This window comes from Colius striatus, chromosome 6, assembly GCF_028858725.1.
Source record: "Colius striatus isolate bColStr4 chromosome 6, bColStr4.1.hap1, whole genome shotgun sequence".
NCBI lineage: Eukaryota > Metazoa > Chordata > Aves > Coliiformes > Coliidae > Colius > Colius striatus.
Genome location: NC_084764.1, coordinates 10404056 through 10541924, shown reverse-complemented (window position 1 = coordinate 10541924; position 137869 = coordinate 10404056). Strand labels below are relative to the sequence as shown.

At 43.6% G+C, this 137869-nt stretch overlaps 1 protein-coding gene across 3 annotated transcripts; it reads left to right on the top strand.

The window, feature by feature from the left end:
* Window positions 1-16687: 16687 nt before the first annotated feature.
* LDLRAD3 (low density lipoprotein receptor class A domain containing 3) lies at window positions 16688-133215 on the top strand. Of its 3 annotated transcripts, none has more exons than XM_061998516.1 (6): window positions 16688-16811; window positions 51387-51533; window positions 69353-69478; window positions 72232-72363; window positions 125612-125957; window positions 128540-133215. In XM_061998516.1, the coding sequence occupies exons 1-6, from the start codon at window positions 16778-16780 to the stop codon at window positions 128784-128786; spliced, it is 1032 nt and encodes a 343-aa protein (XP_061854500.1). In that variant the 5' UTR covers window positions 16688-16777; the 3' UTR covers window positions 128787-133215. The 3 variants fall into 3 exon arrangements, with proteins under 3 accessions (XP_061854500.1, XP_061854498.1, XP_061854497.1); XM_061998514.1 differs by having other exon boundaries at window positions 72229-72363; window positions 128540-133213; XM_061998513.1 differs by having other exon boundaries at window positions 72229-72363; window positions 128537-133210.
* Window positions 133216-137869: the final 4654 nt, after the last annotated feature.

Genomic DNA, 137869 nt, shown 5'->3' with positions numbered 1-137869 from the left:
CATCCAGATGGATCTGCAGTGAGAGGCAGCAAAAGCAGTGAGGCCCGAGGCCTGCTCTGATGAGGACTGCTGGCTGCTCGTGTGGCTGGAAGCAGGGAAGCCAAACGATGGCTGCCGCTGCTCCAGAGCCATGCAGGAGTGTGGAGGGTGCTCGGGGAGCAGGAGGTGGGATGGTGGGGTCAGGCCAGGGCAGCTGTACTGGTGCTGGAGGAGGCTGCTCTGACAGATGCTACCTCTCTCTGGGATTGTGGGATTCCATTTCTAAAGTTGCAGTCATTAGTCACCAATCTTGTGGGCATCTCATCTGTGATACCCATTTCATGCGCTGGCCGCTGATCCAAGCTGTGATTACTTTGCTTTTTGATCCTAGGGACAGGCAAGAACTAGACTGGAAATGAGTTGAGAGCTGAGGCCAGCTGAGGGAGAAGTATGATCCCCTACGGACAGACATTTCTCAGTTAATGAAATGTGAACCCAAATGGCAGGAAGGGAGTGAGGACCAGCAAGCCACTGATCAGTGTTCATTAAACTGCTGGGTACTCTGAACTGTGAGGGCTGAGCCACCCTGGCCAGGAGCCATGGTGTGAGGCTGAGGGGCAGCCACTGTGGTGAGATCATCAGAGCTGTCAGGGCACATGCCTGCCTCTTCCTGTGCTCTCATGCTCTTGGCAATTTCTCTCATGCCTTAAGAAACAGTAGTGCAGATGCTTTTTCCTGCTGGGTGTTGCTGCTCTAGTTTGTCATAGGTAGTGTCTTGGGGCTGAGGGCACAGAATCCCAGTGCCATGAGGGCCACTGGCAGGCAGCCAAGCACGTGGAGCAAGGAGAGCTGGCAGGTGGCAGCCTCTGCCTGCAGGCCCTTGGGCCTGGGGTGCCCTTTGGGGTTGCTCTGGCATGGGTCTGACAGCCACATTTATCATATGTCAGGGCCTAACAGGAGTAGCCTGTTGATCAGCACCATACTCTAAATATTTTGTCTCCTATCTTAACAGGAGGACCAGTAGTAACTACTCTCTTAGTCATTTTGGAGATAGAGTAAATTATGAGATTAATTTCCTTTCTTCTTTTTCTTTTTTTAAAATACTCTTGTAATTGGTAAACTATAGATTTTTTTTATTTTATTTTTGAATAGGCTGCCCAGGGAGGTGGAGGAGTCCTTATCACTGGAGCTATTGCAAAGTTGAGGTGCTGAGGGCCTTGGGTTAGTGGTGGGCTTGGCAGTGTGAGGGCAGGGGTTGGACTTAAAGATCTTTTCCAACCAAACTGATTCTGTGATTCTGTGATTCTATGTTAAATGTATGGTAAGCACAAGCCCTGAGAAGTGGCTCAGGCAAAAGCAGAGCTCCTCTCATCTGTGAGAGCCTAGTACAAACTGTTCTTTGTTCCTCTGTCTCTGCTCTTCGCCCTGCTGCACTGCTGTCCTGTGCTTGGGCTGCAGAGGAAAACAACATTTTGTTTTCTTCTTGCTTTAATTGTGCTTTCCAAGTGTTTGTGTACAGCCCAGGGGCAATATGCACTTGCTTGTACAAACTTTAAATAGGCTTGTTTGCTCCCACTGTTTGAGAGATCCAAGCGATGTCAAACGTGGACATCTGTTGCTCAAAGGAAATGGTGGTGTCAACTTGTCCTGCCTCACTCCTGCTCCTGCATCTTGTGTAGTGAAGCGGCAGCCCATGCACAGCTGGAGCTACTGCCAACAGAAGAGCAAGTCTGTGGTTGAAATCCACACAGTACCTCATTGGAGTCTTTGAAGTCAGACCCTTACAGGGCTCCAGTGCCGTGTGACCTTTTGCAAGTCTGCCAGACAGAGGTGAATTTTTCTTTTGTATGAAAACAAGCACAAAAAATCATCTGACTTCAAAGGATTCATTGTCAAAATGCTTTCCATCTGTGCACTATTCTGTTTGTTATTTTCTTTTGTCTTCCCTTCCTGAGGGGCTAATTAAAACACATCTCTTTTCTGGGCTATTTCTTTACTGTAGAGAGATTGAAATTGCAGATTTGTTTTGTGGAGATTGATGGCATGGACCCTGAATATGAGTGCAAGCAGAATCATTTTATTGCTCTCCCCACGCTTCTTATATACTATTTTTGCCTTACATAAGCCACAGCTACATTTACTGATTAAATTATTATTAACCATTAGATAAAGGAATCTTCTGTCTTTCGTGTCCTTGCTCTGTTTCCAAATTCTGTATTTCGATATTTTTTGGGCATCAATCAGTCTCGGCAGTGTCTCGGTTCTGCACTCCATTTCTGCTTTCCCATGGCTTTTGACTCTGCACAATCATAACATTGTTTGCTGTTCTATTCTGGTACCTGTCGTCCCCAACAGTTTTTATCTATGACATGGTTGTGTGTCCTGAATTGCTGCTGGCAGAGCTGGAAGCAGCTCACGAGAGCAGCCATGTCTCCCCCTCCTGAGGGACAGTCCGTGTTTCAATCAATGTGATAGAGAGCAGCTTCAATTACTTCCCTTGTTACTACCTGTTTCTCTGTTAATCACAGATTCTACAGTTACCTGGAAACCCTAAAGCTTTTAATTGTGCTTATAGTTTTGGTGGTCCAAGGAGGTCTGATTCTAGTTGCAATTCATGCTTATTGAGAGACATACATTCGGGTTTGTTTCACAGTTTGTTTTTAGACTGTGGACAGGCTGGGCTGCTGATGAATAAAGGATTGTATCCTTTGATTTTTATCTCAAACAGTGAAGTTCAACATTTCCTCATTTCATAGAAGCCAGCGCACCTTATCCTACAGCTTAGGAAGATGCTGAGTGAGCACTTTCCATGCCCCAAAGCTTTGGTTAGTGCACGGGCTTGTGCAACATGACATATTTGCTTAGAGCCTCTCTCTTTAAAGACACAGAAGTAAGAACAACAAAAATGGAAGTAAGGAAGGGAAAAGGGAGAAATCAAAAATGCCCAGAAAGGCCTATGGGTCAGAAAGAGGTAAAAGTAGGTGAACTTACAGGCCTGGTCCAGAAGACTGGAAATTCGGTTGGCATTGCAAGGCAAGCTGTGTGGCCTCTAGCCCAGGGAGGAGAACAAGGCTTTCATTTCCAAGCTGATCATGCTGCCATCATTTGAGGATTAGTTCTTGGCAGTGCAAGAAATTAAGTTTGGATTTTACAACTTTTCCCACTATCAGCTTGACAGTCATCACAGGCTTGTGCCCACTCTCGGGCCAACACTGGCTCTTGGGGAGTGTCTCTCTTTTAGCTGTTTCCTTCTGCTCCAGCTCCACATTAAAGCAGCCATTGGACTGACACTATGCCTCGCTGAACACATTTACTGGACCTCTCCCACACACCCACAGAGAGAAAACTACCTTGTGTGTTACAAAGGGAAAAAAAGGCAGTTTTCTCCTGCCAGGCAGAGGGTTGTAGCTACTGTGGCCACAAGTGCAGTCCTGAGTACAGCCACAGCCACTGCTTCACTCCTTCAGCTCTCCTGGCAAAATGGTTCCTGTGAGCACTCCTGGGTCCTGCTCCAGGCAAAACCCACCAGAATCACTCACAGCACCCACTTACAGTGTCTAAACTACTGCACATGATTTTGCCTTAAGTGGATTAAAAGGGGCTCTGTACTCCAGGTCATTTTGCCTGAAGTGGATTGAAAAGGGGCTTCTCGTGTGTTCAGGCATCTGCACTGCCAAGAGCCAGGAGCGAGACACAGGTGTGTACCAGATGGAGAGCTGAGGGATGTGACAGCAAAGAATGTGCTGACAGCTTCAAATGCAAAGTTCAGCTGGCCAGTCTTCACCCAGGAGAGTAGGCTCCAGCAGCTGTGGTGGGTTTGAGTAAGTCTGGGTGCAGAAGGTACTTCAGTTCCTCTGCTCCTAACATGACTTTCGGCGTGCTTTTTGCCTTCCTGGTTTGATAGCTCCCACTTTGGCCAAGGCAAACCTGCCAGTCACTAGCCGAGACACAGTGTGTCTCCAAGCACTGTGTCCTTGTGCTTGGCTTGGCTCTGTTTTTTGTTCTGTGCCTGTGCTCCACTGGCTAAACAAAGTGCATAGAGGGATGATTTTTCCTGTTTACATTAAATGCTTTCGTTTCATGAGGCAGAGACCTTGAACTGGAGCTCTTTCTGCTGGTAAAACAGCACTTAAAGGAAAATCTGGGCTTTGTTCAGGAATCTCAGAGTTGCCTTGATTCCCTGGAGATACTGCAAAGCTGTGTAGCTGAGGTACTGAGTACCAGGGATTAGTGGTGGGCTTGGCAATGTGAGGGGAGGGCTTGGACTGGAGGAGATTAAAGGGCTTTTCTAACCAAAATGATTCTATGATTGTTTATCTAGCAAGGCTTCATAGTGTAATAGGATCAAATACACCATACAGACAGTAAAACTGAGTTACAGAAAAGAAACAGATGTCTAACTCTGCACAGGAACACATGCCAAGCCAGAGAATATGAATCTCAATGTAGAAAAGGTCAAGCTCCCAAAATCATAAACCAATGTAATGATCTGACACCTTTCCATTAATTATATATTTCTGTGCAGACTTGTGGCCATTTCTGCTCTCCTTTAAATTAACGATTTGGCAAAAGGAAAGTACAATCCCACAGTGAGGTGAGTGCTCCTCTCCATTCGGTCCCTGTTGAGGAGCAGTGAGGGAGGAGCTGAGCAGCTGTGGCAGGTGCTGCCAGGACGCCAATCCTGAGAGGGGCCCCATGCCGGTCCCCCCACCAAGCTCTCACACTGCTTCCACACAGGCCCTTAAGAACTGAAGGGAGGCAGAGGAGGAGAGTTGTTGTCTGTATTTATCCTATAGGTTTTAAAACAGAGGTTTTTTAATCTTTATATTTCTTACATTGCTCTTTGTCACCGGACGCTCCCTCAGGGCCCAGCAGTTGGGCTGGAGCCACCGACAGGCGTTGGCCTATGACTCTGCTCAAATGACATCCCTCTCTCTTTGCTAACTTCATCTATAGGACTCCCAGAATGGAAACCCAGACTCCACAGTTTATGCTCTCTCCCTAAGCTGGTGATGAAGCCATGAAACCTGAGAGCTGTGAAAAATGCGTTTTAAGTTGAATAATGAAGAGAGCAATGAAGGAAAGGTCCTGTTTTATTGTGACCTATAAAATTCTAGGAAAAGGCCCCATTCATTTTCCCCAGTTTTGTTTTTATTAGGTTACTTAATGAGTTGTGTGTGTATACATATATCTGTATAAAGAGAGTTTGAAAATTATTGTGTCCATACTAATGGCCCCTCAATACTAAAAAACAGAGTACATGCAAATGCAAATACCTCTAAACCTTGTCAGTTTTTATTTGGCACCTTGTGAGAGCCTCGCTTAGTTTCTAGCTGTAAATAATTTCCCTTAGATTCTTTGGCTTGCCCTTCCTGCCTCTAATACCAGATTGGCAACCTAGTCACAAACAGTTAAAACCAACATTGTAGAGTGAATATAATCATGGCCAGTAACTGGGCAACTGCCCATTTAATCTGATTGTTGGCCTGTGACGCACTGTAGGCTGTTAACCTTGTTTTGACCAGCTTCCTGACACTTGTGGCACAAATGAAGTGTGACGTGATTAAATGAGACTGATCAGTTTTGCTCACCGGTACAATACCTGGCAGCTGCTGCACTTGGGATTTGCAACAGAGTGAGTGCTTTCTTTGAAGTCTCATAAGTTAGCTGTTAGGATGACTGTCCTCTGGCTGGAGGAGTGACTGTCCTCTCCAAACACATGTAGTTTGGGGTGGATGCACCAACTTTTCTGGGGTGGTTCCTCGTGGATGCCTGCAGGGCCCTGGCATGTGCCCAGAGGCCACTGGTAGACGAGAGACTTGCCATAAGAGAGAAGCAGGGCAGTGCAGTGGGAGAGAGAAGAAAACAAACACAGCTCTGGAGACATATTTAGCATTCTAACTGTATTTTAACATGCTGTTTTGAGGGTAGTTTTTGGCCAGATTTTCTAGTAGTTGAAGTACTGGTCGTGTACTAAGCCAAGTGCTCTGTGCCAGGTGGCTTTCTGATGGTGCATTAGGTGATGATGGCCTTCCTGCTGCAGAAGGAGCCTTTCCCTTACTTTGTGTATTTTTATATTTTCCCTTACTTTGCATATTTTAAGACCAAAAGGCACTTAAGAGCTTCCAAGAAATCCTTCCAGGAGAGATACTCTTAAAAGATTGCAACACTACATTAGAAAATTATTTCCTGCAGCATGGAGGATTGAACAAATTTCTTCTGCTATGATGCTGCTTTTTGCCCCTAACTCTTACCTCCTCCACCTTCCTTTAGGTAGCAATATCAGTGAATTCTTCATGGCATCTGTGGTTCATATTTTACAGTCTGTCTTCATGACAGAAAATCAGCTGTAGAGAATCACTAAGGACTATCCCTACAGGAAACATCAGAGAAATGCAAAAGCAGGCACCTGGAAAATACCCAAGGTGGCTATTAAAAATAGAGAACATATCTTTGAGTTTAACTTGCATCAGGAATAGAGAATGAGGGCTTACACCAGGAAAGGCAAAATAATTTCACACTGTAGGACTAGCCCAGAAGGTCTCTGCTTTGGCAGAGAGCTGGTGTGCTGGCATCCATTCCCAACTGAGCTCTATTAGTTGGCCAAGAGGATATCCTATTCCATTCGTTTTCCCTTCTGTGAGCCAACGGCTAATCCCAGCGTTTCTTTGCAATAATTTCCCCACTATTCTTCACCTGTTTGGATGATGTTTCCCATTGCACTAGCCCTGTGCTCAGCCTGGGGAAGCCCTCACCTGTGGCCTCTGTGACAAACATGTTTGGGACCACAGAGCAGCATCTGGCTGTCTGCCTTTGGGGATGAGGTGACCTCTCTGCTTTTGAGGAGGAGGCTGTCCGTCTTCCTGCTGCAGCCAGGTGACCTTTTGTGTGAAGTCTAGGATGGTGAAAGCCTACAAACATAGCGGAGAGCAGCCCTTCCTTGGGGAGGGAAAAGGACCACTGAGCACAGGTGACCCCCATCAGCATCATCACAGGCAGCGGGCAGGGAGGAGAAGCTGGCAGCTGGCACCAGACCTGCCTACACTTTGTCTCACAGAACTAATAACCTTGTCAACTTGACATGTCTACATACAAAATACTGCCAGTCCTCCTGTAACAGGCATTGTATTATTAGAAGTATTTCTATAAGGCACCCAGGAACTAGAGAGACTGTAATTAGAGAGCAGTTAAGGTCAGACAAGTGATTAGTTAACAGCAGTTCTCTGACTTGGCTTACATGCCTGGTTCATCTTCATTCAAAACAATTTTGTTTGCTGACAGTCCTATGATTTTCTGCCAGGTAATCCTGATCATGTGAGAGTTCAGTCATGAAGTCTCTCTCCAAATGACCAGAAGCTGCAGGCGGAGTTGCTGTCTCCCAGGAGTTGCCTGTCACCACCAAGCTGGATGCCTTGGTCCTCTCCCATGCCATCCAGTGCCTGCATGTACACACAGCCCTTTGTGTCACTCTGAAAGCTTTACTAATTAATCTAGTCAATGAGAAGAATTTATATTGCTAATTTCAGGCATTTTAATTCCACATGCATTTTGCTTTGACTCACAGATGCGTGTTTGTTTGACAGGCCCCATCCTTGGGAGGGAATTTAGGACTCATTTCTGTGGAGTGAAACGTGATAAGTTATCCATGAGGAGACAGTGTGATAGTGATGAGACAGTGTGATAGTGATCTGGGTTGCCCGTGCCCAGCCTCCTGCATGGGCATTTGTCATTTTCAACATCAGGATTTCACATTTGTTTTGACTGTGTTAGAAGAACAATGTCTCTTTATCCCACCACTCTACTAGTAAAAATAAATGTCTATAGAGGGGAGGAAATATTTGCTTTGATTTCATATCCAATCCCAGGTAATTGTTTTCTTTTCATCTTAATGCTCTTGTTTCTTTTTATCTCCTTCCTCTTTTCCTATTAGCCTTTCCAGTAAACAACAGAGGGCTTGCAAGGTTAGCAGAGATTTTTATTTTTTTTACTCTACAAAGGGCACATCAGCACATTAACTTGCCAGACATGTATGGATCTGTGGCTGCTCAGAACACCACACCAACGGCAACTACAGCCGGCAACCTGGCAAAGGCCCTGCCATCCTGTACCCAGGGGAAACGCTCTGAAGCGCTGTGCAGAAGACCAAGACAATTGTAATGATCCTTCTGGTCTTTGAATTTAGGCCATACCTCTCTGGTATGTATGATTTGGAAACTCTAGCTCCTTGAGCATCAGTTTAACTGTCTTTTTTTGAGACAGGATTGATGCAAAGTAACAGTCTGTAATAACATGCCAGACAGCAGTTGTCTTGACTGACGATTTTAGATTGCCTGTTGTGATTGTTCCCATGTGCTGGGCCCTGGTGAGGCCACACTTCAAGTGCTGTGTTCAGTGTTGGGCCCCTCACTGCCAGAGGTACACTGAGGAGCTGGAGTGTGTCCAGAGCCAGGCACCGGAGCTGCGGAAGAGGCTGGAGCACAAGTCTGATAGGTAGCAGCTGAGGGAGCTGGGGGTGTTCAGCCTGGAGAAGAGGAGGATAAGCAGAGACTTTCCTGCTCTCAGCAACCCCCTGACAGGAGGTTGTGGCCACGGGGTGGGAAGGGCTCAGTCTCTGCACCCAAGTCAAAAGTGACAGAACAAGAGGAAACCACCTCAGGTTGTGCCAGGGGAGGTTTAGTTTGGAGACTGGGAACAATTTTGTCCCTGAAAGGGCTGTCCAGCCCTGGCACAGGCTGCTCAGAGCCATAATGCAGTCCCCATCCCTGGAGGGATCCCAAAGCCATGTAGCTGTGTCTGGGGGGCAGGGGTTAGTGGTGGCTGTTGCAGTACTGGGGGCATAGCTGGACTTGAGGAGCTTAAAGGTCTTTTCCAACCTTAGCTATTCCGTGATTCTGTACTAGATGCTTCTCAGCCTTCCCCTTGCCTGGCTCCCTGTTAACTTACCATTTGCTGATGTGGTGTCAATTCATTAACTCCTTCTTCATCTGTACAGAATAGAAAAAACATTGTGTCCCCCTGCCTTAGTGATGAATACATGACATTTGTTGTGATGGACTAATGCTATTGCTAAGATCCCACTCACTCTAAAAAACCATTTTTACAACTTGGTTTGCTTATTTAGACTCTCCAACTCTGCTTGCTGTAGCATTCTCCCACTTTTATTTTTCTTTACTCATCCTTTTTCTACACTTTACAATCTTGACTGACTGTATAGGACAGAAAATTATACTAAAATATGTTCCTAAGCTGGAGCTTTTGTCTCGTGGAGAAATTAAGAGTATACAGTTATCTTTTAAATGACACTTCTCAGCTGGTTTTAGGCCGGCTTAGTCTGACTTGTTACATCTCAGTGCTAGTCATGCTTTAACCATTAATAAGGTCAAACTTGGAAAGAGTTGACTGCCAAAAATAAAGCTTTGAGAAGAGGGTTAATAAAGATAAATCCCATTTTCATGCTATCCCAGCAAGCCCAGTCACCTGCATTCCCCACAGCACTGCAAGGGCCTGACTCCTGCTAATGCCGGCAAACTAAAGAGAGCACTATCTGGTTGTATCCCTATATTTTTACAAGCTAACTCAAAGGAATACCTGTGAAGTGCTCTAGTCAGCCTGAAGAGACCTCTACCTGTACACAATAAACCCTCAGCTGTTACAAATAGCCCAAACTGATCACCCAGTGGCCATGCAAGTGCAGGACAGCCCACACTGAGTCTTTGTGTGACAGCTGATGCAAAACTGGGAGTGCAATACAGACAGCAATGAGGCTGTTTCACAGACAAAGGCTTCTAAAAATGGAACCCATTGGACCCTGGGAATACTATGTTTTCAGATTCAAATTCACACCAGTTTTGTATGAAATTCCAAGCCAGTGAAAACTCTCTTTTGTTTTCAGTTCAACCCTGACTCACACCTATAAGAGACTTGAGTCACCAGAGTTGGATTTGGATCCACATGAGTTCAAGCAGGGAAGCTCTTGGAGGGCTGAGCACATGCTGCTGAGTTGGGATGTCCAAACCTTCTCTTGTGCAGCATCCTCACTCTCTACACAGGCCCTGTTGTTTGGCAGCCACACACACGGAGCAGGGATCATTGCTGCTCTCTCCTGTAGCTGCTCCTACGCTGTGGCTAAACAGGTACCTGTTACCTGGGCTTAGCTTGTGCTGAGGTTTGACTGGAAGCTACATGATAGAAATAGCTTCTCTGGTAGGGATTCTGCGGTGTTTCCTTATATCCATAAAGGCTGATCCCTTGCCATCCCCTCGTGTGACACGAGGTGTCCCACCATTTATGGATGTGGGACTCTGCACAGTGCTCTATTAACTCTGGCTGGAGTACGAGCCAGAGGGGCTTCTCTCCAAACCAGCATGGCAGGAAAAAACATTTTGCAAACATAAGCTGTGCTGTACTGTAACTCAAACCTGCTCCTTTTTGTCAGACAGAGAAGTAGGAGGAGAGGTTTTTGTGGAGGGAGATGTGTCAGCCAGTGCTGGGCCAGAGGGACCTGCTGGCTGGAGAGTTTCAGGTGTGGCTAGAGCTGAGGCTCAAACTCCCAGTTGGGCTCATGGCACAGTAATTCATTTTGCTGTGGGCCCTGCTAATACTCCCAGCTAGCTCCATACCTGAAAAGCCCTTTGTGCTTCTGGAAGGTGAAACAAATACCAATGCACATGCAAGAGAGATCACTTTGGATTTTGGGTAGCTGAACATTAGTATAGAGCTTGTAATTGCTTATACAGCTTTCCAACCCACATGTATTAGCAAAAGCGTACTGGAAGAGAGGCGAGGGGCTGGCTCCTCTCTGGAGCAGGGTAGGGAATGGCAGGATGAAGGCAGGGGTGAATGGCTCTTCTGACATTGCGTGTGTAATCTAATCTAGGCCATAATAATTTCCTACTGGCTCAGCATCAGTCACATCATTAGTCTAACATTGAAATTAGATCTTGCTGCTCAGTGACATTTGCTTTCCTATCTGGGCCATCTCTGCACTGCAGTACTTCCTGGCTCAATTCATGAGGGACCCACAATCTCAGTTATGTTAATCCAGACATAGCAGAGCTTTCGCTGAGCACTCACTGCAGAGCAGGGAAGCCATCACAGGGAGAGTTCCAACTCACCATAGCACTCTTGCGTAAAATAAGAACAACTATGCTACAACTTGGGGGTCTGATCCTTGCGCTCCTACTCCCTGCATTGATCAAAAAGAAAGAGCAAACACTAATAAGCTGTGGGAGCTGTTGTGCAGCATGGAGGGTTCATTTCCTCTCAGCTCAGACACCTCCAGTGTGGTGTTTCACCAGACATCGTGGGCTTCTTTCACATCTGATGGAGACAAATAGGCTTTGCTGGGGATTTAGTTTATCCTGCAGCAGATATTGGAAACATCAGCTGAACCCCAAAAGTCCTTTCTAGGAGGACTTTATCCTTGGACAGCTTGAGGAACATTAGTCATTGGAAAGACTGAATTTTGGACCAACTCCAAATTCCAGTTTGGTATTTTAAACAATAACATTTCAAACAAACATTTTAATGTAAGGAAACACTCCATTTCCCCTTGTTAGCAAACACAAAACAACTTAATTCACAGCTTTTTAAATACCAGCCAGGTTCCCCTTGTTAGGAACTGCAAACACCATACAGATGACTTCTCTCAGCCTTACACTTCAGGAAGGCTTTAGAAGAGGCAAAATGGGTCCCTTTCTTCACCTCTTACCTAATCACAAAGTCATTTTGTGGTCAAGACCATTTCTGAAGATGTCCAATGAAGGACCTCAGGTTTCATTTGCAAAAGAATTAATTTGAGATCTGGCACTCAGAACTCAGAAAATTCAGTTTCACCTTTAAGGCTTATTTTCCTAGAAAGGTTTTGTTTTGGGATCCTGGCTACTCCATTCCCCTTCACCTTGTATTTTTAATGTCTTGCCTGCTTCCTGTGACATTTCCTCTACCTTGCATACGGAGGCATCTGTGGGAGACAGCACTGCATACTTTGTGAAAACATACAAATCCCAAATTCCCACCTACGTATATAAAAGGAGGCTTTCCTGGCTTGTTTTTTTTCATGACCTGGAGCAAAAGAGATGCACTTTACTTTTAGAATAGGTGTGAAACCAGAGGCATGAGCTAAGATCTCAGACCTTTAGGTGGCACAACATTTGACATTAGCTGGACATTTACTCACATAATGTAGTTTTATGTCTTTTCCCTGCAAATTGCAGCAAATTTCCAACATCCAGACATACCAGGTTGACTTTTGTAATTTATTTGTTAGAACCTCTTTAAGGGACAGCTGGAGCTAAATTGCTGTGGTCCTGCTAGGGGTTACACATTGACATGGGCATTCATTTGTTAATTATCTAGTTCACTGCCAGATAATCTTCCCTGTTTGCTTGTCTTCATCTACTTTATATTCTGGAAGCAGCCTGGACATTTCACACACTGCCCATTACATTAATGGGAAGTATTGATATGTTAATTGTTCGGGAGGTGATCTGCAGACCTGGGGACAACATAATCGTCTTGCAGTTCTACATGCTGTCTGTGTCTGCTTATTTTGAAATCATTGGCTGAAAATACTGACATGTCAGGGTATGCATAAAACATCAAAGAAACAAAATTACTTTTTGCATTTAAGAAAAAACCCAAACAAACAAACCTGGAAATGCAATGGATCTGTAGATCCTCTCCCTCCAGAAATCACAAGTACTCAGATCAAGTGCAATAAAACTGTGCCCTGAGAGGATGAGGGATGGGAGGTAAGGAGCTTGCAAATAAGGACTGCCTGACTTTGTACCCAGAGGACTAGGTTTACAGAAACTCCTAATTTATACATACATTTATGAATGTGTAAAATGGAAAGGATGCAACATTTTTGAATGGGATTTTATTTTGCAATTGAGTCCAGTAAGTGTAGCCCCCTGACACTGCACAGAGCAGCAATAAGAGGGAAAACGGGCATCAGAACTTTCCACCAGCATTGCTGATTCCAAACTTTGTCCTTTTTACAGTAGCTGGAACTGGGAATTTGCTTGACTTGAGCAAGAGATGTGGGAATGGGGAATTGTCCAGACAGCCTGGGAGAACTTCATAGGTTGAGGGTGGGTTAGGAGTGAAAAAACTGCTGTGAAGATGCCCCATCTGAAATGTCAGATAGTTCAGAGTAAATTGGGGACAAGGAGAAACAGCTGTGAGATACAGCTTAGGGGTGGGATCCTACTTCTTTGTATGCTCAGGGAAAATGCAGACAGCACCCAGTAATCGCCAGTTGCTGTCATGGTGGGCAGAGGGACAAGCAGAGCCCTTTGCCCTGGTGTCAGGCTGTGCCCTGGGACATGCCGTTATCACTGAGCATTACAGCCCTTTATCATGGCTTTGGCAGTAGGGCAGAGCTCAAAACCATGAAATCAGGAAGCCCAATGGTATGCCCAAAGAGGAGAAGAAGATTTTTTTTGCCTCCCCCCCACCCCCCCGTACCGTCCTGTCACCATCCCCCACCCCAAAATAGTGAGGGTAGAGAGGAGGTCAAGTAGTAATGATCCAGAAAGACTGGAGGAGAGCACAGGGTTGTCTGGAGCACAGCATGGCAGCCTCTTCCTGGTAGGGATGCAGAGGCACCTGGGCAGGGGACAGAAGGGGTTCCTGTGTGCTGGAGGACAGTCCCTGTCCCTCCTTGCCCAGGGATGGACAAAGTGACCTCACGAGCCTTTTTCAGCTCTGGCTTCTGCCTCCCAGAGACCACTGCCACAGCTGCAGCTTGGGCCAAATGGAAGCTGTGCAGAAGGGAAGCTCTTGGCAGATTTTGCAAAGGGAAGAATGAAAGTGAGTGGGCCAGAGCTTCAGGGCCTTCCCTTCCCACAGCACTGGGACAGATGAGCCGGTGCCCATTGTAGAGCAAGAGTTGCTGCGTGCTTTGGAACATGCTGAGCTCACAGCCTGGCAGGAGAAGAGGGAGAAGATTTAACATTTAATCAAGCTTAATTTGTACCAGCAAAATGGCCCAGATTGGGCCTGTCTTAACATACTCTTTCTGGATGCTCATTACACCCATTTTTGCAGAGAGAATATGGAGCAGCCGAGTCTGCAGTGCCCAGTGCCACTGTGCCATGCTGGCATGCCTCAGGCAGGGTGAGCAGCGAGCCCATGGGAGTGCGGAGGTGGCCACCCAAGCCAAGCCTGGACTCCTGGAGCTGACAGGATGGTGTGGCAGTGAGCCCAGGGCCTACCCATGGCTGTGGGCTCTGGGGCCTACGCTGTGCAGGGACAGGGCAGCCAGCTCCATCCTGGAGCAACTGGCTTTTTAGAGAAGGCTGCCAGTGGAATTGCCCATGTCTGAGAACTGCTCCTCACTTCTGATTTGATCCTTGTTTCCAGCCGGCACAGAGATGAGGGCCACATCAATACACATCGTCAGTAACCCTTCCTACGTCAGCATGTTATGAGAGAGGCACATGAGCGATCCAAGGGAATCTGAATGCTATGAGTCCTCCTCTGAAAACTGATCCCCAACCGTGCTTTCTGAAGAGAATAATGTTGCACCAGACAGGAAAGTTTTGAGCTTGATGCAGAGCTAAAGATAAGAACACTGCAAAGCTGTAATGGAGATGAATTCTAATGGCTGGATGGATATGGGCTGATATGCTAATATACCTGTTTAACTTGCTAGATGACAAATTTATAAATGTATTTGGATCTACATTAATCATTTGGATGCAATATATTAAAAATTGGATTATTATTATTTTGAATCCATCATAAAGCTGTTGCTAAGCACAGCTCCACATTTCCTGCCTTGCTATAAGTGACAGTTCCATCATATACAAAATATTGCAATATATTATGATGAATTTTTATCCTTAATTAACACAGTCCTGACACTCCATCATCATCAATCCTGTCATGGGCCATGACAGATATAAATGGCTAGAATTAATGTTTTCCAGAGTACTATTTCCAGATTGAAGCTGACAAATTTAGATTGCATCTGGAGACATTATTGTGTTTTCCTCTTTTGCCTCAAACCAGTGTGAACTCCCTAAAAAATGGACTTTTAGCTTCTAAGAATGATTGTGATATTGAGTATGAGGTGTATACTGGTTAGAAATGATCAATGAAAAATCTGAGCTCCAGCTCACACTCATCAGTGTTGGGCACTGGTATTTCCTAGAGAGATCAGTCGCTCTGGGAGATACAGATGCTCTGCAAGGTATTACCAATAATCCTTTTTCCCCCAGAGTAGGAACCTGCAGATCTGCCAATATGAATTGAAGACACTCTGTGGTCTGCAATAATCTAAAAAGAGCACTCTTTGCGTTAACAATTGGCAGAGATTAGTTTCAATAAACATCTGGAGAATTTTTTGTAGTAGGAAACCTTTTATCGGTTACCTTTCATCTCAACATCTCAAGAAAATATGTAACCAAAAAGGGGTTAAATCCCACAGGTTTGCATTACAAAGATTAAATGCCTGTGCCTTGACAGTGCAGTGACCCAAGAGAGAACTTTATACCAAAGCCAGATATCCTCCCAGACATTCTACTGTCATCGGACACCCAAACATGGACACACAGTTGCTGAAAGAACACTTCATTTACCACAGAGGCAATTCTTAGTGAGACGGAACAGAGCTATGGCGTGGGTGGAGACAGAGACTGTGTGTCCCACACCTACATGGGCCCCTGCAGCAGGCAGAACTCATGCAGGGCATCCCCACTCTCCGTTACTCCTACGGTAGTAACTTCCTTAGTTAGCCCATAGCTATATTGCACAGAGCTTCACTAAGTAGCTTTCTTTAATGGAACCTGCCAAGATCACAGGCCAAGAAGAGCTCTTCATTACTCAAGCATCATTTACTATGAAGTGAATAGAAACAAGTATATTCCTTGTGTGTTCTGATCCTTGGTGGGTACCGTGTATTACAGAATCACAGGGAGACCACAGAATTAGTGGGAGCCATTCAGGATCTAGACACATTCTGAGAAACTTGTAATTATTTATTATCCCTGCCACATCGTTGTGATGTAGATGGCCTGTAGCTTCATCGAGAGTTAAGGTGTGAGGCTGACGTGACTTGCTCAAGGCCACACAAAGAGCCAGGCACAGATGTGGAAGCCCATGGTCACGCTGTAAAGGCAATTCACAGGAGCATGAAGGGAACCAGGTTGTGTGTTGTCAACCTGAGCTCTATGGTCCTACTCAGGGACAAATCCTCAGACCTGCTTGTTTGCTGGTGACTCTTTTGTTTGCCAGTGTGCACATACCCCCACCCAAACCTGACTGTGCACCTACAAGTAAGGCTACAAACGGGCCTGAAACAAGATATGGGTTAGGCTGTGGTGATCCAACAGAGGGCACGTGGCCTTGTTGCTGAGGGGCTGAGGGAGTATCCAAGTGTCTCCCGGCGGTAGAGCCAGTCTGGGGGGCCGCAGAAGAGCACAGACTCTTCCAGGCGTCACTGATGGCCCCTCCCGCTGCCACGGTGCGAGTGAAGGGCTCTTTGTACCGGGCTACCACTGCCGCAGCCCTGTCTGGCCCTGGCAGCAGGCTGGGGCGCGCACCGGGCCCCAGGAGGCTGAAGCGGGTCTCGGCAGCTGCCCGGCTGACGGCCCGGCGGCTGCTCCCCAAGAGCGGTGGCCTCCGGGGCGGGGTGTGGGGCCGAGGGCGGGCCTGGCCGGGCCGGGCGGGGCGGGGGCGGGCATTGCCCTCGGACCCTCCCCCGCCCGCCGCGCTGCCGCGGCCGCAGGCTCCGTCGGGGCCGGACCGGCGGAGCAGCCCCGAAGTTTGCGGAGCGGTTGGCGCCGCGGCCATGTGGCTGCTGTGGCTACTGCTGCGCTCGGCGGGTGAGTGAGCGAGCGAGCGAGCGCGGGCGGCGGCCGCAGCCTGAGCCATGCTCCGCTCCGCTGGGCGGGGGCGGCCGCTAGGGCCTCCCCGCCCTCCGCAGGCGCGCGTTGCGTTGCGGGCCGGGGGTGCTGGGCCTCTGCTCCCTTCTTCCCCTCGGCCCCTCCCCGCTGCGTGGGGCCGGTCAGGGGCACCGCCTGCCCCGCTGCTCGCCGGGCGGGCCGGGCCTGGCGGGGATGCCCGCCGCGGTGGCGTGCGTGGTTCCAGTCTTCGTGTCCCTTCCTTCAGGGCGGCGTGAGGCGCTGAGGGCTGGCGGGGCCCCTCCGGCGGGCGGGCTGGGCTAGGGCTGGTGCAGCGCCGGGGACTGTGCGCCCCGGGCCCTGCTTGGCCTCGCTCAGGGCGTCACAGAGCCATTGGCTACTTTTTATTCACATTCATGTTTGTGGAAGCTCAGTTTCCCCCACGCCGGCACTGAGCAGTCACAGTCGGCGAGCTAGGGATAGTTTGTGCAGCTTTGCTGCAGGTGTGAATTATTCCTGCAACGTGATCTTAACGGGCGCCTGTCCAGGCAGTATCTGTCGCCCGCTGCGCGCTGCCCGCCTGCTTCCGAATCGCGCCTCGGCGACGACGTGATGATACGCAGCGGGTTAAACTCCCGTTATGAAGCTCATTTGCTGTTTTGTTTTTTTTTTTGGTGTCTTTGCAAAACAATTCCAGGAGTTCCCTGTTTTGGGGAGCTTCAGGCAAAGCTCAGGTTTGGCTGTCTGGATTGCATTGCCTTCTTTCTTATGAATTTCCATTTTACTACAGTAATGTCGCTGAAGTTTCAACTGATTATTCACAGCAAGGTGTATGTTTCCATGCGTTGAATATATTTGCTTGTAATATCACCCTTAGATTAACATGGAGGTTTCCACCCTACAAGATAGTGATCCCTACATAGAAAGGTTTCCCAGCCGCCCTCCCCACTGTTCCTGCCCCACCTGGGCCTGGAGGCTGTGACCAAGGAGTCCTGTTTCTTGTACAGAAATTCGTACTGCAGCATTTTGACTGCAAATAGCCATTCTTGCACAACAGTTACCCGCAGTTATTTAACCTGAGGCTCTGGCTTACTTTGGGGGAGATTCAAAGAGCTTTCTGAAACCTTGGGTTTTTTTTAAAGTGTTCTGTTTTTCTTTTGAAGAATAAAGTAAAGGGCCTTTGGAGATTTGTTTTTTTAAATGTTGCTTCCTCTGTATATTTTGGCACCCTTGCAAGCTTCCCACAGGGAGAATTAATTTGTCTCTGCCCAGCCTTCACTCTGTTTTGAATTTTAGTTCTAATAACTCACAAAAATATTTCTTTTCCTATTAAGTCTTTTTTGGGTACAGATGGGAAACCTTGAAACCCTGGGGATCAATTCCAGTGAATTGAAGATAAACACTGTATACTCTCTCTGTCTAAACAGCTGTTCTGTTAGCGTCCAGAAGTCACTGTTGACTTGGACTGTGTCAGTGAAGATTTACCAGGCAAAGTCTGATATTTACATACTTACTCTTCATATTATAGTTGGATCAAATGGTGCTTTTGATTCTGAAAGACTATCTGCATGGGAAAGGTTTTATCTTCTTGTGAGATGTAAAGTGAACTTATATCAGGCTTGTTGAATTTCACTTTGTAATTGCAACTGCTAATTGATCAGAGAGAGACTGTTGATTGGAAGCTCTAACCTCAGTTCCTTTGCTTGCCTTTTGCAATCCCCACCTCATTGCAAGCCTCCTCAGGCTCTCAGGTGCGTGCACACACATGCACACCCACTTCTATGCCAGGATAAGCAGGTTGTTCTCATCCTGCTCCCCTCCTGCCATGGCCCCACCCAGTTCCCAGCGCTTCACTTGAGCTCGGGGTCAGCCCCTGCATGTAGGTTGTGTCCTGCAACCAGTTCCCAGCTTAGACTGTAACAACATTATTAAGTCACTACAGAAGTGGGTTTGTGAGTTAGAAAATAGACATTTGGTTTATCTTTTTCTAGAATTGGTATTACTGAAGTAATAGGAGCCGAGCTACATAGAGTTGTGTTCAGGAGAGGATTGCTTCAGAGAATTCATGTACATTATAGAGGAATAAACCAATACAGTGTAAACAGGCCCTAAAAGAAACTGTGTAATCCTGACTACCACTGTGCTGTATCTTCAAGGCAAATTTCTTTTTTGGTTCAAAGAAACCTAAATGTACCAAATACTTTTTGAACATGGATTTAGGTAATTTTTTTCTTAAACCTGTATGTCACCCATTAAGGAGAGAAATTATGACAGGAGTCAAAAGCATTTACCTACATCAACTGCTTTTTAAAAGTGTGATAACAAAGTGAGCAGAAAAGGAAGATTTTTTTAATCAGATGACACTAAACCCTCCTGTTATAGCTGCAAAGCAGGCATTAATAATGTCAGCCTTATCTGACTGGAGAGGCAGAAGACAGTGCACAGTGGGATTCCTGAGCGTGCTCCCCGATATGTCACGATTCAGCATAAAGACCCTTCTGATGTGTAAGCCAAATACAGAATTTACATATTAACTTCTGAAAATAGACTCAATTTGCTGTGTGTTAAGGGGAGGCTTTTGTATCTTGTTTCCCCACACTTTTGGTTTAATACTATTCGAATCAGGACCCTCTTCTGCAGACATGCAGGGCCACACCTGTCCTTTCAGTGCAATTTGCAACTATGTCTCAAAAGCCTGGAAGAAATGAGAGCATCCCCAAAGCCAAGCAAGGCTGTGAGCTGCTTGAAGAGTAATGGAACGGTATTAATATGCATTGTGTAATGTCCACTAGCTTAAAACTTCCCCATGCCACTGAAGATATTCCTGGTACTTCCTTACATAGGTCCTCATTTGTGCTGACATTCAGAGGTATTGCTTTTAGTAGAATTTCTTTGCTGAAAACCCCTATGTACAGCACTGCTGAATACCATTCTGCTCTGCTGCTGCGTAAGTAGAGAAGGCAAGAAAACTGCTCTCTACTTAGGCACCTGTGTCTGTCCTGTATATACAGCTGCTCTATTTTGTATTTTTTATACAATCCTCTTAAAAGCTCCTAATCTGGGTCTAGTGCTTCATAGCTGATGCTTGTCTCTCATGATACGCAAGCTGGGGCTTGTGTGGTATGCCAGTGGGTTGGAGATGGAAAGAGATTTCTACAGTAGCTTTGGCAAGCCAAGAAACTCCCAATGTGGCAAAGTAATGGGAGAAACAGATGATACTCAACAAGCAGTGTGTGTTTGCTGAAGAAGTATGTCTGGCAGCAGTTGTGATGAGAGCAGCCAGGAGGTACTGACCGTGGTGTAAAGCTCTGCATCCCTGCTGGAGAGAATGTCTGGGACTTCTCACAGGAGCCAGCACCTACAGACAGATTTTCTGAGATCCGCTTCTGGTTATCAGATGTTTGATATTTGAGGCTATTGTCTGACTTTGTTCTTGCAAGTACATTTTTGATGCAGGGACTGGAGGAAGCAGATTATGATTTTTTGGGTTTCATGTGAACTTAAAGGATTTTGAATAGTGTCTGGGAAAGGGACATGTCCTTGACTAGGCTTCCGTAGGTTCCTGTTGCTCCTTGGGTGTGGGGAGCTGGAGGTCCTGGGAACTTCCAGCTGCCCTGTTCTGCTTGGGATAACTTGACCACAGCCGTGGCCTGCAGTTGCCGTGGTCTGTGAGGGCCAAAGTGGGGTTGCAGTGTTGCTGTCACGCACTGTGATAGGACGTGGATGTTTATTGACTGCTTAACAAGTATTGAAAACACACCTTTGGACCAATCTGAAATAAAATGCTACAAGCTTACAGTCAGTCTGCAGTGCCTGAAACACTGAGAGTTCCGCAAGCTCCATACTATGTTGGATGAAAAAATTGCATGGTGATACTCTAATATATTTACTGTGACAGCAGTCAGCTGCATCCTACTTCCATGTATATGCTGATTTATTATCTCCCAGGTGAAGATTAAAATGGCTCCCTTTGCTGTCAACCTGGCAGACTGTAATAGGGAGATGATGGGTTTGTTGAGCAGCTGTGGTGGTGAACTGAGCTGAGGTTGAAGCATTTCTGTTTCAGGACAGTAGTATAGGAAGGCTTAATACAAAATTAACGTATCGCCTGGAGACAGACTTTGTTTTGTGGTTGTTTGTTTTGTTTTTAATTTTGTTTTTCCAAACTAGTAAATCTTACCAGAATGCTGTTCTAGAAAATCCTATTCTCTCTGCTCTGTAGGTAGAAATGCAGCAATGGAGCAAGCCTGAAAAATCTGTAGCATGAGCTCTGCTGGGATGATAGCAGTGCTCTCTATTTCAGTATCTTGTCTGATGTGGAAGGTAGTGGTGAGTTTTATGAATTGGTAGGAAGCCTTGGAGGCTGTCACTGTTCAGTTGTCCTACCTGCTCCAGACTGAAGCTGTGGATGTCCTACCTTTGGTAGAAGGCACTCTGTAGTCAGTATTCACACTTTTCAAGGTTTGAACTTCAAAATAGCTTCATTATCAGCAGGTGGGTTTTGAAGATGAGGTGAGAGAAAGATCTTGTGTCTCAGTAGTTGTTCTTGGTTTTGGGTGTTTTTGTCTTTTCAAGTGTTAAAGCAAAACTTTTCTGTCCTGGCAGGGTCTCATAGAGGATATGCTAATATGTGGAATGGAATATTTTAAGTGAAACCAGTTTTAGTGATGTATTTTAAGGTATCTCTAAAGTGAAACATTAAATGACAGGCAGTTCTTTGCCTGAATTAAAAGTAGATTATGGCTGGAGGCAAGTGTATAGTCGGTTTACTGGAAATTTCCTCTCTGCTGAAGAACTTTTGAGAGAGAGCTCATAAAAAACCCCCACAGTAAAACAAAGACGAAAACTTAAATAATTAAAGAAAAGCAAACAAAAAAACTTGGCAAACACCCCTGCAGAAAGCATTAGTTTAAATTTGTATTTCTGATAAAGAAACTTCTAAGTTCTGTGATCAGTGGAGATTTGCATTTGCTGTGAACTGAGTGTGTATCCAGATAGCTGCGTATTTGCCATGTAGATACTTGTTAAACTGCAGTAACTTGTCATGTGCTTGAGTGGGATTTTTCATGCAACCTCTTGCACTAGTAAAATTGTCAGCTGAAAAGACAATTTAAGCCAACCTTCTGTTGCATGCAGTGCTGGCTTTCAGGACAGAAAAGTCCTTTTAAGGAAGAAGATAGTGTAATGCTAATTGGTTTTGGTGTGTGTTTGTGTTTTAATTGGCACATGGGAAATGTTGAAGCAGTGATTTCCAAGTGGAGCGAGCCATTGGTCTCTGCTTTGTTCCTGTTCTCCGTTGCTTGCACAAATATCCACATTTGGATTGCAAAGGAGCTTCTGGAATCAGCTAATTAATTTAGCTGCAGCTTATGGAAATATGTCCTCTTTGAAAGTTTGAGAGAAATAATAGGTAGTTCTGTTACTGTGAGAAATCTGCTAAAGAACTGGGGAATCATGGGTGGACAATCAAAAGGGCACGCATAAGCAGAATCAAAACACATGGATTTTGTGGGAGGGTGGCCAATGGAAACTTTCTCCACTGGGATCCTTAAGCCTTCTTCCTGCCATGGCCTGGACCGCTGTGAACTTGGGCACACTAAAATCTTACCAAGTAAGGCTGCTTTTTGTATATGAATTAACAGTTGTGCTAGTTGCTGTGTCATGGTCACAGTGTGCAGGAAGCTGAGGTAAAAAGTGGAAGGCGATGTGGCTGTGAAACTTGTGTGAAGTGATCTCTGTGCTGGAAGAATGAGCTTTTTACCCACTGTGTGGCCTCCTTTGAGATGAGGGACTGATGAACTTGTGGCAGATCTGGGGAGATCATAGAATAATAGAATGGTAGGGTTGGAAGGGACCTTTAGAGATCATCTAGTCCAACCCCCCTGCAGAGGCAGATTCACCTACATCAGGTCGCATAGGAACATGTCCAGGTGGGTCTTGAAGACCTCCAAGGAAGGAGATTCCACAACCCCTCTGGGCAGCCTGTTCCACTGCTCTGTCACCCTCACAGTAAAATAGCCTTTTCTTATATTTAAGTGGAACTTTTTGTATTCCAGCTTCATCCCATTACCCCTTGTCCTGTTGCTAGCTGCAATAGAAAAAAGGGATGTCCCAACAGGTCCTGGTCCTCTTAGGCAGGAGGTGTCAGTTTTAAAATAGATTTAGTGTATCCCTGTCTCTGAGACTTAGGTTATCAAAGATTAGGAAGTTGAACATGGTTGAAGTGTGCTGAAATAGTTTGCTTCGATAGGGCCAAAAAGATAGTTTTTCCATTTTTAGTGCTATATTCTGTACCGGTCTTTTTTTTCCTTCTTTCCTCAGTAGGCATCCTGATTTGTTGGGTTTTTTTTTTAACTTTTAAGCATTAGAAAAGTCCCCAAATGGTACACCTTAATGTGAGTCTCTGGTGGTGTTATGTTTCATCTGCTTAGACTTAGATTCTTGTTCCTGAACGTCTCTTGCAGAACATGATGGGGGAGATTCCTGGTTCAGGATTCTTTTATTGAGGATTTGAGATGGTAACCAATTACATCAGATGAGTCAGCCTATGGTGGTCTGTTTTGAAACAGATGAGCTGGTGTTGGTTTGGACAAAAAGTTCGATTTTTAAGTAGCTTTTCTCTGTGGGGATTTACCTCCTTTTTTTTTTTTTTTTTTGTAAAATGCAGTAGTGTTACTGCAGCAAGTAGATTGTGGTCCCATGAAGACATTAAGATATGAAGTCTGGCTAAAAAGTATCACTTTGTGCTCAGATTCCTTCATTCCTTGGAGTCCTTTCTCTTACTTTATGAATTTTGCAGGAATTTATGACTTCAATTGTTAATGAGTCAGATGATGCTTCTAGCTTCAGACAGAACTTTATTGCCAGCCAGATCTTTGTCAACTTCAGAACTGTACTCTGCAGGGCAAAGCTGCTCAGGGTCTTGGTGCTCCAGGATCTACTCCAGTTTGTATTACTGAGCAGCAGCATGACTTTGGGCAAGATCTGTTTCTTTCCTCACTGTACTCGATTCCCTTTTATCTGTTTAATCAGGTCTTTTTGCACACCAACTCTCTTCCTATCCTTCTATCCTAATTTTTGTCAAGAGCTGTATGCTATAAATAACAAGAGGCATGCCATTCTGTGGTTTGAAATAGCTCTTTGCCTTGAATGAATGTTCTGCCTTGCTGGTAGGGGTAGGATGTGAGATAAGGAGAGTTGTCTTGATAAGGCACTTTTTTCTTAGTGATTCCTATTTTCTCTTTCCATTCTTGTTGTTTCACTAAAGTCACAAAGATTCTTCTAACATGAGTTTTATATTTAGAAAAAATGTGGAGCATGACACAGACACACAAAGTGATAAAATTAAGAAAGCCCATGTAATTGGCAAGTTGAGCTTTTTTCCTTGCCTCTCTAAGTCAGGGCAAGAGATGGCAGCTTGTACTGTTGCTTGTCCAGAGTGTTCTGCACAGGTGACCTGTTGTGCAGGACTGTTGGACCTACCAGCTGGCGGCTGCTTCACAGGGAACGTGGTCCTTGCCCACACACAGTTACAGACAGTAATATTTCTGCCCGTGTTTTTGAGTTTGGAGGCTACAAATAGTCTAGGGGCTGATGTTCTGCTGCTGTTCTCACTGTGCAATAAGTTACATCAAGGGATATTAAATGTTTCTGTTCCTCTTTCCATAAGGTTAACTGAATTTCTGCAGCTGAATATAGCCATTATTTCTCAGATTGTGAATCCTATTCTTGTCAAATTCATACTTCTTTCCCTTTCTTTGCCTGCCTTATTCTTGTTTCCTTATTTCCCTTCCTTATTTTCTTGTTCTTAAAGCCACATGTTGATGACAGTCTTCCCTTGCTTATTTCCACTGCCATTTGTCTTGCCTCTGTCCTTCTTGCATCTCTGTACCTTTTCCTATGTTTTTTTCCTTTTTTTTTCTTTTAACCTTTGTGCTCATGACCTCACCTGAAGTTGTACCTGTTGGTGCATAGTTCTGGCCATGGATTTCATCATCATGCCCTTGGCTCTGAACTTAGAAAGAAGCTCATGTGATTCTTTATTGTACCTATACCTCCATCCTTCTCAATTTGGATCTTGCATCCAACGGAATGTGAAATCACCAGTCTAGGAAACTTTGATACATGGGATGATCTTATGCTGCTTGATTTTCTGCTCTTCTGCCTGTCCTTCCTCCTGTGTGCTGTGTGTTGAAGCCCAGGTTTGGGCTCCATGGAACTTGTGCTGTAGCTGAATGTGTCAGATGGTGGTTGGTTAGAGCAGACTGCTTGCGACTTGGTCTCCCTAGGTTTTTGGTACAGCTTTACAAGTGGATTGTGCATCTTGACCAAATTATTCATTTTTTCAAGGAACATTTATGAAGTACAGTTAATATTTACTTGACAAACAATGCAAGGTGTACATGTGTAGATGAGTAAATAATTTGTGAATATAGGCATTGTTAGAGAGATTGATATAAAATATGCTAGAGCAGTTCCATGTGTTATTAAATATGCAGAGTAGCTCTACTGCACCTGCCAAAGCACATCAGTTTGTCATGGACAGCTGAATTTATAGAGTCATCACTTAAGACCTCCAAAGGAAACACGTTGCAGCCTTCAAACTTCTTCCAACTTCAAAGGCAAGTGTTCTGACTTTCTAACCAGTCTCCTGTTATAGGCATAAGTTGCTCTTGGTGGCTAGAGTCAAAGCTATGCAAACTGAGAAGGTTAGGGGCATTCAACCTGAAGAACAGAAGGCTCCAGGACACCTTAGAGCAGTTGCCAGTTCCTAAAAGGCTGACAAGAAAGTTAGAGGAAAACTTTGTACAAGGGCCTGGGGTGACAGTACAAGGGATGATGGCTCCAAACTGTCAGAGGGGAGATTTAGGTTAGATATGAGGAAGCTCTTCCTTGTGAGGATTGTGAGGCCCAGGCACGGGCTGCCCAGAGAGGCTGTGGCTGTTTCCATCTCTTGAAGTGTTCAAAGGCAGGTTGGATGGGGCTTGGAGCAATCTGGGCTGGTAGAAGATGTTCCTGCCCATGGCAGGGGGTTGAACTGGATGAGTTTTAAGATCCCTCTCACCCAAACCAAACTATGATTCTGTGTAAAATGGTCTGCAGCTTTGCTTGTTCAGGTAACTGGAAAGAGGCAACACAGATGCTGCAATCAAGAGACTGGCAGAATACAAACTGTGCTTGTGAAATCTTGAGTCTGGAAGAACTGTACTTAACTGCTCAATCAGTTTTAAAAGACTTAGGTCATTAAACTAATTAGGCATAATTCAGAATTGGCTAACAAGCAACAACAGTGTGTTTATGATGATTGCTGTCTATTCAGGCTCAAAAAAGGTGTGCTCTTTTTTTTTTTTTAATATAACCTTTTGAAAAGTGAAAAGGTGACAAGGGACAAAATTATCTATGTGGCTGATGTTAGCCACATCAGTTAATAAAGTCCTGACTGAATTTCACTTACCTGATTGTGAGTGAAAGAAGTGTGGAGTTACAGATAGAATTGTTAAAAAACCCCAAACCCTAAAACATTGTGAACTTTTAAATGAATGGATCATTCAGGTTACCAGGTAACCAAGGTTCTGCATGTTAAACGTCCTTTACTAAATCAAGTCTTGCCAGAATTGTATTTCTGAAAGTATTTGTCTCTTGGTTACCTAAGTCAACTGACATTGGTTCTCAAAGCTCTAACTTTTCATCAGTCTCACTTTTTAAATACAGGATAGAAACAGTGTAGTTTTCACAGAATCACAGAATCTCAAGGGCTGGAAGGGACCTCGAAAGATCATGCAGTCCAACCCTCCCTGCCAGAGCAGGACCACCTAGAGTAGGTCACACAGGAACTTGTCTGGGTGGGTTTTGAATGTTCATCTCCAGAGAAGGAGACTCAACAACCCATCTGGGCAGCCTGTTCCAGTGCTCTGTCACCCTCACAGTGAATAAATTGTTCCTTGTATTTCTTTGGAACCTCTTGTGTTCCAGTTTATACCCATTGCTCCTTGTCCTATCAATGGACATCACTGAGAAGAGCTGTGACTGTTAGTTACAGCAGAAATGCCCAGTGTCTCTGCAGCAGCTTTGGTAACTTTCAAGCTTTCAAAGTTAAAGACTCTCTACTTATTAATGATTTCTTCATGAGTTAGACTTTGGTGTCTAATTAGATTGGGTATCCTTAAAAGTTCTAATGGGAACCTTGAAAATCTGCCAATGGCCTATGGAGGTTTTTTGATGAATTGTTTTAATGGAGCTCTGCCTTACTATTTGGTTAATAGTCTTCAGGGTAGCCTTGGGCTACTTGCTTTCCAGTTTCCTTGTGTTATCTGTAGATGAAGATCCACCTTATTGAAGCATAATGGCCAATTAGCTGAGTCAAATGAAATCTGAAAATACAAAAAGCAGTTCTAGTCATGGGCAGGGGATATTCTTGTCCTAACAGAGATTGGATCCAGAGCTGCTGGCCTGCTGACTGCTAACACTCCTTGTAAGGAGTCTCATGGGGATATGTCTGGCCTGTAAGCATGGTTTAGCTGATTTTTCCCTGCAGTGTTGATGCTTCATTTGTTTGCTCATCAACAGTTGCAAAACAAGCCAGCCCACTTTTATGAGCAGGCTTTTCCATTTAAGAAGTAATGGAGGTAAGTTCCTTTGGGCCTGTATTGAGGAGACCTGTGTAAGGCCTGTACAGTTTCTTCTAAACCTGTATGACTTGGACTTCTAAAATACTGAGTGGTTCTCTGTGTTTCTGATGGGCAGCCTGTCTGATATGGGATATCTCAAAGGGGCAGAGACACTTGGGAAGTAGGGCACTCTTTCCACCATTGCCAGTATGGCCCTTTAAGGTGGAGTCAGTCGGGTGTTAGCAAACATGAGCCTTCCAAGTTGCTTTGCATATATATAAGAAAACTATAAGAAAACTAACTTGGCATAGACTTAGTAAATATTCCAGTGTTGTTTACTTCACTTTGGAAGGACTGTGTTGGCCTCTTGCTTTGGAAAAAAATGTGTTATTGAAATGCTGTAGCAATTGTTTTTGTTAGAGAACACTTTGAGTGAGCTCAACTGTCAAACCCTAGATGTAAGCAGCTGTACCAATATCCAATCATTGCATGTTTCCAGAGCAAAGATGTTCTGGATACCTTGACATGTAGAGCTTCATAATCTATTTCTAAACAAGCTTCCCAAGTTGTTCCCTTTTCCTCCTTCTCCCTAGCATTAAGAGCACAGTTAACTTCTGTGTCTCAAATTTATTTTCTGAGTCCAGGGGGGTCACCTGTCTCTCCAGACTCACAGTGTGAACTGAATCTGGTTAGTAGCTGAGGAGGCAGGAGTCTGGGATGTTGGACTTTCATCTGTTATAGCGTAGGCCTACTTATATTTTAATCAGAATCCCTGGAGTGGATATCAGCTACATACCTGCCCAAAGATTTTTGGTTATGACTTTACCTGTTTACTACTGAGGAATAAATTATTCAAGATACACCAGTGGGCCTTAATAGTAATACTTTGCATTTTTTATGATGCTTCTTAAAAACCAGTTTATATAGTTGGAAAATTACTCATCTGTATGTAATATCTTCAGGTGCTCATCTCCCCAGTTTCTGAGCAACACAGGCACATGAATTATGGATGTTTGCAGCATTCCCATGGGATCAGAGAGCATTAGTAATAATTAACAGATAAAACTGAAGCCAAAGAAAGCAGAGTAATATGATCATATATCTGTGGCAGGGCTGAATCCTGGCTCTGATCTTCTCAGATTCTACCCAGAAAGTTGCCCTTTCCTCAGAGGAATCCTATCTGCTATGCTGCGAGTACTGACACTGATCTTGCTCCTTCTGAAGCTTACATGACCAGCATTCCTGCTGGGGAGGAGACTGGGAGTTGGCATGTTGGCATTAAACCAGTGTGGTGTTTAATGTGGCGTCATGGTTTAACGTCAGTTTGTAAAACTGGAATCTGCCTCAACTCTGGCAACTGCTGTTGATGGTGAAAGGTCTAGGAGTGTGAGACTTAGGTTTAAGTATGTGTAGATATTATGTAGGGCTGTCTGCTTGGTAAGCTTGATGAAGAATTGAGAAGGGGCAGGATAAATAAGTGTGCAGATGCTCGTGTCCTCCTGTGTCTGGTTTTTAATAGTACAAGTAGATAACAACATCGGTGGAAAGCTGGGATGTGAAGTGCTGTAGGAGCAGACAGAATTCTCATTCTTAGATTAGATAGGAAGTGTGCCTGCGCGATGTTACTGACAGCCTTGAGTGGCTGGTAAGAGTGTTTTAAATCCAGAACTGAATTCCTTGGCTTTCTACTGAGCTTCTAGTTGAATTGATTTGCATTGACCAAAAAAAGTTGGCTGACTTGAAGACATGCTTTGCACAGACTTAATATCTCAAAATAGTAGCACCTGAAGACCTCTACTTTCTCAAGAGCAAATTCTACCACTGAATGTGTTGTAGATCACATTTTAAAGTGATTTTTTTTCACAGACTCCCAGTTTTCTGCCCTTTACTTTGAACATAGCTTTTCTTTTTTCTTCTTCTTTTTTTCCCCTCTGAGAAGTTAGTAAGATACGATTACTGAAAGTATTCAGTTTTGTACATGGAGCACTCACTGCCTCTGCAAAATGAGACAAATCAAGGTGATGCCTGATCATGCACCATACAGCTAAGAAAACATTCTGGAGATAATGGTGATCCTTGGCAGCGCCTAACATCAGGCAAATTGTTTGCTTTGTGCCTTGCTTAAAATGGAGATGCCATTTACCCACCTCATTTTCTTTAGTTTCATAACTGCTGGTAAGTGCTCAGTTCCCCAAAGTGAGTGTCATCAATAATTCATCGTCACTTAATTGCTGGAGCTGATTTCTGATTGATTTGGAAAGTAGGACACTAGGAAGTGAAACCTTTCCCCTCTCTGTTCCACTTCACTGCTTTTACCAGCATTTAATGACCACATGCCTTTGCCTTAGAGCCACAATCAAACTGGGGGAGATTGCAAAAAGGATGGTTTGGGATAAAGACAGCTTAATACATAAAGCACAAGCTTTGCACACATGCAGAACAACCCAAAGTATTCATTTGTCTTTACCTAGCAAAAGCAGAACCGCTTAACACTGGTGCAGGGTTTGGTAGCACAAAATGACCTCAAAGGCCGTGCTGCATCCTAAAAACCAGTACACAGTCTATTGGAGCATGTCCTGCATCTGAGTCTGGTTTGCCAAGGAAGCACTAGAAGGAAATATGTTGGCGTGTTCTTGTTGTTTTTATTTGTATAAACATACATAATTTCCGAATGGATTCAGTTCTGTCTTAAATACCAAGAATTGTTTTGTTACTGTGTTTTTACATTTTTGAAGCTGTGTGTCTGGATTCTTCTCTTTAAATTAACTTCACATGGATATATTTCAGGGCATTAACTGTCTTTTAAACTGCTTTGAATATGAAAATGAATTGTCAACCCAGTTCTCAGAAATTAAGTACTTTTGTTGAGGTGGTCTAATGTCTTTAAACTTCATTGAAATGACAAGGCTTGAAAGAATGTCACTGTCAGATGCTTTTTGAAATACCCCGATGATCACTTCATTCTTTCAGTTTCCAGTTAGAAAACCTTTAAAAAATGTTGTTTTCAAAATAAAATTTCAAATGATGAAATTGCATTTAAACTGAAGTGAATCTTTTCAGCCAGCTGCGCTTTGTTCTGTTCATGGTGTCACTGGTGCCTCTCTTGCAAGGAGGTTGAGGAAAACAACTGGACACAAAAATGCCGTTCATTTGAGCAAATAATTTTCCGTGGAGGAGTTGTTAAAACTGAGTTTTGATTTGAATCCCTTGGGGCTAGAACATTGTGAGCCATATCATACATGCACAATATGTTCCTAAATCTGTTGGTTCATGTCTCACAGAAAAAAAATAAAATAAAAAAAACATAGGCTTTTCTAGGCAGCACATTGTGAAAGGGAAAAATGCTGATTTTAAGATCCGAGCGTAATGGCTTAAACCTTCACTTTCTACAGAGAAAATGCTTGATTTTGTGCTCCTTTTCACCAGTGAGATTCCAAGAGTTTGAGAGGAGCAACTCCCATCTAAAACTGGTGCAACAGTAAGAGGAATTGGGACATACATGGACTGGGCTCCAGGGAAGGAGTAATTGGATTTCGGTTTCCAGTAGCACACTGCATGGGGATACATGGGGAAAGGAAGTTTATTCTATCTGTACATTTAAAATTTTAGTGTGGTTTTCATCTTGCCATGCAATGATCACAAAGCATCTCTGTTAGTGTGTGCTTCTTGCTGTGACAAAGTGCTTCTGAAAGACGGAAGGTATGTTGACATTCTGTACAGGCTGTGGTGTCACCATTTCCGCAGTGGCGGTGAATGACATGGCAATCTGCTGTGTCTGAGCCTGAGGAGAGGTGTCATCCAGGTGCCCGAGCCTATTGTGTCAGTATGCTCTGGCTCTTCTTGCTGTTTACAGGGTTATCTGAAATAACAGAGAAGTGCACAATGGTCACGCAAATAATGACAGTAAGGAAGCCACAAAGTTACCTTGCTGATACAGTCTTTCTGTCCTTGGGATTTGCCTTCCTGACTGCTGAAGGTGCTCTATACCTTTGACAGTAGATCTTTAGAAGAAGCAAGAAAGTAATTTTCCCTCAGAGAGCTCATTGCTTTGGTATTGGATTTTTGATTGCGTCTTCTTGACAGCCTCCAGCTAGCTGGGAGGCCTTGTGTCACTGCTGCTGCTTGTTCCTTGTGTGTTACCTCCTCATTGGAGTCAGAGGATGGCATGTCAAGGATGAGATGCTGACTGTATGAGGAGTCTTTGTGATGGTGTAAGGGGAAAGGAAGCAAGAACTTCCTTCATCAGCTTAAGGACGTCTGTTTGGGATATGGTATTGTACACGTCCCACTTGGAGTTCACGTATGGAGTGAGCTAGTGTTATTTGGTGACAGCGACACTGAAGTTCAGTTCAGTTGGGACAGTCATCAGCTGTAATACAGTCAGTACTTAGAGTATTTTAATTTCTCTTGAAATCTAGAGAAAACACAGCCATAGTGCAGAGACCTAGTGGATAATATAAGTGCTGCAGACAGAGCCGCATCCTCTGCTTTGGATATGAAAGATGTGGGTATGGTGTAGGACACTTAACAGCCTGTGTTTTGTTTGGCAAGAACAAAGCTGATTGGGCCTAGAGTCCCGGGCAAGTTTTTGCATTGCATTGTATTTTCTGTATCTTAGTTTCCCCTTTATACTTTTAGCTAGTTCACAGAATATGGGTTGGTGTACTCTGTCAAAATAATCCTAATTTTGTGTTACCTTCCTGTATCAGAAATATCCATGTACATAACTTGCAGCAAAGCAACCAGTGTATAAAACTTTCCTTTCTATGTTATAGACTATACTGTGTTCAAATATGTGAAAATTCATTGCATACAAAGTTAGGATAATGGGAAACACCTATAGTAATCATGTTCTGCCTGTTTTTAGTGATTAGAAAAAATAGGTGACATGAATTGTGTTTATTAATTGAGCTTCACACCTTTTTTCATTTTTAAGAGGGACTGACCCTTGAACGAAAGAGAAGCCCTGTTGCTTAAGTAGAAAGTAAAAACAGCTGAGGAGAACTGCTTTCAATATAATGGACAGCTATATAGCTCATTTCTCTTGCAACTACTCAAGTTACATGGCCATTAACAGTTAAATTATTAATGAAGTATTGCTGAAGGAAGCCACTCCTGCCTTTTGTCTCTTCTCTTTCCTCTGTGCCAGTCACCAGGGTCACAGAAATCTTGTGCCATGTGCAGCAGTGCGAGATGCAGACACTAGAGAGGGGAACATCCAGGAACATCACTTGTCTTTTGTGATATGCTTTCCCCATGTCCTGGACAGGACAACTTGTTGTCTTCTGCTGATGGAGATGCCTCTGCCAACAGGAGAATGCCGCTGCCCTCTGACAACAGCCAAGCCAGGGTAGCACTGAGTGTGAGCAGTTACGAAGGAGAACGCGTCCTTTAGGGGAAGGAAGTGTCGTGAAGGATAGTGATGACTTTTGTTCCTAATAAAAAGAAGATTAAGAAAGATCCCAAATTTAGGGTCTGTATGATTTAATTGTAGAGTTAATATCCTTGGCCAAATATCTTTGCCTTTTAAGAGTGCTTTTTGTGCTAAAGTACTTATTTTCATATACTTCAATAACTTGCCAGTATTGGGAAGTGTAAGTGAAGGGAAAATTTAGGGAAAGTGATTGTGTTAAATGAAAGCTCCCTCCTACTTCTTTGGCAGGAGGAAAATCTCTGCTCTTTTTTACTTTTTTTCTCCCCATTTACTTTGCATCTTAAACACTTCAGAAAGACATGATGTACTTAAGTAATTTTCCAAGTTATAGCAGGGTCTGTTGCTTCAAAGAGCTTTGTACCTCGCTTGTGAGGCGTTTCTCTGATCCTTATGAAATGGATGCAGAGAAAAGAGAAAATGTCAGCATACAGATGATTGCAGTTTACTGGGCTTTCTGACTGGGAAGGTGGGAGCTGTGACTCTGCAACTCTTTGACAGGAGGTCTGAACAGAATGTGCAGCTTGTTTTCTAAGAAACTAGAAATTATTGCAGTAGCTGAGAATCAACTAAATGAATCTATGAAGAATCTCAAGTACCTTTTTAAGGACCTTTATTGCTCCTCAGTGATTTTCAATTTGGGTTTCTCCAGCAGAAAAGTGAGTTTTGAATGTTCAGCAAGATTCCCATTCTCTTAAATATAGATCCTTGTGTTTGAAGGCAAGGGTACATGTGGCATCAGCTTGGGTGCTGAGAGATTGCAAATGTTAGTAAGTCTGCTTAGGTACTTCCTTAGGAAATTGGAACTGAAATGAGCAGCAGCCAGTGTTGGCTGCCAGGGGGCTGAGCCATTGCTCTGTCAACTAGGAGTTAGTTATTGTGACAGCAGTGATGCACAGGCACAGTGGCTCGTTCAGATGCAAAGGCTGGAGGCTGCTCTGCTCAGTACCTGCAGCTGCACATTCAAGGCTGTTCTGGTGGCAATGGCTGTCATCTAGCACTGTGTATTACCTACCTGAGCAGCTTAAAACTATCTATCATGTACAGTTTTTGTTGTCTTCTGAACTTCTTGAGGTGTGTGAGAAGGACAAAAAGAAGGAGGCGTGTGTGTGTGTGTGAGTTGTAGTGCAGAGTCACAGCTAGAGTCAGCCAGCTGCTGATTTCTTGGGGCTGTAAAAGAGATGTGAACATGGTTGGTACAGAGAAAATATGTTCAGGTTGTCCTTTTGTTCCAAAGATGTATCTTGCTGCTTGTCTTATCTTACCCAGATGTGATAGCTGCTTGGCAGAAACCTTGGTGTTGCTTGGCACCCGCAGTTCTCTGCTCATCGACCTGAAAGAAATAACTGTTGAAACTCTGAAATGCACAGGTTTGAGCTGTTCTGCCTTTGGCGTTATCCACTCAATACAGTCTGACTTTTCTTATTTCTTTCTTTCCAGAGATTAGGAGAGGGGAATAGACAATCTTTCAAAAAGTGTGAAGTTTTTTTTAAATTCCAATTAATCAAATACAGTCTGTACCAGTAAAAAGCACAACCTGGGAGGCCCACTGTGCTAAACGTACAGCCTGCCATTTTCAGACAGTAGTTGCCGCTTAATTGGCAGAGTGACTGGAGCCAAATAGACCTGCTGTGCAATTATATCTGCTGGATTGGTGTTTTTGGGAATGGCCAACTAGGCCAATGAGAGTCAAAATTAAAATTAACCCTTAATGTCAGCACACAAACTGCACTTACACTAGTGTATTCATCAGGGCTTTTGAGAACCTCTGTTCTAGTCAGCCTCAGGTGCTGCTGCAAGTGATAAGACTTGTTTCCCTGGAACCCTGGAAAACAGATGGGCAAATGTGAATGTTGTGCATTTGAAGTTTCAGTTTGGTTTTTTGTATCCTGCCTTGTAACCAAGTAGATGTGCTCTTTGAGAACAAAAGCTTTATTATCGAGGATGTAGAAGCCATGTCTTTTGCCCAGACGTCTTGAGTTCTCTGGGTAACTGACATATTATGAACTTCTGTTGCTGGAGAAAACATTCAGAAAATTCTGGTCTATTCTTCTGGTTCCTATCTGTGTAACTCTGTAGGTGATTCCTCACTTTTGCTCTGTAGCCCTCCCAGCATTTGCCAGTTTGGTGCATTCTGTCTGGACATGTCTTTGAGGCTACTTCTTCAGAAAGTACACTTTATAGGATGCATAAACATGATGGATGCCAAGAGGAACGTAGAGCTTTCAGAGCCTGTTTAACCAGCAAAAATAATACATGGGGTTAGAGCAAGAGCATCTGATGCAAAAAAGAAAAAAAAAGGTAAAAATGCAGCAATGGTTTTGTAGTTGTCCAGAAGCTTAGTCAGTTTTGTTATCTCAGAGTTTTTCTCAGGATTGACCTATCTGAGTAAAACACATTCAGCTTTGGAAGCTCAAATGAGATACCCAAAATACTCAAATTAGGGTCTGAGGTATATAAATACTTATTCTTTCTTAACTAGGGTGTACTGGGAATCTTCTCTTCAAGACTTCTTGTCTAATGGTCACTAGAGTATAGTGGCATAGTATTTTTTTTCTTTTGAGGAGAGGTAGACTTCTAAAAAGCAGGTGCTACTTTTCTTTGTTGGAAACTGTTCAGAGTATTTAAGGAAATTAAGGAAACAGAATTGTCAGGAATCAAGGAAGCAACACAAAAATGGGAAAAGGAAGAAAGCTATGTGGATAAACCACATAGACCAAATCCTGGATTTGGTGTCTTGGGTGGCCCTTTCCAGAGATGTTGACCACAGCTGCCTCCACTGCTTCTAAGGAAATGTTCATTTTTCTCATGCACACATCAAAAGTTTTTCTACTTTTCTCCACTCTCTCTCCATTCCAGTCTTCTTCACTCTTCACGGTGCTGTTAAATACAGCAGTGGCTGAAAGAGCCAAAATCCAAGATCACCCGTATTGCAGACACCTCCATGATATTCCTGCTAGCTGAAAAGCAGTGGGCAGTACCTGGTGTGCATGGAGGGGATCTTGCTGGAAGGACTTGGTGATCAATGCCATGCGCCCTGCATCAGTTTTCCTCTACAATAGAAAATATTGTTGCTCTCAAGTAGGGCTTCTGGTACAATGAATAAGAGAAATAGAGAAGGGCAAACTCAACTGTGAAAAGAATGAACCTCTCACATCGATGTAATTCCTGCTATGTATCTTCCTAACAGCGTGTTTCCCATGGATGAAATGCAAATACCATTTATTTTTCCGTTATTGATTTGCTTACAGAAAGCAGCAGAAATCTAATCCATGCAGTAAATACTGAGGCACTTTATTGTCTGTATAAATTTTTATTATTACTGTATAAAGCACATGAAAGAGCTCAGTTTGAATGGGAGAAAATCACACTTTAGGTAGGTGGTTATAAAAGCTGTTATTTTTCACTTTAAATGATTATTTTCGAGGTCTCTGGTAGCAATTATGGGAAATTCCCAGCCTCAAATAACCAGTCGTTGTATACATCTGTCATTCCCGAGCCTCATCTTCTGCCCCCACTTAACTCTCTTTGAGGCTTGCCTAGTACAGGAGATGTGACCAGACAAGAAAGGGGTAAATGGGCACTGTCTTCTATAATCTAAAGTAACAGCAAAATCTCTTCAAATAGATGTAGGGCATGACATTTGAAGAGGCTCATGTCCTGTGGTGTCTCACTGTTGAATTAGAGCAATATATTAGCAGTGATCACTAAAATACTGTGTCAGTCTAAAGGGTGTCAGTGTGGCCTGTTGTGTTTTCAGTGTAGGGTGGATGCAAATTGTCTGATTATAACCCAACCTGGTGATCCTCTAGAATCAAGGCTCTAGCTCAGCTTATTGTGTTGAAGTTGCTCTTTTAAAGGTATACATGTCCATTTCTGCATTATTATTGCAGCTGGAGTGGAATGTGTTGCTTTTTGTGTTGCTTTTCCTCTTGAAGATTCAGGATGTCATAAGTCCAATTTGCACCATGTTTAGTCACCCAACTCACATGGTCTTCACGTATGCCCTCTCTTCAGTTTTAACTCTAATCCCTCTGTTGGATTTGCATGCCTGTTTGAATGGGTTATCGTCTATTTCCAGGTCACGCTTCTGTTTTGGAGCAGTTCTCAATCTTCACTGGCCACGTTCTATTGCTAGCACCTAGAATAGTCACTCCTCTTCTAAAACCGTTGCCTGTCTTTGTCTCTGATGGTATTATATTTCTTTTCCTAATTTTAAGTGTTGCTTCAGTGTACTGTTTAGAAAAACATTCTTGTTCTTCTTCCAGATTTTTTTAAGAGCCTCAGGAGAGAGGTTTCTGATCTCCTTGTTTTCTGATCTTAGGACAAGTCTTCAAAGCAGGTGCTGAGTTGCCTTCCTGGGGTAGGGAAGTCTGCACATCTGTTGTCTGTCTCTCTTTAGATTAAAATCGTTGTTATCTGTCATCAATTTCCTCACACTTGGAAATTATGTCAGTGTGGTAGAGTGAGAGGTTATGCATTTTTTTCTGTATTGCCAAGGCGATTGCTGATGTTTTGTTGCTCTGGCCTGCATCCTGTCCTGCCTTGGCCATGTCCGCTCTGTGAACCTTGCTCCCAGCTGTGCTTCGGGGCTCTGCCGAGCTCTGTTCTTTGCTTGCAGCGGCTCAGTGTGAGCTCTCCCTTGTTACCAGTACCACAGCCAGCTTCCCTTCCTAATGGGCTGTACTCACATGCAGGCAGATCCTAAATACGTGAACTACTCTTCTGATATCACCAGGAGGATATAGTTATCGTAACTTCATCTTATTTAGCTTTCTCCACCATGCTTACAGAGTGAGTTTGCTTTTAGAGCCCTGCACATTCTGTCTCCAGCACTGATAAGATGTCAGGACAGCATACAGCCTTCACATTTCTGGTTCTGACACGCAGCTTTCCTTACCAGGAAACACTTTAATATGTATCTGCCAAGGCAATTACTGCTCTTGAAAACTTCCCTTCACTTGTGGCATACTTGTTACATTAGACTAAGTGATGTCTGTTGGAGTTGAAAGTGTCAGGAGTGCTTTGGATTTAGGTTATCTGGTTTAGCCTGAGAAAGGGCTACAGTCCTTGTCTTCCTAGACAAAGACCTAAGGATGGGTTTCCACAGCAGCGTGAGGTGTCTAGGCTGTCCCTCCTTCCAGGGCACGTGCATTCCTCTGTTCTTTGATGGCAGATGTTCTTGAAACTTGGTGGTGGCAGCGCTGAGAACTAAAGGCTGTTTGGTAGACTACTTTAAAGCTTGCTGCCCACCCGTGGAGGAATTTATGCAACTGGATAAGGGAGAAAGCATGAATTTACAACCAGGTTGGAGAAAGATGGGGCTATAAGCTCTGATTTAGATCAGCTTAAGCTGTTAAGGAGATGCACCTTTAGCTAAGGAGATCCACCTTTTGCTAATCCCGGCTATGTGGTCTAGTTTGTTTCTGACACTGTTCAGTAATACCGTTCAATACTGTTGTGTTCTTATGTCTTTGCACTCAAAGGTGCAGAGGTTGGGGTTTTGGTTTGGAGGGTTCCCCCCCCCCTTCACTGGCTGAAACATTCTTCTGTTCATAGGGTTTTTTTCTGCAATACGTGACTCTTGCTTGAACTGTGTTCATTTGCAAAGGTTGCTTCTGTATATGATCTGTGGACAGAAGACTGCAGAAATACTGAATTCTCTTATAAATATGCTGACTACTCATTGGAGAAGGGGCAAGATGATACCTCCTTAGCATCCTGCTGAGGAACAAGACTGATACTCTCCCTTACAGTTACTGCTTTTTCTTTGCTCTCCTTCCCTTCCATGTTTTTGAATTACTGCGTGTTTGGGTGGTGGTGTTTTTGTATGCTGGGAAGTAGGCGTAGGTGGTGTGTCCAGTATAAGCTATCAATTCCAAAGGATTTCAGTGCTCTTTGTGCCTATCAGTTACAGTGTAACCACTGCTAGGCAAAATGCTCCTGAAGCAGCTGATGGTATAGAATTTTTATGTTTTGGGTTTTTTTTAACCAAGATTTAACACTGACTTTCATAGCCTCACAGTTAACTGCTGACACTCCCTGTGATTAATTCTCTTTGGAGCACCCCTTAGGCCATCATGGTATGGCACAACAGAGCAGTTTGAAGTAACACTTCTATGTGGGGAAATAAACTAATGGTGACTTCAGTTATTTTCTCCAGGCAGAGCAACTACGGGATTTTTTGTACATTGGACTTAAGACCTAAAAGAATCTGCCCGGGTGGTAAGGCTGAACATCCCAGAGATTGCACAGCCAACTGCCATCTCTGAAAACCCTTAAGTACAGGTAACTCAATTCACAGTCTAAAGCAGTTAAATGTGGTTAGCAACAGCCTTTTATGACCTCTTGAATCTGCACAGTGCAAAAAAAGTCTTTGCATAAACAAGTCTCAAAGAGCAATTAAAACCCTTTGATCCTTAAAAGTAAGTGTTCAGATTCTGTGACTGAGAAATAAAAACTTAAATGTTCTAGGTAGGTTTGTATTGACAGGAGTATCATCTGAGGTCATTTAAACCCAGCCCCTTCCAGCTGTTAGAGAAACAAACAAAAAAAACCCCAAAGTGCTCGTTATCAAAAGGAATTTCTGTTCATTCTTTCTGTTATTGTAGGCTATTCCTTTAAATTTGATTAATTTTGGACACTGAATTCACTTTTACTCTGTACCTGCAGCTCTCTAGGTGTAAGCTGGACAAATATTTCTTTGCCAGCTCATCTCAAGTGACTGTACCTGAACCAAACTGATGGGATTTCTAACAGTTCTGTGGCCACGCTGCAAGATCCCAAATATAACTTCAGTTCCAACTTTGTCATTCTTCATTCCTTTTCTTGCCCTTCCTGTCATTTAAATGAATGATGCATTCTTCTTTAACCTTGTAATTCACTTTGTACAAGATTTACCCTCCAGTTCTGCCATTTGTCCTTACAGATTTACGCAAGCTTATTATTTATACTGGGTGATGCTATCGGAAGTATCCTGTTGCCAAGGAAAATGTTAGACAGAGCAGACTGTGTTTTCTGAGAGAGCAAGTAGCTAAAACCTGGGCATAACAGCAGAAAGTAACTATATACAGATCTGTGTGTGGCAGTTTGGTTTCATCTCACATGAATATTTAAAGGCTGGATTCATGGGTGACTGATTCAGGCCCTGCATTGTGAGAGCATTTTAAAATTTCATGTTCTATTGTGTCTTGCAGGCAGAATGGAATTGTCTCATCTTGTGAAATAAAAGCAAATGTATACTGAATCTCTAGGAGAGATCCTTGAATAAACTAAAACTTGTTAGTAGTACTCCTCCTACCTTCACAGTGTTTATCTGCAGTGTTTATGAGACTGCATTTCTTTTCTTTAGTCCCTGTCAATAAGGCCATTCAAGATTAGGGCTCAGACTTCCTTCTATTGAAGAAGGAAGATAAGATTCAGCTTGGAAATCTTATCGCTAGGTGGATGTTGGCCATGAGTACATTCCTCTTGCCCTTGCTTATCAGCAGAACAAGCAATGAGATGACACTGGTAGAGGAAGAGTTTCATCATTAGGAATTGCCAGAGACAGAGGAATGTAAACATCTCCCTGGCTCTGATTGGTGTCATTTAACTTTTCAATGGGCTTCCCCTGCCCACCCTGATAGAAGATGGATTTGGTTCCTGCAGCGAGACAGGTTGCATGTTGCAATCCACAATGATCCAGTTTCTTTAGAAAATGATTCAGATATGTCTGTCCTAAGTAGACTGAAGTTCAAACATTGAGAAAATAATTTTTTTATCTTGCAAAATGATGGCAGGTAGTAATTCGAGCATGAAACCTACAAATCCAAGATTTTCTGCAGTCCTAGATGCATTGGAGGCAGTTTGATATAAGGATTTTACATTGGTGGTAGTATGGGACGTGAGAAACAACAGTGAGCTTGGTTACTGTGTACTCTTTTTACATCCATGCCCTCTTGAGAATAATTTAGGCTGTGTTTTCAGGGTGAGTAATGCCAAATGGCCAGATAGGGCAGGTTTGATTCAGGCAGCATATCTGTGTGGTTTGATAAAATGCAACAGTGTGGTCTGTGGGAGGACAGATGTAACTATTGATTGTAAAGTTTACCAAAGCAAAATTAGGCCACCTGCTGTTTTTTAAATTCTAAGCTTTTAAAGCATGACTAGCAGACTAATCTGGGGTTCTTCACTGTGTCAGGTACTTGAACTTTTACAAATCTGACCTTAGTTACAGTGTAACTTGGTTTACTCTCTCTTTGGTGCAGGGTCTGAATCTGTCTAAGAGGAGGACAATGTATGTAAGTGCATTATAAGGGTGGTGCAGAAGTGTGTGGAAAGTTGCTGAGTATGGAAGGGATAGTATCAACAGGATTTGCTTTGCTTTTAGCATGTTTGAATATGGAAGCTACACCTTAGGTTTTTGTTCCTTCTTGGTTTTGCTGCTACCCTCATCCAGATGCTCAGTTACATTTTTGGTGTGTATTTATATTGCTTGCTTATCTTTTTGCCACAAGTACTCTTTTATTTCCTTTAATCGAATTAAAGCTTGACACTAAATTAAAAAAATAAATTCAAAGAGTATACATTTGTAGCCAGGGAGCATCTGGAAAAGGATTTTACATCAGATGCTAATGTGGTGGCAGTCAAAGCAAAGTTTCATGCAACAGTGTCTTTACTACACTTTGCCCATTGTTAAAATGAAATCAGGGCATTACTTTTTAAGAGGAAAGTCTCATACTGAATTCAAGTACATAAGGCATAAAAAATTTGCCTATTAACAACACCAAACAGATAAGAAAAGTACATTAATGAAGACCAAGTTTACTTTCCATCTCTTAGGCAAACATCTTGATATCATCCAAAAAGTTGCTTGCAGCTGCAGCGCTCTGAGACTCTGTCAATGTCTAAGCTGGCCTGTTGGCAGCAGCTGGGACAGGAGAGCCAGGGCTGTTTCAGAAACAGGCATGTCTGTCACACAGCCTGTGGAGATGATGGTGTTTCACTGATGCTAAATTTCCTAATCATCTATCTGCATGTGTTCCAATAAGAAGTGGAAAAGCAGTGGTCCTGTTAATGTGCTGGTGTTTGGACTAGAGCTGATTAATGTGTGGGAGTAATTTAAAGGGAGGAAAGCCACAGCCCTGAGCTAAAGGAGGTGTCTTCTGGAGACTGAAAGCCACCATCAGTGGTTGTCACTGAATGCAGTTTGAAAGTCTATAACTATGCTCACTGGCACATGGAAATGGAAACATGAGCTTCTCCTGGTGCAGCAGAAGTGTAAAGAATCCCCCAAAGCCTGCTGGTCTGACCTTTTCACTTTTCTTTGCCAACAGTGCACATTACTTCAGTAAATTGTAGATCCTGTAGACTTGCCTAGTAGCCGTGTAACAAGCCCTTATGCTTCTCTCCTCCCGGTGTATGAATGTATACCTATCTTTGAGCTGCATGGGACTTCCAAGTGATGAAGAACCTGCCTGTGGAGCTGATGTGGAGACAAAGACTAGTCAGCTTTCCTCTCTCAAAGAGTAGGTTGCCTCTGGACTTGGTGTTTCCAGGGGGTCAGTGTGTGTGTGTGGAGACTGCCTGCTTTCGTTTGGTTGCACTGTTGTGAACATTTTTCTTGTGATGGTGTCTTCTACTCTTTTGGAAGATCAGATAGTTGGTAGTAACACATAGCCAAGACAACATGGTTAGAAGAGAGTCACTGTTCAATAATCTGGAAATGGTAATTGGTGGAGTATGTTCTTTGTACTTCAGATTTTTGTTCTGGACTGTGTTAACTTTCTGTTTAAGTGCCTGACTCTTAAGAGCTAAGCTCTTCTGAGTATGAGGAACACATAATTAGAGAAAATGTTTCCATTCCAAAGGATGTTAATTATTAGGGTATTCTATGTAAGTGCATGATCTAATTCATTGCACAATAATGGTTTTCAAAGGTTGCTTAAAGTCACTGCAGGAGGGAGAAACTGGAGAGGAGTCTGGGATAAACGAAACAATCCAAACTTCCAAGTATTGATCTTGCTGTAGGTGTTGGGTGGATGACTCAGTCTGAGTTCATCTCTAGCTCTAAGTTAGCTTGGAGGATTGAAGACAAGCATGATGGGGAAACTGTTCAGAAGAGAGAAACATTTCCTGAAGTGGCCATTCTAGTCAAAAGAAAGAAGTTGGGGAAGATGTACCAAACCCTTTTGCTGTAAGTATCTACTAATCAAAACTAGGGAGAAAGATAATCATGTGATGACTCTGTTGCCTTGCGAAGGATTGTAAAGGTTATTTACCAGGGGATAAAAAGTGCTCCACTTCATCACTGCTTTGCCCTTATCTGGAGAAGCATAAGTGCTTCTTGGGAGTGAAATGCTTAAATTCTTAAGTGGGTGAATCAGTCAGGCTCACTGCTGCCACAGTAGGCATGATCTCTGTCTTTTCGGGCAGCCTGTCAGCTTGGCCTGGTTGTGAGGAGACCAGAGGAATGTAATGAGACACACAAGCTTTGCATCTCCTCCTCACAATGACTCCTCAGTGAATTTCTCTTAGGTACAGCTATTTCATACAAATGCCTCCTGTTTGACTCCCGTTAGTAAGTAATCACATGTATATTGCTAAAGCAGACACTAGGATCATGAAATGTAAATTCTGTCCCAATGTATATTTTCTGTGCTGTCATGTGTTAATCTTTCTGTCTTTTCTTTTTGTGAAGACAAAAGTAACATTCTCCTCAGGGTAGTGTTACAGCAATACGTCCATCAAAGGTATTAAGATATATTTACTCTCGTGCTTCTGTAAGGAAGCAATCTGGGTAGCTTTAGTTTGGGTAAGAACAGTGTATAATCTCCATTTGACATATTGGTGGGGAACAATTCCCTTTGAAGGTGTGCACCCAGTTCAGTAATCTAAATAAGTATTTCTTCCTCCTCTCCTCCTCTTCCTTTTGTTGTTTAAACTTGTACTAGTTTGGAGCTGTGTTCACTCTAGTGGTGATGGCCCATACCTTGTTTCTCTTCCACAGCACTAACTGTGCTGAGAGCCCGTAGACCTGGGAAATGTCTGTATTTATGGTGTGTGCTTAGACAGCTGCACTGGATATAAGCAAATGTGGAGGCTCCGGTGAAATGCCCAGTCCCTCAAATCTAGAATCCAGCCACCAAGGCTGTGGGATTAAAGTGAGCCTGTTCACCTCCACTCACTCCCTGCAGCTCCCTGGTAGTGTGAGGGAAAAGCAAATGATTCTTTATTGAGGAATGATTTAGAAGCTTGCTGGCTTGCATGGTTAAGTGCTGAAATGCAGCCACTTACTGTAGGGAATGTGCCAGTTGCTTAAACTAACACTATAAGATATTTAGCAAAAGATATTATATGGTTATTGTATTATTTATGGTGGTAATCATGATGTTTTAATTCCTGTCCAGTTCAATAAAGGCAGCTTTTGCTGTGGAGTTAATGGATGAAGGACAGGCATCCAATAGTAGTCTGTGTTCTCAGCCACTGTAGTTTTTCTGTCTAAATTGAAAGAAGCTATCCAGTTTAGTGCTGTAAAAAGGTTTTCCCATTGACTTTCACATATCTCAGTAATATTTAGTGTGTAATTGGAAGTAACCATAGGAGTTTCTGCTCTGTTGCCTCCTCAGCTCAAGAGGGACAGGGAAGTGCTGGAGAGAGTCCAACACAGGGCCACCATGATCAGGGGACTGGAACATCTTTCATATGAGGAAAGGCTGCTGGAACTGGGGCTGTTTAGTCTGCAGAAGAGGAGATTGAGGGGAGATCTTATTAACATTTATAAGTATCTGAAGGGTGGGTGTCAGGAGGTTGTGACATCCCTCTTTTCTATAGTATCTAGCAACAGGACAAGGGTAATGGGATGAAGCTGGAACACAAGAAGTTCCACTTAAATATAAGAAAAAACTATTTCACTGTTCAGGTGAGGGAGCCCTGGCACAGGCTGCCCAGAGGGGTTGTGGAGTCTCCTTCCTTAGGTGTCTTCAAGACCTACCTGGACATGTTCCTATGCGATCTGATCTAAGTGACCCCGCTTCTGCAGGGGGGTTGAACTAGATGATCTCTAAAGGTCCCTTCCAACCCCTACCATTCTATGATTCTATGATTTTAAATCTTGAAAATGCTGGATATTGAATATATCACATCTTGCAGATCACAGTTGGAAAACTGAAGGAGGGGAAGTCAAACCTGAACATTGAGCAGTTCCTTGAATAATCACTAATTTACATGCTCCTTCGGTGAAGAAACATTTTTGAGCACTCGTATTGCAGTGAGGCTGTCAATCTGCCTTTACAAATAACCCTCATAACTTCTGATGTTGCATAAGCAATGTAATCATCAGGCAGTTTAAATGAGGATAGGGGTGGGGAGGGATTAGAACTGTTCAAAGGGATTTAAGTTGTCAGATAATCACTGGCAGGTGTCCTTTACTTGTGACAGATGGCTTAGATGTTGTCAGGCTTCATGGCAGAGCAAAAGAGAGCTTGTCTTATTCTTTGCTTCCCAAATCAGCCTGAATGTTGTGCACTGGGATGCTTTTCTTCTGTTCTGCAAGACACCTTTGCAGCAGCACGTAGGAAAGTGAGACAAGCTGAAGCCTGGCTTTTGTGGTGATTTACAAGATATCTTTATGAATGTGCAGCTGCAAGCAACTTTTTGGATGATATCAAGATGTTTGCCTAAGAGATGGAAAGTAAACTTGGTCTTCATTAATGTACTTTTCTTATCTGTTTGGTGTTGTTAATAGGCAAATTTTTTATGCCTTATGTACTTGAATTCAGTATGAGACTTTCCTCTTAAAAAGTAATGCCCTGATTTCATTTTAACAATGGGCAAAGTGTAGTAAAGAGGTTAGGTTTGTTGCCACAGACTTTTTGGGTGGCTGCATGAGGCCTGATTTTGTTGTGCTCAGAAGCACAAGCTGGCTCTGCCCTCTATCTCAGTGCAGCAAGTGTTAAGCCAAATATCCCTTAATTCCACTGGTGTTACCTTGCTGACAACATACTTCTGTTGCCACTGAATGTTGTGCATGCACACATTAAACCAAAGTTTATAGGCAAAGCATAATGTTTGGAGTTTCTTCATGCTCAGCTTTTGAATTCCTTTTCTGGGTGCATCATCTGCCTTAGCAGATACCCGTAAAGTAGATGTAGAGTGAATCAGATGCCTCGTGTCAACCTAAAGAAGTATGAGCTGCATCTGTCCTTAGTGGGTAAATTGACAGAAGTGACTGGACCTGAATGTAAGCATTTCTAAATAGTTTTGCAGTCTCTGAGGAATCCAATCTTATCACTCTAGTCACTTAGCACCACTTATTTGCTATGTTTTAAGATGGTCTAGGAAGATCAAGAAGTGTTTGTTCTAGTGTGCTGCTATTGCTCACTTCTCTGTAGTTGTGATGTGTTTTGCTGGTGAGCAAATATTGGCATGTATTGAAGGTATGTCTTCATGAAGCCATTTTGCTGCCTATTCCAGCTACAGGCTTGTTCTAGTCTCTCTCCTTTTGTTTTTACAACATGTTGCAAATTTCAGTGAAATGAGAACAGCTTTCTGCTGAAATCAAACCTGGTATGGATTTATACTCAGGAAGGGGATACGCAGAAAGAAGGAATGAATTTGTTCAAGTATGGAGTGTATTGTGTGCATTGTGTGGTAGGAAAGTATCACGAGCACTCCTTTGGCCTCCAAGCTACAGACCAGCCTGGAGCAAAATATTTCTCATCATGTTTGACATGCCAGGCAGTGATCCATTGAAAATATCCAGTGACCATCCCAGGATGCCCACGAGAGACACATCAGAGGTTTGGCAGAACTCATGCTTCATCCTTGATGATAGATCCTCTCTGCAAAGGGGCTGAAGTTACTGACATTGTTTATGAGAGTGTTGAATGCATCAGTGTCTTGTATTTCTTCCCCAAAGCCTCCTTGGGCAGGGTGACTGCCTGCTCTTGCTGGTTATGCTTTCTGGTATGAAGGCAGTGATGTTCTCAGTGGAGGTCTGTTCTGTAATGTGCACAGTTATTGGGAGTGCTTTCAGGTAAAGCTGAAAGATATCCTTGACCCGCTTTCTTAGTACAGTGAGAAGTGTTCAGTATGACTTGTCCTTTTGTTTATTATTCCCTCATTGTTTTTCAGCAAGTGTTAAATATTAGATGCTAACATTTTTGGAAATGTTTGGGAAAACAGATAGACTTTCTTTACTCAGTCCCCTTCAGAGTGAAACATGAGTCCCTTTTTATTTCTATTCAGCCCAGATGGTATGTTCCTCAAAGTGAGCAATGTGTTGAAGTGTAAATGGACTACTTTTCCCTTCTTCCCTTCCTCCTTTACTTAACACATCCGTGTAGCTCACATTTGGGTTGGATTCAGAATTAGTCAGAAAGGCTGCAGGGAAGGGCATTGGAAAGGCAGCTCTACCAGGTTGCAGGCAATCTGCTCCACTCCCCTCTTCCCCAGCACTGTGGCAAGTGGCTGACCACAGCTGATGTCCGCATGGATGGGGTCAGAAAGTGGCCAAGATAATGAGTTTTGTCCTCTCTGTGAGCGTGTCTGTGGTGCTGCTCCTCCCTGGATCTGGCAGGGACACAGCCAGCCTGGAGGCACAGCCCCATTCAGGGTTGTTTTGTGCATCCCATAGCAGAGGAAGCAAAGGAGTAGGTATGATTTAAACAGTTCCACATGTGTAATTGTTTAGACGTTTTTTTTCTCCACCAATGGTTTTTTTGGAGGTAATGTACACAGGTTCCTAGATGTGTTGACTGTGACTTTCCAGTTGTTGCCTTTAAGCGGTTACCTCTCTTCTAGCAGTGGATGAAGGTCACGTTTTAATAGAAATAGCTGTTGCCTGGAAATGGGATTGTGTCAGAGCTCCATGTTCCTCTTCCACAGCAAAGCGTGTGTAGGGCTGTGGGCAAGTCACTTGATCTGCCAGTATCTTGTGTTTCCTTTTTGGTGAAAAGGTTAGTTGTTTTAGAAGCACATTGGGGATAAATTTATTGTATGCCAAAGGAAATCCTATAAACAAACAACTTAATGGGTAACAAATAACGTTTGGTATCTGTTCCTGGAATGTGGATTCGGTTTGGCAGGGTAGAAGTAGGGCATTTACTTAAAGAAGTTATTAGAAAGAACAGAGACTCAGTAGCTGTTTTGGGGGGTGGTTCTTGGTTTGTGTTTTTTGCCTTTTGAAACTCCAGATTCTTAAATTATTTGACTTGGTCTGTTTTGTTTGGTTTTTTTAATTTTTTTTTTTCATTCAAGGAGCATGGAGATCATGCCTAAAGCTTTTCAGGCTAAATAACAGCAGCAGATCTAACAGCGACTGAATGTTGGTCATTCTGCACAGTTGTTGAGAGATCTTCAATTTCATCTGGTTCTGTTTTCTCAGGAACACCATGATGCTTCCCAGGGAGAAAACAGTTCTGTACTTAGAGCACGTAGCAGTGAGACCTGGTGTCAGCTCTTAGCTAGAGACTTGCCCAAGTCTAGAAGTGGCCTCACAGAATCACAGAATGGTAGGGGTTGGAAGGGACGTGTAGAGATCATCTAGTCCAACCCCACTGCCAAAGCAAGTCCACCTAGATCAGGTAGCACAGGAATGTGTCCAAAGTTTTAAAGACCTCCCGAGAAGGAGACTCCACACCCTCCCTGGGCCCCTCCAGGGCTCCCTCACCCTCACAGTGAAATATTTTTTTTCTTATGTTTAAATGGAACTTTTTGTGTTCCAGCTTCTTTCCATTACCTCTTGTCCTGTCACTAGATACAATAGAAGAAAAGTGATGCCTCAGCCTCCTAACATCCACCATTTAGATACTCGTAAGTATAACTGAGATTCCCCCCTCAGTCTCCTTCAGACTAAACAGCCCCAGTTCCTGCAGCCTTTCCTCATAAGGAAGATGTTCCAGTCCCCTGATCATCTTGGTGGCCCTGCGCTGGCCTCTCTCCAGAAGTTCCCTGTCCCTCTTGAGCTGGGGAGCTCAGAACTGGACACAGGACTCCAGATGAGGCCTCACCAGGGCAGAGTAGAGGGAGAGCATTGCCTCCCTTGACCTGCTGGCCATCCTCTTCTTGATGCATCCCAGGATGCCATTGGCCTTCTTGGCCATGAGGGCACATTGCTGGCTCATGGTTAGTTTATTATCAACCAGGACTCCCAGGTCTCTCTCTGCAGAGCTGCTCTCCAGCAGGTCAATCCTCAGCCTGTACTGGTGCATGGGGTTGTTCAGCACTCGTCCTTGTTGTACCTTGTGTGGTTCTTCTTTGACCAAATCTCTGAATGACAGCACAGCCTTCTGGGGAATCAACCAATCAACCACTTAAACGCTTAAGTGTTGACAACACAAAGACCCCTTGCTGGTTGAATATAGAACTGCAGAACCTAGTTGAAGTAGTGCCATAAGGCTGCCCTAGCCTGAGAGTGACCACTGACAGCGCTGTGTCTGTTCAGTGTTCTGTGGCAGAACCAACCAAACTGCTGAGCAAACAGTTCCCTCTGTGGATTTAGGTTTAGTGACTGGGGCATGAAGTGGTATTGGATGCAGCATTTCCTAAGGAGCTGCTTGGAGCGGTGAAGGCCCTGCCCAAGCGGGCTGGAACTGAGCTTCTCCCAGTGTGCTCTAGGCTGTAGCCTTTTCCCATCACAGTGTGGAGAAGAAACCTTTCTTCATCAGAAGAGCAGTGATGCATGGAATGAAACTGGGGGTTGAACGAAACTGATGAAAGCAAAAGGCATCAAATTGCCAGCTGCATAGCCTGACCATGCTCTTTGCTGGCTGGTACTTTCTTTCCTGCTACAGTGGGAAGAGTTACAGCTGGCTCGGTGTGTGACCAGTGGCTGAGATTGCCCTATCTGCCTCAAAATAACTTATTCCCACCTTTTTCTGAACCACTTTTGTCTTTTAAAAGCTCGGGCAAATTTCCATTAAGGTATCTCCTTTGTGCTGGCAACCCCAGGAGTCTCTGCTGCTTATGAGAAATAATATTTGAGAGGAAATACCTTGTTTTGGGGCAGACATAGGTACAAAAAAATAGCTCAATAAAGTCTCTTGTCTTTTGAAACAGTGATGTGAACCTTAGCAGTTTTGCCTGCATCAGAGATGGAACGTGTTGCTTTGTTGCAGGGGAGAAAGGGAACTATCTTCATTTGGCTGATTCAGGTGTTTCTGGAAAGACTCGGGTTTTGGTGCCTCAGTTCTCTAAAAGTCGCAGAATTGTAGTTTGCTTTGGGTTGAAAAGGACCTTAAAGTTCATCCAGTTCCAAATCCTACCGTGTGCCAGGGCCTCACCACCCTCACAGGGAAGAACTTCCTCACATCTGACCTAGATCTCCCTTCTGTCAGTTTGGAGCCATCACCCTTTGTCCTGTCACTCCAGGCCCTTGTACAAAGCTCCTCTCCAGTTTTCTTGTCAGTCCTTTAGGGACTGGTGACTGCTCTAAGGTCTCCTGAAGCCTTCTCCAGACTGAACGCCCCCAACTCCCTCAGCCTGTCCTCACAGCAGAGGTACCTCAGACCTGAGATCATCTTTGTTGGACTCATTCCAACAGCTCAATTTCCTTCTGATGTCAGAGGCCTCTGTATGGAGCAGATTCCTCCCTGGGACTGCAGGAATGAACTGGGAAAAAGAGTCTTACCTGAAGCTGCTGATCTGTTCTTCCTCTGCCTTGTCTTGCAGCTTCCCCCCACCTTGACAACATGACATGGCATTTTGGTGCTTATTACAAATACCGAGTATCATTATTTTCCTTCACTGAAGCCTGTGTTTCTGTGATCCCTGAGTTCCAAACACAGTGCACAAAGTGGGAAACACGGTAGATTAAAATAACTGACTGGAGCTGTGTTTAACCTTGAAGGCAAATCTCGATGTTTCTCTCTTACACTGTTCTCTTGATCTCTGGTATCTTTGCTACTAAACTCCCTCCACTTGGTACTTTCAGCATGCCAAGTAGCCTGTGGACAGATGCATGCCAGGGGACCGTGTTAATACTAAGAAGCTCAAATCTAACTTTGATCAGCAGCATTCTGTTTAAAACTTTAATTGAAAACCTGGTATGAATTAGTCAAAGTGTTACCTAGTTCCTAGCCCTTGGGTAGCAACAACAATAAAATCTTCTGCAAGATAAGTACTGCTCTGACACAAGCATGGGAGTTTAGAGCTGAGCTCTTGTAGCCTTTTCTGTTTTACTTGTGAAGAGACCAACCCTATAGAGAGAGCTGAGTTGTTTGTTTGGTTTTTTTAAACAAACTTTGCTTCGACCTGAGGATACGTAGAAGTCTGGATGTGTGTTCCTAGAAAGAAAACAGCAAGGAGGAGATCTGTAAAATGGAGAGTGTGAATGGAGACTGGGTAAAATGATAATTTAGGATAAAGCAAGTGCTACCAAGTAGCACTGGGCATGCTGATAAGATAATGGCACAATAAACAGGACCAAAGTCCATTTGTCTCATCTTCACTCAGCCACCACTCAGCAGCTTACGCAGTGACTGCTTTTGCTGTCTTTTTTAAACTCCCCTGTTAACTTCCCTCTTCTCTTTCTCACAGAGAGCCAACTGCTGCCTGGGAATAACTTCACCAACGAGTGCAACATTCCTGGAAACTTCATGTGCAGCAACGGGCGCTGTATCCCTGGGGCCTGGCAGTGTGACGGGCTGCCCGACTGCTTTGACGACAGTGATGAGAAGGAGTGCCGTAAGTCACCACTGCTGTCCCTCGATGTGCACCACAGCATGGGCTCCTTGGGCCACTTGCAAAGCAAGGAACAAAGCTGCCACATTTCTCTATGTAACTGTTGTTAGAAAAAAATGTACAACCTTTCTTATTATTTCAGGTCTGTGTTGTTCTCCAAATTGTCCAATTTAAGTACAGCACTTGGTACCTAAACCCCTATTCACAGGTGGAGAAGTTGAGACAGACCTGACTTACAGGTCTTCCAGTTGAAGAGTGATGTTCCGTGATTTTTAAGGGATCTTGTGTGTACTGCTTGAGCACACTGGCCTAGTACTGAAGTTGACCTCTGATAACATTAAGACTAGTTCCTTTCATTTCAAAATCATTTGCTGTATCTTGTTTTTGTTCTCTCCCCTCAAAGCCCTTTGAAACTTACTATTAACTTTCTGGAAACAGACCAAATGAATTGGCTGTTAATGTTTACAGGTTTTAATACTCTCTACAGAACTTCCGGTTCTACAGAGCTAAAAAAATCTTATCTGGTTCCCCTCTGTGATAGCCTCTTTTTTTAGCATTAATTAAGCTTTAATTTATGTTATTCGGTCATTAGCATGAAACTTTCTGGCCTATGTGTTTTTCCCAGACAGCAAGATCATGCTGCAGCAAAACACTGTGATTTTTAAATCCAGTTGGGAATGAAAAACCCCTTAAGTTTCGTGTGATTCTGGAGTGACTGAGGAATTTGAGACATAACTTACTGCTTTTCCAATAACAAATGTTGGTCATTTACATTTATAGTTTACTGGAGGTTTTCATTAAACTTAAACCGAGTTATGAGCAGCTTACCTTTCCCAGGACACTTCCAAGACATCATTAGCTTTGCTTATTGAGCAGAAGGAAGAAAGAATAGTTTCCTCCAAATTAACTGACTAGAAATACTGTGTTTTGTTAAATGTTTTTGCTTTAACTTGTTGTCTGTTCGTTACCCACAGTTATCCATTAATTTTAAAATAAGAGAGCTTTAACTCTGCTGTGGAAGTCTCCATGCATAGTTCTGCTTTAAGCCAGGGAGCTTTTCTCCTTTACTCGGGCATTAAAAATATCTGTATAAAATATCTAATGCTTTGTAGTCTTTATAAAGCATCGGGCCTGTGTTGCAACATTGAAGACAGTTTTTTGAGGCCTTTTTTTTGTGCTTAGAGTTTAACATCTTGAGATATGATGGAGCTGTTGTAAGGACTGAACCTTGTCGTGTATGTCTGTTTAAGTTATAACAGAATTTCTGTTAGTGGGAGCATTGGCAAGACTAAAGCAAATGTCCCAAATTCAGCCTGTACCTTTCAGTGAGATATTCCTGGTGACAACAGTTGTGTGACTCGGATTCCTCTTTACCTGGCCCCTGAATGCTGCTAGCATGACTTTTGGGGTGCTCTTTCTACTTCTTAAAACAAGCCAAATGGTTTCACTTCTCCGTATTTATGGATATGAAACAGGAGGTTTTCTGTTTCTAAGAATGTTGGCATGTTCCTATGCAGTCTGATCTAGGTGGACCTGCTTTAGCCAGGAGGATTGGACTAGATAATCTCTAGGTGGGCCCTTCCAACCTCTACCATTCTGTGATTCTGCCATGCATGAGTTTTGTATTTTCTTGATGGAGACTGGACTGGGTATGTACCCATGGCTTTGTAACAGGAAAATATGCTTTGTCACTGTTCAAAAATTTCTTTAGCAAAATCAGTTGGATCTAGTGAATTGCAGACAGTAATGAACATACTAACTGACAATAATATATAAATAGCTGCAGAATGACAGTTCATAAAGGTTGTTACTGTCATGACAGACTTAAATCTCACTGATCTAGACTACACTGCAACTATGAATTTAAGCTTCTGCAGAGTTGTGCTTTGTTGGGTTTTTTAATTTAAATACTTCCAGCCCACTCGATTGGCTGACAGTTTTCTGCCCAAGTGTCTGTTTTATCTGCTGGAGCATCTATTTCATCTGCTCAAATTAAGGGAGATAATGGACTGTTCTTTCCTTTTCCTGTATATATATCTGCTATCTGATCACCTTCATAAATGTAAAATTAACATGGAAAAGAGACTACAGGGAGAGCAAGACATTCATATCCTGTGCTGGCCTGCTGTTAACCAGTCAGATAAGACAAAACAGAATGGAGATAGTGCTCATTTGAATCTCCAAACAATAAATGAATATTCATATAAAAAAGGGGTCTGTTATGCATCCAGAGAGCTTGGAGCTGCCTGTTCTGCATTCCATCCTCTCCATTTTAGTAGGCAGTTTTGAACTCTGTGTGCTGCCGTGAGAAGCTGTCAAGTGAACAAGCTGCTGGGAGAATGCCGAGTCTGTGCACAGCACTAGTAAGGAGCCTGGGAAGATTTTGCCTTGGTGGATGGTGACTTGTATCTGAATTGAGGGAGTCTGAAGGATGGATGGTCTTTCTAAGCCAGGCTGCATCCCCTTTTGCATCCTGCTCATACCTTCAGAGGTACAATTTGGTCACTTACATATGTGACTGTGTGCATACAGTGTGTGTATAAGATTTGTTCTTGATTTGTTCTTCCCATGAAAATGATCCTGTTCTTATGGTGTACTGTTACAGCGTTACCAACCAGTATCTTGCATCAGAGAGTAATCAAAGTGTGGATATGCTTATGCATCCCAGCCTAGTGCCAGAGGAGTTCCTAGCTCAGAGCTCAGACATTGAAAGGCAGCCCTGGCCCTAATCAGAGAAGGGTAAAGGAAAAAAAAAGCCATAATTTGTCTCTTCTTCTCCCTCCAGCTTGTGTCTATCTGTAAAGATAAGCTCTTGGATTACTTTAAGCTGAAAAGGGCTCTGGAGATCATTTGACTAGTTACCTGCTTAGAGCAGGACTAAGTTGGATCAGGACTGCTCAAGGCCTTGTCTGGTCAAGTTCTGCACAGGTCCAAGGATGCAGAGTCCTCTCCTAGGGTTTGAATGTGCCCACCAGGAATGTGTTTTTCCCTTGTACTGGATCAGTTTGCAGTGACGAGAGAGTAGCTCAACCCAAACACTTTTGAAGATGTGCAGTGCTGTTACCTTTCATATCATCTGGTGTTCATGAGTGGGAGAGGGAGCTATAGGAGCCCAGGAATTGTTCTTTATTGCAGAGGCAGGAGCTGAATAGTAAGAACAGTTGTCACACTGTCATTGCAAGGACTGGAGTCTGCGTGTGTAGATAGAGGTATAAAAATCTTCTGTCTCTTTTAATTGTTTTGAGCTAGGATTTCTTACCTGCCTCCTGTCAGATTAGGGCTCTTCTTACTAAACCTTCCCTTCCAGCAAAACTGAAGTCCTTTGTTTTCTGCTGTGATGTTGCTTTGCATTAGCTGAGCTGATGACAGTTGAAGACAAAGGCGGAGGAGTTGAGTTAGCAGCATGAGATGGCAGAGTTCCCAGTGTGTTACTGCTTTGAGCCCTGCTTTGCCTAGTATTCCTCATCGGCCAACTAGTTCACTCTGAAAGGCTCTATCTAACCTTGCTTTCAGGTGTCTGTTTGTGAATAGTTCGGTTACAGGATCCATTTGGTGCTGTGGACTGGTATTTTTGTGAGGACACTGCTGTGTTTTGATGTCTCTGCTAAGCAAGTTTCAGTCCCTCATGTGCATGGTGTTATGTCCCAAGTCTTTCTCTTTTGGATTGCGTTGCAGTTCAATGTGGGTGTTGAGCAATATTTTATCTATTTTGTTGCCGTAGCACCTTATCCTCACTGTCTCTCTCCAAACTAATACTCATGGTCTGCTTCTCATCTTCTGCAGCCAGTAAGTGAAAAGTACTGGTCTGGATGTGAGGAGAAAATAAGATGCAAAGCAGAACTACCTGCACCTTGTCCGTTTGTGTCCTATTTCTTCCCTCACTTCCTTTTCTCCCTTTTCTCCCGCTTTGCAGGATCATTTTTGTTAACCATGTCACTTCGCTTACGGGCTTTTTCTTCCTCTGCACACTTGCCAGAACCCATACCATCTGTCATCTTCCTCCTTCTTCTGTGCCCTGGCCCGTGAGCAGTTTAACACTTTCCCTGCCAGCTGGCTGTCTGCTGTTCAGTGCACAGAACATTCGCATACTCTTGCCTTCTGTCAGCAAGACGATGATGGAAAAAATTACCTTATTTTATTCAGGGAGGAGGACTGAGAAGAGACTTAGGAGGGAGGAAATAAGCTGAGACAATGACTTCTCCTTGTTGTAAATAGTAACTGCTTCTCCTTGAAAGAGACTATCTCTTTGGCTTTTCCTCCAAGCCACTAATTGAGCTGAAAAAGAATTAATTGACCATAGCATTGTAAATATTTAGTGGATATTTCCAGTTCTCTGTAGTTTGAGTAGTCTGCTATCATTAGTGCATCTCCCAAAATGGAGAGCTCTTTTGTAGTTCATTCACCCCAGCTCTGATGGTTCTCTGTTGGATTGCACATCAGCCTGTGAAGTCCACTATCTGCCATGTAGGTTTCTTTTAAATGTGTGGGCTTCTAACTACTGCTACTGCTTTTTAGCTGTGTAGATGATTTGTAATGGAAGCTGAGGCTGCTCTTGGCAAATGTAGAATCTCTGCCTTGGGACTTTCCTGTGAAGCATATAGGTGTTGATTGCACAGCTGCTAAATCCTACTCTGGTTGCACACCAGGCATATACCCACACCTGCTCAAGGTGGCAGCTGCATGCGGCCAACCACTCTGTTCTCTCTCTGTTTTCACTTTGAGGAAAGTGTTGACCAATGATAGGACAAGGGGCACTGGGTATAAACTGGAACACAAGAGGTTCCAAAGAAATACAAGGAACAATTTATTCACTGTGAGGGTGACAGAGCACTGGAACAGGCTGCCCAGATGGGTTGTTGAGTCTCCTTCTCTGGAGACATTGAAAACCCACCTGGACAAGTTCCTGTGTGACCTACTCTAGGTGGTCCTGCTCTGGCAGGGAGGGTTGGACTGCATGATCTTTCGAGGTCCCTTCCAGCCCTTGAGATTCTGTGATTCTGTGAAAATGGATTATCTTTAGCACTGACCTTTGTGTCTACCTGTTGACATATTCCTTTGGGGCCAAGACCTGTGTCCTGCCTTCCTTTCAGGATGGACCTGCATCCATCTTGAGATTTAGGAGTACACTAATGTTCTTAGTTAAGCTCATAATTTACTCTGTCATCATTTCCTCTTTTCTTTGCTCTTTGTACATCTTTGTGTTAGATTATTGCAGAAAGAACAATGTGAGCACTGAAAGCAGCTTTTATCAGCTTTTTGACTTGAGCTAGTGGAAAGCTGGCATGTGGCTGCCTCTTCCATCTAAGGAGCAGCAGATGGTACAGGTTCAGGCATGGCACATCAGCGTGCTAAGTGCCTGCCTTGACAGCAGCCAGAATCAGAGACACACCAAACACACAGAGGCTAGATTTGCCTTCATGGCTCCTCTGAGAGCCATTTCTTACATGTCAAATTTGTCTTTTCAGCTCTGGGCAGCACACAGTGAATACAGTGACTAGCTGTATTAATCCAGGGGCTTAAGAGTGTATGTAAGCTGTGGGCTAGAAAAACATTCTGTACAAGGATAGGCTTGGCGCCATGTATTCTCGTGTCTTCTGTCTCTCACAGTTCGTTTCCAGTTGCAATCGTTGCTCATTCAACACAAGCATAAAGGTGAAACAGTTTTTTTGGTCAGATTTTTGGAACCCCTGTGGAAGCCAGGCTCAAGGTGGTGAACACCCTAGGAACTCTTAGGTCCCGTAGGCTGCATGGTGCACTGAAAGATGAAGGCCTGAGAAAAGTTAATTTTTCTTTTTATGATCAGTCTCTGAAAAAATAGTTGGTGGGGACCTTTATTAATATGTGGTGGGAGTTTTTTTCTCATCTGTGGTTTTATGGCTGTAACCATGCTTCCCTTGTTGTTTTTGCAAGCATTTTTAACTCTATTTGTCACATTTTGTAAAATAATACTTGAGATAGTGCTGTAATTACTTTTCCATGTTGGCATGTTAATCACAGGATCATTGAGTTTGGAAAAGACTTTTAAGCTTATTGAGTCTAACCATTCTCCCACCATTGCCACAGCCACCACTGAGCCATGTCCCACAGCTACATGGCTTTAGGATCCCTCCAGGGATGGGGACTGTACCATGGCCCTGGGCAGCCTGTGTCAAGGCTGGACAGCCCTTTTGGGAAGAAATTGTTCCCAATCTAAACCTTCCCTGAGGTATCTTAAGGCAGTTTCCTCCTGTCCTGTCACTTGTAGCTCAGGAGAAGAGACTGACAAATCCTTGATTCCATCTCCTCTTAGGTGTCTCAACCATGTTCTTGGCTTTACCCTGTAGAGTTTGAATTCTGTCTATATATAGTTGAAATGCCCTGGTTTTTTTCTTGTTCCATTATTCTGTGTCTCTCTTTTCTGTGTTGGGTGGGTTTTTTTCAGTTCCATGTAATCTGAATGCACATAGCATTTTGTTTAAATGCTTTATAGTTTAAGAAGATTTCATAAATAATCTGGTTTCATCGGGAGGTGGTGTGGGGGAGTGGGAGATGTGGCACAACAAAGCTTATATCATTCGAAGTGTTGGTATCTGCACGCTTGCTCTTACTCTTCATTGGCCCTACAATGCTGGGGAGTGAGACTGGATTAGTAATATATTGTAGTTTGAAAATGCAGCCTACAATAACCATTTTTAAGATTTCTGTGCCTCATTGTTCCAGCTCCAATTTGAAAACTACCTCTCTGACAAGAGTTTACTGCTCCCTCTGGTGTTCACTTGCAACAGGTTTAACTGCTCCACACATCCAGGAGCAGAGTCTGTGGGCAAGCGTTGGTGAGGATTACACACTGTTGCGAGTGAGGTACAAAGAGTCTTTCACAAGAATGTGAAATAAAGCCCACACTCTTCAATTAGCAACCTGGGTTTCCTAGATTATGTGAAGAATCTTTTCCTGTGCTCTAAATCCTTTCAGTTGGAAAACTGAAACTCTCACAGAACAAAGGCAGGTTAGTGCAGTTTTCATCTTTAGACCTGTGGTTCAGGTGCATTTTGACTGGCTTAATTGCATCCAGTTTCCACAAAAGAGACAGTTTTTGTAGAAATGTAACTATTACAAGCTTCACATCATTGGAGGAGTGGAAATTATTTAAAAAACAAAAAAGGCTGCTGAAACCAAGGTGATGGCTGAAGAAGTTGCTCTGTCACTGGAGAAGCTGTTGAGTACGAAAACTCCCCCACTGCCTGGTGCAGCCTGCAGGAGGAAGGAGAGGGATTGAATGGGGACTGCACCAGCTTCAAACCCATGTAATAAGACCTGGAGGCCTCAGATGAGGACGGTCAGACTGCCCTGTCCTGCCCTTTTGTGGGGTAGATTTCAGAAAGCCTTTAGATTTATTGCTTTTCACTGCTTTAAAAACAAAGAAAGAAACAAACAAACAAAAAAAAAACAACCAAAAAAAACCCAAAACCCCACAACTTAAAAAATGCTGTTGTTTGCCCTCAATGAATGTGCCTCCAGCTGGCTCTACAGCATCATCACAGGCTGGAATTACATTGTAGCACTGCATGTACTCATGCTTTTCCCTTTGTAAGCCCCCAAATTAAAATGGAAGCATGGACAAAATTCACTAGTGAGCAGTCATTACTATCAACCCAAATCATCCTGGTGACAGTCTGTGTCCTCACCTTTCCTTATGCTTTGCTGTGAGAATAGTTGAAGTCATGACTTCCACACTGCTGGGAATAAGTAAGCAGATCTAGTAGCCACATTAAAAGACAGAGGGAAGAGGTCTTGTACAGACAGTGAGTTCTGCAATTGCTAAGCTATTTAATGACTGCTTGTTATGATAGTACAATTATCACAGCTGAAGGTACTTTGCCTGGGTTTAGCTGCTCAGCAGAGTCAGTCTAATTAATGGCTTTCATGTACAGGAATAAAGGGCACACAGTAACTGGGGCTGCTCTCCTTTCAAATACCAGGCTTTGGGCACAACAAGCAGAGCTCAGTGCACCAAAGGAGGAACTGCAGCATTGTGTTAATGAGAAATGTCTGCCTAGCTCAAGGGAGATTGTCTAAACCAGATGAGATCTTCTAGAAACACAGCAGTAGGCCAAGACCTGGGTAGGACTAATCCTGCCCCTCTTTAAAGGTTGCCGACTTTGGATTGTTTAATATCTCAGTGACTCTCAAAAAATGATTCTTACAGCATCAGTTAAAGCCTAGTGTTAACTAAGGCTAACGTTATGGAAGATAGGAGCAGGTTGATGTTTTCAAGGGGTGCATTCAGATTCCTGGGATTACAATCCAACATTGCAAATGTGCACTAATTTTGTTGGACTACCCTATCATGTGTAAGGGTGAAGTCATCTCATCTGCTGCAGTCTGTCATTGCTAGCCAGAGAACTTTAGCTTTTAGAAGTTTCCAGTGCTGTGTTCTGATAAGTTTGGATTCTCACTTGCTAACTAACAGTTCGTAGTACTGTGAGCTGAAGAACTGTGTTATATGTCTTGCGTCAAAGCTCACTATGTTATGGAAGAAGATAAAGAAGCGAGTAATAAATACTTGCAAGTGAGTGGTTTAGCAACCTGTCACTTGGGAAAAAAAAAGGATCTCCATCATCAAAATCATTTTATCACATTTGAAGTTTTTGTCTTTTCATTCTGTCACCACTCAAAAGAAGTATTGGAGCTGAGCTTATTCTATTTAGTTCATCAATCTACTCACTTACTTGGGAAGTGTGGAGTGACTGTGACATGGTTCACAGGATTCACCAGAGGTGGCTGTGAACTTTGGTCCTTGGCTGTGTGCAGTTTTGGAGATGGTGACAAGCCTCTGCTGCTGATGGAGGTGTCCAAAGACAGATAAATGATTGGTACAAATAACCCAGCTGGTCGTCAAAGACTGATTCAGTGTGCTCTGTGATTCCCCCATGAGCATGAAGGAGGAAGATACAGGTGCAAGGAACAAAATAAAAGGCATAGAAATAAATATAATAGCATTCCAGTAAAGTAACTGGTATAATTACAGTAACTTGAATGCTTTAAAACTGTGTTCCTGCTAAAATCTATGTCAAGTAGTAGAAGCGTGGGGTTTGTGGTTTTGTTGACAGTTGATCTGGGAGTTTAACTGTCTGTATAAACAGGACTAATAGTCTACTTTTGTGATGCCCTACCTTACACTACATCTCCATCTAGTGCACTTTAAGTGTCTGTGGAGAAAGCACAAGCCTATAAGGAAACCTATGAATAGAAAATGGAACGGCAAGGCCAGAACTAAGAAAGAGAGAAGCATTCTACCAGAGCTTGTAACTCAGAAGGATCATGACAATGAAAAGCTGCACTCAGAGTAGATTTTGTGTGTTTGTTAGCAGAAGCAGCACAGTGATGTGCTGGGATTCCAGCTGCCAGGGGATGTGCAAACAGCAGTCTTACAAAACTATATGCAAACAGTCTTTAGCGGTCCTGTTCTTGTTTATACTCCAGCAATAATTTGTGTAGAAGGCTAATGAAATTAACACTATTTTCCTTTTTGTAAATAACTAGAATATATAGCAGAAAGCTAGGAATTCCTCTGTAAAAGCAGTTGTATATATTGTAGCAGTTAAACATACACCTGTGGAAGACATCTGGACTTCCATTCACAACTTATGATCACCGGGTGCTTGTAAGTCTCCTCCTGGTTAAAACTGGAATATGTGTTGCAGGTAGGTGACAAGCATCAGAATTCTTCAGCAAAGCTGAATATTAAACAGTGCATGAAATGAGCTTTGCATGGTTTGGGAAGATTCTGTAAGCCAGCTGCTGATGTTTTTGTTGCTTATGCAGATGACTCAAATTTGGAATATCACACTGGAATTAACTCTTGTTTTTACTCATGGTTAAGCAACCAAATACTTGGTAGTTATAATAAGATTTATAATTAAGTGAACATGGTGAATGTTTCATTTAAAGTTCAATTGCATTAATTTACAAATGAGTAAGAGCAAGTGCAATAGCTACTTATATTTGGTAACTTTTTGTTCAGGGAGATCAAGAGGGTTTGTAGTGCTAATTGTTAATCCTCTGGATGGTCAGTAAATAGGCTGATTGGAGACCTTGGAAACAGACAGGTTGAGCGATTGGATGGAATCGGGGCACAACTGAAATCGAAAGGTTGGGGTAGCTGGTAGCCCAGGTGGAGTGAGGGATGGTAGTGATGGCCTCTGAGGAGGGATCCCCTTGCTGCTGAAGCTCCTTAAGGGCAGTGTTTTGTTCTGCCTGTATGCATCGTGAGTAACTTCACAGCTTGGGCATTGTGCTTCGTTTGTATGCCATAGCAACTGATTTAGAATCTGTCCTTTTGTCTGATATTATTGTTCAGGTTGTTTAATGAGTAGAAACTTCTAAAATACGTCTTCTAGTGAGAAATTGCTTTACTGAATGTCTTAAAACCAAGCCTTTTGTCTATGCGCTCTTCTGACATCTCATCTGCTTTGTGATGATGTTGAAGGACTGAAACATAGACCTCTAGTCTGTGAAAGATTACTTTAAGGCCTTACTGTCTGGCAAGAAGTAAAGGCCAGTGATCCATAGTAACCCAAGTCTGAAGTGCTTTCTCTTTTTCCCCTTTTCAAGGGAAACAGTTTACTCTTCATGGCAGCAGACTCCTTTGGCTATTTCAGTATTGTCCTTCTTCTCTTACTGTAAACTATAGTGTAAATATTGCTTACATAAGAGAGTGACAGTTTTCTGTGTTGGAGGCGACCTCTGATGTTTCCTATGGGACTAATTTCACTGCTTTTAAAAATATGCCTTTATTTTAGAGTACTTTTTGGGCTCACTTTCTCTGAGTTTACATTAACAGTTTATGACTAGCAACTCTTTCACCCAAGAGGCTAATCAAGGTGAAAAGGTAAGAGTGACCCAAGGGATTTTTGTAGGTGCAACGAGTGTTCTGTATTTGTCTGTGTTTTGGATCAAAACTTGTTAAACAGTTATTTTGTCTTGGATTAGAGAACTTTTGGTATAGCAGGTGGATTTTATCCTGGGAATAGTACTGAACTGCTGACTATTTTCTAGATAGCAAAAAGCAAGCAGAGGAAGGGAAAGTTCTCCATGTCAATATGCAAGATGGCATTGTTGAAAAGCCCTGTGAGCCAACAAATGGTGCATTTGCCTTCTGTGCTGAGGCAGCTGAATGGCTGCAGGTAGTTGGGACTTTCCCACTGGGAACTGAACTGCAAATATTGTGGGGTCTGAACAGCAATTAACTAACTCACAATGACTGTTTCTAGTAACTGGGTTAGGGTTTGTCTCATTTCTTGGAGTGAAGGGGATTGTATCCTGGTGGCATCCAACTTGTGTTATGTAATGTTTTAAAATCGGTCTGTCTCTTCTTTGTAAATAGAAGGTAAAACCTGTTTTTCAAAGAGCAGGGACAAGCTGAAATGATGGTACCTTGAACTCCTTCTAGTGGACTCTTAACTGCTGTACCTTGCCGTGTGTGTTAAGAGACACTAGATTTACAGAGCTGTCTGATGTGGCTATGGCATCTCTCAACAGAAATCAAATGCAGCACAGAAGTTTAAGGTGATTCATTGTCAAAGTCAGAAAAATACCTCTCTGTGGCTCTGCAGTAATGCAGCATCTGCACACAACAGTTCCTGTCTGGAGTGTTGCTCTTGTCGCATGAAAGTAGTCAAGTTTTGATTAGCTGAATAAATCATCAGCTGTTGATGTACTGAGACATGGGTGTGAAGCAGCATAAAGTTATTTTGGCAGATTGCTACCAGGAGGGGTTGTAAGGTAGGGATTTGAGCTCAAGGATGCTGAAGTACCCTGCAGTTTCCTTCTACTGCAGGTTGTCACAAAGTGTCTGCCCAGATTGTACATAAATGAGAAATATTTCAAACTAAAAATATCTGTAGAGCTAAATGGAGGGAGTGTGCTTGCCCTGATGGCTGCATCCCGTGGAGTCCCATTGTGCATGCGTTTGTATCTACTGCATGCAGGAAGCAGGACCGAGTTCACGGTACCTGCCTGTGAAATGCTGGAGGTGTGGAGTACCTAGATCAACAGCAGCAATTCAAGATTTCTTCCCTAAAATTTCATTAGCAAGACTCTGTACTGGCTTCTGTAAGAGAAACAGCCTGCTATGAATTTATGATGCCTTCTCTGTGAGCACTGTGTCATTAGAGTAGGACACAGCTGTATGTTTTTACTGCACTAAACAGTAGGTTCATGTGTACATGTAGTGACGTGCGACAAAGTTTTTTCCAAGAAGTTGGGCCATGCCATATTGTCCTGGCTGTATTCCTCAAATTTGTGATCCATAACTGCACTTTACTTGCTGATAACTGAAGAAGACGTCTGATATCTTTGCTGTTCAGTCTATGGAAACAAAAAAATCACCTGCCCATCACAGACAATCTGTTGTAACCTTCTAATCAGATTTTAAGTCCTTGTAACCAAGTCAAGAGCACCAGAATTGCTTTTATACAGGGTAGTATCTATATACAGAATAAGGCTTTACACAGTATATGCCAAACCTGTGGTTTTTTTTCTTTTTCCCCTCTGCTGTTGTTCATCTCTGCTGAGAAATAACAAAATGGATTACACTTTTTGAAAAATAGTACTGTTTCACACTTGGTACCCTAAAGATAGCAAAATGTTTTTCTGTTAATGTTGTAGAGCTGTGCCTACAAACTGTCACATCTTCAGTGGGATGTACAACCCATCCTGATGGGAAGTTACTTTTTTTTTAGAGCTTCAAAAGAAGTGGGTGGCAGGATTGGTTTCTGTGTAGCATAAGGAGCGACTTCACACACTCACGCATACAACTGCCAAAATAATTTTCCTTCACTTAAGCAAACCAGCCTGGGGGGAACAGTTAGCAAACTTATACTGTGGCCAGCAGTGCTGTGCCACCAGCTTCACCACTTGCTTCATAGAATCATAGAATAGTAGGGGTTAGAAGGGACCTTTAGAGATCATCTAGTCCAACTGTCCTGCAGAAGCAGGTCAACCTAGATCAGGTCGCATAGGAACATGTCCAGGTGGGTCTTGAAGACCTGCAAGGAAGGAGACTCCACAACCTCCCTGGGCAGCCTGTGCCAGTGCTCCTCACCCTTACAGTAATGTTTGAATTTTAAGAGATGATAATATTATTTTAGTGAAGAGCAGTTTCTTCCCATGGCTAATGAATGGAGTCTGAGGAGGCTTCTCCAGTGCATGATGGTTCCCTGGCACCTCTGTCGATATACCATGGTGAATCCCCTTTGTGGAAGGTAAATACAGATTGATATTGATGGTCCAGTCCCAGATTGCTCTGCCATGACCATGTAACAGATGAGGAGTAAAGCTGGGGTGAATTGATCCTCTTCTACCACAGATTCACAAAGTGCTGGAATGCCAGTTTATTTGGAGTGGGCTTTGTACTTGCAATGTATCTGTATTTGGATCCAGACTGGATCTACTATTGGAGTGGTCTTTCTTTAGAGTCAGTTAGGGAAGTTGTTGTGTGATGTCTTGCTGTGTTTCAAGTCTGTCAGTCCTCACCCCTTCCACTCCACTGTGTGATCTCAGTTTATTAGGTTCTGGAGACCTGGACTGGGGAGGACATGCTGGTTCCTCTGAAAAGAACCAGTGTCTCCCCTTTCTTTAACTGGTCACTTTTTCTTTTATCACTTCCTGATATCCTAGTAATTTTTTATTACCTTGAGCCCATTTCAGCAAAGTATAACAGAAGGATGTAGATTGCAAAGATAATGCTGTCCTTGAATGCTTATCACTGAAGTCACAGAGGGAGCCAAATAGGCAGCTGCTGTTAAATAAATGTGAAGCTTTTCACATACAGAGCTACCTGAAAGCTGGAGAGCTGTGCAGAGGAAGGCACAATGATGAGCAAAGATGAAGAAAACCTTTTTCACAGGTCAGGTAATGAGTGTAGGAATTGCAGAGGAGTACTATAGTGCAGCACATGAATCTGCTGCAGGCAGTTGTGCTGCTGGTGTACACACCTGGTACTTGTGAGGTTGCCAAAGAGCTGAAGAACGTGGGTAGCCCCTTCATGCCAAGGCTGTCTCCAGAGATAAGAATGAGGAGTTTCATTTCTGCTCAGGAAGAAATGTTTGTGCTTTCCACGGGAACTGTATGAGCAATGACCAAACAACACTTGCTTGAAAGCCTTGGGAAGACTGTGCCAGAGGGCTAGAAGGATGTCCAATTGAAAGTAAAGCAGAAATTCCCCACTGGAGTTCCCTGGAGTTGGGGAATGTGGCTTGGACTAAACCACTACTGATTTATATTTTTTCCTGCATTTATGCACAGCATATGAGAAATGCATTTTGTGTCTAGAATTGGAACTTGGAAAACCGTATTCTGTTTCGGAGACTTGTGTCTAGTAAAAAGCTAGCTGTGTGATGAATGAATCACTGTGGCATTGGAAATGCTCTTTTATCTTTCCAGGGAATCTAATGTAAGTGGAAATTGGGATTGGTTTGTGTGTATATCATGCCTGTTGCAAATAGGGAGAATTACATTGGGGTTTTATTTGCTGATTTTTATTTCTCACAAGTTTAAAAAGCAATACAAATCAGTGGACTATGTTCCTTATGAGGAAAGGCTACAGGAACTGGGGCTGTTCAGTCTAGTTAAGAGGCGACTGCAGGGGGATCTCATTAATACTTACAAATATATAAATGGTGGATGTCAGGAGATTGGGACACTTTTTTCTGTTGTATGTGGTGACAGGAAGAAAGAAACTGGAATACAAAAGTTCCATTTAAACATAAGGAAAAAACTATTTCACTCTGAGGGTGAGGGAGCCCTGGCACAGGCTGCCCAGGGAGGGTATGGAGTCTCCTCTGGACATCTTCAAAACCCACCTGGACACATTCCTGCGTGACCTGATCTAGGTGGACCTGCTTTGGCAGGGAGGCTGGACTAGATGATCTCTAAAGGTCCCTTCCAACCCCTACCATTCTATGATTTTATGTAAGAGGGAAGCTTAGAGGTAATTTGAAGGTGTTAGTCTCTTGGTTTTGGGCTGTGGTTTCTACTATGTGCTCTTCTGATAAACAGTTATTCTAAACTAGAGTTTTCTTGCCAGGAAGTTGATAGCCTCTGAATTTAGATGCCAAACGACTGAGGGAACCTGTCTTGAAAAACGGGATTCGATAAATGTTAACAGGAGCAAAACTAATATGTTCCTCTGCGACCTGATCTAGGTTGACCTGCTTCTGCAGGACAGTTGGACTAGATGATCTCTAAAGGTCCCTTCCAACCCTACCATTCTATGATTCGCCCTTTTCTGAGGTGCATCTCTCAACTGCCTCTGGACAGCTTCCTTTTTATTTGGTCTGGGGGATATAAATGGACTATATGCTTTCAAAAATATATTAACTTTTAGAAAACCAACAGCACAAACATAACATGGGAAGCATTAGGCACCTCACATGCTCCCAGCAGCAGCTAGGAGCTGGTTAGTGTGCAGAGTGTTGGGCAAATCCTAACACCCACTGCTTGCTTTTGTGAGGGTCTGGGAGTCCCTCTTGAGGTGTTTTGTTTAAAGACTTGGGGGTATGGTACTGCCTCAGGCCATGTGGCTACTGAATGATTTAGCTGAGATCAGTCTGCCTCTAAACATAGAAGGTGCTCTTTGAAGTTTTGTGAGGAGTTGCAGGGGCTCAGCTGTCTTGGCTGAGGGTTTTCCACTGCCAGTGGTATTAAGCACAGGGTAATTTATCACCTGCTTTTCTACAAAGTAATGATTCAGTGTTTTTGTGTATTTTTCCCCCCAAGTGAGCCTTAGATACTCTTCAAAAAGTGTTAGTTGAATGTGTGAAGGTCTGTGATACGTCCTATTTTACACTTCATAATGCCAACTGAAAACTACTAGTACAGAAAAAACATGTGAGAGAGGAACTTCAGGCCTTTTGGAGGACCTGAGCGGGAGTTACTGTAGCTGTGGCTTGTAACAGTTTTCACGCACTCTGCTGAGTGATAGAAGAAGGGTTTGCTACAGCAGCACTTGGTTTTTGACCCTGAAATAAGGGAAATTCCTCCCAAATTAAGGCTGAAGCTGTTTGTCCCCGTGGTTACACCTTTTTTTGTCTTTACTCCAGTTGTCCCTGACCTGTCCTGACTGTATAAAACTGCACGGGTTGATGCATTGATGTGCCATATAGTTACACAAAAGACTGCCTGTTGCTGGGATCTCTGGATCTGTCATGCCTCAAAACCTGGGAGTTACAAACATGCCATATAGATTTGCTGTAGGAGCAGGGAAAATGTACTTGAAAGGCACACAAGTGACTGAGCTTGCTGCTTTTCAGGTGTTCTGTTATCAATGGTCTATGCATGACATGACTATGTGTTTGCATTGGACTGCACGTACCTTTCTGCAATTACTGGTGTGTATGTTCCTCCCGCAGTGCCTAGCTCTGCTCTGGGGTGCCCTTTCTGAATTCTGTGTTGTGGTCCATCATGTCATAGAACCATAAAATTGTTTGGTTGGAAAAGACCTTTAAGCTCATTGAGTCCAACTCCTCCCCTCACACTGCCAAGCCCACCCCTAACCCATGTCCCTCGGCACCTCAACTCCACGGGTTTGCAATAGCTCCAGGGATTGGGACTCCACCAACTCTCACAACCCTCTCAGGGGAAAAGTTCTTCCTCACGTCTCCTGGTGCAACTTGAGGCTGTTTCCTCCTGTTCTGTCACTGGTTACTTGGGAGAAAAGACTGACTCCCAACTCACTACAACCTCCTGTCAGGGAGTTGCTGAAAGTGATCATGTCTCCCTCTCAGCCTCCTCTTGTCCAAACTGAACACTCCCAGGGCTCTCAGCCATTCCCTATCAGACTTGTGCTCTAGATCCTTGCCCAGCTCCAGTGCCCATCTCTAGAGATGTCCTAATTTGAAAAAGCAAAAGGGAAGAAAAAAAAAAATTCTTAACCACACGTCTCATTAAATTGTTTTTCTACTTTGGGAGTTGCTTTTTTCTAGGCTGGTGGTATCACAAGACTTTAATGGTGCTTGCCTTGAGTGCCATGGTGGAAGCATCTGTATCACTCTAGCTGGGGGCAGTGTTCTCTTCTTGCTGTGAAGAGTTGCTGTGCAGTGAAGTAAAAAATGTGAAGCACTCAGTCATAATGTGATTCTGTAATCGTATGTTAAACACATTTTTATGCTATTGTTAGTGTTTAGTGTTACATGAATAGCTGTGTTGGTACTATGAAATAGATGTAGTTTCTGTCCTGAGGAACTGTATAAGCAGTGATGGAGGGACATGCAGCAAGAGATGCAATCCATACAACTCATGTTCCTTTTGCACCCAATTTAATATAAAACATGCTGAATAAAGGTAGTGTTAATTATAGCATTTTCTTTTTTGAATGTGATTTTAGCAGCCTGAAAGATACGTAAATGAAGATCTCTTGTGTTTCTTATTCTCACAGAGGTGCTAACTCACCTGATATCTCTTATTTCTCCTTTCTTTCTCCCTGTTCTTTGTACACTTGACCTTGCCCAAGTTTGCCTCCACATCCCAAATTCTCTGAACTTCCTACCACATTCATTACGTCTTTCTGCCTCAGGCTCTTCACTGTTTGGCTTCTCTGAGCAAGCAAAAGAAGCTTGGGGGTGTGTAAAACCTAGACTTTTGCTGCTACTTGGTGTTTGTGGACTCAGCAGGACATATAGCTCCAGGCTAGGGGATACTAATCCAGCTGATTGGAAGGCAGCTGACATCAGTGCCACCAATGCTGCCTCAAGTACCCAGCCCTGGACTGCCTCACATGTCTCTCTAACCTTTGTAAATTGTTTCCCTCATCTTTACCCTCTTCTGTCTATTTCTCTTCCCAGCGAAAGTCAAATCCAAATGTGGTGCTACGTTCTTCCCTTGTGCAAGCGGGATCCACTGCATCATTGGCCGCTTCCGCTGCAACGGTTTTGAGGACTGTCCTGATGGCAGCGATGAGGAAAACTGCAGTAAGTGGGAGCCTGCTCAGAGCTGAAGTGCTTCTTTTGCTTCCAGCTCATTAAGACTACTTGGAGAGGAGGCATTCGTTAACCTTTAGTTTCTGAGTCTAATATTCTCCCTGTCACTTATGACCCAGATGATCCTTGTGCTTTTTACTTTGTAAATGTCAGCCTCTTGTTATTTTTTTTTTTAAGGTCCAACTCAGTCTTGTTGTGTACAACAGCTGTATGATACTTCAAGCCCCTTTATAACTTTGAAATGAGATTTAAGCTGCATGTTTTCTTTGAGCAAGTTCTCTATACATACTCAGATCTAACTCAAATTGGGCAAATACTGAATATGAATTTAAATTGTTTCACTTTGATTTGCCTTTTCTTGTCACTGAAGAATATGATCTGTTTGTTCATTGACATATTTAGGTTCCTCTGTATATACATATTCTCAAACAACAAGGGTTATTTGGTGAAACAGGTTCTTGCAAAGGAGGAGGTTCTCAAAGTCAGACATGCCTGCCAATGCACTAGCCTGAACTGCTCTTCAGCAGCTGGCAGAGGAGTTGCAGCAGGGAGGTCATCTGAAATGCTACATGGCTCGGGAATAAACTCCTTGTGTGTGGCTAGTTAGTTTGTAAGTCTGTCAGGGCTATCTCAGAGTTGTGAGAAAAGGTTCTGTTTGATCCAGCAGCTCTGCTGTTGTTACCAGGAGGTGGTAAAACTATGAGTCTGTAGGTGGAAGCTTGCAGCAAATACTTGCTCATTCTCTTGTTGGAGCATGCTGAGTTTTCCCTTTTAATGACATTTAAAGTTCAAGGGGAGGACAACAGACAGCAACTTTCAAATATAACAAAAGGAGGGATCTTTACAGTGATCCATCACTGTCTGCTTCTTGGCAGACTTGCCTTTCTTCTTCCTGCTCTGGGGGAAAGCACATGAATATCTCCCCAGGTGCCATCTGTTGTTGGCCTAGAGAGCCTTGCTCAGGCCCCAGGAGGCCTGTGGCAACAAGACAGCACCTCTGTGGAGGAGGTGAAGCTAGAGAGAGGAGATTGAAGGCTAAGGAGATGACTTTGGGCCATGCTAAGCAATAACTGAACTAGAGAGAAGTTTTGACAAAAGTGCTTTGAATCCCTTTGAGATATTGGTCTGACAAGTGACAGGTCTCAACTAAAAATGCACCAGCTTATAGAGGTGGTTATAAAAGACACCATTTCCATGAGTTTGTGGTGTGTAGCTCCAGCAGGGCCTTACTGCTGCTGAGAACCTGCTACTGATCTCCCTCTCGCTCCATGCTGTTGCAGTACGAGCCTGGCATATCCAAATGTCTACTCACTGTTCTGCTTACATAGAGGAACAACACCATAGGCCCTAAAGTGACCTGGAAAATGAGTGTTCTCTGCACGTGTACAGCAGTTTCAGACCAAAGGAGATTTAACATGTGCATGATAAATGTGCTTTTGGAGGAGTTGGAAGTGTTTGTAATAAATACTGCAGGTTCTCTGCATAGCAGACTTTTAAAGTTTTATGGGTTTTTTTAAAGACTCTTACTCTTGAAAGTAAGAACTACCTTAAAAATAGGAAGCCAGCTAGTATTTGGGAACTGTAATCCCCTTTATTATTTTGGCAGAGAAGCACTTTGAAGCAGACAAGGCATCTAAACAGCTTTTTTAAGGTTTTCAATTGGAAAGTTGCATTCTGTTTGAGTCACCTCATTACTGAGCACTGGTGGGAGTTCAGAGAGGAGTGCCAAAGATGATTAAGGGGCAGAGAGATTGATTTACGAGGAGATATTAAGAACTGCTAAATTAGGCATATCACAGCAAAGCAATGACTATGCTGCAAGATAAGGCTATATATGAAGGGTGCAAACACTGATCAAGGAGGGATTGTGTAGTTATTTATGCTGGGCTATTGCAAAGGCAAGAGTGATGACATTAGAAAGGCGAAAACGAAGATGAATATCAAGGAAACCTCCTTGACAGTGAGATGTATTGAAGCTGTGATGTAATCTGCTAGAAGTATTGAAAACTGCACTGCTCCAAGCTTTAAATGAAACTAGACATAGTATCTTACAACATAATAACGCTGGATTTGGTATGGGTGGGAAGTCTGCACTGCCTAAATGAGTCTGCTTAAATATTATGCTGGTTTTCTCTCTGTACAACACTGGACTTTATCTGAAAGCATTTTCTGGATGCTACTGTAATGTACACAGTATTCTTAAAGGAGGAGTTGAAATTAAAACAGTGAGAAGCTGAGAAATGCCAATGTTGACATTGTATCAATTCAAATTAGGGAGGCAAAGGTGGAAAAAGACAGAAGCAGAGGTAAACCACTGCATGGCAGTTCTCAGCCAGGGTTGTTGGCTTGTCTTACAAAACTTGAGCTAATCTGAGTATGTTGTAAGGGAAAACAACAAGCAGTGTTTATGTCAGGCAGTGCTACCTCCATATGTCTTCAGTATGAGCAAATGCTGAGCACCGAACAGTGATAGTGATGGGGGCATTTGTGAAAGTGAACAGAAGGCTCAGCACAACTGTGAGTGGACTGAATCTCTGCTGATTGTAATGAATCTCTCACGAACTGGGAATTTTAGCCCTCTCTGCTTAGAGAGACAAGGTTGATTTGATTGCCAAGTTACTCCCACACATCCAGCAAATGACTAACTGTTGAGTTGTGACCTGTTGTTGATTGCTTAATGGCTATTTCACTGCCTGGGTAAGAGAATTTCTAATGGTAGATCTCACTTTCTCTCTCTGCAGCAGCAAATCCCTTGCTTTGCTCTACTGCCAGATTCCACTGCAAAAATGGCCTTTGCATCGATAAAAGCTTCGTGTGCGACAGTCAGAACAACTGTCAGGACAACAGTGATGAAGAGAGCTGTGAAAACCCTCAAGGTAGGCACAGAGGGGTTCCTTCTGTTCTGCAATGTTACAGCAGCTCCAGTGAATGCAGAACAGGCTCAGCACAAAATAGGATTCCATTGGCTTCCCCCATGTTGGCTAGAGCTATGATTTCCCAGTTCTGCAGGTAATGACAGTGAAACGTGTTGAGTGCGTGTGTGTGCATACAGTTCATTTTGAGTGCTCATAAGACTGGTGTCTTCTTCTCAGAAGTACAAATGTGCTTCTGCAGGAAGTGCTTATAACCTGTGATCCAGTGCTCACTGAAGTTGGTGGGAACCCGTTTAATGAATTCCGTGAGGGATGGATTGGACCCAGAGGGAACAATAACAAAACTTCAGTTTGAAGTGGTGTGGCGGTGTCTTTACCAGATGAGTAAGCCCATGTAGGCTTATAAAGCCTTAGATCTTCACTGCTCAGCTGCTTTCTGAGAGGCATGTTTCACTGCAGGACAAGAATTTATTCCTACCTTTCCTTGTTTCTGTATTTGGAGAAATGGATGAGGACGGGGAAGAAAATCTTAGTTTGATGATTATTGTGTATTGGGTCTCGTGAGAATCTCAAAACATAATCTGACATTTTTTTCATTATGTTCTGAGTCTACCTCTAGTGCTCCTCAGTTTGGTTTCCTATAACTTAATACCACAGTATTTTATAAAACATGAAGTACATGAGAGTGACTTAAGGCTCAAATGATGTGTATTGGGCATCAACTGTGAAATGCTTTAATGTCTGAGTTACTACTGTGAGATCAGAGCAGGCAAAAAACGGGAGTTGGGTATTTGCAGGGGAGATGCAATGTGCGTGGGCTTACAGAAAGCAGGACACATGAAGAGAGATAGAGCAAGGTATGAAGGAAGAAGAAATCAGGGAAGCTGAAGGAGAATGCTTTCAATATCTAGCTGCAATGATGATTTAGTTCTTTGTGGAAGAGGAAATAATTCTGAGCTTAACATGGTGATAAATACTCTTGACAGCTCACAGGGAAAGAGGGAAAACAGCAATGCCAACAGAGCAGGGTTTATAGCAGTAGTATGTGATAGTCTCTTCTATGTTGTTCCTCTGCCCAGCCTGTGAGCTCTTTCCTTTGGCTCCATATGTGAGGGCTGCAGGGGTCATGCTGGGCTCATGGCAGCCTGAGAACACAGCTCTGCTGTGCTCAGAGGGGAGCCCACAGAGTCAGACCTGCCCCTGCCCAGGAGAGACTGGGGCTGCCCTAGTGCTGCTGGCCCTATGCTGAGCACTGAATGTGTTTTCACTACAGGCCTAGAGGCAGACTAATAAGATTAATTTGGGTGGTAAGGTTTCTTGTTGGGTTTCTTTTTCGTTTTGACTTCTGAAGATTAAAGCAGCAGTATTCTTTTCCAAGGTCGGGATAATGCTTCCTCTGCGGATTAATTGGCTGGATTTCCTCCAGGTTGTTTGTTGTCATGACAATCTGCTTTTGAAAGTGACTGTCAGGCTCAGGAAAAGAAAAGAGCTGTATTTCTACCAAGCCTTTACTTTTGTCTCTATCTTTGCTCATTCTGGAAAAGTCAGATTAGTAAGAGAGTAAAGCAAAGTAATTATGTTCCAGCCCTTAAGATTCTGTGATTCTGTGTGTGAAAGAGTCCCAAACAAGGAGGACGGAACTCTCTCATTAGCACCAGAGCAGTGATGGTTTGTGGGCGTTTTGTTGTTAAAAAAAACAAAGATTCCAAGTACAGGGTTGGGAAAGTGAAATGCTGGTTGTGGGGAGCGTGTGTGGTTGCCATTCTGCAACTCAGAACTTCCCTGAGTTGCCATTTCACCATCTGTAAGTGATGCTCCTGTTACCTGTCTTTCAAAGCAATGATTAAGCAGCATAATGTGCTCAACTTCCGATTGGAATGTAAATGATGATTCCTTCTGGAGCTTGCAGCTATGGATGTGTCTGGACAGGTTTCCAACACACCAACTACTCTGTGTTAATTGACAATTAGAGGCTACTGTGGGCAGTCTTTCACTTCTCACAATTCTTTCTACAGCAGATCTAATTAATTACAATGAGTTTCCTGTTAACACAGTACCCAGGAATCCTGGTCATTAACTAGAACTCAAGTGCTCTGGGTACTTGGAGCAAAGCAAATATGTATGGTATTGTAGAATCAAGATAGAGGGTTTTCTTCCCACATGGTAACTTATGTTATTGTGTCAAATGTGGTAGCTTTAGTTCAATGTCACTGAATGTAGTCTGATATCAGAGATTGCCCTTGTGTTCTGTTTTTTGATATAAATGTGTGTTGATTTAGAAATCATTTTGCTTCTGAACTGATGTATGATAGTGTCATCACTACCATTGAACAAACAGGGAAGAGGGGGCATAGATGGGCTAAACAAAATGCCCCTAGAGTGATGTCCTGGCTGGTTGGGGTAGAGATTCATCCTGCCTATCTGCTTCAGGGGGTGTCAGGAGTCAAACAGTTTGCAAATATTTGATTGAGATACTATGGTAACACATGGAACAGAAGTGTGAATTATTAATTGGTACTTTGCTTTCCTCCTGCTCTTGGGTATACTGACAAGCTTTTTAGATTAACACCTCTTCCTACTCTTCCATGAACTTCAAATGCCTCCTTTATCCTGCTGTCGTCACTGGAAAGCTCCAATAACATATCAGTTTGGTTTGTGTCAGATACTCTTCCACGCATAAAGATTCTTTCTATCAAGAAGGGGCACTGCAGGCCAGTAAAACAGGAATGTGACCCCTGACTGAAAAATGAGAATGTGCTGTCCTGGATGAGTAACAGCTTTGCATGCTGCAGTGTGAGAAGAACCTGAAGCTGGAAGGTGATAGAGATTGATTTCAGTTGTAAGCAGGGGTGGAATCGTTTGAGGGGAAGGAGGCAGAAGCCCCAGGATTTATTCGTGAAAATGGGATGAAGGTATAATTATTGAGAACAAGTTCCTACCCTCCTTTCTCCTACCATTGGTAAATGAGCATTGTAGCTGCAATGGTGAGCTTCAGAGCTGTTCCTTCAGTCCCACCCCAGCTATGCTTTGGTCATCTCTGCTTTCCAGCACTAAAGTAGTACAGCCCGACATTTCAGTCTGGAACATGGTATACTCATCAAAGTGTGTGCCTGAGTCCTGGGACTGGGTGGAGGATATGACTGCTTGCATTAGCCACACCAGACACAGATACGGGTTGCTCTTTCCTAGGGCATTGTTCCAGTCATGGGAAGTCTCTGCTTTTGTTCTATACTTAATGGACCTTACTCCAGGAAAATTCTTCTTCCCTATATTATTTCTTTCCCCTCTTACTCCTTTAAGAGCTCTCCCTGTGCCTAGAGTTAGCTGACAGTGCTGATTGTCTGCAGCAGCTACTCTGGGTATACTCCTCAGGCAGCCTGTCACTGGGGGCATTTCCTGCTCTGCCACAGGCATCCACTCAGTTGGAAGGCAGTTCCTCCTCCTTAATATTTTGCAACCATGTATATTTGTTCAGCTCTAGGACTGTATTTAATTTCTTCACTTAATTGCTTTTTATCAAGATGTCTTCAGAGTGATTGTTCCTGTAGTTTCTCCTCCATTTTGTATGTTTAGTCTAGAAAGCTGTAACTCCAACAAGACCATGCTGGATACTTGGATTCAAACCCCTTTTCCTTTCCTGGTCCTTCTTTTCTTTCCTTCTAAGTTTGCTAAATACCTTTATTAGCTCAAACTGTCTTGCCTAGGACAAGGGGTTTTGTTGCTGCAAGTCCCTCTGACTGGTGCTGTTAGAGAGGCTCTTGGCTTCAATCACGTTCCTACAATTCCAGCTCTCCTGTTGTTAGTAAAGAGTTCTGTTGTGCTCCAGTTATAAACCAAATGCTTTGCAAGTGTCTTGAAGTTGGTTCCTGCCATGTGTTCCTGCAGTGTATGTGATTGTGTCCACTGTCACACATGTGGATATGTCCTTTTTTTAATCTTTGCATATTTTTCATTGATTTTTGTTGCTAGGACTTTTATATACCCCAATATTCTAAAACAGATTTAGAAGATACACAGTTGTCAGAAATTTCTGTTCTTTCTGCTGTGACATGTATGAATTGCTTGTATAAAAATTGTCAGCTTATTAAAAAATGAAAAATCTGACCCTGTGTCAAACAAATGGAAAGGAGTTCAAAAGGCTGACTTGTTAAAATTAATCTTTACTAGATAATATAAACCTTGTAATGATAATTTCTGTGGGTGTAGGTATAAGTGAGATGAGGTTGGGAAGGGACTGGCTGTAATGGTAAACACTCTGGCCAACTGCTGGTGTTTGCACAATTGAGGTGCAATGCAAAATGGGGTTTAGAACTGACAGCCAAGTGGAACAGACGAACTCTAAATTTCAAGGAAACACCACAAAATCTAATTTATGAAACGTAAATAGCTCCCAGAACATCTTGCTCTGTATGCAACTTGTAACTAGCCCTTTGCATGTGGCAGATGGGTACCACAGCATCTGGGAATTTCAGAATTTCACTTAGACATCCCAAAGCTTTGTGGTCTGATCCTGACTGCACACATTTCCTTTTACTGAGTCTCTCTTTGAGTCATTATTGACTCAGCCTGTAAACTGCCCTTGTGGCCAAGAAGGTCAATGACATCCTGGGATGCATCAAGAAGAGTGTGGCCAGCAGGTCAAGGGAGGCACTGCTCCCCCTCTCCTCTGCCCTTATGAGGCCTGGAGTCCTGTGTCCAGTTCTGGGATCCTCAGCTGAAGAGGGACAGAGAACTTGTGGAGATCTCGAGTCCAATGCAGGGCCAGCAAGATGATCAGGGGACTGGAACATCTTTCATATGAGGAAAGGCTGTGAGAACCCGGGCTGTTTAGTCTGGAGAAGAGGAGATTGAGGGGGGATCTTATTAATATTTACAAATATCTAATTGATGGGTATTAGGAGGTTGGGGCATTCCTTTTTTCTGTTGTATCTAGGAACAGGACAAGGGGTAATTGGATGAAGCTGAAACACAAAAAGTTCCACTTAAATATAAGAAAAAACTATTTCACTGTGAGGATGAGGGAGCCCTGGCACAGGCTGCCCAGAGGGGTTGTGGAGGCTCCTTCCTTGGAGGTCTTCAAGACCCGCCTGGACAAGTTCCTATGCAACCTGATCTAGGTTGACCTGCTTCTGCAGGGAGGTTGGACTAGATGATTTCTAAAGTTCCCTTACAACCTCTACCATTCTATGACTCTATGTTTCTAACTGAAGTTGAACTTGCAATTATTGTGCATCTGCTTAGTGTAGATTTAGCCTACAGCAGGAATTTAATACTCAGAGGCAGACTAAATAGAAGCAGAAACCTAAGGAAGGATATAAATAAAATGTCACATTGTTTTATTAAATGAAGGCTTTGCCTGAGCATATTAGCTCTCTAGTATCCCTGTTTTATAATACTTGCTAGATGGAAATTTTTTTGTCAGCTATGAATTCCTTCTCTTCTTTATTCCTCCATTCCCCGTTAAAGTCCAGGCTGCTGCTTCTTTTCTTTTTCTCTCATAAGATTATTTATTATTGAGCAATTAGTCTCATCTCCATCCCAGGAAAGGTGATGGAACAGCTTATCCTGGGGGCTGTCTCCAGGCATGTAATGGACAAAAGGGTCATTAGGAGAAGTCAACAAGGTTTTTTACCAAAGGGAAGTCATGTTTCGCCAACCTGACAGCCTTTAATAAAGATGTAACCATGTGGATAGATGGCGGCAGTGTAGTGGATGTGGTTTATGTTGATTTCAGTAAAGCATTTGACATTGTCTCCCACAGCATCCTCACAGAAAAACTGAGAAGGTGTGCACTGGATGATCAGGTAGTGAGGTGGATTGTTAACTGGTTGAAGGGAAGAAGGCAGAGAGTTGTGTTCAATGGGGCAGGGTCTAGTTGGAGGCCTGTGTCTAGTGGAGTCCCTCAGGAGTCAGTGCTGGGACTAGTACTGTTTAATATATTCATTAATGACCTTGATGAGGGAACAGAGGGCACTGTCAGCAAGTTTACTGAGGATACGAAACTGAGGGGAGTGTCTGACACACCAGATGTCTGTGCTGCCACTCAATGAGAGCTGGACAGGCTGGAGAGTTGGGTGGGGAGAAATCTAATGAATTCAACAAGGGCAAGTGTAGAGTCTTGCATATGGGAAAGAACAACCCCATGTACCAGTACAGGTTGGGGAATGAACTGTTAGAGAGCAGTGTAGGGGAAAGGGACCTGGGGTTCTTGGTGGACAGCAGGATGACCATGAGCCAGCAATGTGCCTTTGTGGCCAAGAAGGCCAATGGCATCCTGGGATGTGTTGGGGGGAGGGCAGTAGATCGATAGATTCTCCTCCCCCTCTACCCTCCCCTTGTGAGACCACATCTGGAATATTGTGTTCAGTTCTGGGCCCTTCAGTTCAAGAAGGACAGGGAGCTGCTGGAGAGAGTTCAGCACAGGGCCACAAAGCTGATGAAGGGAGTGGAGCATCTCCCTTATGATGAAAGGCTGAGGGAGCTGGGCTCAATAGCTTGGAGGAGACTGAGGAGTGACCTCATTACTGTTTACAAATACGTAGAGGACGATAGAGCCAGGCTGTTCTCAGTGATGTCCAATAATAGGACAAGGGGCAATGGGTCCAAGCTGGAACATAAAAGGTTCCAAAGGAACATAAGGAAAAACTTCTTCACTGTGAGGGTGACAGAGCACTGGAACAGGCTGCCCAGAGGCATTGTGGAGTCTCCTTCTCTGGAGACATTGAAACCTACTGTAATGGTTTAGGCCCATCAGGGCACAAAAGACCACAATTAGACTCAATTATCAAAGACTTGAGAATTGCCAACGGTCAGGGAGGGCTTAATTGCCGCTTATGGTCCAGGACAAAACAGAGCAGGGTACTCGGCTTGGGGAAGAAAACAGAAAATAATTTAATGCAACACCAACTAAAGCAGAACCATAAAACCTCAAAACATAACCAACACAAAACAACACAGAGTGGTACAATGATGAAGAGTACAACCAGCTCCTTAAAGAGCACCTTCGCCCTACCCCTCCCCTCTTCTCGGGCTCAGAGCCCTGATCCCGGTGTCTTTATCTACTCTCACGCTGAACGGCTCAGAGGGCAGGGAATGGGGGTTTCAGTCAGTCTGTTCCTGATGGCTTCTGTCGCTTGTCTCTCCTCAGGGCAGGAGGGCTCCGCACCAGTCCTCCTTGCATGTCTGTGGGATACCTCACACACACAGCAGCCCTGCATGGGCTGCTCCAATGTGTGTTCATCCCAAAGGCTGCAGCTCCTCTCTGCCTCTCGTGTGGGACTGCTCTGTGGCACGCAGGAACCAGCACGGCCTGCACCATGGCCACCTCCTCACACAGTCTCTTGCGTGTCTGGATGCACTCACACGGAGCTGCTGGTGGCTCTCAGTCCTGCCATTGCCCTCCATGAGTTGCAGGGGCACAGCCTGTGTTCTCACCATGGGTTGCAGAGGGGTCTCTGGTCTGGTGTTCCTCTTTCCTTCCTCCTTCTCTGACTGTGGGGTCTGCATGGTCGCCTCCATCTTGTACCACTCTTACACCTCCTCCCAAGCACTTCAAATTCTTGTCCTTAAGTAGTGATGGCAGAGGCGCCAGATTGGCCCAGCCGGGCCGGAGGTGGGTCTGAACCCAAGAGCCGGGGGAGAGTCCGCAAACTCTTTACCGGGTCTTCACTGCAACCCCCTCCCCGTTACCACGCAAAACCAGCTCCTTGCTAAACCATGACACCCGCCTTGACAAGTTCCTGTGTGACCTACTCTAGGTGGTCCTGCTCTGGTTTGGGAGTTGGACTAGATGATCTTTTGAGGTCCCTTCCAGCCCTTAGGATTCTGTGATTCTTTGTGGGATTCTTGTCAAGAAAAAAAAAATGACCTATTTGCACAGAGACCAAAAGTAGGGTGAGTTACAGCAGACAGATGTTCATGTGAGTTGGTACTGATATTTCAGATGACTGATAAGTTTGTCTGCGCACACCTTTCAATGGCATGCGGAGTCCACGAGCCTTGCTGCCTCCCAAACAGTCCATCCTTCCTAAAATTAATGACTGATCACTTCATTTGAACAGCAGGTGATAACAAAGGTGTTAGTGTAGATGGTCCCAGACTCACTCAGAAGTGTGATAACTTTTGAGTGGGACTGAGAAAGGAATTCGTACTTCATTGTGTATGGAGGCTTTGCAATAGCAGTAGTTGTAAAACAGATGTGAGGATCTTGGGTAGAGGCCCAGGCACCTGGTATGAGGGGATTTGAGTCGCCAAGTTGCGCAGCTTCCTCAGCTCGTGAAGGAAAGTGCCGGGGTTTTTGCAGAACAAGCGGGTGTACCTGAGGAAGGGGCTCATTATGGATCAGCACGTTGTTCCTGCAGGCACTTTGGCCTAGCATTTTGGCAGAAGAACAATAGACATGATGCCCGAATGTTAGGCCACTGCTTTTTGGAGAGCAGCTGTTCTATTAAAAGCAACTGTAATGCAGAAATAGACAAGCAGTGGCTTCAGATGTTCAAATGGGTAACAAACTTACTGAAAGAGTGTTTGTAGATTTGGAAGGTGCTTGATCAAAGGTTCAGGCCACCTTTGATGGCTTGAAGCTCAAAGCAGTTATCAGCAGATGATGACTTGGCTAGTGTAAAAATCAGTAAATGTCATGGAGTTTTTTCTCAACTGTGCAGAAATGAAATACAAATTCTTAATAATTGTGTCCAGATATTCTCACCTTCACTGCATGCTGCTTATGGCTAATTAACAGTTCCAGAAAAAGGTGATGACATGATTACCCAGTTTCTTTACCTACTTCATGCTCTGTAGAGGAAGAAAAATTAAAAATAAAGGACGCTCTTTTTGTCCCCATTGTTCTTGGGCTAATTAAAATCTCACTTGATCTCTCATTAGCAAAAATAAATTCCTTTCAAATACTTTTTCCTCAAATTTTTTATCAGCTTGTAGAACATGCCCACTCCTTCACACTATGCCCTGCCTACTGAATTGCATTAACTTTTCAGGGAAGTCAGTCGTTGAATTGTGCAGAAGGCCCCCGTTGCTGGACTGTAGATGCCAACTGCCAGTGTTTCTGCTGTCAGTGGGGGCAATCCAAATAAAAGGCACAGATGTTAATCTTTGACTTGTATTTGTATGGTTTTTTGTATGTTTGTATGAAAATGGTAGTTGTCATGGCAAACGTGTGTCATGGTGAGACACAGCAAATGTCTCTAGGATTAAGGGCTGAAGAAAAGCACTAGCTAGCAGAGTGGGAGTTAGCTTGGCTGTCTCCTCTGTTTCCAGACATACCCATAATCCATCAGACCAGCCTGCCCAGCCTTTAATTCCACTTCCAAGCCCTGCTGGAAGTGTGCTTGGCCCTTTCAACAGGTCTGGCCTGTCAGCCCTGCACTTCCAGCCATGGCAAACCTTGTTGTTTAGCCAGTTGGTTAACGTGAGTCATAGATTGAGGCATTATCACTTAGCTAAATTGAGCTTTGACACCAGCCCATGTTAACCAGGGCAGCAGAATGTCTGAGGGTAATTTAAGCTTCAGTGCCTTTGTAAATCTTGGCCTGGCATTGTTCTGTCTGTAACCACTAGTTAGAAAGGATTTCTCAAGGTGAACTATTGAGGAAGGGCAGAGGGCACAAGAGTTTTCTTTTCTTGCTGTTTAGGAGTTGGGATGTGGAATTTTTGCATAGCAGTGAAATTGAGTAGAAGACCAGCTTTGCCATTCAGACTTGTTTGAGCAGGGCAAACGGATCTGTGTCCTGTGTGTCAGACTTCAGAGTGTAGGGGTTGGTTGGTTTGGCTTTTCTCCCTGTGGATGCCAGCAGTAAATCAGTTATATCTGGGAATAATTTGTGACATATGATCTCTCTCAAAGCTCATGTGTATATTCTTACTGAAATGCAAAACCACAAGCAAAGCCAACATGACCAGGTGTAGAAGTGTCTCTGTTCAGATGTTGCAGCAGTTTAATACATATTTAGCTATGTAATTGACCTAAAGCAGCGTGTTTTCAGTGTAGACAGTCTGCTGAAAAGTTTTACTGACATCTGCTCAAGGAGAATAAATGCAGTGACTGCGAGTCAGCCAGATGTCTCCAGTTAGAAACTGCTGGTGCAATGCACTTGACACGTAGGAAGGAGAGCAGCTGGAAATGCAGGATTGCCCTCAGAAGCGGAGGTGACTCCATATGTGCGGGAGCTTGAGAAGTCTGGTCACTTTGTGTGTGTTATTTTGAGAAATATTTGCTTAGAGTAACTCTGGATTTTCTCCGAGTGGTTTCATTGCACTGCCATAGCTGCAATTTTACTCTGCCTTAGAGAAAATATGATGTTATGTCATCGTATAGAAGAAGTAAGGGCATGGAAAACTGAATTTTGGGTGCAATACCTCACAACTGAGGTGCTGTTAATATCAAAGTGATCTCACTGAGTCTTCATGTGCACTCCTTCCAAATGCTGGTCCTGGACAGATGAGTGGAAGCGTGAGCTTTCTCTGTCTGAAGCAAATGGCATTTGTGTTTCTTTATTGCAGGTAACACTTAAGTTGCTATACCAGTGTGCTGCATTCACTGTGGAGCACAAGTTGCTTCAGGGTAATTTTTAAACCCTGAGCAAGCTGCCAGCCAAGGTTCCAGAGAAAGGTATGTCACCTTGCCTGATCTAAAACTAGCAAGTGAAACTTGATAAGCAAGTTAGATTGCCACAAAAAAGCAAGTTTCTTGCCAGGCTGGAGATTAAGCCAAGATTTATTCTCAGCCAAGCATTTCAATACCTGTAAATCTGTGAAGGATGAGGCTGTTGAATTTTAGTTTTCCCTTCTTTGCTGCTCTTGCATTAAAACTTTGTAGTGGTTTTACCTGGGCCAGGTTTTTTGGTAGCGGGGGGGTAGTCTACAGGGGTGGCTTCTTTAAACAAAGAGCTGCCAGAAGCTTCCCCTGTAGCTCATAGGGTTAGGGCCAGCCAGTTCTAAGCTGGACCCTGCACCTGACCCAGGCCTGGACAATTAGTGAATAAAATGTTTGAGAAGAAGTTGTTGAGCAGTTGCTAAACTGCAGTAGCAATAGGGAGTGAGAATGTGAATACATCTCTGCAGGCACCAAGGTCAGTGGAGAAGGAGGGGGAGCAGGGTGCTTAGGCCCTGGAAGAAAGGCTCCCCTGTGACCTGTGGTGAGGACCACGGTGAAGCAGGTTGTCCCCCTGCAGTCCATGGAGGCCACCGGGAAGCAGAGACCCACTCGCAGCCTGTGGAGGACCCCACACTGGAGCAGGTGGATGCCTGAAGGAGGCTGTGACTCCGTGGGAGGCTCACCCTGGAGCAAGTTCCTGGCAGGACTTGCGAGTCCATGAGCGAGGTGCCCATGCCAGAGCAGGTTTGCTGTCAGGACTTGTGATCCTGTGAGAGACCCACACTGGAGCAGTTGGTACCTGAAGGACTGTTCTCCTGGTAGATGACCCACGCTGGGGCAATGTATGTGTGTGTGTGTGAAGAGTTGCCCCGGTGGGAGGCTCCATGCCGGAGCAGTTCATGAGCAGCTGCAGCCCATGGGAGGGACCCATGCTGGAGAAGTTCATGAGGGACTGTCTCTCACACTGTAGCAGTGGGAAGTGTGATGAGGCCTCCCCCTGAGAAGAAGCAGTAGCAAAGTCCATCTGTAAGGAACTGACTGCAACCCCCCTTCCCTGTGCCACTGGGGGGAAAGGAAGGGGAGTCCTGTGAAGAGGGAGATGTGGGGGGAGGTGTTTTTAAGACTGTTTTATTTCTCATTTCCTGTTCTTATTGTTCCTTCAATAAATCAAACATTTTTCTCCCTGAGTCTGGTTTGCCCATGGTGCTAATTGCTGAGTGGTCTCTCTGTCCTTATCTCTACTCACAAGCCGTTTGTTATATTTATCGCTCTCTCCTGTCTAGTTTAGGAGGGGGAGTGATATTATGAGTTGGTGGACACCAGGCTAAACCACCACAAACTTGTGTCCCAGAGTCTGCTCAAGCTTCCCAGGAAAGCTGGGCAGCACAGAGGATTTTCTTCTACCTGCTGGAAATGATGAAGTGGTGAGAGACATCGTGGCAGGCTTTAGCCTGTGTGCTGTTCCCTGAGTGTACCAAACTAACTCGTGCTCCCATCTTACACTACCAGATATTCTGTGCTAAATTGCTAGAAAGGATCATGTTAAAAATCCATATTTATGAGGGATGCTAAAAAAATTAAGCAATTACATGGTGTTAAATTACATAAACATCAACATGCAATGGGAATTAGAAGCTGAATAATTAATTTTCTGTTTATTTGTAATATAGAGTATATGCAAACAGTAAAACCTGGAGAGCCAGCAGAGTGGGAGGAGTGTGGAGGGTACAGTGCCATAAAGTGCTTTTAGTATCTCTGTTTAACATCAGATGTCAAGGCAGTGATTGACTGTTGGGGAGGTACAGACCAGGGGAGTTGGAGATTGGGTGCAGAAGGCCTATTTGTACCTGGATCCTCTTGGTTAAGTAGCATTTCCACTATCATGGCTGAAGGTTGGGACGATGAAGTGCCTCATCCTGTGTCCCAAGCGCCTCTGCTACCTGGTGCTTCCTGCTCTCAGCCTGGGAAATGACCTTGGGCATTTTGGGTTAAAGGCTGTCCAGTGCCTGGTCTCTGTTTTACAGGTAAAGAATACCAAACTTTGAACTTCTGAAAACTTTGTGAAAGATTATAAAGTCATTTGAAAAAAATAGATATCATAAAGTCATTTCTGAATATTATCTGTCACCTGAAGGGCAACCAGTCACTGTGGGGTCTGGACATTGTGCAGAGTTAGATCCTCCCAGGCTTCAAAGCAGAAGTTTTCAGGGCTTTCTTTATTCTGTCAACATTATTGTACCACAGGAACTGCAGTGATTACCAGCTAGTTCTGAAGTGGCAGTAGTTCTGAGGATCTGGTGGTATTGTTGAGAGGTTAGGAAATGTGTTACAGGGCACTAAAACCTGTGGGAGTTAAACACTAGCTTGTTCCTTTTGTTGAACTATTTGTTCTTGGGTGTCATTTCCTAGGCCCACACATGCTGCCCAGATACCAAACACTAGCTTCACCTTATTGAAGGCTGGTCAGGAAGTGCTGCTCACGATGTGCTGCTCACGATTTACCTTCTGCAGGAGAAGCCTTAGGATTGTCCTCTCATGCAGCAAATTCTAGAGCTGACAGTTTTCCTGGAGAAAGATTTCCTGAACTAGAATGTGAACTATGGTGTCAGTGGTGGCTGGAGCCTTGCTGACAGGTTTGCAAAGAGGCAGCTTGAGGGAAAGGGATCGTTATGTACAATTAAATGGAAGCTCTGCAAGGTATTTGGCACCAATGCTTGCAAGAACCCATAGCTGTAGGAATGCTGTATAGGAAAAAGAGTATCCTTCCAGTAAGTGACTGTCAAATTTAATTTTCTTTTTTCATACTCTAAAAACAGGAAACAGTGAGGTTGTGACTTGAAGAAAGCAATGCTGTGGGGGAAGCTGTATCCTTCCTTAGTAACTGAATGGCTGTGATAAACCAGCAAAAGGTGGATGAGGAGACCATACATTCTGTTCAAAAGCTAACAGATTTTTTCCTGTTGTTTTGCTTGCTATTAAAGCCGAATTTGTCAAACCAGACTGGAAGAGGTATGTTGGTGATCTGTTAGATAGTGAGATGGTGATCATCAGCAGGATGGCTACAGCAGGTATGAGAGGACTGAGGCAGCTGTTGGGATGAAAATGAGACATGGTGGCAGTGAGCAGAGCCGGATTTGTAAACAAAGGGAGGAGATCATAGGGCTGAGACCTTGCTCCTATATTTATCATTTTTTTTAAAGTTGTTTTATGAAAGGATCACTGGGACATAGTCTTATCATTTGTTATTGCGTGGGTGCCATCTTATATAGTTAAGACTGAGAGGGTGGTAACCTTCTGCTCTTACTTAAACACAATTGGTTTTGTGATGAATCAGTTGCCACATTCCTGAGCCCAAATTCTTACTCTTTCCATGGAGCTCACAGCACAAGTGGGATTCAGTCACAGAGTATTTGCAGAAGCCAGTGTTGGTGTCTCCCATATTTTCCAGTCTGCCTTTTCCACTACAATATATAAATCCCAGAGAGGTCCCATATGAGGTCAGATTCTAGTCATGACTGATAATTGCAAGAAAATATCCAGAGAGTACCTTCCTGGCCAAGCTAGTGTAATTCAAGCCTCCATATGTGAAGGAGTGCTGACTGGAGGGGCCTGAGGAAAGGTGCAGGAGCAGAGCTGTGAGCTTGCCTGTTGCAGAGGGATCACAGCACAATGCCTTTGCAAGCTCTGCAGCCCATCTGAAATGGAAGCCAAGCAACGTGGAAAAATACTGTGAAATGATTTAACCTTTGAATAATGAATTTCCCAGGAAGGTACAAGGAATGCTCTGGTCTGTGCCTTTCTTACCTGTGCATCAGTAATGTAGTCAGTCTTTCCAGAAAGCAGAGTATAAATATACTGAACCTGTTCCCTGTGCCCTTTCATTCATTGTGTCGCCCTCACCATATTCTCTACTTTCTCTTGTTGGAAAAACTCTTGAAGCAGTTTGAGTTTTTGTTTGTAAAGAAATTAAGTCATATTTGTGCTTCCTCGTGTTGGCTTTTTATTGAATTGCCTTGTTTTCTGTAATCCATCACTTGCTCTGTTTCCTTGCTTTCTGGTTTCAGTCTCTCTTCAGTTTTTGTATCATGCTCCTTCTTGATGTGTTTGTTTTTATCTTTTCTGGAGGCATCAAACAAGGAATTCTACATTAAAGCCATATTCAGACTTCAACCTACAGTTAAAATGCTACAAAGTTTTGTTGCCCTATTCAGGTAAATCTTTCCTAATCAATCATTGTTCTCCTGTACCCTGGAGGAGTAGGAAGTAGTCAGTGCTTAAAACACACAAATGATTACAAAACCTTCTCCCACATGTGGCAGAGTGATACTTCTGCCTGGGAAGACTGGGTATGCATTCTCTTCTGTTCCATCTGGATCTGTGGGATGGACCACATCTCTCCCCTCTGACATGGCTGCCAGACAGTGGCCCTGGACCACCAACATTGCCAGCTGGCACTATTCTTAGCAAGTGTGTGCCTCTTGATTATCATTTCAGCAGAGATGTAATATTACAAGTTAAATGGCATCTTCAAGACACAATCAGGTGAGGAGAGGAGTTGGTTTCTGCTCTGGTTGTGTCAAAGCTGTTAGAAATTTCCTTTCCACCTGTTTTACTGGATGATTCTGTACCATGTATATTTTCTGGTCTTGAAATAAAAAAACACATTTTGAAAAAAAAACAACCCACATCAAAGAGTGTGTGTGACATGGCCAGTGTTTCCCTGCTTTGGTTTGCCAGGTGGCAGCAGCTGCCTGTTGCTTTTGACAGGTGTGTGTGTTCCCACCTTTGCACTGAAACTGAGCCCTGGCAGTGGAAGAGGGGGCTCGAAAGACATGACTATTAAACATCTGCTGAGAAGGAGGTTTCCACAAGAACTAGGGTACTAATCCACTTCTGAAAAAATAGACATTGAGGAGTTGGAGTGTGTCCAGAGATGGGCAGTGGAGCTGAGGAAGGGTCTGGAGCACAAGTACTCTAAGGGGCAACTGAGGGAGCTGGTAGTGAACACTCCCAGCCTGGAGAAGAGGAGGCTGAGGGAAGACATCATCACTGTCTGCAACTCCGACAGGAGGTTGTAGTGAGGTGGGTGTTGGTCTCTGCTGTCAAGTAATGGGAGACAGGACAAGAGGAAACAGCCTTAAGTTGCCCCAGGGGGGGATTGGAGCTGAGGAAGAACTTTTTCCCTAAGAGGGTCGTCAGCCCCTGTCCCAGGCTGCCCAGGGAGGTGGTGGAGTTCCCATCCCTGGAGATGTTGCAAAGCTGTGTAGCTGAGGTACTGAGGGACCTGGGTTAGTGATGGGCTTGGCAGTGTGAGGGGGCAGGATATTAAAGGTCTTTTCCAACCGAACAGTTCTATTATCCAGTGCAGCGAGTACAGTGTTGCAGCAGCTGGTGAGCAGTGGTGCATGGACTGCGCTGCTCCATGCTGCCCCCTCAGATGTGGAAGGGGAGGAGGGTAGAAGGCTCTGCCAGCGGGGCTGAGCACAGGCTGCCACTAGCAGCAGCCCCTAAGCATTTGTCACTGTTGTGAGATCTGTGACTGATGCTTCGGAGAAAAATCTCCTCCAGGTTTTTGGTGCTTTTTAACCATAATTCTTTGTCATTTTCAGCAGGGTAGAGTACTCTGCAGGGCTATTCCCTAAGCTTTTCAGACATGGGAGATGACTGAGGAGAGAGGGGAGGGGAAGAAAAATAATCAGACTTTTTCAGTTCCTTCCTTACAGGACCTGCCTCTCCAGAACTTACATTACTCTTAATGGCAATTGCTTCTGGAATTGCAATCACAACATATTCTGTCTCTTCTCCTGGTGGTTAGAAGAGGCTTCTTTAGCTTTTTCCGTTTTCTCTCTTCTCTTCCATGCCTTTTCCTTTCTACTTTTACTATTCAGTGGGAGAGCCAGAGAAATTAAGAGGAAGCTGCACACCTCTGCCCTTTTCACGGTGAGGAAGGAATGTGTCTCGCTTATGCTGCGGCTACGTCCCAACACGAAAGCTGAAAACTGGGACAGTGGATTTCTTTCCCAAAAATCTGTATAGACGTTCATGCACCGTCACCTTTAAACGAGTTCTGTGCTCTTAGGCATATCTGAAAAGATCACTCTTTTTATGTAGGGTTTTGAGGGTTTGTTGTGGCTTTTTTTTTTAAAGGACATAGATAATGAAGCACCAAAGAAGACTTAATGGAAGCAAAACTTCTCCCTACCTTGCTAGAACACGGGCTTGAGAAGCTATCATACAGACTTTATCTTCACTTTCCTCCTTGTTAGAGGCTTGTAAGAGGATTTCCACTGCTTGACAGTCCAATTTGCCCTGTGCAGCTTCACTCTGTTGTGCTTTGCTCAGTGTAAGTTTCAAGGCCCTGGGTCAGGAGGATTTCATTACCGTTCCTGGGTGATTATTGTACCTCCAGTTCTCACAATGAGTTTTCCTGTTCTAACTTCACCTCTGCCCTAAAGCCAGGTAAAACTCTTAAAGTATGACATACCCTATATTGTCTGTGGGCCTCTGCAAGCCTATACTGCAGGTGACTTATTATGGGTATGGAATGACTCTAACCTTTACCTTTCCTTCCTTGTTTTGCATGCAGAACAAACTCTCTTTGATTTTCCAGTAGGAGACTGGGTTTAATTTGACTGTTGTGTGTGAAGCCTGATGGTGAGATAGAGAGCTCTACCCTACATTGGGCTGCCTCTGTGCTTTCCATGACCCATGCAGTGAATGTGCATTTAATGAATGTCGCATCCCCTCTGCATTTTTTATAGTCTCATGGACCAGTTGTTGCTGAGTCTTGCTAAATAACTCCCTTGCCAAGAAGATTCTGCTTGTCCTGAGGTAGGATTATGTAGTGTTGAGATTGTCTTCTGGCTTGTTAACTTTTCCAGTGCTTATACAGAGCTGAATTCAGGCACATTCTGTCATTAGGAACTTATTAAACTACCTCTCTATGGCATCATCTTTAAATGTTGACCTTTCTGTTGATGTTTTATGTGTGATTAAACTTGCTCTGTTCTCTTTCTGTCCACTGCATTTTGTTTGTTGCAGGTGATTTTCTGCCCTCATGTTTGCATAGGTGCTTCATTTCAGAGTACAATAGGAAAGCAGATGTTATTACTTCATTTATTAAATTCTTTATTATACTGTCTGGGCTTTTTTGATCTTTAGAACTCAAAACATGAGAATTCCTTTCATTTTTCTTGGCAAAAGTTTCACATGGATAGAAGTGGTTCAGGTTAGTCCTCACAGAGCCAGTGACCGCTAAATCACAGGAATCCATCCTTCCAGCTGAATTTATTACCTATTTCTGGTTTTGCTGGATCTCAGTTTCTAAACCCTTCTTCTGCCCTGCATGGTTCACATTTAGTAGTTAGGCTGACAGCATATCATGGGCCTGGCAAGAAAAGCTTGCAGGGTTTCCCCCTTCCCGTTTTGCTGATCCCTTGGGCAGGGTCTGCTTCCCAGTGGCCAGGGTGGAGGGGCCCTGAGGAGGAGAGCTGGGCCAGGCCCATGTCCTTCGATCTGGCCCAAAGCATGGGGCTGGGACCTGAGAACATTCCCTAATCTGTTCTCAGCAGTGAGGCCAGGTCTGTGTCCCCCGATGCGGCCTGAGGAGCAGCCGTGCCCCTGGGATGGTTTGCAGGCTGTGCCTGGTGTCTGGCTGTGGCAGGGAAGGCTGCTCAGCGAGTGCTCCCCAGCAGCTGTTTTCTTAAGCACTTCGAAGCTGCATGAAAATTATTTCAGAAGACAGAAATGTGTTTTACTTGCCAAGTGTTGCATGAGATATCCAGGAAACAGCTGGTTAGGAGGAGACCTTCCTCAGGGAGGACAGAAGGAGAAGAGGAAGATAGCAGTTGTGTGGTTTTTACTGATTTGAAACTACACCTCTCACAGCTCACCGCATAGTTAAATCTGCCTGCTTCCCTACTTATTCATCTCTATTTCAAGCCTGGATATAGTTTACGTCATTGTATAAACACAAACGTATAGAAAAAGGGTGATACAACTCACGGGACATTGTTCTTCAGAGCGTTATCTATACTGCTTTCTCTGGCACTTTCTTTTTAGTACAACAGCTTCAAAGTATTTATCCTGCTTAAGAACAATGCTAAGTATCTTAATTAGCTTGGAAATTTTTCAGGGCTCTTTTGTACTTTAATGTATTTTAAAGATATTTTCCTTGGTGAGACTTCAGAGTGATGTTTCTACAAGTGCTTTGACCATGCAAGTAGGCTGTCACATTCTCTGGAGCTGTGTAAGCTACCTGTTGACATTTTTTTACTTTCCAGACACCTCATCAGATGAGATGTGATGAAGCCTTTGCAGATGGGCCCACGAGCCAGGTTTGAAAGTGTAGAGAGGAGTTGATACCAGATCACCGGACCTTTTGTAGGAAGAGATAGAAGGCTTGAGGGAAGGAGTGTCTGCTTTACTGGCGTGGAACACATTGACATGCTGCGTATGTCTGTTGGAAATTAAAACAACTTGATTGTAAAATATTAGAATTAATTACACAAAATCAGAATGAATTGAGACTTGTCGAAGCTGAACAACTCTATGTGTGCTGAGGCCTGATGCCACAAACTTCAGAATGACAAAACACTGGGAGTCCTCTGGTGCTAAGTAAAGAGATAAACTAGAAGAAGGGGGAGGAAATCGTCCTGCCTGAGGTTGACAAAAGACTGGTGACACTGAGGACACCCAAGTGCAGATAAGACAGGAGGATTATAAATCTATATAAAACTGTGACTTGAGAACAAAAAATAACTTCCAAGATAAGCAACAGAAGTTGGCTGGAAACAGAAAGGAACAAGAAGACCCCAGACTCAAATATTGGACCAAGCCCTCACAAGAGGGGAGAGGAGTTTAGATTCTAAATGTATAAGAGTCCCAACTCTCCTCTACAGTCAGGGGCTCAGATTGAATCCATTCGCACCTAGACTCTTCCCTGAGGGGGTTTAGAGAGCAAGGGCGTCCAGTCTGAACCTCCGTGCTCAGGAGGAGAAGCCCTCTTGGTAACTCCTCTAGCAGTATTCCAAGCAGTGGCCCAAGGAGCAAGCACAACCTGCCTGGAGGCAACTGGCACGTTTCTCCTCGTGAAGACTGAGTGCTGGAAGAATCTGCTGATTCTGCCCCAATGCAGAAGATTGGGCAGAAACCTCCACACGTGTAAATGGCCAGACATCAGAAGCTGTTAGACAGACGTCAGTAGGGTAGAAAGGAGGATCTTTTCAGCCAAGATAGTGAAGTCTGTGAGTCCCCTTTTTCCTTCTCCCCCACCCAATATATCTTAACACATTCAGTTGTTGCTGGTGCTTGTTAAAAGGCAAATTGTTCCATCCTGTGTTCATTCACTGCTAGTGCTCCATCTGTGTTTTCCGTGTCACCTGTGCTAGGAAAAAGCCTTCCCTGTTTCTTTCAAGCAGAGTGCTTAACTTTAACATGCAGGTGGTTGGTTTTAGTTCCTTTGCTGAGGCTGGGATTGCTCCGCTGAAATGAGAGAGTTCGTTATCTGTTGTGCAGCACAGAAAGGAGAGGTAGTTGCTTGCATTGGTAATATTGAAAGCAGGCTATTCTCTCTATTCTCTATTGGGGAAGTTGTTCTATTGTCCTCCCACTAGCTCATTTGGCAATTTTGTATGAGTCTGGAAGGGCTGCTCTTTGTTGGACAGGATGTCTTGGTGACATCAGGAGCTCTGGGTTTTTCTGCTGTGCCCTTTGAGCTTGGCAATCCCACCTCTGGTGGGAAGTGGCCTGTGGGTAAAATCTCTGTTTGGCTGATGTGGGTTTAGTTCTGTTGGTGGAGCAGTGGTAGTGGGAAAAGTAGATCTAAGCAGTCTGACAGACAGGAGAGAGGGGCTGTTATGTGGAGTGTGAGGGACGTCTGCAAGCTGTGAGTGAATGCCTTTTCAGAAGAGTGTCAACCTGTCTGGTCCCTCTGGATTCCATGCTGCATTTTAGCCATATGTTCTGTCAACCCTTGGAGAAAGCTACTGCCTTTTCTTGTTTCACGTGCTTAGCTAAGGTTATAAATGCTGGTTCCTCGCAAGGATGTAACTCCTCTCTGTCATATAAGGCACTTACTATTACAAATTGCAACCTTTCCAGGGGAATTGCACTGAGGGCGGTAGGGCACAGATTAAGGTAAAATGTGATTTGAGTTCTGTGAAAAATGCCAGGTAAACTGCAAATCGGGTACTGAAATGTGAAATACAGGGCTGTATTTCAGTCAGGACCTTGTGTATTCATCTGAGATTGAGCCTTGTCACATTACAAGGGGACAGAGTGGTTTGGCAGAAAATAAACCTCCTTGTGTTCTAACTCTCCTCACCGAGACAGGAGGTTAGGTGTGGCTAGGTTTAAATTCTGAGTAATGCCCAATTTGCCAAAATTAGTCCAGGCAAGTTGACCTCCTGTGAACTATCATGACTCTGGATTCAGTGATAGTCGGATGCACCTTCAGTCCAGTCGTGCTCATGAACTAGCATGGCCACGCTCCAGGGTTTGGTCACGTTCAGTGAGAAACTGTGACAACTGACTACTTAGTGTGGTTTTATTCATGCAACAGAGATACAGGTTCTTATGGATTACTGGTGGTAGTGACTGTCTGCAAAAGAAAGCATGTGCAAAAAAAGAGATATAAACAATACAGCGTGTGAGGTTACAAAATACAGCCTGGCTATAATAAGTTAGAGTCACTCGCTACAGAGATTTCTAAGTTTCCCACAGAAATACTTAAAGTCTCACCCAAGGCATCCCAAGGGGAGCAGGAAGAGAGGCTCAGTCTGTCAGCTGATCCCAGGAGTCAGAGACAGTTTGTGAGGGAGCTTCCCTGACTTGTTTGTGATGGTGTCTTCCCCCCAACACCCCCGCTTTTCTTTAACCCTTTTATACCTTTTTTCACCTTCAAGGTGGAGTTTGAGTGACTTTAGTCATAAATACCTTTATTAGATTGGTGTAAAATTCTCTTGCCTTGCCTTTAAAGGTGCAGCTTACAAACAATTCAGGGTGCAGACTCAAGGAGTGGTCACACCTTGGAGGTGGGTAGCCTTTGGGATGGAGGTGTGTTTTAGTATTAAAATGAGTGAAGTTTGCACAAAAGACAGCATTTTGTCAAGATTGTCAGACCATTGGCTCAGGGTACCAAAAGTACTGTTTATCAGTTCCAGAGGGCTATCTCGTTCCTGTGTATTGTCACAGAGTCTGACTGCAGAGCGTCCACTCTGCTTCATGCTCCATGATATTTGCAGGGAATTGCTGTGTTGTGGATTCCTTACACAGCAGCAGCAGCTGTGTCCACCCTGTAAGCCTTCTTGATTTTATACCTTCCCTTAACTGGTGAATCATGCTGATTTTTATACCTTTCCTTAATTGGTGAACAATGCTGATTTTTTTATATAAGTTTTAATTTCTGGGCCAGTGAAGTAATAATGCCACAAGCCTTGAATATTACAGATTCTTCTAGCGTTGGTGATGCAGCAGCATTCCTGGTAAAAGTGGACACTGTTGAATATTTCTACTGTTTGCAATAGCTCTTTCCCTTCTTTTTCTTCCTTACCATTACAGGCATCTCAGGAAACTCATTTACCCTAATCCTGAATTTGACTCACAAGATGCAGTGAGCTAATAGCTAGAGAATAAATTGCCATAGCAGTTGTATTCATAACTATCATGAACAACTTTCTTAAAGTGGTGGTTGATGACTCAGGACACAGCTTGAAAATAATTACTTGGCTAAAGCAATGAAGTTCTGTGGATACATCTCATTTTTCAAAACCATCTATTTTTTTCCCTTTTCAGAAACTGGACAAGAAGCCTGTTTTAAAAAGTAACTAAATCCACAACTCAGGCAAGACAGAGAATGCAAAATTTAATGTTAATGCAGCTTTTTCACTTTACAGATGGTGTTTCCCCACTCACATGAACATAAAAGTATGCACATCATTAGCACTGACAAAGAGCTGACTGTTAACTTTGAAACTCTTGGTTTCCAGGAGTTTATCTTGTAATCTCATTATGTAAATGTGGGGAGTTTTAACTTGAGCAGTTGCCACGAGAATAAGTGTCTGTCTAGCACACTGCATGGGATGCAACCTGCAAAAGCTAGGCAGAACTATCTGTTCTGTTGAAGGAGAGTCATGTTGTGTTGATTTGTAATTAATCTTTAAGACTATAAAGCATCTTGACAGTATGAAACAAACCAATCTGCCTGACAGTGGTGTTTGCCAGCTGAGTGTCCCGTGCCGCACTCTGTATTGCGCTGAGGCTGGGTGGGTTGCTGCTGTGGGATTACTGCCTTTCCCAGGGTAAAGGTGGGTGTTGTGTGAATACTCACACTGAAAATGTGTGGAAAGGAATGTACTTTAAGAAAAAAACCCAAAAAAACCCAACAAACACATACAATCTCACTGTTAGGAGGCACTCTCTAGGCACACACAACGCGGGTGCTTGGTGGCACCGTTTCCATCCTCCACCACAGCATGACCTGACACTGCCTGCTGGCCTTCGGCAGATCCTGGGCATCTGCAGTGGTGGCTTCCTTTGCCATGGCCTGGTTCATGCATATGCAACTCACCACTTCGGGTTTTAACATTCACAACATTATTTTCCTCCTGGTCCAATACAGAAATTAGTTTGAAAGCTGAACTAATGTTTGGAATACTTCCCATATTTTGTCCCAGAGCTGTGGATAGGATAGTCATCATATTTTTATGACTTGAAAATGGGCCACTTCAGAAACTTTCCTGCATAAAAAAAAAAGAGCTAGATCTCTCTCAAGATTAACCTTTTAAAATTAGGAACTTCACGCTTGAATGTCAAAGTTGCATATAATTTGCTGTGATGATAACCACATGGCCTGTGTCACAGAAGAGTGAAATGTCTTGAACAGTTATTGGGTTTGTGTCTGTTTCAACAGCTTCTGTGCTTCCATTGTACAGATAAAGGATTCAGCTCTGGATTGGGTTGTGGCTGAGCTTTTCTAATGTGTTATAGGCACTCTGCAGGGAATTACCAGCTTTTCTTTTGTTTGTGCCATGCCAGGGTTATGCTAGGTTTATTTGTAGTTTCTGATTTGCTATTGATGGTGTCATGTAAATACTGTGTTTAGTTCCTGTTTAAAATTATTAGAGCAAAAAGAAGATCATTCTTCTCTGGGCTACATATAGAAAACTTTGGAATGTTTGATTTTCTATCAAAATAACTTGCCGTCGCCTCTGTCAATCCAGAGGATAATGTTTTCCCTTCTGGTTCCCATTACTATAATTAGATGCATTCAGAGCATTCCATCTATTAATGTGTAATCATGTGATTGATTCTTGCATGCCAAGTAGATAGTTCTTCCAGAGGGAATACATATTTTTCATGAGTTTTGGGCCCAGCTCTGTAAATTGAGTGCTTGGATGGGAGGCTTTCAGACCTCTGCATTTCCCCCTCATGTATCTCCACTGCTTTAATTGCTGGTTGCCCTACTAGGACACTTACTCAAAGCACTGGCTATTTCACTTGCCAAGAGAAGATGTTTCTGTATCATGTGGGTTTGTTATTGATCAGGATGTCGGGGGAGGCTGACTAGCCTTTCTGAACGAATTTCTCCTGTCAAGAAAAGCTGCTGACGAAGGATATTTTTGGACATTGTTAATGATCCAGAGAATGTACTGTCAAATATTTTCAGTCTGCCTTTTTTTTCCCCTGCATCACATCAGATTAGCATCCAGCTTGTTGTATCTGATCCTTTGGTACCACAAATTCTTTGCATACTTGGGGATAACTGTCCATGCAAACTCTCTGGCTCTGATTATTTCTGTACCCTCTGTTTCTTTTGTTCTCTATTGGAAGGGAATAATCTTGCCTCTGAACTATAGTAGAATTTCTAAAAGCAGTCAGCAGCTGTAAAAGTACACAAACCTTTAACACCCATACAAACAAACCCCTTCTTTTTCAGCCCCAAAGAATTCAATTACACATCCATGGATAAGTTATGGATGATAATACTGTCTTTCTACAAACTGCCTTATGCTGGAATTCAGGATTGGTCTGAGCCCATGGTTCCAGAATGATTAATTCTGGGGATGTGTGCTGTTGTATCAGCCAGAGGTACAGATTTGACCAATATTTTTGTTGGTAGCCATGACACAGTGAGCTGGAGGGCAGATGCTGCCCCTCCAGCACAAATTCTTCAGACATAGTCGCTTGTTTTTATTAAATTTCTTGTCCCAAACTAGCACTTTGCATAATGTGGCCCCGGTATTTTTTATTTAAGGTTACAGTCTGTGGCCCCAGGACTTGTGCCTGGGATGCAGCGAGTCAACAGAACACAGCTAAGCTAGGGATGGGATTGAGGCCCCATAGATGAGCAGGTACTTACTACGTGCTTCATTTACTGCTGTCCTGAGCCAGAACTGACCTTCTCAGGAGTTCTCTTAATCTTCAGAGATGCAAAGAAAGATGTTTTAATGTGTTGTCTTTTTCCCTGAATCCTCCAGTGCATTACAGCTTCAGAATTCGTTGTAGCTTGCTAGACTCAGGAGGGGGTATTGCTGGTACATCTTATGGTCTTCATCTGCTGTGTCAACACCATAATAATTCTAATGATTTCTCTCTTGATAGAGCTCCTTTCTAAGGAATGTGCAGTTGCCAGGAGTATTCCTGGAGCTGAGCTTTATGGACTTATCCTCCAAAAAAAGGAAGAGAGCCTGCTTGGAGGAAGCTGGACATGCAGTTACACACTCGACAGTGCAACTCAGAGTGCTTATTGCTGAATATGTGGTGTTATTCCTTGCTGTTGAACTCCACGATGATAAGAGGATCTGCATTGTTGGCAGCTGACATAGAGAGTCAAAGATATTGTTGTTTGTATTTTAAAAGAATATTTTTCTACTGTTGTAGCTGGAGTATAAATATAGGGATGATCTGTCTGTAGCTTCCTGCATGCTCTAATTGTCACCATAGATCACAAAGGTAAAGATCAAAGAAAGCGCCCTTGCCACTTGGGCCACCCAAATCAAAGAACTGAGAGATAGAATGCAGTTCCTTGATCATCTGTGATCCTACTGCGTGACTTACGGCAAGTTTGTCTTGGTAATTTATTTTCCCCCTCTCACTTATTAAAGTAGCAGTAGGTGCTTCCTCATCTCCCAAGGATGTAGTTGGAGAGGTAAACATTGGTTGATTGCTTACTTGAGACTCTATCTTAGGTAATGAGAGTCAACAAATTTGGGAAAAAGAAGAATTTTTAATGTTCTGCGAAGAACTGAAAAGTCTGGAGTTGATTCACTCTTGCTTGATGTTTTTGTTGAAGGATGGATGCTGTAGGTACAGCCGAGTTAATAGCAGCTCTGAGCCCTTTGCCACCGTGCTTGTTCGGTATTTACCCAGCGATGTAATTCAGCAGAGGCAAAGGGGAGTCATGCTGCTGCCAGGCCAGTGCTGGTGGCTGTGACTGGAGGCAGAGTGGCAGTCTGTGCCACACACACTGTGCTGGAGTGCTGCTGGCAGCGTGCAGCTGCAGAACCCCTGGGCTGCTGCAGGATGGACAGCATTTTGGGTTCAGACCCCTGCACAATTCATCTGCTGCCACTGCAACAGCCTGCCGTTGGATCTTTCTGTCCTGAGAGAGAGAGCTTCTCTCTCAAAGTTGATAGATTTTGTGTAATGCTCATCTTAGCAGACTTACACTTGATCTTTCTGTGGCCTGGAGGTGTTTTACATGCATGTAACATCTGCATGCGCTAAATCAGTGGAGCATAGCAAGGGTTTCTCATAGATACTTTCAGTGCTCACCAAATTGCCAGAGCAGAATGATTGGTGATAAATACACTGTAATCATCTGATCGTGGGCACCTTACAGGTGCATTATTTGATTTAGTGTTTTTAAAAGACTGCATGAATCATTTTTAATAGTCAAACAGATTTGTTAGTAGAAATCAGTTTTGCTCTTAGCAATCCTGAGGCTTTCTTATACTGAATGCCTCTTAATACTTGTTGCCATTGCAATTTATTTACTTTTGACAGCATACATGGGAAAATAAGTTCATCTGTCTTCTTGAGGGCTCTTACAAATTTTAAGGGAGGAGGGGAACCATTTACAGAATGTTAAGCTTCACAGAGTATCTATAATGTCAGGTAATTAAAACAGAAAAAAATCCCAAACAACCACACAACAAAACCCCAGAGCATTGTTGTAAGCAGTCAGTCAACTGCACGCTGACAGAGGCAAAATCTCCAAGATGTGGTGTTTGGGTAGTGTTGTTTGCACCTTGGTGTGGTATCCAGAACTCACATTTGGTTACCTATTTGCTCAAAGATCCTGTCTCTGCTTTTAGCAGGGCGTTTTGTATTATCTACACAAGCTGCAAAGCATGAAATTACAATCTAAACAGAGCAAGACTTCAGGAAATGGCAAATACACATTTATTTTAAGTGACTAGGGTAATGTCTTGCATTGAGATATGAAGGGGTTAGTGCCAGTGGTCTTAAACATGGCCTTTGTATGAATGTTAGTGGATTAAGAGCATTAGAATCAGCGTCACAGAATGGTAGGGGTTAGAAGGGACCTTTAGAGATCATCTAGTCCAACCCCTCTGCTAAAGCAAGTCCACTTGGATCAGGTCACACAGGAACGTGTCCAAGCAGGTTTTGAAGACCTCCAGACAAGGATACTCCACACCCTCCCTGGGCAGCCTGTGCCAGGGCTCCCTCACAGTGATATAGTTTTTTCCTTATGTTTAAATGGAACTTTTTCTGTTCCAGCTTCTTTCCATTACCCCTAGTCCTGACACTGGATACAATAGAAAAAAGGGATGTCCCAATCTCCTGACATCCACCAGGAGAACCTGCTTCTGCAGGGGTTTGGTCTAGATGATCTCTAAAGGTCCCTTCCAACCCCTACCATTCTATGATTCTACCATTCTATGATTAATGAGATCCCGCCTCAGCCACTTCTTCTCTAGACTAAAGAGCCCCAGTTCCTGCAGCCTTTCCTCATAAGAAAGATGCTCCAGTGCCCTGATCATCTTGGTGTCCCTGCGCTGGACTCTCTTCAGTAGTTCTCTGTCCCTCTTGAACTGAGGAGCCCAGAACTGGACACAGGACTCCAGATGAGGCCTCACCAGGGCAGAGTAGAGGGGACGCAGAACCTCCCTCGACTTGCTGGCCACACTCTTCTTGATGCACCCCTTACGCATCTCTTATGTATCTCCCTTTCAGAAATTGCCTAGAAATTCTACATTTTTCCTCAGATATAAGCACAGACTACATAAGTGGAACCATACTGTTACTATTTGATCCTGACAGGTAGTAAGTAATGATGAGCCATTGGCTGTCTTGGCAACAAGGGCACGTTGCTGGTTCATGTTCAGTTTATTATCAACCAGAACTCCAGATCTCTCTGCAGAGCTGCTCTCCAGCAGGTCGACTCCCAGCCTGTACTGGTGCATGGGGTTGTTCCTCCCCAGGTGCAGGACTCTGCACTTGTCCTTGTTGAACCTCATGAGGTTCCTCTCTGCCCAGCTCTCAAGCCAGTTGAGATCTCACTATATGGCAGCACAGCCTTCTGGGGAATCAGCCAATCCTCCCAGTTTGGTGTCATCAGGGCACTTGCTGAGGGTACACTCTGTCCCCTCATCCAGGTGGTTGATGAAGATGTTGAACAAGATTGGCCCCAGAACTGATCCCTGTGGAACTCCACTGGCCACAGGCCTCCAACTCGGTTCTGTGCCATTGATCACCATCCTCTGGGCTCTGTCGTTCATCCAGTTTTTGATCCACCTCACCATCAACACATCCAAGCCACACTGCCTGAGCTTTCTGATGAGGATGTTACGGGAGACAGTGTCAAAAGCCTTGCTCAAGTCAAGGTAGATGACATCCACTGCTCTCCCCTCATCTAGCCAGCCAGTTATGCACTCATAGAAGGCTGTCAGATTGGCCAAACAGGATTTCCCCGTGGTGAATCCATGTTGACTCATCCTGATAACCATCTTTTCCTTCATATGTTTAGTGATAACATCCAGTATGAGTTGTTCCATCACCTTTCCAGGGATGGAGATGAGACTGACTGGCCTGTAGCTTCCTGGGTCATCCTTCCTGCCCTTGTTGAAGTCTGGAGTGACATTGGTCTTTCTCCAGTCCTCAGGCACCTCGCCTGTCCTCCATGATTGTTCAAAAATGATGGAGAACAGCTTAGCAACCACACCAGCCAGCTCCCTTAGCACTCTGGGGTGCATTCCATCAGGTTCCATTGACTTACAAGCATTAAGCATGCCCAATAAGTCTCTAACCTCTTGCTCATCTACCATGGGCAAGTTCTCCGCTGTCCAGGCCATCCTACTATCCTTGATGGACTGGGCTTTCTAAGGGCCAGCCTTGGCTGTAAAGATCAAAACAAAGAAAGCATTCAGTAGTTCAGCCTTCTCTGTGTCCTCCGTCATCAGGGCACCCTCTGTGTTCAGCAGCCTGCTCACATTCCCCCTGATATTCTTTTTGCTACTGGTGTACCTGAAAAAACTCTTCTTGTTTTCCTCTACTTTCCTGGCCAGGTTTAATTCTAGAAGGGCTTTAGCCTTCCTGGTTGCACCCCTGCATCCTCTGGCAGTGTCACTATACTCTCCCAAGAAACCTGACCCTTTTTCCCCCCTCTCATAGATGTTTGCTTTCTCCCAGAGTTGTCCTAGCAGATCTTTGTTCATCCATGGAGGCCTCCTGCCTCTTTTCCCTACTTTTCTACTTGTGGGGACTGATCCTGGGCTTGGAGGAAGAGACACTTGAAGATCAACCAGCTCTCTTGGGCACTTTTACCATCTGGGATCCTATCCCATGAGATCCCTCCAAGCAGGTCTTTGAAGAGGCCAAAGTCAGCTCACCTGAAATCCAGGGTTGCAATCCTGCTTTGTGCCCTGCTTCTTCAACACAGAATCTTGAACTCCACTATCTCATGGTCACTGCAGCCAAGGTTGCCTCCAACCTTCACGTCCCCAACCAGACCCTCTTTATTTGCTAGCACAAGGTTCAGCAGTACACACCTCCTCACTGATTCCTCGACCACCTGTGGCATTACTGTCTTATCTTTTAGTATCCAGCAGAGCAGAAACATCCTGTCACAAGTTCCTTTGAAAATGCTGTTCAGGAATAAGCTGGGAATCAATTTCTTCTTTGGATGTACCCTTGGAAAAGGCTAAGAGTTAATTCACGCAGTTCCCCCAAGGTATTTTGGAATAGGGGGATCCTGACTCTATGCTGCTATATGTTTTGCAGTTTGACTCAAATTGGTCTTCTCCTAGTAGATTATTCCATCAGGAAGCTTTGTGTAGGTGGAGTTTCCCAAAAGAAATCCAAAGTTAGTTACCCAAAAGGCTATCAGCAGTGTGACCTGGCCTCTGCCTGGGTGAGATGGGCATCTTCCCGCCTGTGCAAAATGTTTGTCTCAGCAACTTGAAAGTACTACCAGAAAAATGTAGTTCCCCTTCTAATCAACACAGCCTGATTCTAGCCCTTTTATCTTTGTTTTTTAGCATGCCTCTTTTATCCCTTGTTAATCCTCTTGAGCAGTGAAAAGCCAGCTGAATACAGAAGAGACATTTCACCTCTGAATTCCTGGGAGCTAAGGCTTTCGAGATGTGTGAAAAAAAATAACATGGGGACAAGAGGATACTTGCAAAATAAGCTTTTACATTCTGATCTCAAAATATATACCTTGACCTCTAAATTTTATTCTTCTCTAGAAAAAATATGAGAACATAGACTCACTTGACCCTTTTTGTATTTCCACATTTTTGTTGGAAATCAGTACAGCAGTTGGTAAATAAAAGTACTGGAGTTCAGAACATAATGAAGTCACTCTTTTGCTTCTGCTGTGCACATAAATAATGATGAAGGGAAGTTTATCAGTTGACTGTTACTCTTTGTTTTGGTTTTTTTAGGTGGTTGCTTTGCTTTGATGGATAAGAAATTTATCCATTTGTGTCTCTTGAGAGGATGAAGGGCTTAGGTAGCCTTTTCTTACTTTTAGTTTCTGCTGCTAATGAGTCTATGTTATCCTGTGTTTCTGATGAGGTCTTTCTGGTTTTATTTCTTTTAATTAAGCTTGGTGTGTATTAGAAAGGCAGATTGTAGTTCTTTGCAGAATTGCCTTTATTAGTCAAATCTACTACTCATTGGGAAGAGAAAAATGCCTGTCAGCTAAAACAATGCAATTAGTTAGGAACATTTTCCCAGTGTTATGCTTAAAGAGCTACATTTATGCTCATCCAGGGCAGCTCTTCTTGGAAGTCTATGATACAAAAAGAGAGGATTTTTAGCAGTAAATCAGTGATGAAGGCCAAAACATAAACCTGAGGCATAGCACAGAGAAGGAGTGGAGGTTTCTTTATTTGGTAAAGTGACTGTTGTTTTATTATAGGGATGGGGGAGGATTTTCACTGTTGTTAATTAACAGCAGAAAGAAGCATCTGGTGTTACACAGAGGGTTTTTACTTGGAAAGTAATTTCTTTGTTATCGTCTTCACAATGATCATATTCACACAGGTTGTGTGCAAACCAGCCTCTCTTCCCTTGTTGTTACAACATACAGGCCCCTTGGAGTCTGGCAAACGAGGCAGACATTGTGGAGGGATGAGAGACACAGTGTTTAGGGTTTGTGACAATCCAAACCGAAGCCTGTACATGTATGAAGATGCTTCTGTCCCTCATCAGCTTGACAAAGAACAGCTCTTGTTTGTTAGTTGTTTTGAATCTATCTGTGAGAAGACATTCTGTTTTGGCATCTCCAAAGATGCTTAAGTCTGAAAGGATACTTCTAAACAACTAAAATTAAAAGCCATTTTCCATTCTGGAGACAATTCTGAATTTTACGTGTGTCTGTACACACTGAGAAGAGTTACTATATACCCCACATCATATAAAAGATGGTGATATATACAGTTCATTGATGTGAAATCTGTACTCAGTGCTGCTCATTAAGCTGCTTCTATTCAATTTCTTTGGATAACAAAGTGAAAGAGTCCTCAAGTTATCCAAATTTAAAAGATATCAATAATTCTTCCATGGGTAAATGTGTTGGAAATACAGTCTCTGCTGCTCTGCATCATCAGTTCAAAGAGACCAGTCAAGCTGAAAATCCAGCAAATGGGGTCAGGATGTTGCATGAGGTGAAACACCATTACCTTAAAGAGAATGAATTTTCTAAACAGAAAAAGCCGAGTGAGAAGAACAGAGGCTGAAACAGTTACTGAAATGTATAGTAGTCAATAAACAATAAAGCAGTTATCTGTTACTGTATTTCTTCATGTTAGACACACCTTCAAATGAATATGATTTGACACAGAGCTTCAATATATAGCTCTTCAATTGTAAGTTAAGCAAAAGCTTGTGGGAGTGATGTGGTAATCACCTCTGAGGAAAAGATCTGGTGCTGGTGTGACAGCAGTTTTTCCCTTACCTGGTTAGATGCTCCTGGATGACATCCTGAGCTCCCCTGTGTCGTGTTGCCTTAGAATCGCCCCTTTGCTTGAAAAATAGTATGTTATTGCAGGTTTTGTACCAAGAGAAATTTTGGGACTTTCATAAATTGGATTTGGGTTATGTCTATAGACATGTGAGGGGAAAGAGGGAGGAGAAACAGTTCAAAACAATAAAGAATTTATTTAAAATTCCATGAATGCCAGATCTTGAGTAGTTTTCTTTGTCAGCAGATCTGCAGTGCTTGTCATTACCCACTGATTTTCATTTCTTTTTAACCCAATTAGAAACAGATACCCTAGCAGTCCCTGTGTTTTGAGGGGAAATGTGCTCTTACAATCACTCGTCTCACGAGCCAGGTGAATTTTAGATGTAGTATAGAGGAGAACTGGTTGAATAATTTCCTTCTTTTTCTGCAATTAAGTGGTGATCATCTTACAATAGAAACAAGTATTGAGCATTGCAAAATGGAGCTGAGAAGAGGAGAAATGGATCTGGGCAAGCTTGCATATGTGAAGATGTGCCCAATAATGTGTTGCTGCTGGTATGGCAAGTTAAACTCAGGCATACATATATATACACCTCAGCTTAAATATTCAGTTTACAGCACTTGGATTGCTTGATCTCAGCAGGAGGGGAAGAGAGTCTTCCCCTCCATTATCTAGATTAATTTCTGCCAAAGCATATCTGTTCTCATCCCCATGTCCTAGCAGGAGACTAACCTGGAATCCACAAGGTCAGTATCACATTCAGATGGAGACTCTCTTATTTCAACAGCATGGTCTGTTAATGAACTTACATTTGCATTAGTTGGGAAAATGAAATCTCTCTGTCCTTTCAAGCCTCAATGAGTGCTTGAAGTTCAATACTTATATTGGAGCATAAAACTCTTATCAAGTACTGATCAGTGTGACTGCTTCTTGTGAGAACTTGTCAACCAGTCTAGAGACATTTTGTTGTTGTTTAAAAAAGAGAAAGGAATGCCTAAGCAGTTTAAATTGCTTTGTAGATGTTATTGAGATGAATTCTCCAAGACTAGTTGCCCTTGGGGATTCAATATAAGGATTATCAAACCGTTAAGGATCTGATCTCAATGTAACGTACTCCACTTTAAATGAGTACCAAGCCATCTCATATTGTAGTAATTAATCTGGTGTAAATGAGATTAAAATCAATATCAGATTAATAGCTAATTGGAGGCCTTTGATTGATGTGGGTATGTCTTTGGGGCCTGGGAAGAAACTCCCATGGACAATTCTGCTGTGCAGACGCTTTTCTTTGTTCTTCCCACAGTTGTTTCCATGGTTTTCCTCCACACCTGAATTTGCAAGATCTCTTAATCTAGAGCACAGTATAGCACAGTTGAAGAGCTCTCCTTGGGGAAGAGTATTTCAGAATTGTCTGCTAATCTCTGCTAGGAAAGATAAACCTGAAACCAGAGCAGATGGTAAAAAATTATGTTTATTAAGAAGTAGGTGTTACAAAAACTAAAATTGTTCTGCCTAATATTGGTGCAGTTGGCTTATATTCTTCCAGTTCTTTGTCAAGTCCCAATTCTGTCTGATTTTCTCAGAGGCTTGCTTTATTGTTCTGTGTTCCTTGCATTCAGGTTGCTATACAGCTGGCTGACAGATGAAGGGGAATTGCATTCGTTTTTCTTTGAACAAACTATATTAATTAAAATGCCTCCCCCAGGCTTGCAGTTTGCTCTAAGTAGCACATATCATTAGCTTTTAAAAACCAACAGGGTCATAAACTTAATATTACTTTAGCTTAAATACTGTATGATTTAAGATGCACAGTATAACCCCAAGGCAGAGCAGCAAACCTGAACACACAGCTCTGGGTGTCCCATGGAAAAAGGTGGTTTTTTGTTGATGGAAAAGAGTCCATATTGACTAGAAGGGAGAGAAAGTTACCTTTTTTTTTTTCATCACAGCAGGTTAATTGTTTGACCAGAGCAGTCAAGTGTGAAAACTAAGACAGTCTTGACAGATATATTCTTGCTTTATGTACATACTGCATTGTTACTGGAGAGTAGGGGGCCTGGCATGTTTTTTTTTCCTGCCAAAACACTTTTGGTGATGAACAGCAGGTTTCTTCAATGGACAAGCTGTGGATTGAAAAGTGTAGGTCTGTATCTTCTGTTACCTACTTTTCAACCTAGGAGGGAATGTTCTTCTGGATTTTTTCTATTTTTTTTCAGGACATTTTAATGATAAGGAATTTGTCAGTTGTGCTTGGAGTGTGAGAAACTTTGGATCTAGTAAGAAGTAAGATTGTGAAGTGGGAAGGGGTGAAAGTAGAATTGCAAGGTACCTGGATTGCTATAAGGTATCAAGAACAGCAGTAAGGGACACCTACTGTGTGTTTTTGCAGAAAGTGTCACTAGTTGCAGGAGCAAGTCAGAGTCTTGGACTATTTTTGTGCAATTTGTTCTGGGTTTGGGTGTGTGGAAGTGACCCCTTGCACTGTTAAAAATTCACAGTATACAATGGATGAATGAATAGGAGCTTTCCTCTGCCAGAAAAGAAGGAATTTGCATATAGTATTTAAAATGTTTATCACACAGCAGAAGCCCTAGGACTCAATGTATTGCCATGGCAAACGCTTATGCTTTGTGGCATGCATTCACCCAGTATGAGTAAATAGAGCGGATGAAGATTGTCTGTTGGGCTTCAGCTTAAGGGAGATTTCCCTTATTTAAGAATTGTTCTTGGGTGATGTAATGCAGTGTGGGTTTTTTTCTCTCAGCCCATTATTAAAAATGCAGTGCAGTGTACAGGATCATTAATTAGGGGTGTGCAGTTCATTACATGAAATGCTTTATAGCCAGTTAGCAGTGCAAGAGTAAGCAGCTAGTAAGCAAATGAATGATAATATTTAGAGCTTCAGCAAAGAAACTATGCCAAAGACACCAAAGTCAGAAAGGAAGTTTATTGCTAATCTATCCCCCATAATTTAGGATTACGCTGATGGAGACAACAGAAAGAGAAGGGTACGGAGTTCGAAAGATCTGTGCCGTTGTAGTGTGGCAAGTAGTTGGTCAAAATATAGACCCAGGTTAGTGTCCTGTGTCTGCCTCCATTTGGGCAGGACAAAGCAATCTGCCTGTGGTTTCATACCTGTGTCTGGTTGGGATGCTATCTGCAGGAGTTTGTTTACCAGAGACTCACAAGGTGGAGGGCTCACATGCACAAACAGAATTAAGTTCCACCAGAAACGAAGCATTTGTATCCGCTTGGCTCAGAAAGACCGAGTGTAAACCACTTTCCCTTTCATCCACTATCAGAGTTAGTTAAATCTTTTGCCCAAGGGCACAGCTTCAGGCTGTTTGGGTGGAAACACTCTTTTCCTTACTTTTTTTTTTTTTTTTCCATTGCAGGAGAGAATTTGAGAGCCCTTGGGCTGGTAAGGGGAAAGGAGAAGTGGCTTTGGGGAGGTAAAATAACGTGGATTTGAACTCCTGGGACCGGACTGGATCACACAGCCCCAGTTCCCTTTGCTATCAGGTGCTAGTGCAGGAGGAGAGCAGAAGAATACTGCTTTTGTGTTAAATGTCCTAACTCTGCAGTTCCCTTATGGAATTATCATGCAACGAAGAATGTGCATAATATTTGTTCTGTACAATGAGTGTCAAGTCTGGAGTCTGTGTAAGATGCAGCATTGAAAAGACAGTATGCAGCACAGAAATGATCCATTTTCTCCTTCATCTCTACAGATTCTATTCTTTCACTAATGGTTTAATTGTTTCCCTAGGTATGTTCTGATGTTACTCATCCTTAAAGCATCATGGGTTTATTCCCAAGGGCAGAAAATTGTTACTGAAATTTGGCAAGTCACTTTCAAAAGGATGCAGTTTTAATGAGTCTGCAAACCTGATTTATTGGTTAATCCCCACAGAGGACATAGAAAGTGTCATGTGTTATGCGTTGTATGAGTTTTTTGTCTAGACAGAGTATTAGAGTAGGGAACATTTGCAATTTTTACATGCAAGAGAACTCTGTTACTAAGTACATTCTCAGCTGCGAGTTGCTTTTCACTGAATACTTCAGGTTTTTTTAATAAATCCAAATGTCTATGGTTTCTTCCTGCTAAACAGCTGTGGCCTGTGTTCAGTTGCTCAAGTATCATTGAGCAAGTGATTGTTTACATTGCTTGGGTTTTGCCCAGAAGCAGAACCACTGTCTCGATCTCTTGGTCAGCCTTTTGAGATTCTCAGTTCAAAGTCTTAGTGCAGAAAAAGAATGAAGTTGTACACACATTTTCCTTTACTGAGGACTGCAAAGTGGTCGAGCAGGTTTCAGATTGCTGATAGCCAGCCTAGAAGTTCCTTTAGGACATACCTCAGGAGAGAGACCAGAGCTTCTTACCGTCATCATATTGTTGTGTTTTTGGTTCCAAGCCCTCGATGTGAAAAGGAAGTTCTGCAGAGACTCTGCTCAAGGTGATAATCCCCATTCTCAGTGTTTGGTGGGAAACCCTTTGAACTGATGTGGCCTAAAAGACTCTTCTGTCCCGCAGTCACCTCCACTCTTACTTCAGGCTCCAAGTTGTTTGCTCGGTTTCCTCCTTTCTTTCACCTACATCATCCATCATGCCCTACAAGAGCTCTGACTGTTTCAGGTGAGGTGTCCTGATCCCTGGCTCCTGTAACAAGGAGGCTGAGGGAAATGGCTGCTAAGAATTAATGAGTCAGAGGAGAAAAGTATTCATCAAATCTGAAGATGTTTAGAGACTTCTGACATCAGGTCCACACTTGCTGAGCTGACAAAGTTAAGGCTGAATAGGCCATTTCCCTGTAACGGTCCAGTTCATTTATTTCAATCAAATGTTCAGCTTCCATAGACCTCAGGTACATTTGGATTAACCTTGTTAAACCAGTGCTTCCTTGTGAGCGACCATTCATCGTGTTACTGGGAGTGATACTTTATGCCATAAGGGACAAAATCCTATGTCCAGAGTCTTGCCAGACTGAGGATTTTCCATTAGAGTGAGGTCATCCTGCTAACCTTCTCTGGTTTCAAGGGGAAACAAGCTCATTTAAACCGCTGCAGTAATTAAATCTGCATGCCTACTTGACCAGTCTGATATTTAATTAAAGCAGAAGTATTACAGTAAGGTAGCTGTTGAGATAAATGACAGTCAACATTTGCAAGACTGACATAATCTTATCATTCTTATTCTACGAATGTTTCTTGGTATAGTATGTAGCTATGCATGGAAAATTCTCAGGAAATATGCAGTAGCCTGGAACGTTCCTAGCAGGTATTGTTGCAAATCTGCTGGGAAGAAAACTTATCTAGACAAAGATAGATAAGCAGAGATGTCCGTTATTTGACTATAAGCACTGGGGACACAGGTTCATTCCCAAAGACTATCCCACAAAGCACCGAAATTAACAGATATTTATACCAATCTCCTTTTGTTTTTCTCTACTATGCATATAAACACCACTTAAAATTGTTCATTGAAGCAGTCCTTTACCTTGATTAATTGTTTGTTAATTTTACACATTACATCACCCTTATAGATTGGTCCTTTATTACACAAGTTATACATATGCATATACATTTCAAAATCACTTGGCCAATTAACTGATCTAAGCTATTGATTATCTGGTGTTCTGGACCAGAATGGTACAGGATTTCAGAACAGCTGAGCAGCTTACTGGTTACTAACAAGACTATTTTCTTCTTCCTTCAAAGCAGTTACTTCCAACATTGTTCTTGGATATTTTATGGCTTACAGGTTCTTGGTTCTGAACAAGCCACCTTGTTATCACTCTCATCTCCATGGTACCTAACTTCTCATGCACTTTTTTTCCTTGGGAGCAGCTATACAAAGGAGGCCTGTTTTTGCTTAGTTATACTAACTTATAAATTTACTATTTAGTAAAATCACTTACATTTTATAATCTTATAGCAGTATCTTCCAAGTGGTGAAAAAGAGCATAGATGGCCTCCACACAGAGTACGTAAGAACTTGAAGCACTTAATAACAAACCATTAATAGTATTTTTGTGTATATATCTATGCAATACTGTTGCCAGCCATTAGCAGAATGAAGAAGAGACATTTCTTTGGTTAAGAAAATTTTAGATTTGTTTACAAAGAGCTTTGCAATTTCATGTGATTAGCAGTATTTAACTATAGTCTGAGAAGTTGGGGTTTTTTCCCATTGCATTGCAAATTCTCTGTAAAGCCAAACTCGCTGCTTTCTGACAGTGTACCACTTTAGTGTTCAGAACCTCTTAGTTAATAACATGCTCGTGGCTCATAAGTTCAACAGCTCTTAAACTACTGTGACAGAACTAATAACTGTAGTCATTTGCTTTACTGGTAAGGAATCACTAATCATAGGTCTTTATGACACTTACTGAAAGTGCTTTTTTGACATTCTTGGGCTCTTGACTTTCAATGTTTTTTTTCTTTTTAATTACCTTTTCAATTGCTCCCCACCCACCCTGGGATCTCACTATTGGCTCTTCGCTCAGGAGTTTTGAAATGAGGAATTCCTCTTGGTGTTGAGTTTCCACCTTCCTTGTAAGAGCTACAGTGATGATTATGATGTACACATCCTCCTGACTTGATGGAAGTCCCTTTCTGTCTGTTGCTGTAGATGTGGTCCAAGACAGCTTTAACCTTGTGCCCTGTCATACAGCTTTGTACTTCACTGAACCTTCAGCATTCCTGTCACGTGCTCTAATAAGTGGTTTCCAACACAAGTGATGGGATTAAGTGTCTGGCATCTGATTTTTATTGCAGCAAGACTTTGAAATGTTCTGGACATATTCCAGCTGTAGTTGCTCTTACCAGTCAGCTTTTGGAAGCTTATGTTTGTTAATGCTGTACCATAGCTGAGACATTCCTCTTCAGCCTTTTGCTTATTGAGGACCAGTCTTCAGACAACTGGAGGAGAAGTTAGCAGTAATGATTCCCTTCCTGGTGGCATGACCTGTCCTGTGGGTCTTTGTGACAATTTATTGTTGTCAGAACTTTTGTCCTGTTGGAGCAACAGGAATTTTTGCATAGCTGCTAAACTTGGTTTATTCCCGTTCTCTAGTACAGTGTTGCTCATGGGGCAGTTGCTAAATAAAAGCCATGTTTTTGAGAAGAACTTGCTTTCTGAAGGAGTCAGCCTATAAACACCTCGTGGTGTTGCAGCTCACTCTGTCTGGTTCTTGTAGTGAAACTTTGACAGATTATAAAAGAAAATTTACCCATTGAGTTAGGTAAGTGACTTACAGAGATTGTGGAGGAGTAAGGAACAAGTGCTCTGTTTGCAAACTTCTTTTGTACTTCTGAAAATTGACTAGCTGGCTCCATCAAGCTAGAAAAGGTGTTTGAAACAAAGATGAGTTGACTTTATTGTTGTTGTTTTAGTTTAAACAGCAATGAATTATTTTAATAGGTCAAAAAGCTAATATTGTCATTATTATAAGGTACTAAAGACATGGGTTTAAATGAGAATAACCTTAATATTTGATTTACGTGGGGCTATATAGTATGGGCCTCTAATTTGCTGAGACATGTTACCGGTCCTGTTCTACCTCCAGTTACATTCTGGAAATTGCTGAGGCCCCCATCCAGGACTTCTACATCTTGCATCTGCTGTCCCAGCATAGAATTTAGATGCTTTTTAGTAGACAGCAAGACTTGACATTACACAATGTCCTTTATAAAAGATGTATCCCAAATCAATCACACATTGTGTGCACAACTGAAGTGGACTACCCTAGCAAATGAGGAGACCCTGTTAAATGATTGCTTAGAGTTTTGAAAGCCTTTGACCAGTTGACATCAAAGTTTGCCATGCATAGCATGTGCTCCCGGGCAATTATTTTTCTGGAACAAGTCAAAATTTTTCAGGCAATTATTTTTCTGGGGCAAGACAAAATTTGACTTTACTGTTTGGTTCTTACACTTCCCCCACCTCTCAAGGAAATAAATATTTGATAATTTTTCCAAAATCCTTTGTACAACTGGACATCTAAAATCATTAATCACCCTTGAAATATTAGGGACAATGTTTGAACCACAGTCAAAGAAAATTGCAGTTTGAGCTTGTTCTAAACTAACTGTGACACTGATGGAGTAGCTTGCATCTCAGGGGATGACGTGCTGACATACTGCATGAGATGCCAAGCGGCAGTGGGCAGCCTGAGTATTCTCTGAAGAGCGCACAACTAACAAGCATATAGTAAATATGTATTAGAGCAACACTGTCTTGTTAAAAATGATAAAACTTACAGTACTCCTCTGTGCTACATGACTGGTACTGTATGCTACATTACCAAAAGCAATTAAAAGGACATTTTGGTGTATGGCACCATCTGAGGTAAAAGCACCATGCTTACAAGAATGACTTGGTTTGAAAAATTTCTAATTTTCAATTAAGCTTGAAAGGACAAAGTGCAAAATTAACTAACTTGCAATTAATTTCAGTAGTAATTATGTAAAAAATTCCAGGCATATAGAAGATGAGAAGCATGGCATAATTAGTTGTGGAGTTTTTTTACTGCTGTAATTACAGTTATTAATATGCATGAGGCTGTTTGGGGAAGGGAAGCACAGCAAGCAATTGTATTTAATTAAACTTTTAGCTGGCTTAGTTATGGAGGCTGTTCTTTGTTTTAATCCCTTCAGAACTGCTGGGAAACTCCCAAAGCAGAGTAGTTAAACCCCAGAGTGTGAAAATTACTTTTTAGGATCTATTTTTCATACGTAGAGATCCCTCGGATCACTTGTCACTTCATGAGTCGTAGGTAACCATTATGTTCCCATTTTCCAATTCTTGAACCTTCTGTGAAAAGCCCAATGAAAGCAAGATTGCAGCTTTTATTGCTTATGTATCTAAAATGTTTAAAGAGAAGACGTAGAGTTATGCAGGTAAGCATGAGGTAGAGGAACCATCCCGATCTTGAGTAGCACGAGGTGAGAATGACTGCCATATGCAGTGATGCTGAGGTCAGAGTCAGGCCCTTAGCTTCCAGGGGTCTGTTTTATGGGGTCCTTATCTGGAGAAACAGAAATTATCTGGAAAAATAGAAGAAAAATGGTTTGTAAAGGGAGCAAGGAGTCAAAAGGAGTGACTGTGCATATGTGATTTATTTTGGGGTTTTATTCAATATTTTCTAGATATTTGGTATGTTGCACTTAGTCTAGAATACGGTGTGACTTCGATATTTTTAAACCTTTATTTCCTAATTTGTTTTTAGTCAAGTTTTTAGGCTGATATATAGGCATGTTAAATCAATCTCTGTCTTGAAAGTCTGCAAACACTGCACACACCTGTAGGTGGCTTGTTAGAGTGCTGGGGAGGACAGTACTGGGTTGCTCCAGTGCACCATAAAATAATCCATTAATCCATAACTGATGTGCATGAGGGGATCAAGCAGGAAGGCTCTATGGCAGGCCTTGGCGAGGCCAGAGAGATGGGATGAGGGCAATTTTGTGGGGTCCAACAAGACCAAGGGCCAGGTACTGCACTTGGGCCACACCAACCCCAAGGGAATGCTCCAGGCTGGGACAGAGGGGCTAGAAAGCTGACTGGAAGGAAAGGGCTGGGGGAGCAGGTGGGGTGGGGTGGTGACAGTGGCTGAACACGAGCCAGCAGTGTGCCCAGGTGGCCAAGAAGGACTGATGTGGCAGCAGAACCAGGGCAGCAGTTACCCCTTTGTACTGGGCACTGGTGAGACTGCACCTCAAGTGCTGTGTTCAGTGTTGGGCCAATAATCTTAAAGGTCTTTTCCAACCTGAATGATTCTGTGATTAAAATTGTGTGTGGAGAGCAGAGTAGGGCTGATGGAAGCCAAGAACACTTGATTCTGATCATGGCAGACAATTTTTAGCTCTGCAACTTTTGATAAATCATTTTTTTCAATTTAAGCCTTGCTTTTTCAGTAAGGAATATGGATTTACCTATCTTGTTGGTTGATTCATCTGTAAATACTCAAAGGAAGAGTACTGTTAAAGAAATAGTATAGTTAGTTATTTGCACCTGCACTTTAGAGGAATAGCAGGAAATAGTTTTATTTCATCCTGTTTGAAATTAGGTAAACTCTTAACCTTTTTTGGTTTCAAGAATGATTTTTTAATTTGCTGCAGATGTTCTTATGTGTATGTATGGAAACATGCCTCAGCTATTACAAAAGATGCTCCCTAGGAGCTTTTCCCATGTGCTGTGGTTATTTGCCAGCACATATTTTGTAGGGTCACACAGCTTTTGTTTAGTCACAAAGTATCATTGCACCTGTTTTCTCTCCTTTCTGTGAATTGTATCATTAAATTTGTCCTGTGTCTATTCCATTTTACCCTTGTCACCTTCAGTTCTGGTCTGCTCAACAATTCTAAAATGAGACATTGAGCTTAATTTTTGTAACCTGTGGCCATTATAAATACTTCAATCATATCTCCTCTTAATCATCTTTGCTCAAGACTAAATAAATCCTACTTTTTTCTTTCCTGATATTTAAGCCCTGTTTCCCCATTCATCTTATTTGTTTCTCGTGCTGTACTCTTACCAACCCAATTCTGTCTTCAAACAAGCTGGCCAAAATAGGGTGCCAGCATTCAAATGTGGTTTCACTGGGGTTTTGTAGAATCATGCAACAATGTGTTTAATATCTTCTGCTTATAATAAGCCAGTTTTCTATTAACCTTCTTTAACACTGTTCTGCATTAGACCTAGATTCTGTCAATAAAGGTTCATTTTCCTATGACACATTGGCTAATTCAGTGCCTTTTAAACTCCGCTTAGCTGTGCTAATCATTATTTGCCTCCAGCCTTTCCATGCAGAATGGGAACTGTAAGTATGCTACCAAAAGCCTCTCCATTTGTCCTTGCATACAGTAATTATCTTGACACAGTGATGAATAATTATGATTCTTGCCTCCTCATACAGAGTTTGAAATACCATTTTCTTCCTTGCGTTGTACACATGCTTTTCATATCAGACATCACACAATTCAGCATGACTAGTTCAGTCAGCCAGACAGGGTCAAAGGGAAAGTAAATGTTTCCACAATCTCTGTGGAAACAAAAAGCAAGACTACATCTTCAGTGTGAATAGAATCTGGCACTCTCACATTCATTAAGGCTGCGTTTGTCAGTGCTGAATAAACAACCTTTCATCAAGTGCAGCAATTTTCTGTGTTCTGTAATTAAAGATATTTTTTGCTTAATTTATTTATATGAAAACTTGCCGAAGTGAGACCAACATTTTTATAATGCATATTTCAAAAAAAAAAAAAAAAGAGTGGAGGTTCTGGATAAAGTCCCAGGTACTATAATAACTTGATTTACTGTCTGTGATGTTACACTGAGTCCATCCGCAGAGGAGAGCTGTCCAAGTTTTCTCTACTTGGAGAAAGGAGGAGATGAGCTCCTTCTTCTTTTATGAATGCATGGTTAGCATCTAAGGCTTGGAGAATTTATAGATTTGTCAGTGCAGCATGAACTTCTACTGAACTTGGCAGCAGGATAGGATCAGGCAACAAGTGAGACAGAATTATTTAAAATATGTGATCCATCCTCATCGTTACAGGGGATTTTCAGTCTTTTTCTGTTTATCTGAAGGCAGGCTTGGTTTATCAGCTCCCTTGGAGAAGTAACCCAAATTTGAATTTTATGGGATGTTTCCAGTTATTTGATTGTCAAGGGTGGCAAGATTTTACTGGTTTTTTTGGTCTATAGGCCAGCACCTATACTCAGGACTCTCAGAGGTCCCTCGGCACCGAGCAAGCTGGATCTGGCAATAGAGCCACACACCTGCCTGAGGAAACTGATAGCAAGTTGTCAGGGTGATTTGCCTTTGGGGATGAGTGGTTCAGATTCAGCCTGACTTTTAGTTAACTTCAAATTTCTAGGATTTTTTATGTTCTGCAGAAAAACGTCTCCTGAGGCCATAAAGAGATGATAGTCCTTACAATAAAACCAGCAGAGCAGTTGGGTAACTGGAAATCCAAAGGCATGTGGTGCTACTACTGTTCATTCACAGGCAAAGGGAGCAGCTCTAATCCATTTGATGTTTGAAATAAAGCTGTGATCTTTCCCGTTAGTCATTTGGGACACTTGCCTGCAGCATTTGAAGGCACTGAGTTATGTTGTTAGTCAGAGCAGACATTATTTTGATTCTCTTTCATTCCAAACTTCCGTATTTAATAATATTTAAAGCTTCCTTCCAGTGTTTTCTTCAGCTTAACAACCCTGATTGTTACAACCTTTCTTGGTCTTTAGTGCTTTACAGACATCTGATAATTCATGTTTGTTCTCCACCAAGCTCTCATTCCTCTTTGCTTTTATTGTTTTGGGCTTTTTTTGTTAGAGTTTTGGTGTTTCTTTAAAGTGTGTTGATCTGGGCTGGATAAGTGCCCCAGCAGCCACCTCACCGGGGCTGGGCGCTGTTGGGGTGGTTTTTCACTGCCAGAACACCCTGTTCTCTGCTGATACCTGACTAAGTGTGATCCTGACTATCTCTGCTCTTTTCTGACCACTTGGAATTTTCATCTTTTGGAGCAGGGTGTTTATGTTGCCTAAGAGCTTGCTGAATAAGCACATTCTCTCTAGTTTGTCATTCGGGCAGTTACTGAATAGCATCAAATTCAGAGCCCTTTGGGCCCTCCCCAACCCTGAAGGACTTTCGCTTTTCTCAGGAACCCCTGGTAGCCACAGCCTTTGACTGGTTCCCTCCTACTCCCTATTTTCAGTGTTGCATTTTCTGATCAAGTGAGATTTTCAGTAGAGGAAGGAAAGCACCAGTTTATCTTCTTCCTGGTGTTAACGGCTTCCAGATGCTCTTGATGCCCCATTTGTGTACAATAGCTTTCAAATGCAGCTTTTTTCATTTTTGTTTCACTTGCTTCTCTCTTTTTTTTTTCCTTTGCTTGCTTCTCTCTCTCTCTCTTTTTTAAGTTTTTAATTTCCCATTATTCATTGCCCTCTCTTTCTCTGACATTAGTGTGTCCTGTGATGAGGAAGGCTCAAAAGGGCTATGCAATAGCTACTTTAACACCCAGTTGTCATCTTTGCTGTTGTGTTTTATGCTTGATTTTTCTATTCATAATATTAAAGGATATATTTAGAGTTTGATTTATAACTACGTGTGGTGTTTGTTAACATGTTCGTGATGGTGTAAACTGAGTGTAGTGAATCTTCTGAGGCCACTGTTTGGCAAGACTTTCCTGTTGTTTACACTGAGTTTACAGAGCTTGTAGCTGGAAGGAAACATTCGTTTGTCTGTCAAACGATTGTTATGCAAAGTCGGGTTAACTTCAACAAGCAAAGCATCTCAGGATGTGGCTTCATTCTTTTGCTGAGCTTCGTCCTGGTTTGAGCTTCGCAGCTACCCAAATCCAGGCAGCTGTGACGGCATTGCCTTCCTCTCTGTGCCCCGTGCTGCCCAGGGGCGGCAGAGCAGCTGCAGCGTTGGGGCTGCAATGGATTTGCTGCCCATGTCCTCTGTCGCATCCTGTCAGCAGCCAATGAAGAGGCCTTGGGCAGGTGACCGTGAGAAAGGGATTGGCTGACCTAGCAGGTCTTGTCTGTCTCTGCTTTCTGGTTCTATTGCTTTTTTTACTCAAGATCACAACTTGCTTGTGGTTTCTGAATCGTTAGGCCACTGTCTTGAAGGAGTGAAGCTCTGTGGGCTGGATATCTGACAATATCTCTTCCCAATTCTAGAAAAAAAAAAGATTTGATAATAGTACTATGTAAGACAGGGCATGAACTGGCACTTTTTGAAAATGTAGAGCTATTAAAATGCAGTCCTTGAATGATTAGACTAAATTTAAAAGCTGATTAAAAACTTAATTTTCAGTATATCTAAATCAGACTTTAAAAGTATTCTTGCCAAGGATAGCTGATTCTGCAGGCTCCATAAACCCTGCACCATCTCTCTTCGAGCTGCCTTATCCTCTGTATGAGCCAGCTGTCCATGGGGCTAAGGCGGCACCCAGGAACAGGCCAGCGTGCGCATTGGAGCTGGGCAGCACAGCCACCTTCCTGCCAGCCCCCAGAACTAACCCTGCAAAAGGCAGCTCCTCTCTCTGTCCTGTGCAGCATCCCACAGGCAGCTCTGCCCAGACATTCTGTTGAAATAACGTGTGTTTCTACAGGCGTGTAGATCACCCAAGATAAATGGGTAACAGTTTTACAATGTGATGTAATTCCGTTATGGGGTTGATAGATGATAAAAACAAGCATTTCATCCAGTGATTTTCATTTTAATTAGTTCACTTTTTCATTCGAGTTGGGTTTTTTGCCTCCTAGATATTCAAATGATTCCAAGGAATGTTAGCCGAGCATGTCGTGGAAACATAGATTCTAAACTCAGGATCAGACTGAAATAGGAAAGGCAAAGCCACCCATGGCCTTTGACAAATCTATTTTCCTTCATACTTCTGCCTTGAAACTGCTTAAGACCTCTTAAAATTAATCAAAGTAGAGCATGCTTCTGAGCTGGTAGGAAGCAGGGAGCTGATACACCACACGGGCTCTTCCCTATCTCAGAGCTCTGTTACTGCAATTAACCTTTGCAGCAGACAGGAGAGTGCACTTGCAGATGAATTTGCTGGTGTTGCTGTTGTGGTTTGAGCCCAGCTGGGAACAAAGCACCGTGTGCCCACTAACTCACTCCTTGGGGGGTTGAGACAGGGACAGGGAGGGCTCCTCACTGATTATGGTCATGTGCAAAACAGAATCGACTTGGAGGGAAAAAACACCAAATAAACAAAATCAATTTAATCTGCCAATAATCAAAACCAGAGTGGGACAATGAGAAATATAACCAGACCTTTAAAACACCTCCCTCCACCTCTTCCCTCTTCCTCAGCTTGTTTCATAGGCTTGGTCCACAAAAGCTCTTTTTGGTGGTGCTTCAGTTGGGGATTTTCCTTCTGCAGAACGGGTTTACTGCAGTGACCAGGAGGATGGTAGGAGTGGCAGTCCCTAGAGCTTCCAGTGCCTCAGGCTCTTCCCGAGTGGCATCTTCCTGTCATAAAATGTTAGGAGAAGTTTACAGTACCTGACTTCTTGGCCATGTCTTTGATGGTGAGTGTCCATTTTCAAAGGAAAAAGAGGAGACAGCCAGAAGTAACTGAACCCCTCTGTTCAGAGGACTTTACTGGGAGGAAGTTAATCCTGCCCCTGCTTTTGGGCATAGTTTCTGTACTGGCTGTGAATTAATCGAATTACAGCAGTAGCCTTTTGGGCTATTGTGTGTCCAGGAAGGGCTGCTTAGATGAGTGCTGGAGTGATCACTGAATCGCATTTGAGTAACACTTTAATTTCTTTCTCGGCCTCCATCCAGCTGCCAAGCCTGGACCTTTTGTTTCCGTGCTTGACGACAGATTTTGGCTTTGCAGGTTTTTACATTGCTGCCAAGTTAATTTTAGAACTTTAGTTGCCATGGCTACTGCAAAGTATTTCTTAGTTCTCTATTTATTTGCTCAGTTTGCTGCTCTTTTTTTTTTTCTTCTTACATTTAAGCTGCAATGTGTGAAGTGCATGGAGTAATTATCCTACTCTGCAGAAGATAAAAAGGAGGGCATGTGAGAGGTGAGGCTCTTGATTTTCAGGTTGATGACTCAGCTGCTCTTTCAGCAGCTGCAAAGACTTGAAAGCGGTGCTCTTGCCACGCATGGTCAGGATGAGGGGTTTAAGTCTGGGGAGGAAGGCTCAGGAAATGCACTCCTTCTGGGGCACTGAATGAACCATGCTGAGGCTGCTGATAGTTCTGCTGACTAATACTGTCTTGAGGTTTATCTGTGTCTTGCTGGCTGATTGTGTAGACTTATAACTATATATAGTTCCAAGTCTTAGGCTTAGCTTTGAATTCTTTGGAACAATGGCCATCATCTTGCTTAGAGCCTCTGCAGGACATTATACAGAGACAGCCTATTTCGTTACTTGAGCTCCAAAGTGCTATACTAAAAGCAATGATGATGTGAAAAATTAAATGGATGGGTGGATAATGAGATCTCCATATCAAGATGTCATACTCTGTTTATGCAGGCAAGGTCATGAATGGCTTTTCAGTCATCAGGAGGAATAGGCAAAGACAGAGCATGCAGTGGTATTTAGGCTTCTGATTAATATTTCAAATACTTTTGAGAAAAATGTCTCTCTTGTCAATACAGAAGAGCTTGAAGAAATTCCCGAGAGCCCAAGAACATCGTTATCTAGTTTTTCAAGTGGGGGTAGCAGGGCAGGGAGCCAGGCAGAGGTGAAGAGGATGACCTGATAGGCAACCTGAAGAGCTGGGGAAAAAGTCACTGTCTTCTCCAACTTCTTAGCTCCAGGGCTGTGCTGTGGCTCTGGTCTGTGGGAACTAGCACAGTGTGAAACACAGAATGACCTGGTGCCATTTCAAGCCAGGACATCTGTGTAGATCAGTGTTGTCTGGACATAAAGCCGTCACTATTTTAGACATATCTGGAAGGAGCCTGGAGTTTCATCCTGCTACTTTCCAGGAAACCTTATCCATTTACCAAGTACCTGGTCAGCAAGGCTGTAATCCTGTTGTATTCCTTTGGGCAGTTCTCATCAATAAGGTCTGCTTAGTGTGTGTAACACCCTGCCTCTTCTGTGCCTGAAACAGAGAAAGCCAAAGCAGGGCAGAAACACTTTGAATGCCGCTGAAAACAAATCCTTCTGTGGGGTGTCTAAGGGAGATATGAAGCTGCTTGGGGAGGGGAATGAATGGTAACTGAGAGTGAAAATCCATGAAGTTAAGGTGCTGGGTGAGATTGCTTTTGTAGCTTGGAGAAGGGCGGTAAGGAAAAAAAAGGTACCTAGCTTAGAAAGGGCATCACTAGAATAAAGAATATTCTGAATGTCCAGTGCACAGAATCTACATAAGACTTGTTTTAGTGGGACATAAAATCACCAAGAATGAGAAATCTAAGAACATGTGGAGACTTAGCTGGATGCCCTAGGAACTCCTAGTCCAAAAAGTAAATAATGAGCAGAGACTCTGCCTGCCTGTGTTTGATTTTTGTCGTTGTTGACCTTCCAAGCTACAGCTCTGCTCTTTAAGCAGTTGGAATTTAAATGTGTTGTTACAGTAGCATCTTTGTTGGAGATGGACTGTGACTCGTGCTCATTAAGGCTACAGATGTCTGCTCCAATTATGTATTTCTGAAGCTTTTTCTCTGATGAACTGTGAAAAGCCAGACTGGAGCAGAGGATTGGAAAAGATAAAATAATAGCCCCTCACCCCTGAGTATGACAGACTTAATGCACTTACTCTCAGATCTTTTGAAAAAACTTTGAGACAGCAAATTTGTTCACAGTCAATAAGAGAGCCCTCTGAGCACAGCCCTTATCACAGTCTTTTCCTAAATTATTCACAAAGCTTTTTACACTCAAAAAAGCTCTAATCTGCAAATCCAGCCTTTCCTAGATAATAAGGCTTAATGGGCATAAGTGGCATTGATAAACTGTTTATATGTGGTGTGACTAGAAAACACAGACCTTCTTACAGGGAGGTAGGGAAGCACAAAAGAATAAATACTCTGTGAATTTAAGCTACATTGGCTTGTCCACTCACCTTTGTTGTTAATTTGCATTTGGTAGCAGAGATGACAAACTCTTAAATACCTGCTTCTTCTGGGAGGAGTGAACTGTCAAGAAATTCAGTTCAATGACTCCTGTGATGTGTAAACATTTGCTGAGTTACTAGAGCAGAACTAAAGAGTTGTGGCTTTTTTTCTAGAGCAGTCACGCATGTCCAGCTGACACTTCCCTAGTGTTTTTGGTTTTGTCTCTCATCTTCTCCCTATTAGAATGTGCACAAAATGGACAGTAGTTCATCAGACAGTCTCAACTGGGTCCCCATCATTCCCTTCCACACCCTTGGGTACTCACCTGGCTCTGCAAAGCACCAAAACAGTTCCAAGGCATTGCCAAGAAGTTATCCATTTCAACATGATCAGATATATATACAGCAAGATGAAAAAACAAGGTAAAAGTCTCTCATATGCAAAACCGTCTCATGGTCCTGCTACTTTTGTTTTAGCTGTGCTATAGAGCAGTTCTTTTTTGCTTGGAGCATTATTGTGGAACACCATGAAGAACAGTTAACTTCTTGAATGGGAATTGCACTCTCTAGGTCACACAGGGTCAGAGGCTTCTCTCAGACCTGTGGTCCCCACTGAGGCATGCCCTCAGATGCCTTCTTCCCAGAGATACAGTCAATGCAACAGGAATATGTGCAACAGATCTAAAAACCTGAAAAGGAAGAGAGAGTTACTGGTAAACAAATGATGTTTCATTAGCCACAGTAATCCCAAAGCTCCAAAACAGTACACAAACTGTGAATTTACCCCACATTTCTGTAAGACAGGCGAGTTGTCCGAAAGGGATCATAACTTCAGATAAAATAGGTGTTTTGTTTCACACTGTTGTAAAGCTTGTTGTCAGATCCCATCTGACTTTTGACAGTGTCTTTTTTTCTGTATTTTATGGAGGCTTTTCACACAGGACCAAAAAGATGCTGTCTTTTTGGCAGTGGTTTATGCTCAAACTGCAACAGCAACACCAACAAATTTATGTGCAAGTGCACTCTCCCTGTCTGCTGCAAAGGTTAATTGCAGTAACAGAGCTCTGAGACAGGGAAGAGCCCATGTGGTGTATCAGCTCCCTGCTTCCTACCAGCTCAGAAGCATGCTCTACTTTGATTAATTTTAAGAGGTCTTAAGCAGTTTCAAGGTAAAAGTATGAAGGAAAATAGATTTGTCAAAGGCCATGGGTGGCTTTGCCTTTCCTATTTCAGTCTGACCCTGAGAGTTTAGAATCCACGTTTCCATGACAGAGGGATAACCTTAAAAGTTTTGAAAATAAGTTGGGATGTAATTCATATCTCTCACTTTTCTTCCCTCTTAGCAAGGTGGCGGTTACCAAGAGAAGGGACTCTGTTGCTGCAGAATGATCCCATAGTAACTAACTGGGTCTCATGGGGTCTGCAAAGGCATCCTGCTCACAGCTTATGCCAACGTGCTGTAGCCAGTGACCCAAAGTTAAATTAAAAGTGTTGTGGTATTTTACAGGATGTCATAATACATTTACCTTTGTTTCACTGAAGACTTTCAGGTAGTGATATTTATCCATGGATCATTCCTTGCAAATAAACTTGTTGATGCTTGCATAAAAATGATCTGCTTGTCACTGTGCTCCCTGTGCTGGCTTTTGTCCATGATATGTGACATAAATTCATTTCTCAACTGCTGAATCTAGGGAGTGTATTAAAGAAGCCACAGCAATGTGTGGTGAGCTGTAATTAAAATTACTAATGCATGTAAATTCCTTTCCTCCCTTCTCCTTTGATTTACATTCTTCATGCAGACTTTTTTCCCCTTCACTGAGTGAGCCAGAGGCCTAGTGTTGACTGCTAGCAATGGTTTCTGCTCTCTCTGCAGCACAGTTGCAGAGGTGCATATATTTTATATGTGGTAAGGCTCCTCACCAAGGTGTGACACTAGGTGTGAAGCAAACTGTATGGCTGAAGCTGGCCTGTGAGGCTGTGGTCTGGGCTGTGGCAGTAAAACACATCTGCTGAAGACTGGCAGTTTTCATAGCCAATAGCAGGACCGGTAATCATGTTCACTTAGTTATGGGGCAGTCTTTCTTTCACTTCTCATCCCTTATCACTAAAACACCTCTCATTTAAAATGGAGATGTTTAAAGGATTAGCCTTTTTTTTTTCTTGCATTGTCTTAACTAACTAATGTGCAAGATAATTTTAGAGATGCTAGAAAATGTGGTTTGCTGTTTAACCATGGAAGCGAGCTACCAAAATCAAATGTTGAACCAAATACCCTAAGTATCTTGATGCAGAGCAGGAATCTCTTCTATTGTGCTCGACACAGACAGTGTATCTTTCATTATTTTGTTGCTAGAGAAAATTGTAAGTTGTTCAGGTGCAATTCAGAGAGACAAAAAAGGAGTTTAGTTGATAGCCAAAGAAAGGGAAATTGTGAAGATTTACTGTCCAAGTCTTCTGCAGTAGAAAAGGAAGAATTTGGATGGATAGTGCTCCTGTAAATTGTGTGGATTTGGGAGGTCAGGGAGTTGGGTTTGCTTTGTTTTTCACTCAGCAGCTCATTTTTCTTGAGTTAAACTAATGTCCTGTATCAGAATTGTATTTTTCTTTTTGAGGCTATAAGGAGTTGCAGCCTGCACAGAGATAGAAATTCTCCCCCAGTAAAGAACTCAGTACTCAAAGGCTGTATGGCCTTGTGAAGGTGGGGCTGGAATGGGGTCAGAGAAACTTGGTTCCATAGTGCTGGCACTGGCTTCAAGTGTGCCAGAGGCCTTTCAGTGTGTTTGTGCTGTTTTGCTTCTCTGAGCCTCTTTCCTTCTTTGCATTTTGTTGTTTTCTATTGTGTGTTCCCCTAAGATTTGCACACAGTTCCAGATCCATTCAGATGTTGTCCAGAGTCATTATTCCTGTTACCTTTTTTCTTCTCTGGGCCCAAAGCCTGAGAAGGAAGTCCTTCTCCTGTGTCATGACTCTGAACAAATCCAACTAGAATTTCTCTTACAATTCTAGGTAACTTTCCCAATTCCTTGGTATATATTGTACATATACTATATGCTACCTGAAGTACCACTTCTGGTCTGTTCCTTTTGTTGTCCCTCTCACACTGCTGTTCAGGGTCATGCTCGTGCTCAGTGCCACTCAGTTACCACTTCCAACCATCCCCTTTTCCATGTTCATCTGAAATGAAAGCTCAGTTGTGTGATCTCGTGGCCTCAGCTCAGCTCAGTTTTTCTTTTCCCCATCTTGTTCTAGCCTGACTTGTGGTTTTGTTTTTTTTTTTATTTGAAGGCCTTGTTTTGATTTTATTGTTCCCTTCTTTCACTGCACTCACAAGGAGAATCTCCCTTGATTGGTTGCTTTCTCACCTAGGAGGGCACATTGCTGCTCATGGTTAGTTTGTTATCAACCAGGACTTCCAGGTCCCTCTTCTGGAGCTGTTCTGCAGCAGGTCACCCCCAGCCTGTACTGGTGATGAGGTTGTTCCTCCCCAGGTGCAGGATTCTGCACTTACCCTTGGTGAACCTCATGACAATCCAAAGAAAAAAGGAAAACCTGCTTGTATCACATGGTGTGTTAGGGGAAAACACAGTGTGGGTTAAGAGCAGTTTTATACTGAAGCCAATCTGAGGCCTCCTTTTCCTTCTGTCTTGCAGAGGCAGGCAGCGGGCAGGATTACGTGACATCAGAGAATCAGCTGCTGTACTACCCAAGCATCACGTACGCCATCATTGGCAGCTCCATCATCTTCGTGCTGGTGGTGGCCTTTCTGGCACTGGTGCTGCACCACCAGCGCAAGCGCAGCAACCTGCTGGCACTGCCAGTTCACCGCCTGCAGCACCCCGTCCTGCTCTCCCGCCTCGTCGTCCTTGACCACCCCCACCACTGCAGCGTCACCTACAACGTCAACAATGGCATCCAATACGTGTCCAGCCAGCCCTACCCCCGGCCTGTGGACCTGGACTCACCACCCTCCTATTCAGAGGCTGTACTCGACCAAAGGTACACACAGGGGCTGACTCACTGGTTGCATGCTACTGGCTGCAGTTTTGGTAGTCTCTGCTTCTGTTCCCCACTGATCCTTACTACTGCTCTTCGCACAGCTACAGCATTGTGATTCTGTCGCGAGCACAGAGAAAAATTTGGGCAACTTTGAGCTCCCCCTGCATGAGAATCATAGAACAGGGGTGGGAAGGGCCCTCCAGAGTTCATCCAGCCCAACCCCCTGCTAAAGCAGGTTCCCCTTGATCAAGAGGGGGGTCCAGGTGGGTTTGGAAACCTCCCAAGAAGAAGGTTCCACACTCTCCCTGGGCAGCCTGTGCCAGGGCTCCCTCACCTCAACATCAAAGGAGCTTCTCCTCCTGTTCAAGTGGCACTTCCTTTGTTCCAGCTTTGGACTGTTACCCCTTGTCCTGTCACTGGCCACCACAGAAAAAAGACTGGCCCCATCTTCTCAACACCTGCCTTTTAGATATCGATCAGCATTTATAAGATCCTCCCTCACTCTTCTCCAGGCTGAACAGCCCCAGATCCCGCAGCCTTTCCTCTTCAGAGAGATTTTCCAGTGATGAAAACTTCATGGTCCTCAGGGCCTCTTACTGTTACTGAAGTTAAAGGGATTTAAGGCAAACTTAAGTTGTGCTCTCTTGGCACGTGTCGTTGATAGCAGAGATGTTGAGAGTGGCAGGAGACTGCAAAGAAAGGTCTCACTTGTCTGTCAGTGATACCCTGTAGCAGTCTGGAGTCAAAACATAAAAACTGAATTTGTTTTGCCAAAAAACAGCTAGGCTGTGAGTCACACTGGTTTAAAAACAAATATCCTGGTCGTATGTGAGAAGTATATAAAGGTGAGAGGTCTTCAGTTCTTGCATAAAGAAATTGTGTAGTCCCTCTGCTCTGTGCCGCTTTCCTTTACCAGCAGAAGAACAGGACTCTGGAATGGAAAGCACTGTTCTCTATTTAAGTAGCTGAAAGTTGAGGTGTGGTTTGAGTTATGATCTTTTGGTAGCTATGACACTGGGGTTTTTTTTGTAGAGAATTAACCTTTGTTTTAACTTCTGTTTGTAAATTCTTTCCAAACAGAACTCCCAGGCTGACACCCTCCATACGTAACAGAGGCATAGTAGGAACTGTAATGATCCAGATTGTCACCCTGTCGGTAGTTTTTGGTGCAAGCCCTGGTGGTATCTAAGAGTGATAGTATAGTCACATTCATAGAATCATAGAATGGTAGGGGTTGGAAGGGACCTTTAGAGATCATCTAGTCCAACCCCCCTGCAGAAGCAGGGTCACCTAGATCAGGTTGTATAGGAACACGTCCAGGCAGGTTTTGAAGACCTGCAAGGAAGGAGACTGACAACCCCTCTTTGCTGCATTTAGCAGCAGTTCCTTTGTTGACATTGATAACAAGGATATCTTTTCATTAGTAAGGGCAACTAAGGGAGCAGCTCTCCAGGCTGTAATCACTTCTCACCTGGGCTGACACAAACCATCCGCACTTTCGGAGGCAATTGCTCCCAGGACCTGTTACCATTCCACTAAACCCTTTGGTGCCTTGTTTACTATCAGAACCAAACCTAGTTTTCCTGAATGCTGTACTTGTCTTGTCTATGTCTACTTAGCAGTGCTCTGTGTGTGAAAAAGTGATTTGTCCTGTGGAGAACTCAGTTCATTATTTATTTTTAAACTGTAAGCCATTAATATCTGTCACTTAATGGAGGTTTCCTCACAGCTTTCTTGTGTTCAGATCATTATCTATAGATGCAAATCCACTACTTGCTTTATTTATTTTACAGTGCTTTCTCAGGTTGTGTAAATGTTACCCAGGAACAGCTGCCTCTAGCAGCTGTGCTTGAGGGTCAGCCATGACTCACTGGGAGTGTGTTCCCGGGGAAATGACAGTGTGGCAGGACAGAATTAGCTGTGTTGTATCTTGCCCCAAAACCTTGCTGCCCAGTGTTGGTGTTTTGGAATGACCTGAATGATATAGGCAGGCCTGCATGAGATCTCCTGGCAGGTGTCATCATGGAAAAGCTAATGCTGCAGGCTTGTGTATGAGTGGCTGGAAAGCTCTCCATCTGAAAAGGATCATCTGAACCCGAGCCAGCAGTGTACCCAGGTGGCCAAGAAGGCCAATGACATCCTGACTTGTATCAGCACTGGTGTGGCAGCAGGACCAGGGCAGCGACTGTGATTGTCCCCCTGTACTGGGCACTGGTGAGGCCACACTTTGAGTGATGTGTTCAGTGTTGGGCTCCTCGGTACAAGAGGGACACCAAGGGGGTCTGTAGAAGAAGGACTTTTTCCGTGAGAGGGTTGTCAGCCCCTGTGCCAGGCTGCCCAGGGAGGTGGTTGAGTCCCCATCCCTGGAGCTATTGCAAAGCCGTGTAGCTGAGGTGCTGAGGGCCATGGGTTAGTGGTGGGCTTGGCAGTGTGAAGGGTAGGGGTTGGACTTGAGGAGCTTAAAGGGCTTTTCCAATCAAAACGATTCTACAAAAGAAAAATACTGTTTGTTTTTTCATAATTCACTTCCTTCCACAGCAGTGCTTCAGTAACCCCTTCCTGTGCTGTGTGTCTTGCAGCAGGCCGCCCTGGTTCGACCTTCCTCCGCCACCATATTGTTCTGAGTCAGAGTCGTGTGCCCAGGCAGAGCTGCCGCCGTACCGCTCTCGGGCAGGCAGCTCAGTGAGCTGTGCCCCCACTGTGGCAGCAAGGCCGGGCAGCCGGGCAGGAGGCCTCTCCGACAGTGCTGATAGCCACAGAACTCTGCTTGCCAGCACCGCAGAGCCCAGCGACTCACTGCTCACCCACACTGCCGAGAGAGAAGCGTAACTGCTCCGACTGGGATGGACAGGAAGGCATTGCCTTCTTCAAACCTGTATGGGTTAATCTGCTGCAGCTAATGGGCTTCAGGGGGAGTCGTACCTGAATGATGACTTGACTGGAATCCACACTATATTGGAATTCAGCATTTTTGGGCTCATCCGAGACAGAGCTGAGCACTGAGCCTGGAGTCACATCATCTCCCATGGTGTTTCCACAAGCAGGTTCTGCCTCAGAGTAGTAAGAGAACCATCAGTGCTGTCTCCAAGAGCCGCTGTGGTGCATTTCTCAGACTATTTACTGTGTGTGAATGTATATATGTGCCTGCAACATCTGTAGATATTATACAGACCCAAACCATGGCAGAAGGACCCTGTTCTCAGCCCACCTCCTGGCCTGGCAATGTGCAAGCCCTTCCCTCTTGCTGCCAACTGGAGGTAACTGGAGGAGATGAGCACTGGTCACTCTGTTTGGAGGTCTGGTGCCCAGCACCAGCCCACTGGCAGGCCCCGAATTGCAGAAAATGTCCCTCTCAACCTTTCTCTTCATGGCCTTAGAACATTCTCACTGTGAATGTAATTTGCAAAGTTTAAGCTTGTGAGGATGCAACAACTCTCTAACTGGAGAAATGAGGATTTATTTCCCAGATGCTAATATCTAGGCCAAATTTGCATGTGTTTTCTCAGGAACACCACAAAGGTTGGTTTATCTGACTTCAAGGCTGAGGACAGATGCACTGAAGCTTCTCAGCAAGCCAGTGCAAGACTTCCTTTCCAGCGTGGCAAAACATTACTCTGTGTGTTCCTTCTTAAAAAACCCCAGACCACGACCAAACAACAAAACAAAATGACCCCTCCAACTGTTTAAGCTGAATCTTGGACACCAAAAGCAGCCTGAGGCAAACACCCATCACAAAAAGCTTTATTGTGAATGACTGGTCTGTTGTATTTGTGAAAGAACTGAAAGCCCGTTGAGCAGTAGGGTGGTGGGCGCTGGGCTGGGACAGGGCCTGTGCCTTCAGAACCCTAAAATGTCGATGTTTCACTTATGATGTTACCATTGTTTTTTACAAAGGTGGCCATTATTTGTGCTCATCTGGTTGAAGCTCTAGCTTCTGCAGGAAACCACAGCTATTTGTGTGTTTTGTCCAAACTCTTGGAGTGATCTCCTGTGAGGTGTGTGGCACCTTCTAGACAAGAGGAAGACCTTCTATTGTTTTCCATATACTGAGCACTGCACTGCAGTGGCAATGAAATGTCAGTTTAACTTCCCTTTTGCCACGCTGAATGCCTTCACCTCTGAGATGTTTTCACACAGATGTTCCTCTTGTCTAGAGGGAAATTGGCCTTGAAAAATTATTTCTATTGGTCTGCCAGACACATTTCCCATTCCTCCTTGCCTGTAATGGACCATGTCATTAGGCAGACTTTGGTGTTTAGCAGCAGCAAAGGAAGCTGACTACCCACACCATCTGCTTTCTTCCTCCTCATCTGTCTGAGGTAACTTCTTTGGCCCAAAGGTTGTACACTGAGAACACAAGCTTGAGCGTAGGTAGGGGAGCTCAAGCTCAGCCTTGATTCCCACACATACCCAAGAGGTTTTTTGTGGTATTTTTTTTCATTTTCAACTCTGGAGCCTGCTACTGTGGTACATAAGGGGAAGGCTCAGGTGGATTCCCAAGCTCAGATCATTTCAGGACTGAAGACACAATGGGGAGTACCAGAGAACCCCAGTGCTGACAGGCCTGGCTGGCTGTGAGAGCAGAGGAACGACAGCCTGTCCTGGCAGACTGAGGCAGCCCATTGGGAAGTGCTTCAGTGAAGGTGCTCCCAGGGCCTTCTGTAAGGTGCTGCTGGGCCTCTGCAAGCTGTGTAATGAATTAATCACAGAATTAGCCTTGACATTGTCCTGTTGCAGTTTTTAAAACATACTGTTGAAGAGTTTGCAGCAGTTTCATTAGAATTAGCCATCGTTTTAATTTTCAAGTTGCCTGAGTCTTACATTAGTGAGATTTAAGTGGTTGTGTCCAGCATCTCTCCCTGGCATGTGTCCCTTCCCCAGGCAGCTGCCTTTCGCCAGGAGTGTTCAGAGGCTCCAGGGCATGTGCAAACCAAATACTGTGTGCCTGTGGCGTCTGCAAATCATGGCCTTGCATTGCTGAGAGGTAGGAGAGGAGCAGGCGTACCCTGCTTCTCCTGTCTTCTCTGGCAGTCACTGTCAGATATGTACATACATATATATGTTTTTTAAAAGCTACTCTTTCAGGTTGTATATATTCATGTAACTTTTGATTAAGATAATCCATTTGGACTTTACCAAAAAAAAGTAAAAAATAGCATTCTAAGTGATGTGACATTTTCCCTTCCAGCTAAGGGTGTATTTATCTTTGTATAGGAACCTTTTTGGTTTTGAGAACACGCGTTTCAGAAGGAGATTGTGCCTTTCTGACTGAATGTTGATTTGGGAGGCTGTTAATGGCATCTCTGGGTGATGTTACGTATTGTTGTCTAGAGATCCAAAAAGAGGAACAAGTCTTGTCTTCTTTGGTGTTACTTATGGGGACCACTGACCTTTGAGGAGTACAGAAGGTCGGTATCTCATTCCAAAAGCCTAAAACTTTTGCTAAAACTGGGGGAGGGGAAATGTTCATCTTACTCCAATTCTCTGTCACACAGATCCGCTCGCTGCTTTCCTTGGAAATTGCTGTAGTATCACACAGAAATTGTTTATGACGTGTCAGTCCAGCAGTGTTAATAGTGTTGTACTGCATTATTCAGTGGGATCCTTGGGAAAGCACAGCAGCAATAACCTGTAGTGCTGGGGAAATGAAATCTGTCCCTGGGAGTCCTGTAGCTAGGAAGGTGCTGGTACACGGCCTGGAGGCTTCATGTGCTGTGGTCTCTGCACGGGAGCAGTAACATTGGAATTGATTGTTCTATTGTTTGTAATTGTTCCTAACCTTTTTAGCTGAGGTTAGTCCCCCAGGAGCCTTTACACTTCATATTTAAACAAATGCATATTATTTCAAAGACCCGTTCTTACAACAGTAATGTTTTCTTCCAGAGCCAAATTCTGGTTCCGATGAGTAGTTCTCAGGGCAGATACCAATATCTCTGATTGTATCTAAACAGTTTGAAGACCTGACTCCCTGCAATGAGGAAGGAAAGTGGATTAGCCTGTTGGAAATAAGATTTGGGTTATTTAAAGATAAACAAATAAATTTCAGGAGCTTTGAGTATCTGTAACCTCTGCTGAAGTCAGAGTGCTGTGTATTTAAAATTGGGCCATTAGTGAATCCGCTTGATAATAATCTGAAGCTCCTTGTAAGGCAAATTGCAATTTACCTCTGTGGTGCTGTGCTAATGGAAAAGCCGCAGCATGCTTTTACAAAGGGCCTGTGAATCATTTCCTGGGCTCTTGTCTGCAGCGACATACAAGCCCACACCACAAGTTCTAAGTAACTCCCCATTCATTCTTCCTCTCCTTGTAAGTCAAACCAGTTTCCTTTACACCACCTCACTTTGATAGAGCTACTAGGGCCATTGTGATAGATTTAGAAGCTGGGTGGAGGAAAGAGCTGATGGCTCTCATTTTAATTAATGCTGCAGCTTGTTAATCTTGGGCGCTTTACTTTTTAGACATCTTAGGGAAGACAAATGGTTTTAGTAGATAAGAAAAACTATTAACAATGAAAAGGATAGATGGACACTGGTTCTGAATTTAATTTGTAATGAATATTTAAAATTGTATAAGTGAAGGAAGAATTTAATGCTGTATTTTGTAACGTGGTGATCAGATGGCAAGTACTGTTTTTAACTCATGGGAAGCTACTTTGCATATAATGCCTGGAACTAAAAAGGTAAGATAAGTGCTCTTCTTGCAGTTCATATTAGAGTTGAAGTATATTTAATTAACACAAGGCACCCATGGAAAAAAACTGTGGACTGCAGGAAGGACTTCAATACTGTGCTGGATACTGGTATCCCAGTACAGGACTGTGCCTTCATTTATCTTTTTTTTTTTCTTTTTTAATCTGATTTGAGGGATTTTGTCAATTTGAAATAGAGATGTTACAGGAGAAGTGTAAAAGAGGTTGTACATTGAAACCCAGCCTTGTCTTGAACTTTTGTAAACTGGAAATCTTCAAAAAAATGTATCCTGTATTCCTGAATAAAGTTGGGTGTTTTAATAATGTTCCTAAGTGGGGGTGTCCCCTGCCTCATGAAGTCTCAGCAGTTTTAGTTCTGTAGCCTCTTTCATGAGGCTTCTGCCAACTTCTTGTGCATTCAGTGTTAAGTTTTGTTAAATCTTTGTGGGTTTTAAACATATTTTTAAAGGAAGTGATATTGGAAACCCACATGTAGGTGTGTGTATAAAAATACATGTCTCCATGTTTATACAAATGAAAATTGCTTAATTTCATACTTTCTCCTTTTGCCATTCTGTTTGTGCTGGCAGAGATGAGGCATCTGCACAGCAGGCGTGTTTGGGGGTTGTCTGCTTATGGCAAAGCTCCAGAGGCTTCGGCAGAGGTGGGTGCTCTGTGCTGGCTGCTGGACAGGGATTTACTAGTAGAGCCCAGGGGCCTCTGGCATTACTTCTCCCCTCCTTTCCCACCTCTGGCTTTCCCACCACATATGTTCCCAGCACAAGGTCCCTGTTTGTCTGTGGGTTTGAGAAGAGGTGCTCTGGGGAAGCTGAACTCCTTGTCAGGTTAGTGGTTGGACTCAATGAGTCTGTTCCAACCAAACTATGATTCAGAAGTACTCCATATGGCACGAAGTTGTTTTCACAGACTAAGGAGAACAAGCTAAAATGCTGTGTCTGTAAATATTTCAGTCTATATAAATATATGGTGGGTGACACAGTTCACTTCCATGACTCATCCCCACTTGCCACCTTCACAAAGGCATGGCACTTTTATCATTATCCTAGTTAACTCAAGTCCCATACCCACACCAAAACTCTCAGATCGTCATCTTTGATGCTGGCAAACTGCCCTAAAATAAATACCTACAATAAATGGCTTCCCAGGAGAACACTCTGTTCCAGCTGTGGGAAGAGTCTGTTCCAGCTGTGGGAACAGTTGCTTAGGTGGCCAGCACAGGTTCCCAGAGGGGCTGTAGGAAGTCACTCAGAGGGGGCCAGCACCAATGGCTTTTGCAGGAAGTGAACCTGCTTTAGCAGGGGGTGGTATGGGACAAGTTCTGTAGGGCCTTCCCAACTCCCATTCGACGTGTCACGGCTTTGTGTGGAGCTTTTTGCTGGGTAACGGGCAGGGGCTGCAGTGCTGCCCTGTAAGCAGATCTCAAAGCTTCCCTGGCTCTGAGGGGGAGCCATATCTGGCCAGGCCCAGGACAAACTGGTGCCTCTGCCAGGGCTATTTAAGGAGGGAAATCCCCAGAGTCTAGGAGGAGGTGGAAGGGTGGGATGAGAGGAACATGGCCCTGCAGACTCTTCAGACCCTTCAGGAGGGAGGAGGTGCGCCGGACCAGAGACACGTCTATGCAAGAGAGCGGCTGTGCCCCTGCACCCATGGAGGGCACCGGTGGGACTGAGAGTCACCTGCTGCTTCGGGAGGACCCTGTGCCTAGGGGAGGGGGGTGATGGCAGAGGACCCCGTGCCACAGGGAGTGAGTGCGCCCAGACAGGCGGGAGGTTGTGTGGGAGGCGGCCATGGCATGGGCCATGCTGCAGTGCCCACGGGCCGCAGAGCCCCACACGGGAGGGGAGCTGCAGCCCTCAGGATGAACGCCCGTCAGAGCGGCCTGTGCGGGACTGTGGTGTGTGAGGGCCCCGCGCTGGAGCAGGGCAATGGTGAGGAGTCCTCCTGCCCTGAGGCAAGATGAGCGGCTGGAGCCATCGGTGAGGGACTGAGCACAACCCCCATTCCCACCTCCTGCGCTGCTGAGGGGAGCAGGTGAAGACACCGGGATGGGGATGTGAGCGCGGGAAGAGGGGAGGGGCAGGGGAGGAGGTCTGAAAGGGCTGCTCGTGCTCTTCATCATCCCGGGTCCATCAGCAGGAGTGAGCCCTCCCAGTCCTTAAGGTATTCTAAAGGTTTTGTCTTCCCTGTCCAGTCGGGGGAAGAGTGAATGAGTGGTCTGGGAGGCGGGCGTGAGGTGTCCTTTTGACCCTGTGCTTCGGTAGCCCAAAGTGATACGGGGGAACTAGAGAGAGAGGAGAGCAGCCTGACTGCCTTTAAGGCTGCAGTTGAGAAATGAGCTCAGGATGGTGCTTTGACGGGTGTCCTGCTAATATTATTTAAAAAAACCCAAACCATAAAAAACCCTGACAAACCAGTCTCTACCTTCTTTCCTCAGTATCAAGAATTAGATGCCTAATGTGTGGGGGAGTGAGTGGTTTGAAGTGATCTTTGGATAGGTTTTGGGTTTTTTTCCTTCCTTTGAAAGTGTAGGTGCAGTTAATTATGTGGTGGCAGCAGTGTCTGATCCGAGGCAGATGCTTTCATCTCCCCTCCTGCTTTTAAAGCAGTTGTGCTCTTATCTCTTCTCTGGGGAAGGGGATGCGAGGGGAGCACCCAGGTGCTCTCACAGCCAATGGTCACTGTATCAATGAAATGCTTTCTCACACCCAAAGCCACTGAAGGCTGTCAGGAAAGAATTAGTGAGACTTTAGGAGCTAATTTCCCATGCTGGTGGTGACCAGAGGAAGAATTCAAAAGGAAAAGCCATGATCTCTAAAAGACAAATGAAAATCATAAACAATTAATGAGCCCAATTATTTTAATACTGTCCAGAATCTGTTTAAAAAGAAAGTGGAAGCTGACAGGAACCCTGGAGATGTGATGGGTGTTTCCTCTAATCCCCACTGACAGCCGCAGTCACACAAAGGCTGACATTAACCCTGCCCTTTGTTAATCACGCTAGAGTTGCAGCAATTAATCATTGTTAAGACCTGCTGCTGTGCTGATGTCATTTTTAGTATTCACCTGATGGAGTGAGCAGAGAAGCTCTGTTTCAGCATAGGCTTAGGGCAGCATGGAGGCAGTTGCTTTGCACAGCAAGAGGGAGCTCTGAGAGTGTGGTTTGAGTGTGAAGGGAAGGTGTGATGTGACAGAGGACTGAATGCAGACTCCCAGAAGGAGGAGGAGGCCCTGGCTGGGGAGGAAGAGGGAGTTGAGATGCTGTGGAGCTGATGACACGACTGCCTGCTCTTCATGTTGAGGCAGAAGTTTCCTTACCTTTGTTTTCTTTCAGAGGCTGTGCATAGCACTGCATGTGTGGTGAGACCCCAACCAGCGTGAGGGCTGAGGTCAGTACCACTGTGTTGGAATGGGAGGTCAGTCTCCACCCTTGGAAATTCTGCTTGGCCAACCTCAAAGTCTTCTGTGACGGTATGACAGGCTGCTAGATGAGGGAAGAGCAGTGGATGGTGTCTACCTTGACTTCGGCAAGGCCTTTGACACCGTCTCCCATAACATCCTCATCAGAAAGCTCAGGCAGTGTGGCTTGGACGAGTGGACAGTGAGGTGGATCAAGAACTGGCTGAATGACAGAGCCCAGAGGGTGATGATCAACAACAAGTCAAGTTGGTGGCCTGTGGCCAGTGGGGTTCCACAGGGATCAGTTCTGGGGCCAATCTTGCTCAACATCTTTATCAGTGACCTGGATGAGGAGGGAGAGTATACCCTCAGCATGTTCGCTGATGATACCAAACTGGGAGGACTGGCTGATGGCACTGGAGACTGTGCCCTGGAGAAGACTGAGAGGGGCTGGATCACCAATGCTGAACAATACTTAAAGGGCAGGCGCCAAGAGGATGGGGCCGGTCTTTGTTCTGTGGTGGCCAGTGACAGGACAAAGAGTAATGAGCACAAGCTGAAACACAGGCAGTGCCACTGGAACAGGAGGAGAAACTGTTGAGGTGAAGGAGCCCAGCACAGGCTGCCCAGGAAGGGCAGCGGAGTGTCCTTCTCATGAGGTTTCAAAACCCGCCTGGACATGTTCCTGTGTGAGGGAACAGGGAGTTGGGCTGGATGAGCTCTGGAGAGCCCTTCCTGCCCCCTCCCCTGTTCAGGGATTCTGTGGGAGATGAGTCCTGCTATGTGGGCCTTGTTAAACTGTAGGTGATGAGGCTCATGGCCACTGGCAGAGGCTGGTGCTGCTGAACGGGGGATGGGCTGTGCCAGTGTCTGTGGGATCATCTGTTGTTTCTGAGTGACAGAACTTGCCTGCACAGGCACACCCACAGGTGTCTCTTGCTTCTGAAGAAGCAGGCACTTATTTTAGTGGAGGTAGTGTCTAATCTGAGCTTCTACAGTTGCCTGTAGCCAATGGTTTACCTCTTGTCCTGCTGAGCTGTGCTGAATGGCCTTTTGATAGTGGCTGTTGTGCTTCTGAAGGAAGAGAGACTTCAAGGAATTGATTGCTCCCAGGGGTTTTATTTTTCAGGTCACTGAGGCTGGGTTCATGTGAGGATGTCTTATATTGCTAGATATGCACAAGCTGTGCTTCCAGTTGCTGAGAATGGTGGTTGAGCCTGCACAGCAGCCCCAGGAGTAAGTCTGTCTGAAAGCTCATACAACACATGGTGGGATCCAGGCAGCTCCTCAAATAGAAGTAGCGCAGTTCATTCTCACTGAATGGACTGTGACATGTCCAAAAGCAAAGGGGATGGAGGGATATGAACATGGAATGTCATCTGGAAAGGAGCTTTTGCTGTACTCTTGGAAGAAGGTCTGGCTTCACCCTGCCAGACAAGCAGAGGCCAATGAAGGATCCTTGAGGTTTTAGGGGGATTCCCCCCCCATCTCAGCTGATAGAAAGACGCCACTGGGTCTGGTTGCCCTCATCTCTGTTCAGTCTGAGAGTTTAATACGAGGACCTGAAGAAATTCTTGTTTTATTTGTGCCTGTGGTTAGATATCTTCTGTCAGCTTTGTGTTACATGTTTCTTTGGTGAAGGCCTGGAGCTTTTTTGTGATCTCAGTCCTTCAGGCTTGCCTTCTTCTCTTCCTTTCTCCTCAGCTTACATGACTGCTGTGTGCTCTCTCCTGATGGAATGTATTCAAGCAGCTGAAGGCCATCTCTGAACTTTTCTGTGATGCTTTCATAACCCAACGTTTGCCAA

What these genes read in the sequence shown, in the direction of transcription:
- LDLRAD3 (XM_061998513.1), top strand. Translation starts at nt 16,778, where the DNA reads ATGTGGCTGCTGTGGCTACTGCTGCGCTCGGCGG. An exon ending in CAGCGATGAGGAAAACTGCA is followed by an intron (nt 69,479 to 72,228) that starts GTAAGTGGGAGC and finishes CTCTCTCTGCAG; the next exon opens with CAGCAAATCCCTTGCTTTGC. An exon ending in GAGCTGTGAAAACCCTCAAG is followed by an intron (nt 72,364 to 125,611) that starts GTAGGCACAGAG and finishes TCTGTCTTGCAG; the next exon opens with AGGCAGGCAGCGGGCAGGAT.